Source organism: Lygodium microphyllum, chromosome 1 (assembly GCF_053477565.2).
Source record: "Lygodium microphyllum isolate KBCC chromosome 1, Lygodium_microphyllum_v1.1.10, whole genome shotgun sequence".
Lineage (NCBI taxonomy): Eukaryota > Viridiplantae > Streptophyta > Polypodiopsida > Schizaeales > Lygodiaceae > Lygodium > Lygodium microphyllum.
Window position 1 is genome coordinate 14,274,381 of NC_141135.1, and position 128,151 is coordinate 14,402,531.

Below are 128,151 nucleotides of genomic sequence, written 5' to 3' on the forward strand. Positions count from 1 at the left end.
AAGTCCTCCAAATACGTCCTATGGCCGCCACTCCCAAGATGATGGACCACTCCGGCCTCGAGTCATGCCCTCGCTGCCTCGCGCTGCTGACTCCAACGTCCTGGAGAATCTGTAGCCTCCTCCCTCAGTCGACGCCAGTCGTCTGTATCTAACCACTCGAGCTTTGTAGCCCCACTCTTGATTGCCTTGCGTGTGTCGGATCGTCTATGTGACATGTATGCACGCATGCAATCCATCATCCAGCCCGTAGAGAATCTATCTACTATGGCTGGCACCGGAAACTCCTCGTGAAAGGATGCTACTATGTAGTCCTTGCTTCCCTCCAGTATGTTCTTCCAATGATCCAAGACGTTGTGCCGAAAAACTTGTTGGCACAACTCTCTCATGCGAGCCATCACCCTCCTCCCCTCATCATTCATGATTATGGCTCCTGACCTACTATCGACTAGATATCCATAACCCCCTGGAGTCTGTCTAAGATGGGTCCTCTCCCATCTGCGTCCATGCTCCTAGGCATATCCAGGAGACCCCTATGTATCCGGTGTACCAATGGGGGTAATATCTCTTGGAGTGGCACCCACAGGGATGCCACGTGCTGACGGCTACGCAAAAGCTGAAGTAACTGGACTAGATGTCCCCACAGCTGTGACAAATCCTGGAGATGATACAGCTCCAGTTGAACGACGAGACGGAGACACCGCGTCTGTGTCTTCACAGCATCCACCTGAGCCACGAGAGCGAGGAGTCGCACATGTATCCCGTATCGACCGTGGGTTCACTGCCTCTGTATCTCTGCAGCATCCCCCTGATCCCGATGCACTCCCTCCCTCTAGCCCAAGTCGTGAGCATCAAGCTCGTCTGCTCGAAGCTGAAGCATCCGATCGCACTGAAGCAGATCTAGCAGAGCACCCTCACGAAGACCAAGACAGCTCTTGGTCTGCCATCTCTCTGAATCTGGCGATCTGGTCTGGAGACATGCATGCAAAAATGTCCTGTAACTCCTCATTGCTCATCCCTCGACTCATTCTAAAAATGTCACCTGCACAGACAAAAAATGATGTTAGAATAATCAATTTAAATCATACAAAGCATAGTAATATAAATCATTTAAAAAAATCTCACTTAAAATACATATCTTATGTATCTTTATAAGTGATTCGTCAACGAATTGAGTAAGTGGATGCTCCAAGTATGAAGTATCCTATGGTCCCATGTTAATCTCCTGGCACAACTCTACATACACTGGAAGGTCTATAGACATGTCACCACAAAAGAATGAGTCTGCCTCATTCTCAAAGAATTCTTGGACTCCTGTATTTCCATCATTGTTAGCCGATGCTAGCTCCAAGCTTTCGAGGGCCTCCACTCCTTGCAATATCGACCCCTCTATTTGCATATTATCTTCATCTATGCTCAGAACATCGCTTTGATCATATACTCTCGCACTTCGGGGAGTTGAAGGTATAACATACCACCATTGAGGTTGTCGGAGGTTTGGATAGAAGATTACCTATTCACAAACACATACAAGAGAGTTCAAACCATTGTGACATAAACCATGTCGTAATACAATTAGCAAGCAAATGAGTCCATGCACCTGTTCACAATGGGCTGGCAACACAAAGGTGTTGCGCAAATCCGTCCATTTTTTTTCGGAATCTATTTTGAGAAATCCAGAATGGACCTCATCGAACTGTTGCTCCAGCTCCTCCAAGTACCACTTTGAACCATTGCACATCGAATAGTATCATGGAGAAGCTACGGTAATCCACTATAACAATACTTTGCAAGTTCCCAAAATACTCCATCTCATCCACAACCGTGTTTGGATCCATTGCTCGTCGCCAGCTCTCTTGCTCGAAGCTTGCCATGATACCACAGTCCATTGTGGAGCGCATATTGACACGCGAAAATGCCGTCCGCGCGACCATGCTGCACTATATATTTTGTACTGTACATTGAAACACTCAAATTATATGTCGCATTTAAAATTTAGATACGATAGATTCTAAACCCCTCATCACCTCTGGACTACATCCCCTCAAGAATTCCCACTCCTCCATTAAGACCTCTATCCCTTTGCAAGACGCTGCGGTCAAAGCTCCATGCAACCATCGTGTTGACATAAACCACAGCATCTCCTCCATGCCTTCGGGATATCGAATCAGTCGATAACACGTACTACGTCGAAATTTAGCTCGCGCTTCCTCTCGATCTTGCCTAGCGATCTGGTACTTGGTGAGCCACGTCTCCATAGAGGCATGGTGCAACATACAAAAGCGATTCACCTTCTCTTCCATTGAAGCATCCATTCTTTTTTCTACCCCATTTCCAACCACCACATCTCCAGTCAGTCTATCATCATCCTTCAGCGACAACCATAGCATTTCATTTTCTGGTTCCACCGTTGGTAGCCATTGTGAAATATGCACTAGCGCCTCAGACACCAACCAACCTTCGGCCATGCTACATTCTGGCCAAGCTCATTGTTGCACAAAGCCTTTCAGGGTTTTCATGAAGCGCTCCAAGAAGAACATCCATCGCGTATAGACAGGTCCAACAATCTCCACTTCATCCACAAGATGCACAAAAAGGTGGATTTGTATCGTGAGTATCCTAGTGGGCAGGTATTTCTCAAAGAGACAAACTGTCTCCATTGCTCCCCGCCTCGCGGATCAATAGAGGACGTCTTAATCTCCTTCTGTGAGATCCATTGTACCAAAGTCGACAACTTGTAAATGGCCTCATGTATTTCTGGAGTAAGACATCCTGCGATCGTGATCTGTAGTACAAACTGCCACAAATGAGAAAGCATTATGAATAATGGCTACACTTCAAATAGCAAAATGTGCATGCCAATTACAATCCATTCGTAGTACAAACCTGACATATCTTATACCAGTCATGGGATTTTAGCCCTGATAAATTGGTCGTCTTTAGAAAATGTAGACTTGAGAGAATGCATCATACCCGTTAGAGTGCGGATAGACTTGACTACTTGCTTCACAATGCGCTCTTCTTTAGTGGACAAAACCCAAAGAGTGCGAGGAAACTGCACGCGACCATCAGCACTTGACTACGGCCAAACCGCCTCTATCTTACCTACCTCCTTCAAATCCATTCGTGCCCCTATAGTGTCTCTCTTTCCTGTGATGTGGTCCCATAATAAGCTCCCCACATTCTTGAAAATATGCATGGGATCTAACAAGTGGCTGACCTATAAGTGGGTCCAATATGGCAACTCGTAGAAAACTGAGAACCGTCGCATTCCATTTGGATGTGATTCCGCGTGGACCATTTTCAGCTTGTACCAGCTTGCGGCGTTCATACATGTTGGAGATCGTTCAAGGAAACCTTCTCTGAGTTCATGATCCTCTGGCAAGAAAGTAGCGTGTCCGTGATACACCATCTTCTTCATGGTTCGTGACCTTGAGGAGTCTAACTGTGGCCTACACAATGGACATGCATGATAACATGAGGTAACCAGACCTGTTCCAACACCACGACCTAGTGAATACTTGATTGAATGAGATAAAATATAGATATTGTTGAGATATCGAGCTCCACTCGTGATATGCCAGGGTGACCATTGTGCATTTATGTCACCAACTTGTCAGTTGCAGATGCGGTTGGTACACCGCCCATGAATAATAGCTACATGATAGCTATCCTTATCTACTCTAGTTCGTGGCTCAGTTAGTATGGCACCTTAGTTAGTTGAGTTTGGTTTGAGACCCATATATAGGGTTCTTCTATTTCCTTGTACGAAAGTTCTTTTGGCTTACACAACTAAGAAGAGGGAACCTATTTTCAGCCTCCACCTCTGTGTGTATTCCCCCATTGTGCAAGCAAGAAAGCTACAAGTGAGACTCCTTCCTTCTCTCCCACAATCTTGACATGGTATCAGAGCCTTGTTCGTGGTAAGGAGCTCAAGAAAGCAAGCCAAGCTCGCGGTGTTCTGGTAAGAGGAGCAGTGTTGCTTTCATTTTCTGTTTTGGGAGCAGATCTCTGCAGGTAGCACAGCCGGAAATTGCAAGAGTGCATTGTCTCAGGTTGAGACGCCCTTCACGGTAAAGCAAGAGGACACTATACGCTGCGAAAGGGGGCTTTAGCCCTTGGCGACCCTGGTTTTTTTATTTGAGGCCATTTCGAGGCCTATTTTGGAGGCGGAAGTTTTCTGCACGCACTCAGGAAAAGACCCAATTTTATGCTGTGTGACCACTGTTCTACAGTTTTGCGGATTTGCCCTTGTGAGGCTGAAACTGTGTTCTATGCAGTGGCAGAATTTTTTGCAGTATTCTGTAATGGCGTCTGATTCTCTTTCACAGATTGTAATTGAAAAGCTTGGCTGTCTATCAGTATTTCAGACTCTATGGTTGTGCATATTTAGGATGCAAGTATGCCAAAGGAGGCATGGGATACTTTGTCAAAAATGTATAGCACAAATACGCAAGCCAGAAAAATGCAGCTCAAGCAAGAGTTGCATAATGTGCAAAGAGAAAATATGAGCATCAATGACTACCACATGAAGGTGAAGAAGATTGCAGATGCACTTGCTTCCATTGGGTCACCAGTGGAAGATGATGATTTAGTTTCTGTGACCTTGAATGATCTAGGAAAGGATTATGCACAGTTCCGAACATCCATTTCCGTCCGTGAAAGATTTCCTAATTTTGAGGAGTTGATTGCTCTTCTAATTTCTGAGGAGCAGAGAAATGGTGGTGCATCTTCTTCAGGAGGAACTTCAAAAGAAGCTGTCTTCTACTCAAATGCTGGTAGAAATCAGAATATGCAGCAAACTCAAGAAAACCAGTCCTATGGAGGAGGATGTGGTAACTCTAGAGGCAGGGGGAGCCAAAGAGGTCGTGGTGGATGGCAAAGAGGCCAAAATGCAAACAGCAATATTGAATGCTACTACTGTGGTAAAATGGGTCATATGGCTAAAGACTGCTATAAAAAGTAGAATGACATCATGAATGGAAATTTGCAACAAGGGAATTATGCATCTTCTAGTAGACAGGGTGATGACAGAAATGAGCATTTGTTTATGGTGCAGCACATGACCAATTTTGTGACAAGTGCAGAAGAAAGTAACGATGTGTGGTATGTTGACTCAGGTGCATCAAACCACATGGCAGGTCATGTAGAATGGATGCAGGATGCAAGGAAAATGGAAAAACCAGGATTTGTGGAGACTGGTGATGATACTGCACATCCTATTGTGCAGATTGGAAATATTCCTTTGTCTATGCAGGATGGGAAAAAGAAATACCTGTCCGATGTATTTCATGTCCCAAATATCACCAAGAATCTGGTTTCAGTTAGTCAAATGGTTGAGCAGGGCTTGCAGGTCAGATTTAATTCCCATGGATGCTTTGTTGAGGATATGAAAAATAAAGGTTCGCTTGATAGCAAAAGGAAAGAAGAAGGGCTGAATGTTTACATTGGATGCAGACATGCCTGAATTGAGTGCAGCAATGTTTGCACATGGGACCAATGTAGTTGCAGATATTGATATATGGCATAAACGCATTGGTCATGTTAATGTACAGTGACTTAAATCAATGCAAGCCCAAAATATTGTTGCAGGATTGCCAAAATTCAAGGTTGTAGAAATGCATAAGGTATTTGAAGCCTGTCAGTTTGGAAAATAGGCAAGGAAACCATTTCCTAGACATGTTCAAGAGAGTAAAAAGCCATTGGAATTAATCCACTCTAATGTGTGGACTACTAAAGCTGCATCTCTTGGAGGCTGTCATTATTTTGTCACTTTTATTGATGACTATAGCAAAAAAGTTTGGGTGTATTTTATGAAAAAGAAAAGTAAAGTTTTTGGGCATTTCAAAACTCTTAAAGCTGTGGTTGAAAAAGAAACATGCCTGCAAATAAAATGCCTAAGGTTAGATGGAGGGGGAGAGTACCTCTCAAATGAGTTTGCAAGGTTCTTGCAGGAGCATGGCATAAAGCAACAATATTCATGCAGTCATACCCCACAACAAAATGGAATTGCAGAAAGGAAAAATAGGCATATTGGAGAGGTATCTCGTGCCATGCTCAATGAAAAAGACCTGCCAGATTTTTATTGGGCTGAAGCAGTTGCTACAGTAGTCTACATAATGAACAGGACTCCCACTGCAGCAATACATGGAATGACTCTAGAGGAGAGGTATACTGGTAGGAAACCAGATATTTCTCATTTGAAAATTTTTGGTTGCATTGCCTATGTTCATGTGCCAGATGAGTTGAGATCCAAGTTGGATCCAAAAGCTGAGAAGTGCATCTTTATTGGTTACTCTCTGCAACAAAAAGGGTATAGATGCTATAACCCTTCTACTCATAAGTTTACAGTGAGCAGAGATGTTGTTTTTGATGAGATGAGTAGCTGGTATAAACCAGTAAATGTGATTGATAATGTAGATGCGCAAAATGGTAATGCTGCACAGAATTCACAGCAGCAATCACAAGATATTAGTGGACCTGGAGCATCCTCTAGCAGTGGTTCACATTCTTCGCCATGGACAGGCAGATTGAAATCAGGAGAATCTTCTCAAAGCAATGCAGATAGTGGTATTCAGGTATCACGAAAAGGAAAAGAGAAGGTAGATCTCAGCCCATGTTTGATGTGAATGCAGGTCACTCTTATGTGGATGGTGAATCCAGTGGCTCAGAACAGAGCATTGATGATGAGTTGGGTATTCCTTCTATTATTATACCTGGAGTAAGGAAGATCAGGGATGTTTTGAGAGCACCTGGGAGTGAACCTACTTTGCGCAGGTCTACCAGAGCTAGGTATCATGTGGATAGGTTGAAATATGATGGATTTACAGCCATTCACTATGCATATATGGTCAAAGTGATACAGGAACCAGAACCCACTTCTTTTGAGCAAGCCATGGGAAAAGAAAAATGGGAGAAAGCCATGGATGAAGAAATGGATGCCTTGGAAGCAAATGCTACATGGGAATTTGTACCTTTGCCTAAAGGTAATAATGCAATTGGCTATAAGTGGGTTTATAAGGTGAAGCACAATGCAGATGGTTCTGTGAACAGATACAAGGCAAGATTAGTAGTCAAGGGGTATGCACAAACATATGGCATTGACTATGAAGAAACATTTAGTCCGGTTGCAAGGATGGCAATCATTGCTATGGCTGCATCAAAGGGATGGTCTTTACATCAGATGGATGTAAAGAATGCCTTCTTGCATGGTGATTTGCAAGAAGAGGTCTATGTGGAGCAGCCACCAGGTTATGTGCATGTTGTTCATCCTGAGTTTGTTTGTAGGTTGAAGAAAGCCTTGTATGGCTTGAAGCAAGCACCTAGAGAATGGTCTAACAAGATAGGACAGTATCTTGTCACTATTGGCTTTCAGATTTCCAAGGCAGATTTCTCACTTTATGTGAGAAAAACAGAGAAAGGTATTATGCTACTTGTCATTTATGTTGATGATTCTATTATGACAGGTGATAGTGATGAAGATATCCTTCATGTGAAAATGCTATTGAAGCAAAAGTTTGAGATGAAGGATTTGGGAGAGCTGCGTTATTTCTTGGGCATTGAGGTGATTAGATCACCAAGTGGGATACAGCTCTTGTAGAGGTAGTATGGATTGGAGATGCTGTCCAAATATGGGATGACAGGCTATAAGCCTATTTCAGTTCCTTTGGAGCAGAATGTGAAGCTGAGCGCAGATGCAGGTGAGCTTCTGGAAGACCATACTATGTACAGACGCATAGTAAGAAGCTTGATTTATATGACTATTACCAGGCCAGATTTGAGCTATGCTGTTGGATTGGTAAGTCAGTTTATGCAGGCTCCAAGGAAACCGCATTTGGATGCGGCTAGACACATACTCAGGTATGTGAAGTCTGCATTGCAGTATGGACTATTTTATGAGACTGGGGTTCAGATACAGTTGCATGGATACACTGATGCTGATTGGGCTGGTAGCATTTCTGTTAGATGATCTACCAGTGGATATGTGTTCTCTTTTGGGAGTGCTGCAGTCACTTGGAGCAGCAAGAAACAGCCTACAGTTGCCTTGTCCAGCACAGAGGTTGAGTACAGGGGTGCAGCAATGGCTGCATGTGAGGTAGCTTGATCTGACCCTCTCTTTTTCTCTTTCTCTATTATTTTTAATAATTTTTTTCTCTTTTTCTCTCTCCTCTCCCTCTCTCTTTTTTCTCTCTTCCTCTCCCTCTCTCATTTCCTCTCCCTCCCTCGCCCTCACCCTCACCCATACCCTCTCTTGCTCTATTTGCCTATTATGTTTAACATCTTATCTCTTTTTCTCTCTCCTCTCATTCTCTCCTTTTTTCTCTCTCCTCTCCCTCTCTCATTTCCTTTGGCTCTCTTCCTCTCCTTCGCTCATTTCTTCTCCCTCCCTCTCCCTCTCTCATTTCCCTATTATGTTTTTGTCTCTCCCCCCTCTCCCTCTCCCTCTCTCATTTTCTCTCTTCCTCCCCCTCCCTCTCTCATTTCCTCTCCCCCTCCCTCTCCCTCTCTTTAATTTCCCTCTCTTTTTCCCTCTCCATCTCCCTCATTTCTCCTCCCTCTCTCATTATATACAAATTATACAAAAAATAAATAAAAAAGAGGGAGAATACGCTCTCCCTCTCTCATTCCCTCTCTCTCTTTCTCTCTTTCTCTCTCATTTCCTCCCCCTCCCTCTCCCTCTCTTTAATTTCACTCTATTTCTCCCTCTCCCTCTCCATCATTTCTTCTCCCTCTCACAATATATACAAATTATACAAAAATTAAATAAATAAGAGAGAGAATACACTCTCCCTCTCTCTCGTTCTCTCATTTCATCCCCCTCCCTCTTCCATTTCCTCCCTCTCACTCTCCCTTCCTCCCCCTCTCCCTCCCTCCCCCATTTCCTCCCTCTCCCTCTCTTTCTCTCTCATTTCCTCTCCCTCTCTCAATATATAAACACAAATTATAAAAGAAAAAGGGAGAGGGAGAGAGAGAATGCACTCTCCCTCCCTCTCCCTCTCTCATTTCCTCCCCATCCCTCTCCCTCTCCCTCTCCCTCTCCCTCTCTTTCTCTTTCTCTTTCTCTCCCTCTCTCGTTTCCTCCCCCCTCCCTCTCCCTCTCTTTCTCTTTCTCTTTCTTTCTCTCTCTCTCCCTCTCTCTCGTTCTCTCATTTCATCCCTCTCCCTCTTCCATTTCCTCCCTCCCTCTCCCTCTCCCTCCCCCTCCCTCCCCCTCCCTCTCCCTCTCCCTCTCTTTCTCTCTCATTTCCTCTCCCTCTGTCAATATATATACACAAATTATAAAAGCAAAAGGGAGAAGGAGAGAGAGAATGCACTCTCCCTCCCTCTCCCTCTCCCTCTCCCTCTCCCTCTCCCTCTCTCATTTCCTCCCCCTCCCCCTCCCCCTCCCTCTCCCTCTCTTTCTCTTTCTCTTTCTCTTTTTCTCCCTCCCTCTCCCTCTCTTTCTCTCTCATTTCCTCTCCTAAACAAGCAAAAGAGAGAGAATTAAACCCTAAACAAGCAAAAGAAGAAGAGAATGAACTCACTGATGAGATATGGCGAGGGTTTGGCGGCTCCTCTTCGCGACGAAGGCTCCTCCTCTCCTTCGCAAACGACGACGGCGGTGGCAAGCCTCCTTCCTCTCCCTCTCTCACGACGGTCGCTCTCCCTCTCGCTCTCCCTCTCAAAACGATCGACGAAAATGCGCGAAATGAACCCGCGCTCTGTTTTGGCTTGTTTTTTTTCCCTATGGGGCATCGCTATTTGCGTCGCAAATAGTGACACTGCTACCTGCGTCGCTACCTGCCGTCGCTATAGGTTTAAATCCTTGTAGTGGATATTGGTACAATTGGGGTAACAACTGTCGTGAGTGCCTGACACAGAGTGTAACCCAGAAAGAGAAAGTTGTTAAGATCATGCTTTGGGCCATGCGATGTGGGCACTCGCACAGGTGATCTTTGCTTTCGGCATCGTGGCTTTGTCGTGGCTCTTTGTGGGGTCAATAGACTTGCGGTGACTTGGACATTGAACACTTTCGCACAAAGACATGTGTCATCCTACATCCACTTGTCACTTCATGAGAGTACATGCACGGCATATGCCACAACTAGCATAAACCAGTGCAATGCAAGGAGACATCACTTATCTGAATTCCATGGTGTTGGCTTAGATACTTATCACCTGCGCTTGATTAGCTTTTTCTTTTGCTAAAGACATGAAATATATTAAACGCAAATATGAAAAGTTTGTACAATTGGATTAGCACTTAACCATTTAAAGACAAAAAGTCATGGCTAGATAGCATTTGATAAGCCTTTTATACAACATGGGGCTACTCTATTTGTACGAGGCAGGGCGAGTCTGGGTGGTTGGGTGACTGAGGTTGTGCTGGTAAGGGGCTCCTGTGAGGCTGGGCAAGGAAAATGTCGGCAGGGACCTGAATGGTGTAGTCCCTGGCCACAACTGTTTCTAGAATGCTTTTGAACAATGCATCAAATTCCTGCTTGTCTCAAGCTACCCTCTCCTCTTTTGAGCACCTGGTGCCCGATCTTCTGGCTTGCACAACCAGTGTTGCCATGCCCCATGTGCTCCCTTGAGCTTCTATTACCCTGGCCTGGAGATTTTTTGGCCTACATCCGGGGCGGTGTTGCTTGGGGCCTTGTTTCTTTGTATACCTTTTAAGGGTAGGTACGTAGCGTTCCGGCGGAGGAGCTTATGCTACATGCTCCCTTCGACAGCAAATAGCATCCTTGCAAGCCAGTTGCACTCGGTGCCCCATGTCGGCTACCATAGGGGGACCAATAAAATGGGAACCAAGGATTAGGCCTTGAGGCAAGATAAAACTATTCACATGGAAGGGATTATACTGTGGGTTATCAAGCGCACATGCCGAGAAAGGGAGAGGTGAGGCATGCAGTGTTTGTTGTAGAGGGATGGCCCCCATGATGATGTTCATTTGGCCTCCAGCCATTAGCAGATCTTGGATCATGCTACATTGCATGGACTGGTTGTCATGGAGTGGGGCAGGGCTCATCCTCGGAAGGATAGACCGGAAAGGGGGAAAGGTATATAGAAAGGGACGGTTCCCTGTCTACACCATCAGAGATGTTGGTCAGGGCTTCCTATGGTGGTAATGAGGGTTGCATGCCCTCCACCTGGAGGCGGGAATGGTCACACAACTTCTAAATGTGTGGTGAGAGGAGGACCTGAGGAGCTTAGCCTATTGAACCCAACTCTTCTCCTTGCACCAGACTATCATTGCTTGTGTGTGTTGATATTGTCTATACAGGGTCACAAAATTCATTGTTTATTTATGTACATATTTACGAATCCATGTCACTTCACGGGGATAAAAGTCAATTGTAGAACTCCGGATTGTAATGGAGTGCGGCACACGTATCTAGTACTCGTGGCAGCTTACTCAATACCGATAGATATTTTGCAACATCGAGTAGCATGGAACCTTGTCCCAGTCTACTGGCAGCATGTAACTCCTCCTCAGTGAGAACCTTATCAGACAGAGAGTTCTCTTGGCTAGTTTCAGCTAAGTCCGTACCCCGAATGGCAGTCAACACTCGAAAGGAAGTTGGTGCCACATAGGTTGGATCTCTTTGAGACTGCCATTTGGCCAATCGTTCCTCTGAGACTGTCATGATCTGGGCTCCTAGTTTGGCCATTGCAACGCGGTTTTCAAACCAACATTGTTCAAATTGACTTCGACCCTCTGATTTTCGCTTTAGTTGCTCTATCTCTAAGAGATTTGGTTGTTGACAGAGCACATCATTGAATGTTACAGTTAAGCATAGTTTGTCTACTTCCTCGTCAGAGATGAGTCGCATGTGTTCATGCAGGAGCGTGTTATAGTGCTCGTCAAGATCTTCTTGCTCTTCCCAGGATAAGGGAAATGGCAAGTATTCTTCAAGCTGCTCTTTAGGGAATGCACCCACTTTGAGCTTAGCATCCAACTCGATTAAGCATTCTATGACACTTCTATGTTCAACGAGGGCTTGCTCTGTTGCTATCTCATGCAAGGTTCTAGGAGTTTGCCTAGGCTTTAGCATAGCTAGGGACTCAGGCCTAGACGAGCAAGATTGGTCAATGCTAGGATTTCTTATGCTCTTGGGGTTTCCATGTTTCTCCTGAGGCTTTGTTATTGCGTCATGGTTCTCCTTGGATGTGAGTGGTATAAATTTGTCATCTTGTTGTGACAGCGTTGTATCCACTCTTGATTGGTCAATGCCAGTTCGTGGATTGAGTGTTGCAAGCAACTGTTGATGGTAACATCTGCTTTGATTTTTCAGAGCACACGGATGTGTCTGAGGTTTCACCGCTATTAGGAGAGGCATCGATGGGGTCATTGGTGAATGGGCTCGATGCTTTATTCCTCAGCTCTCCAGCGCTCTTGGTGTCAATGTTCTTGGGGTCCACAACCACCTGTAACTGCTGTTGTTCTCGTTGTTTTCTCCTTTTGTCTTGGTCAATGAAGGTGCATCTCTCAACGACTCGGGACCCTGGACTAGGTCATCCGTTGATGTGCTTGGTTGGGCCTTAGCATTCTCTTTCTCTAGTGTGTCCTTATGGGACATAGCCGTGGCCTACTGAATAGCCTCGCTAGGTTGTGAGGGTACAACTGCCTCCCTTTTTGGAGAATCTAGCTCTTTCCTTCTGTTTAACTCCTCCAGCCTAGACTTTAGGCGCTTGGGAAGTGTTGGAGTTGTCAATGAAGTTGGTTGCGACACCTCCTCCACATGTAAACACTAAGGACACGTTCCGCAAGGGGCATTGTCACGGCCAAGGGCCGTGACTGCTGTGATCCTTAATTGGAAGTAGTAGCAGCTAGTTCAGTGGACTTGCTACTATTGGTGGATTGCAGTGTCAAGTCCTTAGGTCGATTGGAAGTGGTCGTGTCTTTTGTTGCCCTTAGAGCATTCATTTGTGAAGATTGAGTATCAATTGAGCTAGCCACGGTGGATTGCACAGGTATATCCTTGGGTTGAGAGCTAAGGATGGTGTCGTGTCCTGCCTCTTGGACATTTGGAAGCTCTGATATAGGTAGAGATTGGGATTGAGTAGCAGCACTTCACGATTGTTGTGCTTCATGTGTCTGCTTAGGGGAAGAAGGTGTAGGAGACTCGGGACTCCTAAGTGGCTTTGACACTAGGTGGGAGATTTGCTCGTGGCTGTTAGATGATTTTGCTATTTGCTTTGTTGAGCCTTTAACCTTGCCATGAGCAATGTTGTGCCTATGATGCCTGCTATCCTCTTGGGGAATCAAAGGCTCCTGGGCCACTAGTGGCTTTTGTGTATCCTCAATGATTACATTTGATATCTACTTGTCAAGCACGCTAGGTTGAGGATCTACCCTCCGATTGGTTCCGTTTGGTTTCTTGATTTCGACCATGAGGGGCTCGGTCACTCCACTATTGTTGACTCGAGACTTGGTTTTTCGTTTAGATCTCCTCCTACGCTTCTTTGCTCTTGATACGATCTGGCCTTCAGTCGATAAGGGAGGTTTTGCAAGGGGTTTTGACACCCAAATCCATCAGTTACCTGCGTAATACCCTTGAGCACGTAGCAATGCTTTGGATATCCATTGTGGCGTTGTGCTGACCCTCTATCGATGCCTTCGTCTATAAGGCTTGGGCTTCTTTTGGGGTCTTCACGATATTTGTAAGTCCAAAGGCTGTCCTTGGCATTGTCTCTTGACCTTCTTGTTTCAGGCATGGCCTCCTTCGAGGTTTGATGAGGTCACCCTTGCTAAAGGTTTTGACTATCCTCACACCCGATAGTGTCAGGTGTATCCTCTGTGCTACATAGTCGACCTCACACTTGGTTGCCCTTTTGAAGGGTCTTCCTAGGAGGGTTTCCTTTCCGTAATTAGCACTATTTGGAGGAACATGAAATAGGATAGGCAAGCTTTAAGTTTCAATTGTCGCAAGGATTTTGCACTTCCCTATGAGTGCTTGTGGATGTCCCCCGTAAGGGCTAAGAGTTGTATTAGTCGATGTGAGCTCTGTTTGGCCTAGTAGGGTCCATGATTCATAGGTCAAGATATTAAAATCTGCTCCTTCATCAATTAGAGCATCGATACTATGCTCTCTTTTCACGGTGATTTTGACCCTAAGATAAGCATGTGGTATTATGTCTTCGTCTTCCGGGTCTTGGCTTGTAAATTTAAGCCTTCTAACAAATCTCCTTGAGTTTCCAACTGCATGACCAGATGTGGATTCTCCACTGATGTCTTGGATCATCAGTGCAGTGTTATTCAAGGAGCATCTATCGTCAGGACTGTCATATCTAGTCATTTTCGTTGTTGTAGCTCGATGTTGTTGCTTTCCGCTTTGACTAGTTGCAGTCCAAATGCAACACGTATGTGTTTTTGCACTGTGGCCTTTTTGCCCTTGTTGGCTAAATTGGCCCATTGATGTTCTAGGGTCTCTGTTTCTCTCTGTTCGAGTATGGGCTTTTGGTTGCTCTTTTGCAAGTGAGAGTCCATGCTCATATAGAGCCATTACTACACTAGGGTTCAATTTGCAGGATCTATCATGACCCGTGTTTTCTCTCCAACCTACTTGGGGGAGGTGTGGAGGGGGTAGGGCCCCCTCTGTGGGGGTCCAGGGGGGGCAGTCCCCCCCCGGCTTGTAGGGCCATTGCGGTAAACACCATGTGCAATTCAGAGGACCGTTTATAGCCAAATTTTGAACTACTTGCTCTAAGTTTTAGCCCACTGATCGATCTATGATATGATTTCAGTTCTATATGGTCTCTCGGTCAGTTTCAGGTCTACGGGTTAAAATTTGAAAAAAAATCCAAATTCGTCCCAAAAAGTCCGAGTTGTAGGGGCCTAATCCCCGATTCGGCCCATCTGAGGGTCGAGTAGAAAGGGCCGAATGTAACTGGTCCGAATGTTAGTGATAATGGGCTGAGGGCCGATTCTCAAACTCGACCAGGGTGGTCCGATTCTGGGAATCATACGGGCTGGTTCGATTGTGAGACTTCATCCTGTGCCTTCCAAATAGATGCAAAGCAATACGAGGAACTGTGAGGCATACCTGGAAACAATGTGGTGCTCAAATCGATCGGCACTTCAACGATCTCCCCGCAGCTCTCTCTCTCTCGCTCTCTCCCTGGCTCTCAAGCTCACTCTCTTCTTAGAAGGCAGGATGTCAAATGTGGTCTTTCCTGGTTCACTAGGCCTCTTGTTGCCCCATCCCAGCCTGCTATAACCTCAGAAATTAATCCCTCATACTCTTCCAGCCGAAAATCTAAATCTGTGCCCCTATTTCTAGGAGCAGGAGAACCCTTCTGTTTTCCTTCTTTTGCCTATCCTAATCTTAACCTAATGCAACCAAAATCAAAACCAGAGATGGAGATGGATAGTCCTACTCTAATATTCAACAACCAATCAAAATATTTACTTGCTCCAAGGATCAAAACCTCCTAAATCTCCTAACTATCTCAAGCACCGGTTCAAGCTACAAACCCTACTTCTATGCTCGATTCGATGCGTGCGCGGCGCTCAAGGCTCGATTCCCTCAGTCCCGGCAACATAACCAAAATGGAGGGGAGCTCTACGGAGCTCTACCCCGAGACCTACGGACCGCTTATTGGTCAAGCGTTTCAAGCCGAGCGGCCATGGCTACCTCTCACATAGCCAACGCGCAATGCCTACCTTACGGGTGTAGTGAGCTTACCTTGATGATGATTGAGTTCCCTCCTCTCCCTTGCACTTCGGTAATTCCACAATCCTTGTGGCAAGCTCAAGCAAGCTCAAGCCCTCTCCATCAAGCTCCATCCTCCATAGCCACGCAAGAGAAGAGAAGAGAAGAGAAAAAGGGAAGATGAAGAGAGAAGATGGGGAGCTTCTTCTCCACGATCCCTCACTCTCACACACTCACTCCCTCACTCCCTCACACTCCCTCAATCCCTCACTTAAGCACAAGCAAGAAGGCAAGAAACAAGAGAAGAAGAAGAAGAAGCTTTGGCCACACACAAGAATGAGCTTCTCATTCACTTTTCAACTTTATATACAAAACCCTAAATCCCTTTTGGGCGGTCATCCCCTTATCCCCTTTTTTACATGGCCGGCCGTGGCCTAGACCCTTTTTCCCATTGTCCTCCTATCTTCCTAGCTTCCTTCCTACTGCCCATCTACCTTTACAAATTGCACGGTTGAGAGCTCGGCGCTCCTTAAATTAAATCACGATGTGCTTGCGCTCTTTTACAAAAGTATTGACTTTCACTTTTCCTTGTGCGTCTTTCTCCGTTATTTGAGACTTTTCTACGCTTCTTGTGTTTCTAGATTTTCCTTGTTCTCCTTTGTCTCCTGTTTCACTTTTCCTTGGTCTTTTTCTTCTGATTTAGCTTTTCCAGATTTTTTACCTTGTTCGTCTGACGGTTAACAATCACAACCGCTCGGGCATCATCCAACCAATGGTAATGAGTGTAGACATCAAAGATAAGTGCTACCCTATTTTATGACAGTCTGTGGATTGTTATAATAGTCCAAATTTGAGGCTCGGTACTCAAATTGAATGGCAAGAGTGGAAGGATCAATGCCAAGCATCAAAACCAAGTGTATAAGTGCTTGTAGAACTTCCTAATGAAGAAGATATGCTGTAGGAGATGAAAAACATGAGCTATTGCTAAAAAGGGGGACTATTTCACACAACGTGATGTTGCACCAGCAAGGTGAGGGCTATGGGGGATTGCTCCAACTTTCTGGAGAAGGCTCAAAGAGTACCCAAGAAGAATGCAACCGTAGGAAGCTCAAACGGAGTGGCTATGACTACCAACAAAGAGATGATTGTTGTAGGTATTTGAATGAAAGCTGAGAGTGTGTCACGAGCTCATGAAGAAGATGGATCTGATACTAGTTGAAGGGAGATGAGGCTTGAAGTGGAAGCACAAGTGAGAGCAAGAGCTATGGTGGAAGGAGCAAGAGCAAGAGAGAGACACACACACAATTTGGGAACTCCAATAGTCATAAGGTGTGATCGGCCTTCCCTTTATTCAAATGTCACTAAAATAATAAAGAATGAAGTGATAGTGATGGGCACTCACTCCCTGTAGTGTGTAGGCACAGGTACTATCAATGTAGTAATACACGAGTGGCTAGGTAGAGATGCCTTTACCCCCAACAGGGAGAGGAGGGTCCTATTCAAATCAAGTTGATAATAGGTGGCATTAGATTTGTTGAAGAAGAGGAGGATTTTTTCTAAAGTCAAAGCCAGAGTCTTTTAAAAAATTATTGAAGAGATAGGAGATTTGTGTTTTTTTTAAGAATTTCTTCATTGAACTCAAGACCTTAGTTTTTTTTTTTTTTGGAAGAACACGTTTTTGTGTTTAGTAGTGTAAGGGGGCATAAATGTTATCACTTTTCTTGTGTTTGAAAATTTTATTTAGTTAAATTCCACACTTTAACATAGTCAATCACTTTACTACCACTCCTTGTCATCTTGTTATTGGGTTGTGTGAGAGAATTGTCTTCAAACACTGCTCGTGAAACAATGGTATGATGCACGTGACACTCATAGCACATCATGGGGAAGGTGGTTGATGTGGCGAGTAGGCATTGGTGCAAAATTTTCACGCTTTGATAATTGGCACGATGACATAGAAATCCAGATTTCTTTCAAACTTGGGCTTATTTGCTACTTGTTGCATTTTTCTCACCCTCTCTCATTGCCTTCTTGCTTTCTTTATCACCTATTTCTTCTCTACAACCATGGTAGATAACTAGATTGCATTCATGATAAGGTTTGCTTATTCTCCCAAAGCATTGGAGGTAGTCCCCATCCTTGGATGCGGTCTCTACTTCTTGAGACCTTCATCTCTTTGCCATGGAGTATCACACCTTTTGCGCGAGGTGGAATGCATTGCAACACAATCATATTAGGGCACAATGGTGCAATTTGGGCAAGTGCGCTATCAGCTTACAACAGCTTACAACACAACACATCTAGGAGCACTTGTTGTTGCCCTTGGATGGCAATAGAATGCCCCCTAGTGTTCTTTCTATTCCTTATATAGGCTTTTTGTGGACCCAAAGTTTTGGATGACTATAGGTTTAGTGACATGGCAGAGGCACAAAAAGTAAAGCATGATGTTCTCAACCAAAATCTTCAATGTCTCTAAGAAGGTGGCCTCTATATTCATTCTCGAAGACCATCTGTGCATCAATTGGATTTAGGTATTGCACGAGTGCATGCATGTGATGACTCAAGCAACCAATATGAAACTGATATGTGGCTAGCATTTTATCTTTCTGTTTCCACCTCTTGGTACTAAAGAGCCCCAACATGGGTTGGAGTCCATCCTATTGGAGGCTCCAACTTCATCTAGGATTTCTGGAGGCATAAGTCCAGGTTAGGTGGCAAAGCAACAATCTCAGGCCCACCCTTAGAAACTATTGAGAATCCTATGTTCATTAATATGGTGGATATATAGTAGGTCCATGTTGTAGGTGGTCCTAGCCTGTAAAATATTACACAGCGCAGCGAACAGAATCTGAGAAAGAGATAGAGAGTACACAACAGATAAGAGGAGAATCAGTAAATTCTTTAACTCCAAACAACTGATACAAAGATGGCTATGTCCACCCGTGCGCTTCCACTGTGTGAAGCTTAGATGGCAATCTAGACAGAAGATAGGTGAAGAGCTTAAGGCTAGCTGGAACAACAACTCTGACTGGGTGAAAGATGAGTGAGAGATGGCTGCGAAGGGGTTTAGCTTTTATAGCCCGAGAAGGTCGTTAGGCTGACCGACCTACCATATGAGCCTCCACTAGTCGATCGGGGAATATTCCAGGGAATATTCCCTTTACCATCGGGCCGGGGGCGCTGCCCCCGGACCCCTGCCAGGAGGGCCGCTAGCCCCCCTGGGACCCCTCAGCCAGGGGCCGCTTCCGCGACCCCCGAACCCCACAATAGGGGCCCCTTTTAACTCCCTTACACCGCAACTCGATGCAATGCACCTCGAGTTGCTACCAACTTAACCACTCCATCTAACCCAAAGATTAGACCCACAACGGTCACCTTTTTGCCATCCGGTCACATAGACCTCATCTGATATACAAGTCAGGACTTAACCAATGTCTGGGCTCACATTTGGCTTCTCCTCATAATGGGGGCCTTACAACTTTGAGCACCATGGATCATTGGTAGCACCTAATGAGGGTGGGGCATTGATCATATCTAACATAGCCAATATGCCACAGTCTAGCTTAGGTGGCAAAGCAACAATCTCAGGTCCACCCTTAGGGAACTACTAAGAATCCTATGTTCATTGATAATGTGGATACACATTATCAATGAATCCTATGTTCATTGATAATGCGGATACATAGTAGGTCCATGTTGTAGGTGGTCCTGGCCAATATGCCACATGCAACAATAGTAGAGTAGCAAGGCACTGAGTAGCAGGCACACTGAACAACAAGTTGCAAAATAGCATGTAGCTAAAATATAGATGGATCAACCTCAACCTGCTAGTGCTCTTCTTGGGTCAAGCTGTACTACTAGTAAGTTTGATTTTAAAACTCTCCTAGCAATGTTGAAGAGCTCGGTGTGAGGCATGAAGTAGACTCAAGAGGAGTCAACTTCCCAGATTGTTGATACTACGTATGGATCCGCCACCATCGCTATCCATATATTTATTAAGGAGACTTGGTCCTCTGCCCAGTTCTGATTCTTTTGACACTTTTCTAAAGGAATCTGATCTTGAGTATACTCAACACTACTTGGCATACTTAGCCCTACTGAGGTTGGACACCTAGTTACTATCAAGGTAGGAGTTGGGGTGTGCTATAGAGCAAAAGTGGCAATAGTGCATTAGGAGAACACATCCCTTTGGGAGCAGGTTGATTGTCAACAAAATGTTGAGAGTATAGGCATATAAACTCTCCTTATGTAGGAGTGGTTAAGGGTAGGCACAAGTGAATGGTCCTGAAGGAAAGGGGAAACCCTAACCCTAGCCAGTTGGGGCTATATAAACAGCCCATGGGCCTACATCAACTGATGAGTGAGAGTGATCCAAGTTTTACTTTCATGAGCAACTCAATAAGCAGGACTTGTTCTTGTACTTTTGAGCTCTTGTCTCCCTCTTGTGCACACTTCAATGTTGGCTCGAACTCTAATTTTCCACATGATATTAGAGCCATCTTTGATCCTTAGCTTCCGTCAGCCTTATTACTCCATTAAGTGCACATGAGCTTTCATCTTCTTCATCATACTCTCCACTTCCATAGTTGCCTGCCATACCCACCTCTGTTGGAGAACCTAGGGATAGCAAAAGAGAGCATTTCAGCTCAAGATCCCTTCTGAAGATCTCTTCCCTAGCTCAAGGCATAGTAGTGTGGCATGTAAATCCTTGACATTGTGGGTGCAGGAGCATGGCATTGCACATACAATTTTGGGGCAGTTTTTTGGCAGCGACCTAATTTGAGCTGAACCACGAGCAGCATAGGGTGCAATGGAGGCAGCTATTATGGGGCTTTCATAGCCCCCGAAGAGGGCCATCTACACCTAAGAGGGTTCAGAGAAATTCCCTCCCTATTGCCCATAATCAACAAAGCCCTAATTGTGGGTTTCCTGGCAGCCATAGCCACGAAGCTTCAAGCTTTCTTATTCTCATTTTTTTTCAATCTGGGCATTATCAACAGTGATTCTAATCACTAAAAAACCCTTGTCAAGATCTGTTACTACCCTGCGGAGCTCAAATGTAGAGTTTCTTCTCATCCCATGAATTTTGGTAGGTGCTATACATGAGAATTGATGAATAAGTTAGCGAAAAATAAAAATAATAAGCAACTTATCTGGGTCAATTTTGTTAGAGAATTAAATTTGTTAAATAATTTAGTTAATTAATTAATTAATTAAACATGATAAAATGAATTGATTAGGAGTAGTCATTCAAGGTAAAGGATGGATTTTTATGTAGAATTGGTATTGTAAATATCGTAAAAATAAAAGCAATTGTTTTGTAAAAAAATTATTTGCTTGCGTTTTTATATGTGTATTTGAAAATGGACCCATTGCTAATGGATAATTAATAAAGCTACTTGTATGTGTCAAATAACATAGTGTTCTATGCTTAGAAAATTAAAGAACATTGCATATACAATTGGAACTAGGTGACTAAATCTTCTTGATAAAAATGCTTGATAACTGGGTAAACTTGATTGGCAAGGTGCTTTTCAATTGATGAAAATTAGGACCAAGGTTGAATGATGATTTCCTAGGTTGAGGTCTTAGATCTCAAGTAAACACCTTTTTAGGGGGGTTGAAGCTAGGATTACACGACGATTTCGTAGGTTGAGATCTTAGATCCCAACTAAACATCATTTTAAGGCGCACCTAGGATTACACGATGATTAGTTTGCTCTTAGCCTTGACTAATTACACTGTGATCTTGATGGTTGGGTGCTAGAATGTTGTTAGAGAGTGTTAGGTCAGTAACTTCCTTCAACTCGATCCTTGTGAGTCAAGGTCAAATGCTTTGTTACAAGATAGAGTGGATTTCAAAGGGCGATGATTGGGAGTGGACCTTGAGTGACTACTAAATGTAACCCTAGGATATGATGCAGTAGGTAAGTTACGCATGGTATTGGAGTGAGTAAATAAATTTATTTCAAATAATAAAATGCTCATAAATTGTTAAGAAAAATAAAGAGAATCCTAATCAACAAAGTGGAAGCCAAGGGAAAAATCTTGAAATTACCAAGATGATTATATCTTTGTCTATAAAAGCATTTTAGACAAATATGAATGCCTAGAACTTGGTAGGTTCCCTTGAAGAAATGCTAGACAAAAAGTCTTAAGTGCAAAGCTGTGATAAAGTGATGGCCTTGTGGCAAATGAGATCTGAGGGAAATTATTATGAGATAAAGAAATAGAATTCCCAATAGAATGAATGAAATGGAAGACATAGACAAGGTGAGAAGATTGTTTAGACTAAGGAATCATGACAAAATAAGAGAAGAGTAAAATAAATGCTAGCTAATGTTATTGGAAAAATAAATTATCTAAGCTTAAAGAATAATAATGTCTTAAAGAAGAAATCAAACTTTTCAATCTTCTTGGTCGTTTGCAAGATGAGCTGCAATAGTTTTGTTGAGTTGTTTCTTGTAGTCTACCATGCAAGATCTTAGTGCAGCTTTGCCCTAAGAGAGGAGAAAATTCATATGATGGAGATAAATTTTACTTCTCTGACTTTCCAATTTGTTCAACTTTACTATTGAGGATGGGGTTTGATGCCTACTTACTACTCCATCCATGCCAACTTGATGAGTGGCATAGAGTATGACCTATGGAGGCTAAGTTGACTGGAAATCCTTTGCTTGGTGTGACACTTTATATTTCAGAGAAGTGAGAGAAACCCTATGGTGTAGAGAGGTGGAGAGATAATGATCTTGAACTAATGGATTTATCACCATGTCACAAAACTCATTCAACCAAACTGCATATTCATAGAGCTGACTACTGGCATACAAATAACTATGAAATTGAGGATCTTCCCAACCTACCTATAATGATTACTTAGGATTGGATACTGAGCAAACCTCTTACTTACTTTACTATTGCAATATGCCTATTCCATGGTTGATATCATTTAATTAGCTAGAAATCTCCCTCTATCATGGATGCTATGTAAACCTTTTTAAGTCCCATATGAAAATCACATATAAACTTTTTATACAACCTATAGTGCAAATGGAAATATAAAGATATAGCTCTCTCTTTTGGTATAAATCTTGCCAAATTGATTATGTAAAAATCTTTTGATCTATATTAAATCCAAGATATAGATTTTATATTTCAAATAGATCAATGAATGTTCATATAACAGTCTCAAGCAAATAATCTATCACCAATTAGGTTAAATTTAGAGAAAAGTGAGAGCAATCTGGATATACAACCTTGCTAACTTAACAGTTAATGTGACTATTCCAGTGGAGCTTTCAAAAATAAAAAATGCTACAATTCAGTCAAGCCTCCTAAATGGGTCACAGAGTATAAATAATCAAACTTGCAATGATTACTCGTGCCTACTCATAGGATTTTAAAAATCTTCCAAGTATCCCCACTTACAACCAACTAATAGCCTAACAGAAGCGCATGAGAGAAAGTCTCATTCTCAAACAAATTAAACCTCTTGAATTCGATAGAGAAGAGATAAAGGTGAAAGTTAATGCCAAAAATTGGATTGAACAAATGGAGGACTACTTTTTTACCACAAGGAAAAGTATAGTTACTCAGTCAATGAGAGTGCACAGTTCAAGCTTATAGGAGAAGCACATTTATGGTGGAAACAATGGTGTTGTGATAAGGTAGTTGCCAAGGCTACTCTAATTGGGGACAAATCAAAGCCCAATCCAAGGCCGATACTTATTGATCACCTATCAAACATTGAAGTTTTTTAATTTGAAGCGGTAAGGAATGACCCTAGATTTTTATTACTCCCATTTTGTGATGCTATAGAAATATGCTCCCCACATGTCCATGAGCCAACATGTGTCACATTTTAGCTAAGGACTAAATCTGCCTTCTCAATGGTTAACTTGAGTTGATGAGGCATATTGATTTAGTGGATGCTTTAACAAGAGCACAACCATTGATAGCAACTTTTTCCAAGTAGAATAATAGTTTCAATAGAAATAATAATAAGTTTCCTTATCCTAAGATAGCTCACGTGAATTACCATAAAAGAAACATCAACTAGGGTTTCAATAATCTCGCCAATAGTCCCCAAAACTAAAACAACAACAACAATAATGTGAATAGACAAAATGAGCCATGATGCTATAAATGTGATCAACATAGCCATTTTTTAGCTCACTATCCTAACTGAGGAGTGAATGCCATTACCAATGCTTTTCATAACTCTCAAAGGGGGGGAAACTTTAACAATTGAGGGTGCAGGCATGAAGTAGGACATGGAGCTAGAGCTTGTGGATGTGTCATTGTGGGTGATGAGATATATTCTCCTCTTGAGGATGAAGTTGAAAGGCATTCCATCCATGCTGCTATAAATAACCAAGGCAATTGGTAGCAGTTCTCTATCATCCAAATCTAGTAAAGTAAGTCGAATCCTGAAGGAAATAAATAAAATACTTATTGCTTAATCAAACTCAATAAAGTGAATTCACAATAAATTGAATTGAAGGAGCGATTGAAACAACTATTGATGGACCTCGGATTTATATGCCCTAAAAACTCACCCTAGGGTGCTTCTACATTTTCCAAAAGAAAAAGGATGGAATCTCCAAGCTTTGCATTGATTACAGGGGACTAAATCTAGTGACTATCGAGAATACGTACCCCATCCCTCAAATTAACGAGTTGTTGGATAGGTTGCAAGGTGTTGTGATATTTTCAAATATCGATTTAGCATTAGGGTATTATGAAGTTTGGATCAAAGAGGAGGACATCCCAAAAATAGACTTCAAGACAAGATATAGCCATTATAAATGCAGGATAATGTCCATTAGGCTAAACACCTATATTTCTACTATCTTCAATAGGTGGGTCCATTATATTTTCAAGTTGTATCTTGATGAATATGTTCTCACTTTGAAGATATCTTTAGATTGTCTTAGACTCTTCGTGCAAACAAGCTCTTTGACAAGAAGACCAAATGTGTATTCTTCAAAAGGATGATCGAGCATCTAGACTTTATCATATCAAGGGAAGGCATATCAATTGGTTTTGTGAAGGTCAAAGATGTCCAAGATTGGCTGCCACCCCCAAGCGCCGAGCAAATCTAAGGATTTTTAGGCTTCACTGGGTGGTACTAGGTCTCCATCAAGGATTATTCCTCGATAGCTACACCCCTACCCAAATTACTCAAGAAACAAGCAAAGATTATATGGGCAATGCAAGAGTAGGAAAGGTTAGACAACTTGAAGGAAGGCCTTCATACTATCCCCAAAACTTTTGGACTTCTCAAAATATTTTGAGGTCGTCATTGATGCCATCATTATGGCACTTGAGAAGTTTTCCCAATAGCACATTCCTCTCATAAGCTCAAATCTTATGAAAAGAATCGCACCACACATGATCTGAATCTTTTAGCATTCATCCATGCACTAAAGATCTAGTGTCACTATTTGCCAGATTTTCTTCCAAGTAAATAGTGACCCTACCTTGAGAGTCGAACCTTCCAAGAGAATGCTAGAAGATATGGAGGAGCAGACCAAGGCAATCTACCAAGTTATTAACATAGCCTAGGTTAGGTAGAAGGCCTATGCATATACCAAGAGGACTTCGTGGATTTTCAAAGAGGGAGACGTGGTTTTCCTTAGAATTCATCTAAAGAAAAGCTCACTATCCCTTGGGAAATTTAAGAAACTCAGTCCTAAATACTGTGAACCTTACAAAATTATCAAATGTCTTGGTAGATATGCTTATAGAGTAGAGCTTCCATCTCACCTCAAAGTCCACAATGTATTTCATGTAAGCCTCTTAAAGTCATGTATCCCTTACCTTGAACATTTTCTTGATAATAAACAAATTAGAATGCCAACTCAAGGAGTCCTTAAGGTACAACCTAAGATGATATTAGGAGTTAGGGAGAAGCCCCTTAGAAATTGTACTCTATGTGAATACCTTATACAATATAGATATTTTTGAGAGACTAATTTCACAATTTGATTTCAAATAATAATGAAAAAGAAAGGTTATTGAATAGAAATCCAAAATTCTTTAGTGCAAAGTCTCAATTAATTTAGAATTAAAGTATTTATTTTTACTTCAAAAAAACTAATTAATTGATAAAAATATGATTTAAGTAGAAATAAATTAAATTAAATTATGGCTATAAGATTTTTTAATATGATGTTCAAAATTAACTAGATAATAGATTATATCACAAATTATTATAAGCAATCTAAGATGCTTATAATGTCCTTGTGAGGTCTAATATTTCAACATGGTAACCCACCACAAGGGACATTTTAGCCACAACTAGATTCCATTATACGTCCTTACTTCTCCATGGTGTTACGACTTTGGCATGATTGTTGGTTGATGCCATGACTGCTATGGGTTCCAACATGCATGTTGCATATCCTCTAGGTTGATGGATGGTTGCACATAGTGGATCTTGAATAGATATGGCACTAAGTCAACGAACCTCGGCCTATGCCATCATACTAGAGGACGGACTGACAACTATGCGCTTACTATCCATATTACATAAATCATATCTCATTTAGAGGATTCAATCTCTATGTAATTGATTAGGTCTATTAGGAGATTTTGAATAGGGCAAGCCAAGTGTTGAAAACCCTGGACAAACCCCATTTTACAAATACTTTAGTGCACCCCTAATGGGCCAAGTTATAAAATTTAAGTCCCTTTTTGACCAAGGTTTGAGAACCGCCACTTATTAGCGGCTCCTGGTAAACACACCACCTATCGAGACCTAAAACAAGCTTGACATTGGCTTTAAGGCACTACTTGGGCCTCTAACACCCACCTCAAACATTGGCTCTAAACTAGTTGGGCCAGGAGCATCTAAGGGATATACTCCTCTAACCTCTAATACAAAAGTTTTGCATTTGTATGATTTGTAATCCAATGGATATCCTCCCTACACTCCTCAAAGGGAGTCTTTAAATATATAGGTGTTATACACCATGTAAGCACACACGAAGGGAGCACCCCTCAGCTGATTACCACAGCTCCACTACAACTCTCCTCCACCTCGGGGATTGTCCCCAAGATGCACCATGAACACATAAAACACATTAAAACAAGCTCCACTATTTTTATGGACCAATCCACGAGATAATAGATAGTCCTCACACTGAATGTCCCCCCCAAGGAATTGAACCTCTAACCCTACAACTTAGGGTACCTCACACTCTCAACATAAGTCATGATTGCTCATACATACAATTGTTATGCATCTAGGATGATACCATATGGTGTTGTGTGCAATGCAATTGTGTATAACTACTATGCTCAAGCAAGTTTATTCATTAATAATCAACATTATGAAAGTGTGAAAAGAGTTTTTTTCATGCTTTTCTTCCAATTCGCGATTGTTACATTGCTTAGGGCTAGTAACGAATCTCCTCATGCTACTAGACCCTTTTAATTTTAGTTAATAGCATACCCTAGATACCATGTATCATAAAACGTCAGAATTCAACATATTTTAAACACTCAACAACCCCCTCCCCCTATCATTTAGAGTTATGCATTTGTTGGTAGGTTTAAGGTGTATTTTTCATGTATTTTCCTTTTACGAAAACAATAAAAACCCACTCTAACATAGATATAGGGTTGAATAAGGCTAAATCTCATACTTCAACTCTAACATACATTCACAAACATCAATCTAATTTTTTTTATTTTTTAGATGCGATTTTTTTTTAAATTATTTACCCATAGGAACAGCATATGCATGACAAAACCCCAAAAAACACAGAATTTTCCTTAGACCACAACATTGCAGGTTTTGTTATTTAGCATAAAATTATTATTCGATTGATTTTTCTTAATTACTTCAACATGGATGATAAATCAGAGCATTGGCAACCAAGCACAATAATTTCCAACCAAGATTTATCACAAAACGATGAAATCTATGATTTATTGCATGAAATCACACCTTATGACGTACATATTTTGAAATTGGAGGCATGCTGACGCTCTCCAACATCTCTGACAATTCTTCCAACATCAATTTACGCTTGTTTGCGCTCCTACATTATCGCATGATCAAAATCTTTCATTGAACCCACCCCTTTCTCTCATACATTAACCTATAGAAACATACAACAAGAGGAGAGATGAGAGAGAAAGACTAAAATCAGATCTTTTGATTTAGTGCATCATTTTACGATCAATTTGTCATGATGGAGGGTGAAGAAATCGAGGATCTGATTGTTTGGAGCTTTTCTCTTAGTTCTACCGATTAGAAAGTTACATTTTTTAATCATTTTGGGAACAACGAAAAACATGGTGCCCCCCCCCCCTCCCCCCACATTTCATAAATTGTGGCTTTTCATTCTTCCCAAGCTAACAAGCTTGTTAAGATTAAAACTAAAACAAACTAGTTCATGCTCTTGTGTTCACACTTGGCAAAGTGTTTTTTTTGTTGCCCAAACGAACTCTGAGTCAAGATTCGACTAGACGGCCACCTTCGTGGTGTTGAAATCTATAAATGTGGCCACTACCATGCACTTTCTGGCTCCTAGATTACATAGCTATTTTATAATTCCAAACCTTGCAGGGATTAAATAGAGAGTCAAGCAGACTCCAATCGATGAACTAATACTTGCTTTGGGTTCTTAGCATCGAACTCCATCTAGGAAAACTCCAGCTCGTCAATCCACAACCATTTCATTTTGCATGAAATTTTGATCTCTTACACCTCAGAAGCTCTTTTCCACTTCAAAATGGGCTCTAAAATCCACTCTCATGCATCAAGCCATAGCTAACAACAATTTACATCTCCTAACCAAAGTGTTTTGACAACCACATAGTCTTAACAACATTGCTCCTGTCATCTCTCTTTTGCTCCAAGGGTGAGAGTATTAAAAAGTTCATAAGTTCTATTTCGCAAAGCCAACTAGCGATAGTACTTATAAGATATTTTCTTACCTCCACATGCTCCTGATAATCCATTTTTTAATTTATGAAAGATGTGCCTCGAGGGTTCCACAATGATCTATACTTGTTTGATCCACCATGAAAGTGTTTAGTGGTAGATAATTTGGTTTCAACTTCCAAAAGTACAATAATCTCTTGTTAAATTTTGACTTTTTGCCTAGGTCTTTGAAGAGTGCTCTTTCTGTACAACTATCATGTGCAAACAATCCATTGATATGTTGAACCTATGATGAAGAAACTCTCTAAATAAATTACTAGATTTTTTTTATTTTGATAGCAAGTCCATACAAATAACTATGAGAAGCACCCATCCAAGAACATGCATCTTTTGCACCTACTGCAGTTAATGATCGTGGCTAGAAACAATTATGTCTTCCATATGTTGATTATTGAGGAAAACTTAGATGGAGCCAACTACCCACCATAGGCTTATATGGTGCATCATGTACTTGTTGCAATAGGGCTTTGGAATATTATGCAAGAAATTGAATTATGTCCTGTTGTGGGTCTAGAAGTTGTATGTGTAATAGAAACATGTGTTGTTGAGGATGTTACATGTTGTAGTTTTACTTCATCAATATTAGAGAACCACCACCTACTATTAAGGAAATTCAAGGGGGTAGTAGAGATGCAGAGACTCATTCCTTGATTGCACTATTTGGTAAATGTACCATGATGCCACAGATTTGGTCATGTAAGAGAGCTAAAGAGGCTTAGGATACACATATTTTTAATATCAAGGAAGAAATGAGGCTCATGTTAATTACCTACATACTCAATTAGAGAGTGAACACATGGATGTAGAGACTCTATGGACAAATTTTTAACAAAGATCAAAGATATTAAGAGTTTGATTTCTATAGATAAGATTTTGCTAAGAAGTTCACTTGTGCAAATTGTTCTAGATGGTCTTTGTGATTTTTATTAGAGTCTTGTTTCCACTCTTCACTTGATTTATGAAGGCCAATCCTAATTCTTTGTTCTTTTATATCATTACCCTGAGATTTGCATTACTTTTTAAAGATCTAATTGGGTTGGTTACTTTATGACACCTTTTTTTTCACAAGTGGCTTTTGCTTCATGCTTGGCAAACTCATGGATATTGTGGTTGAGGAAGAACCACCCCATTAGGGCTACTTTTAGTGATGAAGTTGAGTATAGGGATTTTATAGTTATACTCAAATATGCTTGGCTTAGATTTCTATTAATTATTTTGGACATTGGATAGTCATCTACCACTACATCTTCACCAATAGTTAGAGCCCATTAGCAATTATACGCAACCTAGTGTTCCATGCTCATAATCGGTGCATTGAGTTGTATTATCATTATACTAGGGAGAGACTCTCTACAAGAGAGATCAACTGACCTATGTGCCAACACAAGATAACCTTGCATATCTTTTCACAAAGGCTTTGCCTCATAAGAAGTCTAAAGCTTTTTGCAAAGCATTGGGGTCGCTCCCCTTCATAGATTGATCATAATCTATCAAGCTTGGCACTTTCCTATACATGAGTGCTAACTCATGTTTATCATATCATTTTTTGGGGTGATTTGTTACAATATTTTGACATTGATGTTTGTGAATACATTTAGAACTTTCAAGGCATTTTTTTGACTCACTAGAAGACTTTTTTTCCTTAGCCAGGTACTTACGTTGTCACACATTTTTTGCAAAAGCTCGACTTACCCTAAATAAGTTGGAAACGCTCCCTAACCAATGAGATGATACCTATGTGGTGACATAATAGCAAGTTTTGGATGGTCAATTTGCATTGTCATAGTTCTTGAGTGTTAATGATATTGGATTCAGCTTCAGAAAGTAGTAAGTGAAGCAGAGAGAGTATGGAAAGGGGTTTTGCATCAAAATTCTCAAGGGATGGTCATGAAAATAGTGTGCTCTGGTATCACGATAATTATTGGGCATGAGAGCATACCCAAGGCTTTTGGTTTTTGTTTTTTAAAAAAAGAAAAAAACTATCTTAATTAAAAATTGTTTATGATATTAAAAAGAAAAACGCTAAAGAACAGCATGAGGGAATAAAAAAGTGTGGAAAAGCATAGCTTTTAAAAAGCTAAGACTATGAAAAGAGGATCGACAAAGAATTGATGGGAGGCATGTAATGAAGGGGTGATGCCAATTGGAGGTAGAGCTCATTGCATGATTAAGGGGGACTTGTGTTTTTACTCCTGTATTGTCAATTGCATAATGGCCATCTCCTACTATTGGATAATGATGGCTATAATACTGAGATTATGGAGGGTTTTGTCAATGATTGCTTATCACATGCACTATTGTTGCAACAATATTGAAGGCGCTTCTCTGCGTGTTTCGAAAAACTTGTGAATTATCGGGAGGACATTGAATGTGTAACCCTCATGAAGTTTACATTATTGATGCTGTGCGTGCTTTGGGAGACTTGTGAACTATCGAGAGGACATTTGATGTGTAACCCTCGTCAAGTTTACATTGATGATGTGCTAGCATGTTTGTGATGGTTGGGCTCCCGTGTTCTCTTGGAAATCGTCTAATGTGGTGACTTTTTTCTCATGAAACATCATTTTTTATTGTGTGTTTAGTTGCTAGATTATGGTGGGAGTGACATGTATACAGGTGGTGTCTATAGTATCTAAGTTAATTATAGAGATGACAAGCAGCATTCATGTTGGCTAGGAGCATTATTGTATTTGAGCCGGCTGAGGGCTTGTCTACCAGAGGTAGAAGCCGAGGTGTATCTAGCACATTGGTTTTTATTTTTGCAAGGTCGAATAGTTGAAGGCATTATTGAAGGTGGCCACTAGTGTTGGAGAAGAGTGACTATTAGATAGCCCGATGCTGGGCAAGACACTTGTATAAAAAGCTGCATTCGTAAAATAAGATTTCAATATTCATTTCCTGCATATAATCTTTTAAAGGAATTCTTAACCGCAAATTCCAAGGGGTAACTTGGGTTTGTACAAGATGTACCAAGGAGAGTACAAGAAAGGTATTGTGTCCCTAAAAGACTTATTATTTTTTATTTGTACGAAACCTCTAATGGATAATCAGATGGAAATCCTTAAGACTGCTAAGATTTATCTCTTCTATGAGGGCAAGGTAAACTCAAATATGAGGATGACAAGTCAAATTAAACCGGCAAATCTATGACGAGATTACAAAGGTTATATCAGCTAATTGAGTCATGGTTGTAGGACACTCCAATTGCGATAACTACAAGAAAGATGGATTACCTTATCTTCCCCTATAATATAGACTTCTAGATATCCATTCCCAAAATCCTAATTAGTATGTGATGGATGTATCGCAATGCCATGCCTAGCTCGTGGTAGAAAAACCTTTTCCAAGAATAGTATGAGCTCCCGAACTACTCGAATAGTGTATTTCCTTCCTATTGACGTAAAGAATTATTTTTGTCCACATGTTTGTCTCCTTGATAATCAGGAATAGTATGAAGATATTATCCGTTTGATGATTTTTTTCTGATTAAAATTAAAACTCTCTTTTGAAGTGCAAACCCTGATCATTATCAAAAGGCCAAGTAATACATAATTTTCTTTCTAAATTAATGAGGTAGATTAAGCAAGTAAACATCTTGTTTTTAAATATGGTTGGAGAGAATTTTGATCATAAAAATTCCATAATTCCCCATGACGTCATCCCAAATCTCATATTACAGTAGCTCAAGAGAATAAATTTCTTCTCAAGCAGTACAAGCCACCGGAGTTTGATGGTAAAGGGAGGGACATTCCAACTGAAGCAAAAACATGGATAGAATCTATGGAAGACTATTTCACTAATGTAGGGACTGTACCGTCAAATCAAGCTATGATCACCAAACTAAAACTCACAGGAGATGCCCATTTTTTGTGGAAATAGTAGTGCAAGGACCAAAGAGCATTTGAAAGCGCTATCACTTGGGACAAGATTAAGGACATTGTGCGTGGGAGATATCTTCCATTCACATATCAAAGCCTAGAAGATAAATGAGTTCTTCAACCTAAAGCAGCTAAGCCTAAGCCTAGAAGCTTACTAATCCAAATTCATAATACTTCTAAAATATGCATTTATGATGGATGTTTCACATCAAGTATCCAAATTTTGTAATGGTCTAAATCCACCCATGAATATGTACCTTGAATCAATGAAACCATCGGATTTATAGGATATGCACTAATTCAGGCAATTCCAATAGTTTAGGAGATCGAACAAAGGCCAAGAAAAGAAAAAATTTGCAACATGAACAGTCAAGATAAGGGCAACTTCCAAGGTTATTGAAAAAGAGCCCAAGGGTAGTACCAACCAAACAGAATAAAGAAGTCCAAATCAAATGCAGTGGAACCTTTATACCCACATGATAGAGCAATGAGGCTCCAAGGTGCTTCTATTGCAACTCAAGGAACCATGACATTTCAAGAGTCAATGCCCAAAGCTTGGCCAAGGTCAGTTTCGCGAGCAAAGCCAAGATGCTAGGGGGAAGGTTACTGGAATAAACCTAAAGAAGCTCAGTAATGATAAAGATCCTACAATGGAATCCAATATGGAAAGAGCCAGAGTACACGCCACTCTCAATAAGAAGGGTCCAAATTGGCAATTCTCAGTAATTCAAACACCAGAAAATTATCAAGGTAAACCCTTTCGAATTTTAATTGACTATGGAAGTACCCACTCTTTCGTATCACCAAAATGTGCGAAAAGGCTAGGCATAAACACTACTCTTGCACCTAGCTTGCTTGTGGACTTAGCAAATGACAAAGAAGTTCTATTAACACAACAAACTAGCAAGGTAGAATTTAGCTTGGGTGGCAATTCTTCCAAAATGAGCTTTTGAAATTTGAACATTGGAGCTTATGAATGTTTGCTAGGAATGGATTGGTTAATTCCAAGTAATGCCCATATCCATTGTAGAAAGGACCAAATCACGTTTCAAACCTCAAAGGGAGAACAAGTAACCACTAAGGGAGAAGCAAGAAACCCTAAGATTCAGCTAACTAAGGCTTCTCGAATAGTAAAAAGACTAAAGAAAGGATTACCCATCTACCTAATTATACTCAACAAGGCCGAGTAGGATAGTGAAGCCAAGGATCACCATCTTGGCTAAAAGAATATGCGGATGTTTTTCCAGAAGACATGACAAAGCTTCCACCAACAAGGGAACTAGATCACGAAATTCAACTCATTCCAAGCGTTGCCCTCGTCGCCAAACGGCCCTACCGAATGTCAACCTTGAAGCCATTGAGCTAAAATAACAATTCAAGTAGCTATTAGACCAGGGATACATCTGCCGGCCAAGTATTTCACCATGGGATCCCCGGAACTATTTCAAAAAAAGAAAGATAGATTACTCCACCTTTGTATCAATTACGGTGGATTAAACTAGGTGACATTGAAAAACAAATATCCAATCCTCAAGATACATGAGTTACTTGACCGACTCTAGGGAGTAAAGGTCTTTTCAAAGATCGATCTCAGATCATCGATCTCAGATCAAGCTATTATCAAATACAAATTTGGGAGGAAGATATCATTTGTGATGTCATTTGGATTAACAAATGCTCCTGCCACATCTTTAAGAGGCTGATGCAAGACATTTTTCGACCCTACCTTGACGACTTCGTCCTCGTCTTCTTTGATGATATCTTAATATATTCCAAGAATGAAGAAGACCATGGACCATAGCTACAAATAGTTCTTGAAACAATGAGAGCCCACAAACTATATGCTAAAAAGAAGAAATGTGTCTTCTTCAAGAAGCAGATTGAATATTTAAGATTCATAGTATCGATAGATGGCATTTCAATGGATCCTGCTAAGGTCCAAGATGTACAAGATTGGCCACTCCCAACAACGTCAAGGAAGTGCGAAGCTTTCTAGGGCTAACACATTGGTATAGAGTCTTCATTAAAGACTATGCCTCAATCATCATGCCTCTCACCGACCTTCTCAAAAAGCGGGTCTGCATTATACGGACGTCTGCCGAACAATCTAGCTTTGAGAAGCTTAAGCAGAGTTTGGTAATTGCCCCTATCTTAAGGCTATCTTAAAGCAAAGAATTCGAAGTCATAACTAACACAAGATCTCTAGCTTTGGGTTGCGTGCTTATGCAAGAAGGATATCCAATAGCCTATGCTTCAAGAAAATTAAAGATCCATGAAAGAAACTATGCCACACATGATCTAGAATTACTTGCTATAATCTATGCCTTTAAATTATGGAGGCATTACCTACTTGGTAATAGGTTTTCTCTAGTCATCACTGATCATAAAAGCCTAAAGTGGATTTTTGCTCAATTAGATCTCAATATGAGATAACGCTAATGGATTGAGACCTTGCTAGAATTTGACTTTGAAATCACATATAGACTGGGCAAGGAGAATGTGATTGCAGATGCCCTAAGTCGTAAATCATTTCTTAATGCTCTAATTCTAGAGGAACCCTCAAGGGCTGGAACTCTTGCTACAATGATTTCAATGCCTAGTAACCCTCTTATAGAAATGGCTAAATAAAAGGTAGTAAAGGATCCAAGCCATCACATATTGTTAAGAGAAAATTCTGTCAAGGATTCAAATCCAAAACTCAAGATTAAGTATCAAGATTTTTCCATAAACGAGGAGCTTGCCTATTTCAGGACAAGACTATGTATTCCTGCAAGTCAGGAACTCAAAAAGAAAATACTCTAAGAAGCTCACAATTCTCCATTTTCGGGTCATCCTCATTATGCTAAGACTCTTAATACAATCAGAAGAAGCTTCTATTGGGAAAGACTCAAGGGTGTTGTACTCGAGTATATCGCTGAATGCCTAAACTGCCAATGAATTAAGGCGAACATATCAAGTTATCAGGAAATCTCTAGCCACTCAATATCCCTCAAATGAAATGGGAGAATATCAGCATGGATTTCATAGCTAGATTACCCCCAATACAAAAAGGATATAACTCCAGAATGGTAGACATTGATATATAACAAAAGTTACACACCTTATTCATGTAAAAACCAATTATAAGGCTTCCAATATTGCCAAGCTTTTCATCAAGGAAATTTTTAGGTTACATGCTAGAGAATCATCAACGATTGTGATTCTCTCTTCACATCAAACTTTTGGAAGAGTTTGTTCGAAGCTCTAGGAACCCAGCTCTGCTTTAGAACTCCTTACCATCCCCAAATCGATGGTCAAACAGAGTGGGTCAACCAAGTTATTGAAGACATACTAAGAGCATTGCAATAGGAAGCCCAAATGGCGGATCTAATACCTACCCTTAGTTGAATTCGCCTACAATGTATCATACCATCAAAGTATTCAAATGACTCCTTTTCATGCACTATATATGGGCAAGATTATCTTACACCATTAATTTTTTTCCATCCTACCCTACGGGTACAAGCATCTAGGCAAATGCTGGAAGAGATGGATCAGCAACAAGTGAAGACTATAAGGCAAGATATTCAAGCCGCCAAGGATCAACAAAAGGCATATGCCAATCAATGAAGGCAAGAACATATTTTCAAAGAAGGTGACATGGTTTTCATACAAGTTTGTCCAAAGAAAAGTTCCTTATCTTTGGGGGAATTCAAGAAGCTAAGTCCTAGGTATTGTGGGCCATATAAGATGCTAAAATATCCATGACCAAATGCCTACAAACTGCAACTCCCTAATAACTTGAAAGTACATAATTTATTTTATGTCAATCTATTGAAAGCTTATGTTCCTAACCCAAACCATGTACTTAATGACCAACAAATTGTGATGCCAAGTCAAGGAGTCCTCAAACTTCAATCAGAAAAAATACTTGACATGCAAGGGAAGACTCTAAGAAGCAAAGCCCTTAGAGAGTATCTCATCCAATGGAAAGACTACCCTAAAGAGGATACCACTTGGGTTGACAAAAAATCACTATGTAATCAATATCCCCAGTTTCATTCGAGATGAGGACATCTCAAATTCCTCTAAGGGGAAGAGGACATGATATTCTGACTTTATTTTCAATCTTCCCGATTTCTCGCAAATTAGATTTGAAGAATTCTAGACAATTAAATAGAGGAAGTCTCAAGCAAAATAGTTTGAAGTTCGTAACCCGTTTCCCAAGTTGATAGGGACTGTAGCCATCCTTCACGGAAGTCACCACACGAACACAAGTCATAAGCCATAAGTCATAATTGACCAAACCCATTTAAAACTTAGCAAAGCAAGATAATTCTAAAAGCTTTAAGCTTTAAATCTTTAAAGCTTTATGAAGAAAAAGAAGAAGAGGAAGATGATGATGAACATACTCCCCACTTTTTATAAAAAAACAATGCACCAATTCTCCTAAAAATGAATATCCTAATTGCACGAGAAAAAACATGAATTCTCTTGTGATACGTCCTCTTGTATCACAGCAAATAACTCCAGCAATCTGCCCCTCTTTTTAATTCAACAAGAAGCTTAAATTAAAACAAGATCATCCGAGAGCCAAGTGAATTAGTCATGGCATCTTTGGCAGCGCGTCTGGACCTCAAAGATCAGATCACCAGCATCAGATTGAATCTTGAAAGCTTCTAGATTGTTGATTTGCCAAGATACCCTCCATAAAAAGCTCCTCTTCTTGGCTAGAACCCTTTTTCTTCAATTTAGCTATAAATACGAGACATGAGGAGCCGTTGGAGGGCAGCCTGAGAACAAGAGAGGAGAGACTCTTCTCAAAAGTATAGAGTGAGAGGAAGTGGGACAAGAGAAGCACAAGGACGAGAATTCTCGTCATCATGAAGACAAGGAGGATATCCCATGGGCTCTTGGAATCGAATCCTCCATCCCTTTCGCCCCATTTCCTCATGGAATCAAGACTCTTCTCAATTTTTCTAAATTCCTAGTGATCGTTATCCCCTATCAATCCAATTGTTGTGACGACCCCAAGCTCTCTTGCCAAAAATCCCCTATGCAATCTTGCGATTAAAGACCATGGCCCCAAAGAAGAAAGTTATGAAGGTCACGGAGGCAAGAGTTGCTAATAACACTGTGGACGCAATCACTACAAAGAGAATGATGAGTACTAGGATTACAAACAAAGCTACAAATACAATCAACCAAGCACTTGTTATGGATCCCTAGGTACTATATTTTTTATGATAAAGGTAGCTAGAAGGCCATCTTCCCATGAATTGGCAACAAAAAGCTGCATTCACAAAATAAGATTTTATTCATTTCTTGCATATAATCTTTTAAAGGAATTCCTAACCGCAAATTCCAAGGGGTAACTTGGATTTGTACAAGATGTACCAAGGAGAGTACAAGGAAGGTATTGTGTCCCTAAAAGACTTAATATTTTTTATTTGTATGAAACCTTTGATGGATAATCACAGACGCTAATTCTCAATATATAAAAGTCATTGAGATGGAATTATCGAAATAATATTTTTTGTAATAAAACTAATCAAGTTTTTTTTAACGCGAGCAAGGACCCACGAAACTCCAAGGGAGTTATTTTCAAGAATAGAATTCTTGTTTAGATTCAGTCCAAACTAGATCTCGAGAAAAGGGAAATTCGAGAAGACTATTGGAAGATATTGCCACACTGATGCTACGTTTTGCCTTGATTCTATTATTTTTGGAAAGAAAATATTTATCTTGAAAATAAATTTGTTAAAATATTATGTTTAATGTATTAAAATTAAGATGTTCATGATTGCAAGTTAGGTACAAATCTTTCCTAAAATCATCACGCTAAAAAATGGATGACTAAGTACAGAACGTCGAGTGAGGCAGTATTCCGATGAGCACAGAATGCCGATTGAGGCAATGTCCTTGATGGCGATAGACCTCCCCAAGGCTAGCGTGAATAAAACCTACTCCAAGGGGTTTTCTTTTTTGTTTCATATTGGTAAGTATAAACCAATCATGATGCGAAGGGTCTTGTCGTATGAAACTCTAGTCGGCAGGAGGAGGTGAGGATACCATGGGGCTCTAAGTCATAAACTCCTTAGGCTCTTATGAACTGCCAACTACCCTTCAAATTCTAGACAATAACATGGAAGTTCCAATACTAGTTGAGGAACTAAATTTGGAAAGAATCATACCTTTGGATTTACATCATTCTAGTTAGAACAGAAAACATTGTAAAAAGTTATTTTTCTTAAAAGAACTATTGAGAAGGGATTAATGTATATGTGGAGGGTGTATGAACGATACACATATATACTTTTTTTTTCTTTTTTTCTTTATTCTATGCTTTATGTATTTTACATGTGCATGCATGCATGTATGTGTATGTATTTTTTTTAAATACATGTGTGTCTATTTGTGTAGTCTTGTAAATGCATGTTTTCTCTCTCCCTCTCATCATATATGTGTATGATATGTTTGTGTACATTGCATGCATATGTATATGTATATATTTGTGTGTGGATGTGTGTGTCTACATATGTGCATGTGTGCATATTTCTAAGCGAGTGTTTTACATATGTGCATGTGTGTATATTTCTAAGTGGATGTTTTATAAAAAATGTGTATCCATTCTCTCTCCTTTGTTCTCTCTCTTTCTCTGTTTTTTCTCTCACTCATATATATTTATGTATATAAGAGCATGACTACATATATGCATACATGTGTATATATGTTTGCACATATGTATGCATGCATATAAATCTATGTGTGCATATATTATTCATGTATTTTTAGTCTATATACATTTGTGTATGGTTTTAGAGTATGTATACATTGAATCAACATGTTCAACCATTAAAATTATTATCCCATCCCATAAATGTTTAATTTAAAAATAAATTCAACTCTTTTTTTATAGTATATGTACATTTATGGATGTTTTTAGGGTATGTACATAGTATATGTAGATGTTCAACCATTAAAATATAATATAATATCATATGTCCAATTAAAAAAGAAATTCATGAGAGAGAGAGAGAGAGAGAGCCACATACAATTTTCAAGACTCACCTTTTCCCTTTCCATGATCATGTCTTGTATTTAATTTTGTGTGTGTGTGTGTGTGTGTGTGTGTGTGTGTGTGTGTGTGTGTGTGTGTGTGTGTGTGTGTGTGTGTGTGTGTGTGTGTGTGTGTGTGTGTGTGTGTGTGTGTGTAAGTGTATTCAATTGGGTAGGGGAGATGATAGAAAACAAATATAACCCCCACTCACCCTTCAAGAAAAAGCCATCTTTATTTCTTGAATACCAAACTCCTTCTCCTCATACCACATAGGCTTGGGAGCCTTTTGCTTGGGAGCCTTTTGGTTGGCAAAGCTTTCAATAATATATAGAATAGAGGAATAGAGGAATAGATTCTTGAACAACAATAACCAAAGCAAAGATAATTATTTCATGTCTTTTGAAAGCAAAGTTTCATTACTCTTTGCTATTTAAGAAAAGAACAATCCTTTCTTAATACAAATTTTAGTTATGCTTAAGAAAATCTTTTATTTTGCTTAATTTGTTGTTTAAATTTTGTTACTTTTTTGAATATAAATCGAATATAACAAATAACTTGAAGTAATTGGCTAGATTTGGAGTCATTAATGAAGGTGTTAATTTTTGGTCCATTAACAAGTTCATCCTCCATTGGTCCTTTCAAAGGTTATGATTTTTATTGGGGCCATTGTAATGTTGTCCATGGAAGGAAAATATTTCATATGCTTGAGATTGGTCAACTATATGGATTTGAATCTCTTATGAGAACATCACTTGTTGATGCACTAACTTTGCCAATCAACTTGTGGTGTATAACCAACTGAGATGAGTTAAGATTGTAAAAGAGTGGTCACTTGGGTTTTTGGATGGGGGTGCAGTGATAAATTTCTAAAGATAAGGTATTTAAAATAAAAATGGACCAAAATTGAGTTCTTAGATAATGGGGGAGAGCAGAGCTTGAGATTAATATATCAAAGAAAAATATTCTTTTGGGGGGAGGGGGTATGGATTAGACTAAGATGGGAAGAAAGGACTAACACTTGAGGGAAGAGGGATAGGTCAATGGGGGGAGTACTTTTAGGGAGAGGAGATGGATTATAGTTTCTTTTTTTTAGGGGGGGAGGGGGGGTATTTGAGTGTGAACATGGGCTATGGGGGGGTTCAAAAAGAGGGCTTCTATATGTAAAAATAGGCTAATGTAAGGAAGCTATATGTGTGTATTTCTCTCTCTCTCTCTCTCTCTCTCTCTCTCTCTCTCTCTCTCTCTCTCTCTCTCTCTCTCTCTCTCCCCTTGAAATTTGAGTAGGGTGCTAGCTTAATGAAATAAGGCACTAGAAAAGGGAGAGGTGGATGTCCCTCCAAATGAGGGGGGAAGGAGGGATTTATATTGGAGGGGAGGAAGCTTTTCATCCTCCTCTTTCTCCTTACTATCCTCCTTTTAATTCTCCTACTCCTACTCATCTTTCTCCATTACATTCTCCTCTTCTTTTTCTCTCCACAAAGCATGATAGATATCGTGAGTGGTGCACAGATCAGATGTTGTATGCACGCATAGCAAGCGCCGAAAGGTCCCCAAGAACAAAAGAACTCTACTTTTGCATTAAAAATAAGAGAGAAGACTTGCACGACATGAAGCAAAAGACTAATTGGTTATAATCTTCCCCCATGCCTTGTGTGAGTACTCCACAAAGTATGGATTTGATATATTATTCATCTCCAAGCTCAAAAAATAGCCCAATTTACAATTAGCACGCTTTAGCTTTTGTGTTTGCTTTTGTCCCACTAAAGAATTAAAGCTATTGGGCGCCCAAAGAGTCGGGCTGTGCCCAAATACAATGTCCAATAACAAATATTTAAATTGTGCGTCCATGCACATACAAAATAATAAATAAATATCAGGCGCTTTAATAAATAAGCGCGTCAAAATAAATATTGGTGCCACGCCTAAGATGCACGTCCATAAAAAATGATAATTTCTTCTAAATAACTTGAATACACGCTAACACTTAGTGCTTTCCAATGCCACCACTGCCTGCTCTACACATCAATTGAAGCATTCCCAATTGTTAGAAAATAATAAAATTAAATAGACAAAAGTGAATATTTGGCAGTCTTCAACTACAAAATAAATAAATTGGTTAGAACTCAATCCTAACCTTAATTTATTATGAGTGCGCACTCTAAACTCATAAACGTCCATTAATTTAAATATGTATTTTGTAGAATCACCCGCTATGGAATCACCCACTTGCACATTAAATTAACAAGGCGCCCGAAAAGGACATGCGTCCCCATCAACTTTTCGCACAATGAATCCACCTTGTGTATGAGCCCTGGCAACAAATATAATTTTACAGAATCCATTGTGGAATATGCCTCTTGGTATCATACCCCTGGACTGGGATAGCAATTGTCCTCAATTGCTATTAGCTCAATGTGGAGCCAATAGTGAGGGGTAAGCACTTAGGTCTTGAGGGTGCATCCATTGGGCCTCTTGAACAGGATGATTTTTAAACTTAACCAAATATCTGGAATATCTACGACCAGTTCTACTGGTCATAAAGTCAGTATCTAGAATAGTTCCAGGTTCAAGGATTTCAATTTCTTTTTCTAGCAAATGAGGGTTTATCATAGACAGGGTGTACAGGTAATTGGCCTCTAAAAGGTCATAACAAACTAATATGAAAAGTGTTGTGGATTTTCCAGTGTTGTGGTAATTCTAGTTTAAATGGATTGTCATTGATTTTGTGAATGATCTTGAAAGGTCCATAAAATCTAGGAGCTAACTTTACAACATGATGTTTGTCAACGCTTTGTAATCTTCGCTTTTCAATACATAACCAAATATAATCATCAACTTTGAAATTCATAGCTTTTCTTTTCTTGTTGGCTTGTTTTGTATATGATTGCTGGGCTTTCGCAATCATATCTTTAACTTCATAAAAAATAATAGCATGGATATTAGCAATATCATCAGTAGCTTGAACTTTGTTTGACAATGATGTAACAGGTGTAGATAATCTATATCCATAAATAATTTCAAATGGTGCTTTCTGTGTAGCTATATGTGGTGTGTTATTGTATGCAAACTGAAGTAAATGTAAATGTGTATCCCATGCTTGTGGTTTTGAAATTGTGTATGCACACAAAAGATCTATAATGGTATTGTTAGTAGCTTCTATTTGCCCATTTGTTTCAGGATGAAATGTAGATGAAAAATCAATCTTTGTTCCTAAATGAGCAATCAAAGTAATCCAAAAATTATTGCAGAATCTAGAATCACGGTAAAAAATAATAACTTTTGGCAAACCATGATTAGTGAAAACAATTTTCAAGAACAATTGAGCAGCTTGAGATGCAGTTAACGTTTTCTTGCATGGAATGAAATATGCTTGTTTGCTAAACCTATCGACAATAGTCCAAGTCATGCCATGATTAGCTTTAGTGTTAGGCAAACCAATGATAAAATCCATTGAGATCTATTCCCATGGTCATTCTAGAATTGGTAAAGGCATTAATAAACCATATTGTTTACCATGGTGTCATTTAACTCTTTGGCAAATTAAGCATTCAAATACAAAGTTAGATACATCAGATTCTATGTGTGGCCAATAAAAATCTTCAATCGGTGTATGCAAAGTAGAAATAATCCCTCTATGGCCTTGGTATGGGGGACAATGAATTTCGTGCAAAACAAATGATCGAAATGGAACAGTTACACATAATCTTTTTTCATAGAACATAAATCCATCAGTATAAGACAATGAATCAATGGGAATCTAGTTATTTGCCACTAATTTATTCCAATTAGCTTGAAAACTAGGGTCTTGGTCATAGGTATCTTTCATAGGGAGAAAAGAGTCAAAATATATCACAGAGATATTATGAATAGTCGGTCTTCTACTTAAAGCATCGGCAATAACATTCTCTTTTCCGGGTTGATATTGTATGAGTGGATGAAAACTTTGAATAAAAGCTCAATAAAAGCAGCCCATTTAATGTGTCGGTCAGATATTTGTGGTTGACTAAGGAGATGTTTAATGCTTTGTTGGTCAGTTTTGATCATGAATTCATATCCCATTAAATAGTGTTTCCATTGACGTAAAGCTTGTACCACAACTAGCAATTCCTTATCATAAGTAGAATACTTAAGTTTAGAGAGTTTAAGTTTGTAGCTACAGTAGGCTATGGGATGGGAATCTTACATAAGGACTGCTCCTATTCCAAATCCACTAGCATCAGTAACTACAAGGAAAAATGGTCTATTGAAGTCAAGTAATTGCAATAGAAGAGTATGAGATAAAGCATGTTTTAATAAATCAAAGGACTTTTATTGATTGTCAGACCAATGATACACAATGCCTTTCTTTAATAATTTTGTCAAAGGTAATGTAAGCAATGAAAAATTTCTCACAAATTTTTTGTAAAAGCTAGCAAGACCTAAAAAAGAACGTAATTCGTGCACATTTTTAGGTATTGGCCACTTCAAAATTGCTTCTATCTTTTTAGGGTCAACTTTAATACCTTCAGATGAAACAATATGTCCTAAGTATTCAATTTGTGTTTGGAAAAATTTACGCTTTTTAGGATTAGGATATAATTGATTCTCTTTCAATAATTTGAAAACCAAGGATAAATGTTCATAATGCTCATTCTCATTCTTACGGAAAACCAATATGTCATCAAAGAAAACAATGACACAATGCTGATGCATCAAAAATATGTGATTCATCATACGATTCAAAGTGGCTGGTGCATTAGTTAAACTAAAAGGCATAACAAGAAATTCATAGTGTCCAAATTGTGTTCTAAATGCAATTTTGAAAATATCAGATGTGTCAAATCATACTTAATGGTATCCAGATTTAAGATCTATCTAGCTAAATATTGCAAATCCTTGTAGTTTGTCCATAAGATCGTCTACCCTAGGAATCAGATATCTATTCTTAACAGTGATATTATTTAGGGCACAATAATCAATGAACATCCTATAGGTATTGTTTTTCTTCTTCACTAATAGGACATGTGCACCAAATGGAGAACTACTAGGTCTAATGAGTCCTCGGGTTAACAATTCTTCAACTTGGGCTTGAATTTCTTTCTGTTCAATTTGGTTATGTATATATGGTGCTTTGCATGGTGGTTGTGATCCAGGAATTAGGTCTATTTTGTGATCTTTGGGACGTATAGGTGGTAAGCCAGGTGGTAAGTTAGCAGCAAAACAATCTTGAAATTGTGAAAGAAATTGTGCGTGCCTAGGATGCATTTGATTTTCTTTAGCTTCAATTTCATTCACCCATTAAGTAGGATTTGCTACCTTTTCGTAATGCACGTTTAGCCTGTGTATGACTAAGCAATGGAAAATTATCGAAAGTGTGCATACCATGCAATGTGATTTGTTTCCCATTAGAATGAATCTTCATTGAATGGGTGGAATAATCTATATCTGGATTGTACTGATGACGCCAAGGCATTCCTAAGATAATGTCACTAGATTGCAAAGGCACAACTAAGAATTTTCTATGTTTAACATAATCACCAATTTCAATTTCTAAGTCATGCACTTCTTGTGTTCCATTGTATCTAGTGCCTAAGAATGCAGCCTTGATACGATAGTGAGTAGAAACAATATGTAAATTCAATTCTTTTACCAATTTTGTAGAAATAAAGTCATGTGTGCTCCCATCATCATGTAAAACAGTCTTTTCTTTACCATGCACAAGACATTTATCGTTAATAAAGAATGGGGATTTGGCATACCTGGTAAAGTATCTGAAGTAGTACCGATATCGTCATCATCTTTCGTGAAATCTGGCATTTCTTCATGTTCTTCATCTTCTGTCGCTCCCAAATAATTGATATGAACAGTTGGTTTTTTGGTTTGACAATTCGCCGCTAGATATCTAGGTTGATGACATTTATAACAGACTATGGGTTTGGCTTTAGACACATTATTGGTAATAGCGGGAAGTTTAGAAATGTTGGGATTTGGCTGGAGAGATGGCTTAGGGTTTGGATTTGTGTTTGATGGTAAAGCAGGGGGTTGTGTCCAAGATTTACGGAATGAAGATGGAAGGAAACGATTTTGATTGAATCTTCGAAAATTTGAATTAAATTGTTTTGAACCAAAGTTACCATTAGTTTGAAATTGTTGTGGTCGCTTCTCTCGTCCTCGAATTTTGTCTTCAGTGACATGGGCCAAGGAAATTGAATCTTCGAGAGTCGTTGGCTTGAACATGTTCACCTCCGCATAAAAGTGTCCAAGTAAGCCAGACATAAACTTGCGTTTATGGGTTGCCTCAGGTACATCTTCGAGCATTCGAAGTTGCAATAAAGCATTCCAAAAACGCTTGGTATATTGTGAAATAGGCTCACGATCCCTCTGTTGTTTGCAGAAGATCCCATTGTTTGATTGCTTTTTCGTGGAATTGGGGTGAAAGGAAATTTTGCAAAAATTTCTTTTGGAAAGTCTCCCAAGTAGTAGAACAATCAATGCTCTTGCGGACAATAGTCCACCATAGGGATGCTCTGTCCACTAGATGATTAGTGACACACTTAATTTTGTCTTTCTCAGCATACTGTTCTTCATAGAAATAATCATCAAATTGACTGATAAAAGCAAGTACAATCTTTCCATCACATGACCCATTGAAAGTATGAAATTTGAAATTTCTTTTACTTATCTTTGTTTCTTTCCGAATAGATTGCGCTTCAAGTATTCCATTGATTGTACGTCGCATAAGCTCTTCAGATTGCGATCCATCTTGGTCGGCGGTAGATCGTTGCAGATTGGCCAATTTAGCTTGCAAAGTTTGACGTGCTCTTCGTTCCTCTTGAAGCTGCATCATAATTAAATCCAATTTTTGCTCCATCGTTGGTTTGGGTAAATCACCTTCAGTCATAAAATCTTCCATGGTTTGATCAGACATCTTGCAAAATTCCAAAATACCTCACATACTCGAAATCTTGTTAGAGGGATGAGAGTAGCTCAAAGTCGGGTTTACAATGCTTTTTTTCCTTTTTAAATGGCTTTTTGTAGTATTTCTTCCTTGTGGATGTGGAATTTGATATCACGGTTGTCTTCTAGGAAGATAATTCGTATGTGCAGACTGCGGGTAGCAATCTGTTTGCTAAAATTGAATTCTGTCAGTTCACATGTGTAAACAGGGGCTTGCTAGAAGGTTGAAGACGAATTCGTGCTTGATCCTGTGGGAACTGCTGCTATGGGAGATTTGAAATTGAAATTTGAAACTTTGTAAGGTTGCAGCTTTAAGCTTTAGGTAGTTAAAGCTTTAACTAATCGTTTTTTAAAAATCAGGATGGCGGCAGCTTCTAAACAGACATCCATGGGCAGGCAGTACGTCCTGCCTCCGTGGACGTCTGAATTTGTGGAATTTAAGCTTTTTAGAAAGCTTATTAAGCTTTCTAATGAAACTTGATAAAAGTGACTTATCTGCTTCTCTCTGAGAAAAAACATTTTGCAAAGGAACTTCCCGAGTGGTCCTCCGCCTGTAGAGGCCGGTCCTTCGTGAACAACAGTGTAGCAGGGGGTTCTTCACTGGTAGGAACACGATGGTATTGACGGATTTCCGCGAGACTGACTGTAGAGCTTTATCATTCTAGGAGCTTCGCCTTCATGCGAGATGGTAAGCAATTGGAAGCTCTCGATCTCAGTTTCGCTCTGATACCACTGGTGCAGAGATCGGATGTTGTATGCGCACGTAGCGAGCGCCGGAAGGTCCCCAAGAACAAAAGAACTCTACTTTTGCACAAAAAACAAGAGAGAAGAAGACTTGCATGACATGAAGCAAAAGACTAATTGGATACAATCTCCCCCCATGCCTTGTGTGAGTGCTCCACAAAGCATGTATTTGATATATTATTCATCTCCAAGCTCAAAAAATAGCCTAATTTATAATTAGCACGCTTTGGCTTTTGTGTTTGCTTTTGTCCCACTAAAGAATTAAACCTATTGGGTGCCCACAGAGTCGAGATGTGCCCAAATACAATGTCCGATAACAAATATTTAAATCATACGTCCATGCACATACAAAATAATAAATAAATGTCAGGCGCTTTAATAAATAAGCGCGTCAAAATAAATATTGGTACCATGCCTAAGATGCGTGCCCATAAAAAATGATAATTTCTTCTAAATAACTTGAATACATGCTATCGCTCAGTGCTTCCCAACGCCACCACTGCCTGCTCTACACATCAATTGAAGCATTCACAATTGTTAGAAAATAATAAAATTAAATCGACAAAAGTGAATACCTAGCAATCTTAAGCTACAAAATAAATAAATTGGTTAGAACTCAATCCTAACCTTAATTTATTACGAGTGCGCACTCTAAACTCATAAACGTCCATTAATTCAAATATGTATTTTGCGGAATCACCCGCTATGGAATCACCCACTTGCACATTAAATTAACAAGACACCCGAAAAGGACAAGCATCCCCATCGACTTTTCGCACAAGGAATCCACCTTGTGTATGAGCCCCAGTGACAAATATAATTTTATGGAATCCACCGTGGAATATGCCTCTTGGCATGAGTGAGGGAGAAAGAGAAGACATTTTGTTTTCTTTCGATAACATCAATGGATTTTTATTTGTAGAGAAAGGGGATATATACATTTGGATAGATTACACCTAAAACTAGGGTACTCATGTAGAGTGTGCTATTAATTATGAGATTGAGTCAAATTTGATGGTATGGGGCACTTAACTACACCACATTTCTGACATGATTAGCTTTGATTGGTTACTTACAATGTGAGATGGAGCTAAGTGATAAAATTGTGTTGATGGAGGTGCTTTCATAACTCAGTATCGCTCTAGCCTTCTAATTGATTGGCCGTGGTGAAAGAGTAACATATCTATAATTACATGGTGTGTAGCAAGCCATCATCATGATTTTCATTATGTTTTAAAGAACAAAAGCTTCTTTCAAAGGGGATATAAATTCATGTACTTTTGGAACATATTGTATACAATTGACACATGGTTGAGATATAAAGGTGACTAATGGTGTACAAGATGGCCAATTTGCTAGAATGCTTAGTAAACATATGAGGATGGGTTATCTAGGCCATGCTTGGGTTGTATTTTGGGAATATAAATGATCAAAATCTTAATGCCACGGATAAGTGAGTTAAGACATCTCTTAAAATAGAGTGAGGTCCAATAAAGCAAGATTGAGTTTACATGAGACTATGGCTAGGCAGCAAATGGATTTGAGCTTACATACTTTTCTTTTGACAAGTAGGAATGATGGATTCCCATTACATACTTTCCATACATTATGTACTTTTTGTGATAATGCTCGAGACAATCCCTTTCTCTAGCCATGGCATTAGCATGAGAGATGTGATTTCAATGATATTGGAATCTAAAATATGCCTATTCAAGAACCAATGTGTCCTTCTTAGAGGCCTCTCTAACCTTAAGTACCTATTTATGCCTATGATATACGTTGAATCCATGGGTCTATTCTCAAATACTTTTTTGGGCCATGAGAGAGAGAGAGAGAGAGAGAGAGAGAGAGAGAGAGAGAGAGAGAGAGAGAGAGAAGCTAAAGATTACTACCATTCATCTATGTTGCTCCATGGCTTGAAGAGTTGATGTTGACTTGCTAAAGGCTTCTCCTAATGAGTGAGTGTTAAGACATAGACTTGATCAACATGTTGCTCTAGAATGTGAAACCACTCGTACTTTAGTAGGAGGACAAATCAGATATTAGAGAGACGCACTACTAAGTGAAAGGTTTTGATGATGTTTATATAGAATTGAAGAGAGTAGTGAGTATATCTTATGATTTTGAAACACTTGTTTCTATTAGAAAGAGACACACAAACAACTTGTCAAAAGCAAACATGGTCCTTGCTATGGTTGCAATTATTCAAGTGTTCTCGATCACATTAGGAGCAACTTTCCCCTAATAGATGTGTGCTTCTTTTCATGAAAGTGGGGAAGAACTATGCAAAACAACAAGCTCTTGAGCTTAGTACATAGCTTTAAAATTATGGTGCAGCTTTGAAGCTCATAAATTGATGACAAACATTGTGTATACATGTTTTGCAACATGAATGAGAAACTCAATGTGCTCCCTCACATGATGCAAGGTAAGCATCAATAGCAACATTGCAAGTGTGCTCTCTCCTTCATGGTCCAAGCTTCAGAGGTCTTTGAGACATCCCAAACTTATCAAGTTAGTTTAGAAGAAAGAATCAAAGAGATGAAAAGTCCTTGCGGTCAACAACATGAAGAATCCAATTTCAACACGATCACTTGTAAAGATAAACAAATCACCAGCGGAAGTGCATATTGGTAATGAAACTTTAGGAGGCAAAGGAGTTAAGAATTGCAAGATAACATTAACAGATGGAAAAACATTAGGAGGCAAAGGAGTTAAGAATGAGGAGGCATAGCTCATGTTAACACAAATGGAAAAACTTTGGAAGCGATAAAACTAGGTAGAGCTCATTTTTGAAAGTAGGGGAGCATGCCAAAAAAGAAAAATAATATATTGGCCCGGAAAAAAACATGCTTTCTCACATTTAAAGAATTTGGAAGCAACACGATTTATTCAAAAAAAGAGCGAGAAAACAAACATATTGGCAAAATTACAAGAATGTAATGAAACTCTGACATTCTGGTCCATGTGACATGAAGATGGGCGCGATGGCTTTTTCGATCTTCTGAGCTTTTAACTGTCGGAGTGTGTCGTGGGCGCAGGACAGGGGAACCGGCAACAAAGCTTCTACGCGTCTGCGCCCCTGCGATCCCTGTGACAAGACGATCCCATTGGAACCCAAAAACAGAGCAATGGGGGACTTGGGCTGTTCTCGGCCTCGTCAATTCTCCGTCAAGTATAAGGCCTACTGTGATTCCAACCATCCCGGGGATACGTTCCTCGTCAAGGTATCAAGATTGTACCCTCGCTTTCGAGCTTCCTTTTGCTTCTACCGAGATTTCCTGCCATCAATTCTTCATTGTTTAATGGTTACTGGATTAGCTCATCATGACCCGACAGCAAGAGTCCCAGCACGTGCCTCATTCTGGTGTGTGTGTAGAGCTGCCTGTGTTTGCGAAGAATCAGAATCTCATCATTGGTCTGCTAGAATCTTGCTCTTTGGCCCTTTTCTTGAGGGGGAGTGGGGGACCGTGGGCGTGGGTGTTTCTGTTCAGGGTTCTCTCTTGGACTTCTGCTGACAGGACATGCAGCGAGCACTCACACAGCTGGACGCACATGCTGGAAGAAGATTGAATAATAATGAAAATACTATGGGACTGTGATACAACCCTTGCCAATTTACCACATTGTACATCTCATACCTCCAAAGATGCAAAGCAAGGTGAGGCTCCGACTGTATGCACACGTCTAAGTTACCCCTCGGTGCAGAGGGGATAGCACACAACCTGGAAACAAAGGATGATGATGGCTGGATTGGTGTAAGTATACACAACAATGCTGGAATCTGTAAAATGTAGTTTGAAAATGAAAACCGTCCCAAGCATTTACTACCACTCGATATCAAGATAAAGCACTATATGGCCCCTCAAATAAGGCTCAATGACTTCATCCCTAGCTCAAATGTTTACATCTTATGGTTGGCCTAAAACCATAGTGAGTGACAAGGGTCCTTAGAGTACTTATATGTTTTGGAGGGCTGCTGTTTTGAATATGGGAGCTGCATTAGGTTTCTCCTCTTTCTATCAGCCTTTTTCCTTTTCCAAAAAGGAGTTTTTTGAACTACTCCTTAGGTATGAATAAAGAAACCATGTCATGTGATGATGCGACCGAAGGCTTGTGTATTTGGTTCGAATTTAAAGAAATTTGGCGAGGGTTTTAAGTGTTGCTGGTAGACTCAAAATGAGAACACAACTTGTGCTGTTGAGACAAAGGTGGAGTTACATTAAAAGTTTCATCCAATAAGTAGCTCACTTAGGGCACTTTGAGTTATAAAGTAGGCCTAACGCTTACGTTTGATTAAGTGAGAAGCTCAATTATGATTAGTGACTATTTCATTAACTACCCTTGATAAAAAAAAGTAATTAACCAATCCTTGATAAAAAACGACATCCAATTAAGGAGTAGTTGGTTACTCATTTGGAAAGCTTATCTTGGCTATGTTGGGGTTCTTCTCTCTTATTTGGAGCAACCCAAGTTTAGAGAGAGTCATTCTTCTTTTCTTTGCTTCAGAAATTGCAGGTTTCAATCATGGAATATGAGTTGATAGCATGGATGGAGAGCTAGTCAATCTTCTTGTCTTGGCATGGGAAACCCATTGGGCAACTTTGAAACTCTGTCTATAGCAAATGCTTTTGTTTTCGAACTAGATATATGAAAAATATGTTATTATAGCACTACAGATTGTATCCTTTCTTCTCCTTAGAGATCTCAAGTCTAATATACTTTCTAGGTAATTATGTCACAAACAAAGTGACGTTCGTATAATCATAAAATATCCCTTTGTTTATGAGAAGAACAGTGTAGGATTGCATGAGAAATATGTAGGATAGTTGTCTAGGTAAATGTTCCGTGCAATTGGGTTCAAATGTTGGCTATAACTTCTAGGATTTGGCAGACTGAAGTTTTCATTCGTATTTTTAAACACTTTGTAGTTGGTTGGAGGCTAGCATTAAAGGTGACAAGATCATTATGCACTATGGATTAGTTGTGTCACGAGGAATTGTTGAAATATAGCCATTTGTAACCAATTTCGAGCAAGGCGCGCTTAGCTTTGGAACCAATAGGTGTCATGTGTGGTGCAAGAGCACTCTGGCTCTAATTTTGTGTGGATTTTTTTTCTTGAATGTACTGTTGTGTTAGATTAGGTGTTCGCTAAAATGTGCCAAATTCAATCTTCATGATTTTGAATATTTTTAACACATTGTGACAAGACTCGGTACTTAGAAGGAGACACTAGGCTTATAGAAGGAGGCCATTGTAGAGACTTTAGTGGGTTGGTAAGTGGATATAGAGAGACCTATTTGTAGAGACATCATAGAATGCGCCCTTCTTTGTGTAAACCACTAGGTTGGGGAGGAGGATGCAAATGAGTAGGATTAGACTGGTGCTAGCTGCGCCTAAGCATTCAGTAGCCTAGGGTATATTTAACAGTCTGCTCTAACTAACCATGCATCCTTTTCTCTAATCCAAGAAAGTGAGAATACAACTAGCTTCAAGATGGACTAGATGTGGGGAGCATGATGAGACACATATGCAATGTATATGGGATTGCCCAAGGGCTCAAAAGATTTGGAGAGTACTTGAGATGATGTTCCATGGCACTGCGAACTCTATAATTGCTACGAGGGGGCAGACGCTTGGGTCACAGACAATGGCCTTACTCGTGGATTCTCACAAACACTGTAGACTTAGGGACATTGTTATAGGTGGGAGCTCATAGCTAGCATAGTATCTTGGTATATATAGACATCTAGATGTAGCCAGCCATTGACTTTTTGGATATATCTGTTGAGAAACCCTTCATCCTTCACCTGTAGTTTGCATTTTTGCGTTTTTGCGTTTTGCGTTTAGGATTTGCAGCTCCAAAAAGGGGTGCCATCCTAGACTGATTGTGCCTATTTATAGGCCACACTTTCATTCATTTCTTATGGTTGATTTATTCAGTCCATTATCTCTTCTCTCCAGCCTCTCCACTACCCTGACACCCCTTTAGGAGGACATTGCGGTTCGTGGTTGTCTTCATCATCTTCCTTGTGCTACGGCACCCTTGTTCCCTTGTATCACATTCACTCCATGATTTAGAACTTCATCATTCCATTCATCAGAGTTTTTTTCTCTCTTCTTTTCTCTTCTCCATTTTTGCCGAGTTCACTCCTTGTTTCTCCTTGCAAATCCTACTGTCTCATTGGTACGTCATCTTTTGACATGGTATTAGAGCTGGATTAGCTCACCTAGCAGTGAAGATCCTCCATTCCAGTAAAGACAAAGATCGGTGGCGGGTTCGGCATCCACTTCTCTTTTTCTTCCGCTGTATCAAAATCTCGTTTTTGCAGATTTCAGGTGTTTGAGCTTGCTCCCTACACCTTGTTCGCGGAGGATATCTTAGCTGAAGCTGTCCATTGCTGTCTCCATCAGTTGGCGTCTGATTTCTAGCCCTCTTCACGCAGTTTGGAGCTGATTTCAGTTAGGCGACTGCTGTTCCTGTGTGCAGATCTGCTGTCATACAGCCTGCCACGTCATCACATTCCTGCTGCCTGCGTTTTTAGCCTCTCTCTCCTGTTGCCTGCGTTTTTAGTCTTTCTCTTCCCTGCAGACTGTCCTGTGCGTTTTTAGTGTTTCTCTCTTGTTGCCTGCGTTTTTAGTCTTTCTCTCTCCTGTAAGCTGTGCTGCCTACGTTTTTAGTATTTCTCTCTCTTGACCTGCGTTTTTCTACTTGTTCCAATCTCTTACTGTTGGTCGCATCTTCCTCCCACAGGCAGCTCACTTCCAGCCCTTCCACTGCCCTTCCACCCTTTGAGACAGACATTGCGGTTCGTGCTTCACACTGCCCTCACACCCCTTGAGACGGACATTGCAGTTCGTGGTTCATGGTGGCTGACCACTTTCTTCTTCAGCAAGGCACACTGGTATCCATGGCTTCTTTACCAACAGATGACTAGACTACTAGGTGCTCCTATTGTGCCATCATCGGATACACCACCGATGCTTGCCAACTTCGACCTTTGCTCCCCATCTCCTTGGAGTATATGCGTCTTCCACTAGGCACTCCTTGTGCCACCTCTTCTTTCTAGGCCATAAAGATCATTCTGCATCGGCTATCAGTGTACTATGCTCAAGGCAATAAGAGACATCCGATGTGCACTGAGTCCTTTCGAGCACATGGAGGATCGATTGCGCTACGACCTCCTGGCGTCGCAATGCCAATGGTAGTCTTCTTCCACTTATTTTCAGGTACAGTGGCTTCCACGGCCTATGGATTTGCAGTACACTCTATCTAGAGTCAGTGATTGTTTAATACCGTCTCCTCGTCAGTCTGCTCCTTTAAGAGACAGTGGTTACTTGACTCCTTCCTCTTCTTCGGCTTCCCAGTTTGCTCCACTGAGAGACGACGACTGTTGCCCACCTCTTGCTCATTCTGAGTTCCACCCTTCCCCACCCTTGGCTCATCTCGAGCCTCCTTTCCTACCCTCTTCCACTAAGGTTCGAGAGGCCACTTCTGGGTGCTTTCTGGCTCCTCTTCGGCACCCTAGATACCTTCTTCAACATGACCGGCGGCACTTTCTTCGTCATCAGACATTTCAGAGTCCGTGATTCATGAGTTTTTGGATTCCCTATCTACTTCAGAGGGGGATGCTATTTCTTTGCCCTTAGAGGGGGCATCTACTTCTTCTTTGACTTTAGCGGAGGCTCCTTTACCTCCCACCTCAGAGGGGGAACCTACTCCACATGAAACTCTTCACCCATCCTCTACTTTCTTGGGGTGGCTGTTTTCGACCAATCATCTCTTCTACTGATACCCAGGATCTTCAAGTACCACCTAGATCGGGACCTCGGAAGTTCAGCCGCGATTTGGTGACGAGACCTTCGTTTTCTTTCCAGCATGGATGCATGGAGCTAGTGGCTTCTCTCTTGAGGTTGAGTTTCGGGTTCTCCAGTTCACTCTGTCTATTGTTCTTTACTACTGGCTCCCTTTCAGGTGGAAATCTTGGATCTTAGGGATCCTCTACCTCCTATGTATTGCATGATTTCATAATCTTTGTACTAGGGCGCTTGGGCAAGTGAAAAATATTCCCATGAGGGATACTGTCCAAGTGACACCTGCTGCATGAGCATTCTTCAGCATGTAGCATTGCATCTTTACCTCACTCTTCTCTTGTTCCCCTTTTTGGGCCTGAGAGGGGGTGTTGAGAAACCCTTCACCCTTTACCCGCAGTTTGCATTTTTGCGTTTTTGCGTTTTGTGTTTAGGGTGCCTATTTATAGGTCACTCTCTCATTCATTGCTTACGGCTGATTCATTCAGTCCGTCACCTCTTCTCTCCAGCCTCTCCACTACCCTCACACCCCTTCAAGAGGACATTGCGGTTCGTGGTTCGTGGGGCTGTCTTCATCATCTTTCTTATGCTACGGCACCCTTGTTCCCTTGTATCACATTCACTCCATGATTCAGAACTTCATCATTTCATTCATTAGAGTTTTTCCTCTCTTTTCTTCTCTTCTCCATGTTTGCCGAGTTCACTCCGTGTTCCTCCCCGCAAACCCTACTGTCTCGCTGGTATGTCAACTTTTGATAATATCTACATAGAGACTCTCTCTAGGATTTGGAGAGAAATTGTGCATACTCTTCATGGGAGATGGGAGAGAATACAAGGCAGTTTTGAGACTATGAGAAGGAAGAGAGATGCTTTTCTTAGGACATGGGATTCTCGCACTTTCTTCCTTTTTTAGATACACATGGTGTGCGGCATTGTAGACATCTTGACTGGTTATACATTTAGGCTTTGTAATAGACTTCCTTTTGTTACATATTTTTTGATATGGAAGTCCCTTGTAGGGGTGCTTTGTATTTTGCATTTTGCCTTGGGATATTGTTTCGAGGAGTCTTATTAATAGAATTTCTTCTCTGCTCTGAATTTTGTTTTTGCTGCTGTTCAACTGGGTTAAAAGCCATTGCAAAAGGATGGAGCAACTGGTAATGAACCTTTGACAGTCAAAAGGAGGGGAGGGGGGACCGGGCGCCCGGCGAGGTGGTGTGGAGTCAGCTGCCGACAGGAGAGAGAGGTTGGAAGGGAGTCGGTGTTAGGAGGGGGGTGGGAAAAGCTTCTGTGAGCAGGCCTATCTGTGAACACGCGGGCATAGTGGCCAATAGAGGTTCAACAGGGTAGAGGTGGTGATGAGTAGAGGGAGTGGGTGCATGATACAAGCCTTGGGGGGTTCGGGGGGAATGGCTGGAAGTAGAGTTGGGGTGGTTGGGTATAATTGTTAGCAATCGTGTGTCTTGTGTGGTCATCTCGTGCTTGTGAGCCTCAATCTGAGTTAGACGAGGACATTAGGTGCTTTGACATTGTATTTGTTTGTTATTTTATGTGTTTCAGATACTTTAGATGGAGGGCACATTAGTGCTTCTTTTTGGGCACTTTTGGCCTTTTTAGGGTTTTGACCCTATTCAGGGTTTTGCCACTTTCTGCCTATATATAGGTGGCCTGCCCTCCCACTTTCATTATCCATCATTGATCCTTCGTGATCTTGGTTACTGTAATTACATACATGATATATCTGAATTAGAAGACATACATGATATACCTACGAACAATTATTGTATTCATGACATAAGTAAAACTTCAAAGTCCTGGAGCTTCATCAGTATTTTCTTGAGTTGGCTTGATTAACAAAACACAGCACAGTTTGTAAAGGCATTAGTGCTTTGTCAAAGGTTGTATTTTTTTCTAATAGATTTAGCTAATCATTTACGAGGAAAACTCTATATGAACAGTAAGTAAGCAGCTTTCTTATCACTTTTCAAGCAACTTGATGTCTTGTTTGTGGTAAGTTTCACTAGGGGTTGTAGGAAAGTGAAGAATGTACAAACAGTAAGCTGATTCAGCCACTTTTTTCTGGTTATCAATGCTTGAGACTTCATGCAGAAACGGCCTAGTGAACTTGTGAAAGACCTTTTAGATCCGCCACTTGTACACAGAGATGGAGCAGTACGACCAAAGCCTTGTATCATTGAACAACATAACTTTGCTGACCAACCTTATCAGGTGTGGCAAACTATAGTTTTTCTTTAATTGCCTTGTAGTAGGTGTGCAAAGTCAACTCTATGATTTGTGCAGGTTTTAAGAATCATGCCATGTTGCTTTAGTTTTCCTTATCAGATCTGATGGCTCTCTAGTTTCAAAAAGGCTATATTCCAACTTTGATCTCATGTGTAACACATTTAAAATGAAAAGGCTTTCTTATACCACTGGGTGACTTCAATAATGAACTTACACGATCTGTAGGTGACACACTTGAACGAAAATGTTTTCCTCCATTGTTTTAGCATTCAATAAAAGGGTTGGGGGGGGGGGGGGGTGTCCTTTCATGTTCTGCAGCATGTGTCATCAGTTCCAGAAGATGAACCCTTGTTCCAGCCCTTTCCACCAGAGATCAACTTTTCTCATTATGAACCTTTCAAGAAGTATACGGCAATGCTTCAACTACGAAACAATGATAAGGTGTGTTGTGCTTCATGTTTTTAAGTCAAGTACTTAATCGAGTGCAACCTGTGTTTGTGCACAGATTTTTAGTTCATGTAAGCAAGATTTTGGTTTTGTTGTTAAACAGACAGACAGTTTTTAAATTTGCAGGTGATGAGAAGGGTTCAAGTTTTTACGGTGGATCCTGAAGTTCTTACTGTTCAATTACCATATGATCAAGGCAATGAAGTGTATTCTGACCTTGGTACAAACAAGGTTGCTTGTGGAATGGAGGTGATGAAGTTTTATATTCTATGCTATGTACTTGCAATGTGGTCTGTAGGACAATGTCTTGCACTTTGTTTATGTATTGGGGAGCATGGCAGTTTTCCGTATGTTTCTATATGGCAAACACTATATGCCTTAAGTATAGCAATTGCTAGGTCTTCTTCCATTGCCTCTTCTTCTTCTACCTTGGTGGTTGCATCTTCCCCTCTTAAATTGTTGATGTGGTTGATGGTTTTGAGCTTAATTTGATGAACTGATAATCCTAGAGTTGATGTGATGGTGGTTGCCTCTTCCATTTCTTCCACCCCTTGAAATAAATCTTACTTTTGTATGTATGGTAGGGCTAAGTATTTGATTGCTTGAGCTTGAGTAGTCTTCAACAAATCTCTTTTCTTCTTGAATTATAAGTGATGTAAGATCTTGTAATGAGGGAAACTTCTCTCCTTACTACTACAAGAGCAATGGAAAAGTGCTTATACTCCTTGATCCCTTTGAGAATATCTTGAATCATATTCTCATTCTTGACTTCTCCCATTGCTACAAGTTTATCTTGTATGTTTCTAAGTTTACGCAAGTACACATGGATACGTTTACATGAGCTTTTAGGAGTGTCATTCACATTATACTTCAATTTCATGATATTAATGTTTCTTTTATCTTCAAAGCTCTTTTGTTCAATCCCGGGGTGCCTCTTACACGCTCGTCCTTTTTTGTTTGTTGAATCCATTGTAACTGGTTCACATATGATGACCTAGAGTCACCTTGAACTTTGTAATCCTGTTATCTTGTAACTTTTTTCGTAATTAATATAAACAACCCATTACGTGGAGAGAGAGAGAGAGAGAGAGAGAGAGAGAGAGAGAGAGAGAGAGAGAGAGAGAGAGAGAGAGAGAGAGAGAAAGCGTCATGTTGTGAAACTTAAGGGTCTTCTCCAGCGGCAACTTGACCTTCTACAGCATACTGATATCTTGGTTAGAGATGATTTGGTCCCTTGGTATATGGCAATCTCCTTTGTTCCTTTGCCATGACTTTGCACCTTTATGCATGATGGACTAGAGCCATCCTACATCATGTAATCTTGCGATCTTGCACTTGTATTTTTTCATAATTAAAACAGTTACCTATTACGAAAAATAAGAGAGAAAGAAGGAAGGAAGAAAGAAGGTTATATTAATGTCTACAAAAGGCCAATTTGGTATATGAGATCAAAGTGTTACGTTAGAAAATTTAGGAAATTTCCCATGTCCCAAAATAGTTAACATCTAATGCTAAAACTATCTAAATGGAAAATAAACAGTGAACAATACATGGCTGATGAGTAAAAATGGTGTCTAAGCTTGATACAGTGTGGAACTGCTTAGGAAGCACTCTTATCTTAGGATATCTCTCATGGGTCTGTCTAGCATAGAGAGGCCGAAGTGGCGAGGTAGGTCCCCTTGTGATGGTGTAGTATCCTCTGTATTTGTAAATGATGCCTTCTATGAGCGCGTGGACTAGTTCAATGTGGGTGGTAGGCTCTATATCTATAAATGATGTCTATTACGGGGGCGTGGATCAGCTCGATGTGGGTTGCAAGCTCTGCATGTCTTCATGGATGTGTCTAAGGTGGTCCCTTGTTGTGGGGCCATCGATCGAACCAGGGAGGGTTCCGTGGTGGAGGGTGTAAAGAAATACTTTGACACAGAAACACAAATAACAAAAGTACGACAAAGCACAGACTGATAAAAGAACACAGTTAGGGTTAGGGTAACTTAGAGACAAAGAACACAGAAAATAACTGAAGTGATATAATTGCTGAATATAAAATGCTCATGCAACAAACACACTATACAGTGAATGAATATTGAATCTCGAACTCTTGTATCTCAAGGATCAGGGCAAGGGCAATGAGCTGGAGTGTGTCGTACTTCGAACAGATCCCAAATTGTAGCAAGGCAGCCTCCGGATGTCGAACACCAGCAAACACAGTTGTGAGAAGCTAGATCTGATGCAGACAACAGTGAGGAGAGAGAATATGCAGTAAACGCAGGCTGATGAGAGAGAAAATAGCCAAACGCAGGCTGCAGATGTTGGGCGACAACAGAGAAGAGAGAAAATTGTCAGTCGACATGCAGGATAGTTGGGCGACAGCCTACAGGAAGCAAACACAGGGCTATGATGATGTGGCAGGCTGTATGGCAGCAGATCTGTGCAGGAATAGCAGTGGCTTGACTGGGATCAGCTCCATACTGCGAGAAGAGGGCTGGAAATGAGGCGCCAATTGAAGTAGACAACAATGGACTTCTTCGGCTGAGATGTCCTCCACAAACAGGGTATGGGTAGCAAGCTGAAATACCTAAAATATGCAAAAACGAGGTTGAGGGTTGAATGGAGGGCAAACATACGTATTTATAGAAAGTTTGGGGCCTCCCAAGTGGGTTTGTGCTTATGGGACACAGAAACTGTCTAGGATTGCATTTCTTTTAAATAAACAAGGTTTCTTCATTAATTAAGCAAGTTTTGGGGTGGTTTAAGTAAAGCTAATGCATTTTTAGCTCAACATCCCCTCTTAGACCCAACAACGGTGCCACGAGAAAGATCTTTTACCCCAAGGTGTCCCACCCCAAAGCAGCTAGAGCATTGGACAAAGGGTGCGTGTCGGTTGCCCAGTGGCCTACTAAGACTACAGAGGCGATGGGAATCTTACCAAGGGAGCCCAAGTGAGTACCCTAGAGAGGAGAGGGCATCGGACAAAGGGTGCACGTTGGTTGCCTAGTGGCCTACCAAGCCCTACAAAGGCGGATGGAATCAGCTATTGATTGCTCTTTTTGTTTTGTTTTGTTTTTTTTTTTGAATGTGATAGATTTAGCATTTAGTGGGGGTTCAAATTAATTTTTGTCATATTGAGTATCCGTGCCCCAAACGAGAGAATGATAAAGGATGGTTAGACCCAAGACCTTCACAAAACAAGCATACTATCCCATGGGTGTCGGTGAAGAAGAATAAGGCTAAGGTGTGGATATAGCAAAACCTGTGATGCAAACAAGACCAGCAAAGCAAGCAAGCAAAGGAAAAACTGCCTTGGAGACTGCCATAGGTAATGCCACGAATATGGTGGATCTAGGGTCGACCACTCCAAAAGACCGAAAAGGGATAAATGCACATAGATGCATGTTTACATGAACTGTTGGGAATAAAGGCCTCGTGCCTTTTAAATGTGCTCGGGTGTGAACACACCCTTAGTACCTGTACTTACACATATATATCTATCTAAAAAACCTAAAGGTACTGACTCGTCATTGTACCTACGAACGTGCTTACTCTCTACTTTGCTCTATCTCACTCTCTCTGTCTCTCATTGCGCGTAACGATTGTCTGTCTCGATCTCCGTGCCTAACCCGTCACTACAAACTAGTATTAGAACTGTGGTTAAGGAGTTCGTACTTCTTGGAGTTCGAGGAGGAGCTGACAATCAGGCGTGCAGGTTGTGAGGTTGTTTTCTGACCTTGCAAGCAGGCGGGAGGCAGTCGATTGCAGTAGCTGACGAACGACAAGCGGCCCTAGAACAGCAGGACCAGACGACTGGTCCAGCGCGGACCAGCGGGCAACAGTGTGCTGCAGCAGACGTGACGGGCAGGAGTCGCGACCAGGCGCCAGAAGGCGCATGCGACTAGGGCGACACGGCTTCATGGCTGTGCTGATGACCAGCGGGGGCGAGACTAGCAGGCGCTGATGAGCGTGACCAGCATGGACAGAACTGGGAGCGGGGCTCACGGCGCTCGACTGACGGGTCAATGGACTTGTCATCTATTTCTTTTTCAATTTTTTTTTTGAAAAGTCCTCTGCCTTCTAACCAAGGTTCGTGCGTGCAAGCACAAAATCTCAGATCTGTGCAAAATTGAGCTAGAAATTTGGGGCTTTTCCTGAATTCGGGGATCTCAACACAGATTGGACAATCTGATTTAGAAATTGCAAAGTCGGTGCACATTTGCCCGGGAATTTTGGGACTTTTCACATTTTAGTGAAATTCTCTCAATTTTACTAAAATTAGTGCACGCAGGACTTGGAAAATTTGGGGATTTGTCTAGATTTGGTGTGAGTAAGATGCAATAGTGATATCTATCTCACAAATTGCAGGAATTTGTGACATTTTGTCCTTGACATTTGAGGCTTTTCATGTACATGCAAAATTGGGCTGAAATTTACCCAATTTCTAGACATTGATGCACATTGGACCCCGTGCAATTTGGGGCTTTTGCAGTTTGGGCAAAATCTATGCAGCATTTGGTCATTTTATGTACATGCAGGTTGAATTCCATGCAATTTGGACATCAACACTTGGTAAAATTTGGGGGTTTTGCTGAAATTGCTCTATTTTGGCAAAATTGGCTTGTCCTATGCATGATAGAGAAAATGCAGATGTGTGTTTGATGCTTTGAGCACAAAATTTTGGGGCTTTTGGCCATTCGTGTCAAATTTTATGCCCGTGGGTACATGTACAACAGAAATTGCAGCTAGAATCTGGGATTTCTCATGTAATGTGATGCATATGCCCTTGGAACAGCTGTAATCAATTGTGGAATGTTGTAGCACATGGTTTGGTGCTTCTGAATATTTAATTACAGATTTGAAATCTGTGCTTTTACGTGGTCATTTATTGCTGATTGGTACTTGTTTGTACCTTAGTCACTTGGGTGACAGTTTTGGGCCTGCATTTGCTGTTTTTTGGTCACATTTGGGCTGAAAATCATGGCTGGCAGCAATGATAGCAGTAATTTGATGCACATAAAGAAGCTTGAAGGCGCACATAACTTTGCAGTTTGGCAAAAGCAGTGCTACAATATCGTGTTGCAAAAGAAGCAGGCAAAGCCGATCAAAACCAAAGAGGCAAAGCCCGCGGACATGGAACAGGACGGTTGGGATGAGTTAAATGAGCTTGCATGCTCAACCATAGAGCTATCGATTTTTTATGCCTTGCTGTTCAACATTGAAGGTTTGGATTCTGCATATGCTGTATGGACTAGACTGGAAGAACTGTATGCACAGAAGAGTGCTGCAAGCAAAGTGTATTGGCTGAAAAAGCTTATGGATTTGCGTATGAAAGAGGGTACAGCAATGTCTACTCACTTGAGTGAGTTTAACTCCATTTTCAGCCAGCTGGTTGCCTTGAAGTTCATGATTGATGAGGAATTTAAGGCTACTTTCTTGCTTTGCAATCTACAAGAGAGTTGGGATACATTCAGGACTGCTATGAGCAATTCTAATGTGATCCTTTTGTATGCTGTTGTAGAGAGTGCTTTACTTATGGAAGAGATGAATCAATAGAACATTGCATCCAGTAAGTCTTCTAGTGCTTTGCATACTAGGGGTAGATCACAGCAAAAGGGCAAATATGATAGCAAGGAACACAGTAAATCACGTGGCAAAGATATTGAATGTTATCATTGTGGCAAGAAGGGTCACTTTAAACGTGATTGCTACAAATGGAAGAAAGAGAAAGGAAAAGGCAAGAAGACAGATGATAGCAAGGAAGAGAAGAAGGACAGTCAGCCTAAGAAGAGCAGTGTAAAAATTGAAGAGGTGAATGTAGTCACTCATGAGAGTGATAGTGGGAGTGACGTACTCTTTGTCTCTTCACACTTTGGTGCACATGCTTTACTTGCAGGTACAGATGATGACATGCATACCTGGATTCTCGATTGAGGTACTTCCTTTCATGTTACCTCTCATCGTAAGTGGTTCTCCACCTATACAGGGGGTGGACATGGTGTTGTCCATCTTGGGGACAACTATGCATGTGAGATTGCAGGTATTGGCAGTGTGCAGTTACAGTTTCAGCATGGCTCTGTCTTTACGCTTCAGCATGTATGGCATGTACCTCAGCTCAAGAAGAGCTTGATTAGCATAGGGCAGCTAGATGATGATGGTTTTCATATCATCTTTGGTGACGGAAAATGGAAGATTAGTAAGGGATCAAGAGTGATTGCCAGAGGTTGCAAGAGTGATACTCTGTATCCACTTCATGTATCTAGTGTGCGTGACCATGTTGTTGCCGTGACCGAGCAGCCAAGTGTTTCTTTGTGGCATGGCCGGTTGGGACACATGAGTCAAACAAAAATGAAAGTGCTTTCTCGTTTGGGTTACTTGCCTTGTCTTCGTTATGCTGATTTTGAGCACTGTGATCATTGTATTTGTGGCAAACATGCACAAATGTCTCATAAAAAATCTATTTCTTTAAAATCTTCTCCTCTAGAGTTAGTACATTCGGATGTATGTCAAGTGCCAGGATTATCTTTAGGGGGAAAGAAATATTTTGTCACCTTTGTCGATGATGCTCCACGGAAGGTATGGGTTTATCCTATTCGTAACAAGGATGAAGTGCTTGACAAGTTTAAAAAATTATTGGCATTGGCTGAGATTCAGACAGATAAGACACTTAAGTGTCTTCGCTCTGATAATGGTGGAGAATATGTGTCCAAGGCCTTTTAGGCATTTTGTGATAGCAAAGGAATAAAGAGGGAGCTCACTGCCCCTCATAATCCGCCCCAAAATGGAGTTGTAGAGCGTATGAATTGGATCATACAGGATAAGGTCCGTACGATGTTGTCTCATGCTGCATTACCCCATGGTTTTTGGGCAGAGGCTGTTATGATAGCCGTTCACTTAATTAATCGGTTGCCAAACAAGTCTTTGGGGGGGGGGGGGGGGGGGAGGGGGGGAGTTCCCCAAGAAGCGTGGTCTGGCAAGCCACCTTCATATGCTCGTTTGAAAGTGTTTGGCTATGAGGCTTTTGTGCACATTCATAAAGAAAAATGCAGCAAACTTGAGCCAAAGTCCTGTAAATGTATTTTCCTAGGATATGGTGACGAGGGTGAAATGGGGTATAGATTGTGGGATCCCGAGAAAAGGAAACTAGTACGTAACAATGACGTTATCTTCCGGGAAGATCGCATGCACAAACAGCCCGAAAAGACTGAGGAGGTCTGTAGGGTTGTATTCTGGGAAGAAATACCTTTTGGACAGCAATATGTGCCCTCTGTACAGCTGCAAATACCTGCCGTAAATGAACGTGTAAATGCAGGAAATTATCAGCCAGCTATTGCCCATGATAATGAGTCACTACATGTGCAGGAACAGCCAGGACAACAAGCTATTAATGCTGATTTTCAGGCTGAAATGCTAGGACAGTATGCTGAAAATGGAAAATTGCAAGAACAGCCAGCAAACAATGACCATTGGGTTAGGAGATCGTCTAGGGCTGCTAAACAACCTGACAGATTTGTTCCTGGTGCAAATAATGTGGCTGAATATGCCATGTTGGTAGATTGTGGTGAACCGTCTTGCTTCAAGGAAGCAATGGACAGACATGACAGCAAGAAATGATATAAAGCCATGTTGTGAGAGATGGAATCTCTTGAGAAAAATGGCACTTGGGACTTGGTGCAGTTGCCTAAAGGGTAGAAAACACTTCCATGCAAATGGGTTTACAAGATGGTCGCTTCTCGTTCCTCACCAAAGTACAAAGCAAGATTAGTTGCAAAGGGGTACAAGCAGACGAATGGAATTTACTTTGATGAGATTTTCTCTCCTGTAGTCAAGATGACTACATTGAGAACCATTTTGGACTTGGTTGCAGTTGAGGATATGGAGCTTATACAGATGGATATAAAGACTGGATTTTTACATGGTGATCTTCATGAGGACATATATACGCAGCAGCCTGAAGGGTTTGTTGAACAAGGGAAAGAAAATATGGTATGTAAACTCAAAAGGAGTTTGTATGGACTTAAACAAGCACTAAGAGAATGATATCATAAGTTTGATACATTCATGCAGTCCCAAGGCTTTCATAGAAGTCAAATGGATCACTGCTTATATACCAAAAAGGCAGCAGATGGCAGCGTAATTATCTCGCTTTTGTATGCTGATGACATGCTGATTGCTGGCAGGGACAGTCATGTGTTGGACTCACTGAAGCAAAGTCTTCATGGTAGCTTTGACATGAAGGATCTTGGTGATGCAAATCACATTCTTGGCATGTGAATACTTAGAGATAGATCGAAAGGCTTACTCTGTCTATCTCAGCAGGAATATATCTCCAAGGTTTTGCAGCGTTTCAATATGGAAGGCTGAAACGGCCAAGATACCATATGCTTCAGCTATTGGCAGTTTGATGTATGCTATGGTTGCTACACGTCCTGACATTGCCTTTGCAGTGGGAGTGGTTAGCAGATACATGGCAACCCCTTGCAAGAAGCATTGGGATGCAATGAAAGGTATTATGAGATACCTCAAAGGCACAAAGAAGTTGTGCATCTACTTTGGAAAGTAGAAGGCATCTGTTGTTGGCTTTACGGATGCAGACTATGCTGGTCATGCGGACTGCAGGAAGTCCAATTCTGGGTATGTGTTTACTTTCACAGGAGGAGCAATCTCTTGGATCTCCAGGCTACAAAAGTGTGTTGCATTGTCTGCTACAAAGGCAGAGTATGCGGTTGCCACTGAGACATGCAAGAAGGCTTTATGGCTTTCACGTCTAGTGGGAGAGCTTGGCATCATAGAGTTACCTGTTCTCCATTGTGATAGTCAGAGTGCTATCATGCTAGCACGGAATCCTCTCTTTTATGCAAAGACAAAGCACATATAGGTGAAGTACCACTTCATTAGAGATGTACTTGACAACAAGAGCATTGAGCTTGTCAAAGTGTATACAGATGATAACCCTACAGACCTTCTCACGAAGGGTCTTCTAGCAGAGAGGTTTGCTCATTGCCGGCAGATGATGGGAGTTGGATAGATATATGTATTTTAGCTTTGTATATACCTAGACTTAGTTGATTCTTTTCTCCTCTTAAGGCACATTGCCTTTAGGTGGGAGATTGCTGGGAATAAAGGCCGTGTGCCTTTTAAATGTGCTCGGTTGGAAACACACCTTTAGCACCTGTACTTACACATATATATCTATCTAAAAAACCTAAGGGTACTGACTCGTCATTGTACCTACAAATGTGCTCACTCTCTACTCTGCTTTATCTCACTCTCTTTGTCTCTCACTACGCGTAACGATTGTCTTTCTCGATCTTTGTATCTAACCTATCACTACATGAACAAAATGCCAATGCATGGAGTAATGCAAAGGGTGATGCAAGATGTCTTGCCCACGCAAGATACAATGCAATGGTGCCACTTGGACAGTGCCCTTGTAGGAGAATTGTTTACTTGCCCAAGCGCCCTTTTACAGTCATATCATCTTGATAGTGCGGATGAAGTTACAAATGTTCGTAATACAATACAGAAGAATAAATGAATGAATGTCTAAAAAACTGTAAGCATCATCACTGTTGCTGGCAAGAGTAGAAGCTGCCCTCTCTCAAACTAGAAGGGAAAGCAAGAGGGAAGCACCCTCTCCTGTCAAGCTGAAGAAGTAGGGGAGGGTGTATCGTAACCGATCTTGGATAATAGGTACTGAAGAATTGACCGATCAACTGCTTTGATTAAAATATTTGCAAAATTGTCGGATGTAGGCATAAACACTAGGCGGATAGTGCGTAGCTCAACTTGCTCTTTGGAAAAATGGAAGTGGACTCCCACATGCTGCGTCCGTGGTGTAATGATCGGATTGCCCGCAAGGACAATGGCACTCTGGTTGTCGCAATAGACAACGGTGGGAGAGTCGCATGGGAAATGAAGTGCCGCCAATAAACTCCTCAGGTAGATGGCCTTGGTGGTGCCATTAAAGAGAGCTTGGTACTCAGCCTTGACTGTGGAAGCCGCCACCGTCTCCTGCTTACGGCTAAACAAGAAATGGGAGCTGTGCCCAAGGTAAAGAGATAGCCACCATAGGAACGACGGGTGTCGGGATCTCTTACCCAATTAGAATCAGTGTACCCCTGTAAACATAAACTAGAATCATATGTTAGGCCATAAGAATAAATACACTGTAAATAACGCAACACACGAAGACATGCAATCCAATGTGACATCCTAGGTGCTGTGAAATACTGATTGAGTATGCTAACTAAGTAAGCTAAATTTGGTCTAATGTGAATTAACCAAAGAAGTTTTTCTACAATAGAGTGATAGGTATGTGCATTGAAGGGCTGTCCTAGGGTATCCTTTGATAAGTGGATAGTAGGATTAGGAGGTGTGGCCACTGGCCGTGTCTGATCCGAAGTGTGTTGTTCCACTAACTGAAGTGCATACTTCTGTTGTGACACAAAAATGCATACCCCAGAATGAACTACCTCCATCCCCAAAAAATAAGACAACGAACCAAGGTTTGTCATCTCAAAAGTAGCACTAAGCTTTGCCTTGATGTTTGCTATGGCAGTAGAATCTGAGCCTATGATGAGTAAGTCATCAACATATAGCAGGATATAGCTGGCCCCTCTGCAGTAGATCGAACATATAAGTTCGGGTCATAAGGGGTAGAATGGTATCCATGAGTCCGTAAGAACTCATCCATTATATGGAACTAAGATCGCGGTGCTTGCTTCAATCCATAAAGAGCTTTTTGCAAGCGGAATACCTTATCCCTCGGGTTCCGTGAAGGAAAGCCCAATGGCTGCTCCACATAGAATTCCTCCTCAGGATCTCGCACAGTAGTGCTTTATATGTGTGAGGTCGCTTCCCAAAATCATAGCGTGGTAATTTTGGTATGTGTGGCTGTGCTTCGTATATATGCCCATATTGCATTGTGAAAGCTAGAATAGCATGGTCTGCTGCTAATCCAATTGGTCTGTTTGAGATTTCAAAAACTTTTATGTCAGGTAGCAAGTTGGGTGATCCAATCAAATAGTCCACTATGCTTGACCCTTTCTTGTTATTCCAACATGTGAAACCATTAGATCTTGGCCACTGTGACAGCCCGTTAAGGATGGCCAAACCATGTGCACTTCCCAATGCGAGTAGGTGTGTTCCATATTCTGTTATCTCTCTATCTTGGGCTGATCTAACTAATCCCACTTCATCTAATGCAATATCTCTGAACATCTCATCACTAGTGTCAAAGAAAGCAGATTGGTTGCTTCCTGTGCGTGCATTAAAGTCTCCTGCTAGTAGAACATCCCCAATTCTCATAAATCTCATTATGTCCTCATATAGTGGTGTATACGGGGATGCCTCTTTAGGCGCAAACTGAGAGAGAGAGAGAGAGAGAGAGAGAGAGAGAGAGAGAGAGAGAGAGAGAGAGAGAGAGAGAGAGAGAGAGAGAGAGAGAGAGAGAGAGAGAGTCAACACTTAAAAGATACAGAGAGATTGCTGACCTGATGGTTTGATGTAAATATTTACTACTTAATTCAATTATCTTCACGAAAAAAACAAGAAGAATCAACACTTAAGTCTTCGGATCTAGAGAGATATATCATATCAATCATAATTCGTAAAATTAGAGACATAATTTGTGAAATTAGAGGCACCAGGTAGGCGGGAGAGGCGGAAGTCGGGAGGCGGGCTTGGCAGTCGGGCTAGGTAGCTGAGAGAGGCGGGAGGCGGGTTAGGTAGGCAAGAGAGGCGGGAGTTGCGGGCCAATTGGTGCGAGGCGGGACAAGACAAGATTGAGGTTTTAGAAAAAAAAAGCCCCGTTGCTGGAACGATCGTTTCAAACAGGGAATAGCTAGGGAACGGCCCAGAACGGGGCATGGAGTGGGTTGGAACGTTCCGTCAGCATTTCCGAGGCGCGGACCTCCCAGAACGCGTTAATCCGTTCCTAAGTGCTGGAATAGGCGTTCCCTGTTTCTATGAGGTGTACAGATTCTGTGCTCATGTATGTTAGACATATCTGCATCACCATAGATGTTTGGAGGAGATTGGCATCTCTCTTGCGGGTCTAGACATTTGGGTATTGATTATCTCGTGTTGAAGCTACAACAACTTTCTGTCGTAGATTCCCCTATGATGCGGGATCACATCCACAAGATGGAGGAGATTCAGGATGAACTTGTAGAGCCTTCTTCGTTTGTTTTGTCTTCCGAGCAGTCTTAGCTCATTGATAGTGGTGTATCGAGTCCTATGACTCTCCAAGGTGATTTGTTATAGGATCTTCGTTCATTAGAGGTTATCGTCATTGCTGGTGACATTTCTTCGATGCTTGTTAGTGGTGTTTGCACCTTGCCTCTATTGTTTGATTGTTCATCGAGCTTTGCTTCTGAGGTCCTACATGTTTCGGTGGGCGGACTTGGGCTTCCCTCTCCACTCAGTTTCTAGCCTTTCTCAACTCGGACCTGCGTTGTCTTTACCGCGCCATCCGTCTTTGTTGAGGACTCTTCTATAGGAGCCACTTTTATGACAGGTTGGTGGGAGAGGGGGCTATCTATGCTCCCTTTCCCTTCCATTGTGTAGGGCTCTTTGAGGTAACTTTCTATTGTAGCACCCATTTCTGATCGTGCACCATTTATCGCACAGGTTCCATTCCATCCCCCATCATCTCTTGTGTTTCCTTGTACCTCCCATTCCTTTTAGAGGGGCACAATGGTGGTGATGTGGTTGTGGATTTCTTGGTTCTTTGTGTTTCAGAGGGGGCTTTCCAAGATCAGGAGGAGTTACTTCAGGGCTTTTAGTCTACTTCGGGCCTTTCCTTTATGTGGCTATCTCTTTTCTTCGTCATCGAGCCACCATCCCTTTGCTGCTTGGCCCTTGGTCCATGTTGTTTCTATGTAGCTTATGGTGCCTTCGATAGTTCCTCACTACCATCTTATAGTTGGGTTTGCGGTTTGACTCATCCATTCTTGACTGAAGTTTTTAGGAGTAATCTATTTGAGGCTCCTTGATTACCCTTGCCTTTTGGTGGCCTTCCATTTGATTGGATTTTTCCATGGAGAGGGGGGTCTTGCTCCTTGGTTGGCATTCTTCATTGATAGACTTCATCGGCATTGGCACTCTTTGTTGCGGAGCTTAGCTGAGAGTGACAGAAGTTCGAGGAGAGTGAGCATGAGAGTGTGACGGTTGGAGAGAGTGAGAGAAAAGTGAAAGTACAATGCGATATGAGTGTATCAACAATGTGTTGGTACATAAATAATAAAATGTATTTATAGTTAGGGCATGTAAGGGTTCATTCACATGTATATCTAAATAATGTGCGTGTACTATATACGGAGGTTAAACTGGGCCTTTATCCCAACAACCTCCCACTTAAAGGTCGGAAGTGAACCTTTAACCAACTCCCACTAGTCGGATGCAATGCTCATGCTGAGCTTTGCTTTTACTTTTAGTGAGAACATCTATAGTGTTGTCTTGTGTTTTGATCTTGGTCAATGTGATTTGACCATCTTCCAGAATCTGTCTGATGAAGTGATATCACACATCTATATGCTTTGTGCGTGAGTGATACATGGCATTCTTAGCTAGATACATAGCACTCTGGCTATCACATCTCAAAACTGCAGTACCCATAGACATGCCAAGATTCTCTGCAAGTCTGCTCAACCATATAGCTTCCTTAGAAGCTTCAAAAGCTGATTTGTATTCGGCTTCAGTGGTACTTAGTGCAACAATATTCTGCAACTTGGAACACCAAGAAACAGCCCCACCAGTAACTGTAAAGACATATCCGCTGGTGGACCCACGAGTATCCAAGTCACCTACCATGTTTGCATCACAATAACCCTGCAAACTAAGTGCACCCTACCCATAGCAAATACACTTTCTTTGTGTCCCACTTGACAGCCTCTCAATGTGTTTTGCCAAGATTTGACATAAACTTGCTAACAACTCCTACTGCATGAGCAATGTCTGGACGAGTAGCAACCATAGCATACATAAGAGAGCCACAAGCTGATGCATAAGGGACTCCCTTCATAGCATTTGCTTCCATGTCATCTTTTGGGCTGTTGGCTTTGCTAAGCTTAAGGTGAGGAGGTAAGGGTATCCCAAAAGGCTTAGCTTCAGCCATGTTAAATCTGTCCAGTACCTTTCCAATGTATTTTTCTTGAGATAAAAACAACAATTTTTGCATTCTATCTCTATGAATCCTCATGCCCAAAATATGCTTTGCTTTCTCTAAATCTTTCATGGAGAAGGTTGATTTCAGCTGATTTTTAAGAGCATCCAAGCTAGTCTTTCTTTTCCTAGCGAGAACATATCATCTACATATAAAACAAGTATGATGGGGCTTGTTGTGCTAAGAAAAGCACTTAGCCACTTAAACAGCCCCAAAACATGCTTATTTTAGGCTTATTTTAGCCAAAACCCTAAAACGGGGAGTGGATCGAGAAAGTTAAGTGGGAGATGATCTAGAACCCTAATTTTCTATAAATTGGCAACCAGCCCTCCATTCTTTTACAATCTCGTTTTTGTAGGTTTCAGGCATTACTAGCTTGCTGCCCACATCCCAGTCATAGAGAACATCTCAGCCCTTGCTGTCCATCACTGTTTCCTACAGTCTGGCGCCTGTTTTCAGCCCTCCACATGCTGATTGCTGCATTTTCAGTCTTTCTCTCTCCTGCAGGCTCCGTTTTTAGTCTTTCTCTCTCCTGCAAGCTGTCCTGCCTGCGTTTTCAGTCTTTCTCTCTCACTGCAGGCTCCGGTTTTAGTCTTTCTCTCTCTTGCAGGCTGTCCTACCTACGTTTTTAATCTTTCTCTCTCCTCACTGCTGTATGTATCAAATCTAGCTTCTCACTGCTGCGTTTGTTGGTGTTCAACATTTGGAGGTTACCTTGCTGCGATTCGGGATCCGTTCGGAGTACGACACACTCTCTAGCTCATTACCCTTGCCCTGATCCTAGAGATACAGAAGTTCGAGGTTCAGTATTCATTCACTGCATAGTGTGTTTGCTGCATGAGCATCGTATTATTAGTAGTCATATCATTTCATTTATTCACTGTGTTCATTGTCTCTGAGTTACTCTAATCCTAACCCTAACTGTGTTTTTTTTATTAGTCTATGCTTTGTCGTACGGTTTCCGTTTATGTTTCTGTGTTAGGGTATTTTTCTTTACATTGTATCAGAGCCTGGTACTCTCTGAGAAACCTAGGCCTTTGATCTGAAAGCTCTTCGCAAGAAGTAAGAACAACAGTAGGCTCAAATAACTTCGAACACATCAACACCGATTGAGTCTCCAGATCAGCCTATGACGAGGACCAAGCGAGAGTGGGCTGATCAGCTTGCTCCACAAAGTTCCGACATGGTGGGAGAAACATCTGAGTACATGGAAGAAAAGATAGGTAAGCTGACCTCTGAGGAATATAAACTGATCATAGCCTATTGACAAAAGAAGATTGAGAAGCTCGACCGAAGGATTGCCCTTCAAGAAAAGTTTCTAAATGAAGGTATGCATGGATTTCACTCTTCAGATGTTGCGCGTAAGTCTGATGATGTTGCAGGGCCATCGAGACCTCCATCAGGGATGGGCCCCCCTCTTGGAGAGCAAGATTTGGAGTATGTTCCATTTTTTTAGACTCTTCTGTCCTCTCCGGTGCAAGGTACTTTTGATTCGTCTTTTGTGTCTTCTTCTTTTACCTCTTATGTTTTGCTATATACTGGTAGAGATCATGTGGAAGAAAGAGTCCAGTTTGTTAACTACGGAAAAGGTCCTCTAGAGGATTAATTCTTGTATGTTAACACACGTCGCGGGGATTATAAGAAAAAGCCAGGTAACTCTTCTTTTGTTCTTCCTTCTTTTCCGTCTACTTCACATAATCAGAATGAATTTGGTGTTCCTTTTACTTCATTACATGGTGTATCATTATCTTCACAGTTTCATTTTCAGTGTTTAAATGATAAAAATGAACAAAAAGAATCTGCATCTCATACACCTCACTTTCAAAACCCACCCATCCCACCACATTCTTCCGCTGCTTTACCACTTCCATTTACACCATTTACATTTCCATTTCAGACGCCTCATGTCACACCCCACATCACACCGGGGGGCTATGGAAACATAGGCACATCCTTTAGGACCTCATCCTTCCCTCAGCCGGGTGGTGTTCCACCTATCTTATACACACTTTCGGGATCATTGTAGCCTGGGTATCCCACTTAGTCTCTCCCGAGAACGGATGAGTTGCCTCCACAGTTTGCCTCCAAGGCATTGCCTAGTGGATCTTCTGGTCATAATGCTGTGTCCCAACCTTACTTTGGACAAGGCTACTGTGTCCCAGTGTCTCCATCTATATCGGCACCGTATGGAAACATTCATGTTCCAGTGTCTCCGCATCAATCGGCACTCATTGGACACTCACAGCCTACTTCTGCCTATCCACCTCTTCCCCCTCCTTCTTACTCTTATGAGACACTCTCACCTCCATCATCTTTTCCACCATCATCTTACTCCACCTACTCGACACCTCATGGTTCTAGCTCATCTTGTGCCAAGAATGTATTTAATGACAAGACTTGTTTTAACGGGTCAAACTTTACTACTTGGTCGAATTTGATGAGACATGTTTGATTCACAGAACCTATGGGATCTCGTGCAGGGATTGGAACCCCAACCCGATCCCGCATTTGTTCCATACGAGGTCGTCCGCTCATGGAAGGCTAGGAATGCCTCCGCTATTGTCGAGTTGATGCAGGGCTTATTGCCAGAGTTTCATTCTCAGCTTCAACATTTTGACTTAGCGTCAGAGCGATGGGCACACTTGACTGACCACTATGCGGCTTGAGATAGGACCCGTCATATTAATCTTGACCGTGAGCTTCAGCTTTTCAAAATCACTGACCGGGATGACTTGAAAGTCAAGTTGGTTGAGTATCGGCGTCTCCTCGTTGAATTCTCCACTATGGGGACTCCCAAGTCCTCTGACAATCAGGTCACATTGTTCCTAAATAAACTCCCCAAGAAATACTTCAATTTTGTGAAAGGAATAGTTTCAAAGTCTACCATGCCTACATTCTATGAATTTGAGTGTCAACTGTTGCGTTACGTACGGTTGTTCGATCAGTTTTATATGAATTCCTCTTCAGAGGGAGCTCTTCTTACTCATTATCAAAAAGGGCAACAAGGAAGGGCAAACCAAACCAAACCAAACCTCCACTCAAAATCAAAATCAAACTCAAAAGCTAAATCAATCTGGGGATTCTTAAGGAAACTCCCAGTCACAACTCAAACCTGGGTAGTAGAATGTACCTAAAAAGAATAGGTATTGTCAACATTGTCAAAAGGCTGGCCATTTTGATGACGAGTGTCGATCAAAGGCACGAGGCACAACACTAAAATCTAAGTCTCAGACCCCCGCCCCTCAGTCGGGCAACCCCCAGCAGGGGAGACAGGGTGATGGCAAGAGGCAGTGTTAGATTAGACTCACACTGCCACCGCACAGTCATCTCAGTCGACAACGTTCTCAACTCCAGAGGGCTTGTCTGACTGGTCTGTAGAGGCCTATATCGTCTCCATAGAGACATTAGATGCGAGTCTCATTCACATTTGTGAGTTGCCTCCCGACGAGGTTACTGCAGAAGCCCACTCGTCACAGCCGAGCACTTCAACTCCAGTTTGGATTGTGGATAGTGGAGCTACACATCACATGACTCCTATAGAGGACATTTTCCGTACTCGAGTCCCTGCAGTCGGGCGGGTTTGTATAGGAAATAACTCCTCGATCAAGATTTAGGCTCAAGGTTACGTCAGTTTTGCCGCTGACAAGGGTCCGGATCTGGCTTTGCAAGAAATTATGTCCCTCAACTTGGGGTGAACTTGTTATCTGTTTAGTAGCTTTGCCGGTTGGGGCGAGTAGTTTTCTTTACAGTGACCACAATCAAGGTTCTTGACTCTTTGACTGGTTTAGTGATTGCTCGCGGTGAGGCACAAGCTAATGGCCTATACCACATGATACACTTTCTGACCGAGCCGACTACCGAAGGCTCCATGTTCTATAGCTTCTAGGCCTTAGCCACATCTCGGGAGCCTACGCACAATGAGCGTCTTTGGCATTTTCGCTTAGGGCATCTTGGTTACGACTCACTTTATGAGTTGTCACGCCGTGAGCTGGTTGAGGGCCTTCCACGCCTAAAGCTAGCTCGAGATGTCTGTAAAGCGTGTCAGCTCGGGAAGCAGCACGGTACCCCATTTCCTCAGTAGTCTACATATAGAGCTGAGGAGCCTCTTAGATTGATCCACGTTGATCTTTGTGGGCCGACATCCACTGCTGCTTTGAGCGGTGTGCTGTATTTCTTTTTGATAGTGGATGATCATTCTCGATACATGTGGGTGTACTTTCTCAAGCATAAGTCAGATGCTTTCACATATTTTTCTGCTTGGGTGCTGCTGGTTCATAACCAGACTAGTTGTCGTGTTGGGTGCATGAGGAGTGATAACGGTGGTGAGTTTATCTCCCAGGAGTTTTCCGAGTTTCTACAGAAGCATGGCATTTATCGCCAGCTCACCTCTACCAACTCCCCCTCTTAGAATGGAGTCGTAGAGTGTAGGAACCGCACAGTCACGGAAATGACACGCTCTATGCTGTTCGCAACAGAGCTTCCTGAGCGCCTTTGGATCGAGGCTGTTAACACTTCGGTGTATATCCTCAACCGGTGCTCGATTGCGACTCTTCCTCAAAAGACCCCGTACGAGGCATTTTTTGGCTCTCGACCTGTTATTTCCCATTTCAAAGTCTTCGGGTGTCGTGCATACATACACACGCCTGATGACAAGATAGGTAAGCTTACTCCCCGAGCTGATCTCCTTATTTTTGTGGGATATTCCTCTGAAGCGAAAGCCTATTGTTTGTTCGATCTTTGGACAAACAAGGTGATTGTTAGGCGGGATGTTGTTTTTGACGAGAGGGATACCCTAGGACAGCCCTTCGATGCACACACCTATCGTTCTGTTGTAGGAAAACTTCTTTGGTTAATTCACACTAGGCCAAATTTAGCTTACTCAGTTAGCATACTCAGTCAGTATTTCACCCAAAATAGCTAGTATGATGATGAGTGTAGAGTCACCCGAGCTCGCTTACAGAGGGAAGTGGAGCTAGGCACTCAAACACATCACCAAGCGAAGGCTTCCCTCAAACGCCTTGTGCGGAAGAAGAAACGAGACTACCTAACGAAAGCAGAAGCAGAGATCTATAAGTATTTTTGGGGCAGGACAACAAGAGCGCATGGAAGATGTTTCATGAAAGACATCCCCCCATACAGATTACATCACCAGATGCTTGGCTTGACTATGGGAGACAGTTGTATGACCTACCAGGACAGCCACCTATGCAGCCCCCACAAGCTTGAAGGCCAACACAGTGGTCTTTCTTCACATGGAAAATGGTTAGGGATGCAATCTATAGATTACAAAATGGGAGGGCATAGGATAAGGATGGACTAGTAGTAGAACATTTCTCACATGCTGGTGACATATTAGCACCCATATTAGCACATATGTTCAATAGAGCAGTATATGAAGGTTTCCCCATGAGTTGGTCAGACAATACTATAATTCCGCTATTTAAAAGTGGTGATCCCCTGATTCCTAGCAACTACAGGACTATCATGATCGGTCATTCTTTGGCCAAGATATATGGATCTATATTGGAGCATGAACTCGGTGAGTGGGCTGAAATGCAAGGCAAGAGAGCACAAGGACAGGCAGGTTTCAGACGAGGATATACCAGGCTGGACCATATTCTCACACTTAGAGCCATTATTGAGGAGGGTTGAGCCCGACACAAGAGGATCTATTGTTGCTTTGTAGACTTTCGCAAAGCTTTTGATACAGTGCCTCGTACATGCATCATGCAGAGATTGCAGGATATTGGAGTACCAGAGGGTATACGATAGGGTGTCTATGCATTATATGAGGTAGTGACACGTCATGTACGAGCATCTGGGGGGCTATTAGAGAGGATTGACAGTACTATAGGAGTGAAACAAGGATGTCCACTTTCACCCATATTGTTTGGTCTATAGATAGATGAAGTGTTTGATTACATAGACCGAGGAGGAGGAGCTGGAGCCAAGGTGGCAAGGGTGCTGATACCGATATTACTGTATGCAATGATATTATTCTCATTTCAGATTCACCGGAGGTTTTGCAGTGCCATCTAGATCCTTTGCACATCTTTTGTAGAGATAAAGACCTCACAGTGAACCTTGGGAAGACCAAAACCATGGTTTTCAATATTTCAGCAGCATGGGTGACTAGATCTATGTACCAATTCACATTTGGGGGGGACATATTGGAGCATGTGAGAGAATATGTCTATTTGGGAGTCACTTTCTTTGGCCCACGTTTTTCGTTGAGAGGGGCGTCAGGGGCACGTCTGGCATGTGGATACGCAGCACTAGGGGCACTTGAGAGTCAATGTGCTCACATACAGTTCCAGGAGCCCCTCTCCAAACTTTGGTTGTTTGACACCCTAGTCACACCTACATTACTATATGGAGCAGAGGTATGGGGTTGTAGTTTATACCATAGGCGCCTTAGCCCACTCATGATCAGATTGGAGTAGAGATGGATTATTATGATGGCTGGGATAGCATGGAAAGGCCATTGATCATGATGATAGCACGCATGATTAGAAGTAAGCCCTCCACCCCACAGCCCATTGTCAGAGCAGAGCTAGGGGCAACATCCATAGTCATGGAGACACTCTTCAGGGCAGTGACCTTTTGGCGCACAGACTATGGGAACTTCCGCGCCATAGATACTCTAGATTGACACTAACCTCATCTAAACAACTAGCAACAGGAGGCGAGAAAAACTGTTGGTTTTCACAGATGGCTATTTGGATTAGCCTACATGGTTTGGATATTGACCAGGTCTTCCACCTTTGGATTATAGCCTTGACTGCCCTACACTTTTTGTTAGCCGATTAGAGTTGAACCAGGTGATCAGAGCTGATATCTTGAGGATTGAGATGGCAAGGACATGGATCCACCCACCACTCCCTCTAGGATCGAGTATGGAGTTCTACAGGAGTCATTTCTTGTGCCTCTCTGATAATGGTTTCACTAATCGGCCAACATATATGGACACCCATCTCTTCCATAGCGTATGGGTTGCTATCGGACAGATTTGCACCTCCTCACATAGGCTCTAGATGGAGATAGGCAGATGGACAAATACCCTAGCAGAGGATAGGACTTGCCTGCTTTGTGGTCGAGAGCCTGAGACGGAGGAGCACTACATATGCAGATGCACAGTATACTATGATATACAAGGACGGCACCACTGCCTCTTCCGGGATGGATTTGGACCCCTTCATCGCGTCATGGAGTACGAGGACCAGAGATGTCTATGAATCTTCCTCGTGGAGCTTGAGAGGCGCCGAATTGCACTAGTGCGAAACAGGAGGCCAGCTCACCCAGAGGGACACAGAGAGAGAGCAGTGACAAACTTCTTCTACAGAGCCGACCCTACTGACACTACCAGCCTAGCAGAGATAGAGCCACCCCGCCAGACATCTTATAGGCTACACCGTGGAGTCACATTGGATAGACCCATTCCTCTTCGTCGAGCACGACGACCCCGTCTACCAGGACCACGTCCGAGGAGGCCACACCACAATTGGATTAGAGCCATTATCATGAGACATCGCAAACTCACCACCAGGCATATTAGTGAAGCAGCTAGGGACCGCATCATAGCTGAGATAATGTGCAGATCTTGAGACCAGCTACAACCCATAGTCTCCACCACACTTTTGTACATGGCTAAATCAGATCTGGTTCTCCTTTTCTTTCCTTTTCTTTTCTATCGATGGAACAACACTACACATGGTTCACCCTAGTATAGCCCCATCGTATAGTTATTTTCAGTATTGTTTCATAGACCACCCACTTACTTGTAATGTTATCTTTACCTTATTGATGAGATGACATTAGATATGGATGTACTCTGGATTTTGTCTTATAGGCCACATTGGCCTGATATATATATATATATATATATATATATATATATATATATATATATATATATATATATATATATATATATATATATATATATATATCCTTCTACCTCCCTCTTGCAGCCTCTCGGGGTTTCCTTGTGCCTCTCTAATCTGCTCTCCATGTCTCTTATTTATAGCTTAATTAGAGAAGAAAGGGTTGTGGCTGAGAAGAAGAGCTCTTTATGGAGGGGATCTTGGCAAAATCAGTAATCTAAAACTTCTAAGATGCAATGTGATGCTCAAATCACAAATCTGATGGTTTCGTTGGCTTCGAAAAGGAGGTAAAACCTCAAGACACTTGTTCAAAAATCTTCCAGATCACTGCTTATTTTTCTCCCTGTTTGGAGTGCTGTTTGCTGGCTGTAAACTGCGATTGCGACGCTCGCGATTTCGCCAATCCTTCTTTTTTTGCATTAAATCTTCAAAATTAGGTGAAAAATCCACTTGCTTTTTTTATGTGACACCTTGTTCTAGAAGTTTCCACAACTTTTTAGGATATCTACAATAAATAATATCAAAATATAAAAAATATGCTAGTTTTGTCCAAAAATCTAGTATTTTTGGACCATCCATACTATACACACTGACACTAATGACTGATAAGGCTCATATCTCGTTCACGTGGTACCTTCCGTGATGGACGGCTACAGTCCTTGTCAATTCGGAAAAAATGTTGGATTACGATCCTCGGTTTTTTAAAATTTAAATTGTTAGTCAATTTTTACTTTAGTTAGTCTTTAGTAGGTAACCTTACTAACTTACTAATTGACTAACTAACTTTCAAACTAACCAACTAACTTTTTATTGCGTGGAAGTATTACATCCCTAGCTTGCCAAGGTGGCATTGAACTAATTGCTGAAACTACCTAGACATTGGCGCTTGTTGAAAAAGATGCCCACATAACTGACAGGAAATGCGTAAGTCCCTTCGAGAGAATCGACTACACCAACTGTATCCTGAGAATGCTAGTCTAGGGGATGACTAGTCTCTAAGAATCATATGAGAGAGTGCTCAACAACATCTAGGGAAATCAATGAGCTTTTAAGTTAGTCTTTATCTATAATTGTGCCCTTAAAGCATGATTGATTCTAGCCTTTTGTTTCTGGGCAGATCAAAGGGCATGTTTCCTTGGTGTTTAATGAAGTTATTGATTGCTTGTCTCTTTCTTATTTATGTGTGTGTAAGTTGCCCAAGCTCAATGGCTTATTGCTTTTAATTAGTCTCAATTGATTAGGTATCTTATTCAAGTTTTGATTAAACGTACATTGATATAGCTATTGTTGTATTACTTTACACATGTATAGGTGACGTACATTGTAACTTTCATTCCGGAAGGCAATGAAGACTTTAGTTCCGAGCTTGTAGTAGTGACAGATCGGGAGAAGTTTATTGTCCCAATTAGGTGCTTTGGTAAGAAAGGTGAGCCATGTTCTTCTTATTCTTGTTTCCTTTATGCATAAAGTCATTTTTAACAAGATAATTGACCCTTATTTTCCGTCTTGCAAAAGTGTACATGTTGCAAAATCACTACATAAAGTCTTCACAATCATCTATGACTGGTCAAGCTGATTCATAACATTTGTTAGTCACACATGTATTATTTACTCAAGCACTTGTGGTTGTAATGTTTTGCTTTTGCAACATACTTCCTTAATAATTCAACATCAAAATATAATACTAGCAGTGAACACCATTATGTGCTCCTCATAATTTGCCATGTGCTGAGAAACACGGATCCTTGAGCAAGGTCTAGCTATGGAGGACAAAAGTCAATGACAAGAAGCATGATGACCGAGACTAGACATTGACTGTTACTCAAGTGAATTAGGTTTCAAGATAGATTAGCTTGGACTCATAAACACAATCTTGAGTAGAGAGACAAGATTGAAAGTACAAATTACAATAGCATTCATAATTTAACTCAATGTCAAGTACACGCTTTTATAGTTGTAGGATGGTTCCCCTTTTTTCATTTTGCCTATGGGATTCAGGCAGCTTCTCCTAGGCTGTCACATGTTCCTTGTTCTAGTGCTCCATATAAAGAGGCTATCTTAGGAGTGTGATTGCATAAATCTCAACACCCCTTCTTAATCACAACCATAAAAAGAGGCTATTATGAGTAGAACCTTGCTAAGTGTAGACATGGAAAAACCAACCATATAAAGCTAGGCTGTCTACAAGGTCTCACTAAGTGTGTAGAGGCTGTCGTACGCAGGTTACATGAGGATTACAAAGCTTTTGATTGGAGTAGCAAGTACATTCAAGGCTTAAAAAAGTTGGTTTGAATAGTGGGAATAGAAGGATTGATGGGTTCTTGAGTGACTTTTTTTTCTTTGGTAGTTGCTAGGTAGGCCTTTTGTGATCTTTTCCTGGCATAACAAAAATTTTCAATGTGTCCTGTTCTTTTGCAAAAGTCACAGACGATGTTTTTTTCCCCTTTGTACTTGTTATTGACATAGAGAATCTATTTTTCCTTTAAAGTGCTTTCTTCTTCTTTTCCTTTGAGCTTTTTCTCTTCTTCTAAGAGTGATGCTTTAATGTCTACTAGCTTTGGATTTGGCATATTAATTAGTGTGGTGGAGATATTACCAAATTCTGGAGGAAGACTCTTCAACAGAACTCCAATGCATACATCTTCATTCATATTTAAATTAATCAATGTAATTTGAGTTAGCAGACTTTCCATATAATTAAGATGGCTTACAAGGGATGTATTAGCCTTTATATCCAACCTGAAATATTCAATCAACAATCCATATTTTGAAGATTTAGATTGGGCACCAAAGAGTGTGTCCAATTGTTCCCCAAGTGGCATGAGTTGTATCACATGTGTCTACATGGTGGATATAAGTGTCATCAAGCTCAAGCTTGAAAGATAACCATCGCATCTATAGTCTTGGTAGGCCACTAGGCAGCCACCGTACACCCTTTGTCCGATGCCCTAGCTACTTTGGGATGGGATGCCTTGGCAACATGAGTTTGCCTTCTTTTCTCACCCTATTTTGGGCCTGAGAGGGGATGTTTAGCTAAGAAATGCATTCTGTGCTGCTTAGCCACTTAAACAATCCCAAAACAAGCTTAATTTAATGAAAACTCTAAAATGAGGAGCGGTTTAAGAGAGTTAAGTGTGAAACCCTTATTTGGGAGGGTCCATCCTCATCTATAAATAGATAGGCTGCCCCCATTTAGTCTTATCTCTTCCGGCAAGATTGACCAAAGGCTTTTCTTCATAACGATCAAATTGATCCTCGTCTGTTAAGTGTGCAAGCCTGTTCCTTTGAAGTGGCATTATGGTAAATCGTTTCCTATACTGGATGGCAAGAGCAACAACAAATCTGGATAGAGACAAAGAAGGATTGTAATGCCGAGTAGAAGAGATCACAATGTCTAGGTTTTTTGTGACAGGAAGTTGCACCCTGAGTCAAGGTGAAACCAGCCTTCCTCCTCGGATAGGGTGGTAAATCCCTGATTACAACTTAATTACAACAGCAAACAATAAATGCAAATCTGAAAATACAAATTTACCTACTGATCTTGGATAATGCACACTGGATTGGCCCCAAAATTGGCGCCCCTTTCGGTATTTCTTTAGCTTTATTGAAGAAAAAGTTGATTTACAATGGGATTCTCCCAATCCCTTTTGGTATTTCAACTCCCCTTGCTTTCCAAAGTGACCAGTAAGTCTTCAATCTATTTTGCCCCTTGATTCGGGCATTCAATTGGTCTTCACCCACTTCATAGACGATGAAAATGCCCCAAATTCAATGGTTGGCTAGTCCTCCACCTAAATTCAACTAAAATTCACCTTCAGCCTTGTTGAATCCAAGTTTTGGAGCTTCCAATTTTTGGCACGCTTCCCAAGGCTGTTGCTAAACCCTGATTTCTGCTGTAAATTACGGTTTACAGTAGAGAAATTTGCAATTTCTCAGTCTCCAAGGGTCCAAATGGTGAGATCTTCGAAGCAAGGCTGTGAATGGCTGGGAGATGAGAGGGAAAGCTGTAGAGAGAGAAAATTCAGAGTTTTGTCGTGAAGAATGATTGAAAATCAGTCAAGTGCAACTACTGCCCTGCCACAACAGCATGTAGATGCAAAGAACTGAAGAAAATCAGTCATTTATTGTTGTTGCCCTGCCTCAACAGCCTGTAGATGTTGTCTCCTGCTGTTGATTGGTCTTCTTTTGCCCTCGGTTGCCTCAGAAGGTCCTCCAATGGCTACAAATCAGACCAGCAACCTCCCCTCCCTCTCTCTTGCAGGCTGAATTTATAAAAATGTCTCTCTCCAGCCTCTAAAGACGTTTTTCAGTCTTGCATGGGCATTTTTAACAAGTGGCAGCCTTCCCAAATGGTTTTTTCAGCTTTTTTCATAATTAAATATTAATTTTCAGCCTTTAAATATTGAAAATAATCTAATAATTATTTTGGTGCCCTGAAAAATAATATGACTGGCCAATAATTTAGTTGGCCTAGGCAACTTCCATTCCCGAGTGTCTCTGTGCCATCTTTGACTATTAGATTGGCATTAGGTACCATTAAACGCCACTTTTCTAGTGTCACCAATTGACACTTATGGCCAAATGGATGACTTAGACTAACAACTGGCACCAGATACCACCAAGTATCTGTGTGGCATAACTTATAGCAACTTTTGCCTTTGACATCCTGTGATTTCTTCGGGTCTCGGGCTCATAAATTTACTTTAACCCCAGCTGCACCTCACATGTGCATCATTTACTTAATCATGTGATTAAAAATTAATTGACATGTTAAGTGAGGTTTTAAAAATATATGTCCTCATGACACAAGGAATGATTCCCCAGAGGAAAGCTAGTTAAGATCTTGCTTGGATGGAGAGATCTAGGAGCTCCAAGGTAGGTAGGTATTGCTAGCTATGGCTGCCAAGAAGGCTAGATTGAAAATTGAGTGAGAGATGAAGTCATCTGATGAAGTTGAGTTGACTAGAGGTTATAGGGAGCTAGAAGAACACTAAGTTGAGCTAAACTATGCTTACCATGACTCTGATACCATATTGAGAAACACGGATCCTTGATCAAGGTCTAGCTATGGAGGATGGAAGTCAATGCCAAGAAGCATGATGATTGAGACTAGGCACTAACTGTTACTCAAGTGAATTAGGTTCCAAGATAGATTAGCTTGGACTCATAAACACAATCTTGAGTAGAGAGACAAGATTGAAAGTACAAAGTACAATAGCATTCATTATTTAACTCAATGTCAAGTATATGCTTTTATAGTTGTAGGATGGTTCCCCTTTTCTCATTGTGTCTATGGGATTCAGACAGCTTCTCCTAGGCTATTGCATTTCCCTTGCCTACTGCTCCATACAAAGAGGTTGTCTTTGGAGTGTGATTGCATGTTGGGTGTAAAGGCCCTTTACGCTCTTCCGTGTATATATTACTTCACACATGTGAACTCACCCTCGCGGGTGTAAGTGTACCGTACCTTAAGTATAAATACATTCTTTTATTCTTTGTGTGTACCACATTGGTACACACCTATCTATTGACTCGCTCTCACTCTCTCTCACTGTTCAGTACTATTGAGCACCTCGATTAATGTGCTTGTCCTCTCTCTGCTTCCGCTTCTACTTGACAAACTCGTATCAAAGCATTGGTTCACAAACAGTCACATTCGGTGCACATGCACTAGTTGTGATCAGAAACAATTATTAGGCCAGGCTGCAAAAGGCGACAATATTGTTGAAGGTGTGTATTGATAGATTGACGGGGGCTAGGTTGCAGAGGCGACAATACTGGAGGCATAGCAACCAGCGCAGGCTGCGGGGAGTAGGTCAGATTGACAGCCTGTGTGGCGACAAGGCTAGGCATTAGACGTGCATGTGTGACGAGTGGATAGGGGTCAGCGGCGACAATTGGGTGTGATAGGCTGACAGGGGTCAGACGGACGGGATGCAAGTGAAATTTTTGCTTGTTTGAGTTAGTTTCTTGGAAATTCTGCACTCTTGGATCCCGAAATTTGGGGCTTTTGCAAAGTTCATGAAATTTCTGCAATATTCACCCGTACTTGATGCTTGAGAAGATGTATTGATGCAATTGGAGCAGATTCATTGCAAAAATTTTGGGGCTTTTCACATTGGTGATATATTTTGAGTCAATTTGAGACTGGGCAGTGAAATTTGCAGCATATTCACTGCTGAGTGGGAGTCTTTTGAGTTTTGGATGCTTCAAATGTTGAAAAAAGGCAGCTTCTCTTGGTACATGTATTGCTCAATATGCACTATGCAGTGAAACAATGGTAAATACAACATTTGGGTCATTGCATTTGAGAATTTTGGTGATATATTACTGAAGTGGGAGATGTCTTCAATGCAAATTTATCAGATTCGATTCATGTATATGTTGTAATCAGTACTCGAGACTAAATTACAGCTAAACATCTGCTTCTTGGACATCTTGGAAGTACAATAATGTATACTTGCTGTTACAATTCGGCAACTTTGCTATTGGCTGAAAGCATTCAGCCCTTCATTGTAGTTGTGTATTGCTGAAGATGGTGGGCAGTGCATCTACATATGACACAAAGAATCTCTTTGAGATTCGTAAATTCGATGGCAATGGTTTTCATCTTTGGAAAGATCGTATGCAAGGTATACTCTTTGTAAAGGATTGTGATGATGCTTTAGCAGAACATAAGCCTGTTGCTTTGTCAGATGAGGATCGGGCTAAAATGAATAAAAAGGCCATTACTTACATTAAAATGGCCGTCACAGATGATAACTTGGTTAATATAAAGCGGCTTGATACTGCCTATGTAGTTTGGGAGAAACTCAAGGCCACTTATGAGAATACAACTCCTATCAATTAGGTACATTTCATGTGGAAGTTGGTCAACTTGAAGCTTGATGAGTCTAAGGCTGCCTCAGAGCATTTGAATGCTTTCACTGGTATTTTGAGTCAGTTACAGGATGCAGGTTTGCTAGCTTTTGATTCTAAATTGAGGGCTATCTTCTTGTTCATGACCTTGCCCGATTCATAGGAAGCATTGGTTGTGTCATTGAGCAATAATCCCAACTTGACATTTGATGGTGTGCGTGGTTCTATTCTCAATGAAGAGATTAGATACAAGGCAAGTGGGGAAAACAGTGGATCAAGCCTACAATGTAAGAGGAAGAACTGGAAAAATATGTAATGCTGCAAATAAAACAAAAAATGCAGCAAAATTAAGGAAAAAAAGCAAGATGTAACTTGTTATCAATGTGGTCGCAAAGGGCATAAAAAGCCCAATTGCAGGTACTTTGAAAGGGAACAAGAATGCAAGAAGCATGCTAATGCAAAAGGCAAAAAGAATGACAAGGATGGCAGCTCTACCCCTAAAGAGATAGAAAAAGCAAATGTGGTATCTAGTGTTCTTATTGAGGAAATAGAAGAGGATAAAGATGCTGATTTGCTGGTTGCATTTTCAGATTCGCTTGCTATGACAGTGGAGGACATGTATATCACTAAAACGGATGTGATAGATGCTTTGTTGTCAGCTCATGATGGTTTGTCACAATTGTGGATTGTTGACAGTGGTGCTTCATTTCATGTAACTCCATCTTTGGAGTGTTTTTCTTCTTATGCAGAAGGTAATCTTGGAAAAGTCTACCTTGGCAACAATTGTGCATGTGATATTGAAGGAATGGGCACCATACACCTGGCTCTAGAAAATGGTCAAGAATTGATTTTTCATGATGCTAGGTATGTATTTCGCATCAAGAAGAGCTTGCTTTTTGTTGGGCAGCTAGACAACAAAGGTTACTTTATTACTTTTGGTGGTGGAATGTGGAAAATACAAAAAGGGTCTATGCTAGTCACTAGAGGTGGTAAAAAGGGGACTATATTATCTCTACTGCAAGGCACTTCTTAGAAAGTTTATTGCAGTTGCTGAAGTACAGTCACACATGGAGTTATGGCACAAGCGTCTTGGACACATGAGCCAAAAGGGTTTGCAAGCACTTTCTTCACTTGGAAGAGTTGATGTGAAAAACTCAAAGCTTGACTTTTGTGATGATTGTGTTCTTGGTAAACATGTAAAGAGTCCGTACTCTCATGGAGCCTCTAGGAAGGCATGTATCTTAGATTTAGTCTATTCTAATGTATGCACCATGCCAATAAAAACTCATAGTGGTTTCTGTTATTTTGTGTCTTTTATTGATGACCATTCTAGGAAGCTATGGGTTTACTTGCTTAAGCAGAAAAGTGAGGCATTGGATGCTCTAGGAAGGCATGTATCTTAGATTTAGTCTATTCTAATGTATGCACCATGCCAATAAAAACTCATAGTGGTTTCTGTTATTTTGTGTCTTTTATTGATGACCATTCTAGGAAGCTATGGGTTTACTTGCTTAAGCAGAAAAGTGAGGCATTGGATGCTTTTAAAAAGTTTTATGCATTGGTTAGTACTCAAAAGGGCTCAAAGTTATAATGTATAAGAACAGATAACGGGGGAGAGTATGTATCTAAAGAATTCAATAAGTTTTGTGATGTCAATGGGATTGAATGAGAGTTTACAACTCCTTATAATCCATCATTCAATGGTGTGTTTGAGTGAATGAATCACATGTTATGTGAGAAGATTCGGTGCATGCTGTCGAGAGCTAATATCTCGCAATCAGTTTGGGAAGAGGCACTTAAAACCGCGGTGCAGATTTGCAATTGATCTCCACATCGTGCACTTGAAAGTGGTATCCCTGAAGAGGTTTGGTTTGGCAAACCTGCTTCATATGACCACTTAAGAGCCTTTGGCTGTGCGAATGCTATGTATATGTACCTGTTGATAGCAGAACCAAACTTGACATGAAATCTCATAGAGGCATCTTCATGGGTTATGGAGATGAAGGTGAAATGGGCTATAGAGTTTGGGTTCCAAGCATGAAAAAGGTGCTACGTAGCTGGGATGTGGTATTTAATGAGTCAAACCTATTGAAAAATGTCACATCTAATGACTCAGACAAAAAGAAAGTTAAATTTCAGCATGATCAGTTACTTGAGCAGCCATCAGCCACTGAAAATTCAGTTCCTTTTGATGCTGATTATGACAATTAGCGTATCATTATTGAGCAAGATGAAAATGGGCAGCAAGGGGATGCTGAACATCAACTTGAGCACCAAAATCAGCATGCTGAAAATGAATTACAGCAGCCTGAAATTGTATTATAGGCACCTGAACATGCAGTTCAGTAGCCAAACAATGAGGTCATTGACATTCCCTTGGATGTGGATCCATTACGTGATAACACAGATCATTAGGTAAGAAGGTCTACACGTGTCAGAAGACCTATACAAAGATTTGAACCTTCTTTGGACTGCATTTTGCTCATAGATGAAGGTGAGCCTCTTATGTATAAAGAGGCCTTATCATGAGAATTAAAGAAGAAGTGGGAGCTAGCTATGCAAGAAGAAATGAAGTCATTGTCTTAGAATGATACTTGGGATTTGGTTACATTGCCCAAGGATAGGAAAGCCATTTCTAACAAATGGGTCTATAAAATCAAATGTGTGGATAGCAAACCCAAATACAAAGCCAAACTTGTGGCTAAGGGCTATACACAAAAGAAGGGCATTGATTTTCAGGAAGTATTTTCTCCTATTGTCAAAATGACCACTTTTCGAGTGTTATTTGCTATTGTAGCATCTATGGATCTTGAACTTGATCAGATGGATGTTAGAACTGCATTTTTGCATGGTGATCTGGAAGAAGAGTTGTACATGAAACAGCCTGAAGGCTTTGTTATACGAGGAAAGGAGCATTTGGTATGTAAGCTTAAGAGAAGCTTGTATGGTTTGAAACAAGCTCCTAGACAATGGTATAAAAAGTTTGATGCCTTCATGCTCTCACATGGTTTTAAAAGGAGTAGTGCAGATTAGTGCTTATATATTATGAAGGCTGATGATGGAAGCCTTATTATACTTGTACTTTATGTGGATGATATGCTTATTGCTGGTAAGTATAAAAGCCAGATTAATGCATTGAAAAACAACTGAATTCAGCCTTTTTCATGAAGGATTTGGGTGCAGCTGAATATATTTTGGGCATGCGTGTGACACGAGATAGAGAGCAACAACTCTTATTTCTCTCACAAGAAAAGTACATCAGCAAAGTACTTAATCATTTTTCTATGGCTGATGCTAAGCCTCTTGGTCTACCTTTTCCACCTTATCTTAAGCTTAGCAAGGCAGATTGCCCAAAAGATAATAAGGCAGCAAGCTCAATGAAGGGTGTTCCTTATGCTTCAACTTGTGGGTCACTCATGTATACTATGGTTGCCACTAGACCTGACATTGCTTATGCAGTGGGAGTTGTAAGCAGGTTTATGTCAAATCCTAGCAAAGCACATTGGGAAGCAGTGAAATGTATCTTACGGCACCTTGAGGGCATACAAAGAAAATGCATTTGCTATGTCAAGGGTACGTTAGATTTGCAAGGGTATTGTGATGCAAACATGGCAGGTGACTTGGATACTTGCAAGTCTACTAGTGGATACATCTTTAACAAGAAATTATGGGTGTTCACTGTTGATGATTCTTGTTCCATAAAGGATCATATCAACAAGTTGGAGGACATGAGGGATGAGCTTGCATCCCTTGGCAGGATGATCTCTTTAGAGGATATGGCCATGATTCTTTTGATTCAACTGCCATCTCCCCGGTTTGATGTCTTCTACACCAGCCTTCTTACATCGAGGACCTGTGAAAAGCTTCTATGGGAGGAGCTTGCCCCGCTTGTTTTGAAGCATAACGAGCGCACCAAAGAGGTAGCTCTGTCAGTTTTTGGGGATTTTGGCTATTTATAGCCATGTCCCACTTGGCAGTTAGTCAGATCATCATCTTCCCTCCTTCCTTGGCAGGTGCACACTTCGACTCCATCATCTTTCTCCGTCTTTAGTGCTGTTGTCATCATCAGCCTGATTAGATGCCCTCACTGATGTTGTGGGCTGCGTGCAAGGACTAATTAGTCCCCCTTTTGTATTCAACATTTGTTCCTTGTTTAGTATAGGTTTCTTTTCTTCTTCTCTTGCAGATTGTCTCTCTCTTCCTCTGTGTTCGAGCTCCTTCATCCATTGTGCACTCTCACAGAAATACCCTAATGCAGAACGATAAATGAAAGCGTATGACAAAAGCATAAATTCAATAGAACACACTTAGGGTTAGGGTAACTCAAAGACAATGAACATAGTGAAAATTTGAATGAATGACTGAATACTGAATTGACAATGCTCATGTAGAAAACAAACCAGGCAGGAATTAAAAGTGTACCCCAAACTCTCGTGTCTCGTGAATTGAGGCAAAGGTGCTGAGCAGGAGTGTGTTGTACTCTTGACGGATCTTGAAATGGTGCAAGGCAGCCTCTAGATGTTGGACAGCAGCAAATGCAGCAGTGTGTTGCCGGATCAGTGTGAGACAAGCAGAGGAAAGAGAAAACAGCAAATGCAGGGTTGCTGATGATGTGGACTGTCAGGTGGCAGCAGAAACTGGTCAAAGACAGCAGCAATGATGATGTGGACTGTAGGGCAGTAGCTGGACTGGTCAAATGTAGCCTGCTTGGGAGTGTAGACAACAAACACAGCTTGGTTGCCTGGGTGGCTGCAGCTTGTCTGGAGAAGGGCTGACAGCTGGCTGCAGCAAATAGGGCTGAAAACCTGTGTGGGAGGTTGGAAACAAGCACTTGATGGATATGGACAGCAATGGGCAGCTTTGACTGAGATGTCCGCAAATGGGGTGTGGGAAGTGAAGCTAGAGGGCTTGAAAACTTGCGAAAATGAGGTTAGGTTGAATGGAGGGCAGCATGTCTATTTATAGAAAGTTTCGGGACCTCATACCACGCACAATTTAAAACTCTCTCAAGCCGCGCACCATTTTAGGGTTTTCATTAATTAAGCATTTTTGGGGTTGTCTAAGTGGCTAATTAAGGAGGTAATGCTTATAGTAGCTCAACACTCCCCCTTAGGCCCAAAAACTGAGCATGGTGTTTGTATTGAAGAAGTTTCAGCACTACTTGTTGTTAACCCACTTTAGTTCTATGTGGATCACGAGCCCTCTGTCCTTCCTGATGAATAAAACTAATTTGAAAGGAAAAATGATGTGATGATTACCTCTATTCTAGGATTTTGATTTTGAAGTGGTCACAAAGCTTGGTCACCATGGATTCCTCAGAGTAAAGAAGAGGAGTAGGGCCGACCCAAAGCTTTGGGTGTTTTTGTTTATATGTGTTTTAACCATAGCTACTTGGAACCGGGATCAAGAGTGCGGACGGGACCCCTTGGAACGTGGGGAATGTCCAAGTTCAGGGAATGGGAACGGGGGGAACCGCACATATCTTAAGTGCCCATGCTATGCATGACCCAAATTGCCCCAATAACCCCCTGATGCTACAAATCGCCCAAATTGCCTTAAATGCCTCAGAATTGCCCAAAATTGCTCTCAATGCCCCAAAAATGTCACAAATTTCCCAATGCCCCAAATGTGCCTCTAATTGCTCCAATATCCCTCAATGCTCCAAATGGACACAAATGTCCCAAAATTGACTCGATTATGCCCATGGCCCCAAATTGCCCTAAATTGCCCCAAATGCCCCAGGTACCCCAATTTCCCTTGAAATTAGACAATATAAATGGGTGATTACATTGGATTTGAGGATAGGGCTGAAATTTGATTGTGATTTGTAGAAGTTAATGATGCATCAAATTCGATTACGCCCATGGCCCCAAATTGCCCTAAATTGCCCCAAATGCCCCAGGTACCCCAATTTCCCTTGAAATCAGACAATATAAATGGGTGATTACATTGGATTTGAGGATAGGGCTGAAATTTGATTGTGATTTGTAGAAGTTAATGATGCATCAAATTCGAACTTTGCATAGACTCATGATTGGCTTGGGGCTTGTCTTGACACTTTGAATTTTTAACCAGAGAGATAAGATAAGATCTATTAATGTCTCTAAAAGGCCAGAATGGCCTATGAGTCCATAACCAATACAATTGGTATCATCATCTCTCATCAGAGAAGAAGAGATAGAGATAAAATTGTGTAGGTCTACATGGTAGATTGGGATGAGAAGTATGGAAAATTGAAAAAGCTGAAAAAAAGCGAAAAAACCAGGTTTAAAAAGATTAAAAGAGTGTAGAGTATCTCTCCCTAAGTCTATGGAATCCACCAAGACTCTGCAAGCTACCTTTGACTGAGTTAGCACGCCAATTTGCATTTGTAACGAGCAATTGTGATGCAAATGTGATGCATATGGGCATGCCTATGTCACCGAGTAGGTACTTTAGGGCATCGTGCTCTGCGTAATGCTGAAGCTCTGCCAACTGTGATGCCGCCTGATGATGTCCCTCGATGACGCCTATCAGTAGGAGATGTAGTGTTTGGGGTGGCAGCAGCTAGGGGTTCAGCTTACACTGAAAAATTCTATAATTGCTCTTTGGAGGGGTGGATGAGGCTAGGGTCGCCTCCTATCCCGTAACAATACTGCTCTGTGCCGTTGGAGCTCCAATAAGAAAAGACCCAAACATCTTTGGTCCTCATAGTCCATCACCAGTCTTAGTGGTCCAAAGCCCTTCTTAAAGAGGCAATGATAGCAACCTTGAATATCGTAGTATACAATACATTTACAAATGTAGTGCTCCTCCCTTTCTGGCTCCCATCCACAAAGTTGGCACATTCTCTCATTGTTGCAATATGGCTCCATCGACCTGTCTGAATCAACAATTGATGCGATGAGGTGCAAATTTAACCAATAGCAACTCGGAGTCCATGAGAAAGTTGAGTATTCATGTATCTCAGCCTCACTATCAAACCATCATGAGAGAGCTGCAAGAAGTGGCATTGGTACTGTGCCATTTTCGTGCCTAATGGGAAAGGGGGCTTGGATCAAGTCCTTCCTGTTTCCACTTTAGTGATGTCTGCTCTGATCACACTATTCAGCTCTGCACGAGAGAGACTCAAAGCAGGGCAGTCAAGGTTGTAATGGCACGGTGGTAGTCTATTTGTACTCATGCCATGTAAGTTCAGCCACGTCCTAATATGTGCATACCAACACTGTCTATCTCCCTTAGCTGCAAGTTGTCTTGAAGACTCGAGGGCTAGTCTAGGGTATCAGTCTTTAGGGAGTTGCTATATCCTTTGGAGGAAAGTGATTGCTTGGAATAATGCCTCAACTACCATGGGTGTAGTGCCGAATTCTGCTCGGATGATCTCTTGTGGTACCGAGGCTTTTGCCCTTATCATACGTACTATCATCATGACCAGTGGTCTTTCCATATGTTCGCAGCCATTATAATGTTGTGCTTTCGGTCCATCACAGTCCATAAGTGGCATCCGTCTAGTATGATAAAGGCTTGGGCCCCAAATGGCTGCCCCATAGAGTAGTGTGGGTATAACTAAAGTGTCAAAAAGCCACAATTTGGTACGAGGCTCTTGAAACTGTATGTGTGCACATTGTTGCTCTAGGGTACCCAAAGTTGCATATACCCGTGCAAGCCTAGCCTTTGAAGTTTCCTTCCATTAAAACTGTGGCCCTTTGAAAGTGACCCCAAGGTATACATATTGTCTAACCATTTCCATAGGCTGACTGTCATATATAAAGTGATGCTTTGAGCGTGTCACCCAAGTTGCCGAGGTGTTAAAGACCATAATTTTAACCTTTCCAAGATTAACCTTGAGACCTTTATCTTCGTAGAACACATGTAATGCATTGAGATGTGGTTGTAGTTCCTCAGGTGAATTTGAGATAAGCACTGTATCATCTGTATATAACAAAATTGACATCAGTATCCCAGCCAAGCTAGCTCCCATACCACCCCATCTTTGTATGTAGAAAGAAAGAAAGAAAGAAAGTTATATTAACGTCTTCTAAAGACCAAAGTTGGCCTATGAGACAAACTGTGATACAACTGATGAGGTCCAGCTATCCAAAATAAAAGTGCTGAATGAAAAGCTAAAAACTGGAAACTGAAAATACGGTGCTGTGAGTGTGATAAGTGTCGTGTATGTGTATGTGCGTATGTAGCTCTGGTACTCCAGATAATGGCTACAAAAGGGGAACAAATGTCGGCTGTGATAGGGGAACAACTGTCGGCTGTGATAAAGTGGTGCGATGTGTATATGTAACAGATGTAGGGAGATATACTATCCTGGGATGTAGTAGCAGTCGTCGAAGTCGCTAATAGCAGGTGATCCCTCCTGGATGCAGGATGTGGTACATCGGCGGTGGAGAAAGAGCAAACTGGAGATCTGAGATCCAATGTGTCGAGTGTCGTCGGATCTCAGTCTATTGTTGATGTCGATCCAATGTGTCGAGAGAGAGAGAGAGAGAGAGATTAGTGCATGCACATTAGTCAATTGAGATGGGTGAACATGTGGTAGAAGGTGTTGAGAAACGCTTTACCCTTCACTCGCAGTTTGCGTTTCTACATTTTGTGTTCATGGTTTGCGTTTAGGTTTTCCAACCCCAAAAAGGGGTACCATTCTAGACTGACTGTGTCTATTTATAGACCACTCTCTCATTCATTCCTCATGGCTAATTCATTCAGTCCGTCACCTCTTCTCTCTAGCCTCTCCACTATCCTCATACCCCTTCAGGAGGACATTGCGGTTTGTGGTTCGTGGCTGTCTTCATCATCTTCCTTGTGCTATGGCACCCTTGTTTCCTTGTATCACATTCACTTCATGATTCAGAACTTCATCATTCCATTCATCAAGGTTATTCTCTCTTCTCTTCTCTTCTCCATGTTTGCCGAGCTCACTTCGTGTTCCTCCCCGCAAACCCTATTGTCTCGCTAGTACGTCATCTTTTGACATGGTATCAGAGTTAGATCTACTCAAATAGTGGCAAAGATCCTCCACTCCAGTAAAGGCAAAGACCGGTGGCGAGTTTGGCATCCATTTCTCTTCTTCTTCCGCTGCATCAACATCCTAATTGGCGGCTGCTCCCTCTTGAGTTTGTTGTTTTCCAGCCTACGTTTTTAGTATTTCTCTCTCCTCACCCGCGTTTTTAGTCTCTCTCTCCTCACTTGCGTTTTTAGTCTTTCTCTCTCTTGCACTGTCATCTGCATCAAATCCAGCCTTCCTTGGCTTCGTTTGCCACAAAGATTCTCCTCATGAGAGAAGACAAAGACCAGTGGCGGGTTCAACATCAACATTTGATTTCTCTATCATTTCCGCTGCGCATTGGGAGATATCATTTTTCTCCCTTTCACCCTCCCTTCTCAGATGCCCTTCTACTGGGTACTACTATTGCGGTACGAACGATCATCCCACTGAAGACTGTCGACATCTCCTCCACAGTCCACTCTCTCGAGAGTCCATGACTGTTCCCCACCCTTGGCTCATCTTCAGCCTCCTTCTTCCCCACCCTCTTCCACTTAGGTTCGAGAGGCTACTTTTGGGTGCTTTGCGGTTGCTTCTTTTGAGCCCCAGATAGCTTCTTCGGCACGATCGGTAGCACTTCCTTTGTCATCAGATGCTTTGCAGTCCATGAGCCATGAATGGTTGGATTTCCTTTCTCTCTCAGATTGGGATTTAGAGGGGGATTTTCTTCCTTTGTCTTAGAGGGGGCTTCCAGTTCTTCTTCGGCTTCAGAGGGGGCTCCTACTTCTACTCCTTCCGATTCAGAGAGGGACTCTATGTGTGCCATGAAGTTCTTCACATACCACCACCTTTCACTTTCGAGGAGTGGCTCTCCTTTGAGCAGTCATTTCCTCTACTCATACCCACGATCTAGAGGATCTACCTAGATTGGGGCTCTTGGTTCGTCAGTAGCGACTTGGTGGCTAAGTCTTCATATTTCTTCCAGCATGGAGTCACGGAGCTAGTGGCTTCTCTCCTGAGGTTGAGTTTCAGGTTCTATAGCTCTTCCAATCTCCTTATTATCTTCAAAGGTCTCCTTTCAGGTGGTATTCTTCGATTATAGGGTGGATCTTCTTCTTCATACCTTGGTCAGTATGGAGCCATCTCCCGGGATCGAGTATAGGCATATCCTTATGGTTCTCGGCACCACACAAAGTCCAAGATTGCTCCTATGCATTGCATGTTTTCATAATCTTTGTAGTAAGGTGCTTGGGCAAGTGAACAATTTTCCCACGAGGGACATTGTCCAAGTGGCATTTACTGCATGAGCATTCTTCAGCATGTAGCATTGCATCTCCACCTCACTCTTTTATTATTCTACTTTTTGGGCCTGAGAGGGGATGTTGAGAAACCCTTCACTCTTCACTCGTAGTTTGCGTATTTTCATTTCTGCATTTTGCATTTAGGGTTTGTAGCCCCAAAAAGGGGGGCTATCCTAGACTGACTGTGCCTATTTATAGGCTACTCTCTCATTCATTCCTCACGGCTAATTCATTCAGTCTGTCACCTGTTCTCTCTAGTCTCTCTACTACCCTCACACCCTTCAAGAGGACATTGTGGTTCGTGGTTCGTTGCTGTCTTCATTATCTTCCTTGTGTTGCGTTACCCTTGTTCCCTTATATCACATTCACTCCATGATTCAAAACTTCATCATTCCATTCATAAGAGTTTCTCCTCTCTTCTCTTCTTTTCTCTTCTCCATGTTTACCGAGTTCACTCCGTGTTCCTCCCCGTAAACCCTACTGCCTCACTAGTGCACCATCTTTTGACAAAAGGGAGTGTGACACAAGCAAGAAGAAAAAAAATAGAAAAAAAGTCAATTTTTGGTTAGTAGGCCTAGAATGTCCGTTCCAAACAAGGAACGTTCCTTGGCTATTTCACCTCCTTGGAGAGTTTGGAATGTGTTAGGCCATTCCTACAGGCTGAAATGATTGTTCCTTGTTTTTATGGGTTTAACCCCGATGCATTCCACCCCAAAGCAATGAGGGCATCGGACAAAAGGTGCATGGTGGCTGCCTATAGTGGCCTACCATGTCTACAGAGGCAATGGTTATCTTGCCAAGGGAGTCCAAGTGGTCACCCCAGAGAGGCTAGGGCATTGGACAAAGGGTGCACTTTGTCTGCCTAGTGGCTTACCAAGTCCTACAAAGGCGCATGGAACCACAGTGAACTGTCTTTTTATTTTTGGTTGGTTTGATAATGATTATTTCAAAAAGTAGAGGTGGCAGTCGATTAAGAATGGACGGGAGACTAGTAGTTAGACCGAAAGGCTTTCACAAAATAAGTAAGCTATCCCTACCACTACTAGATATCGATGACAAAGGAAGAGGCTAAGGGTGTGAAGCAAATATGGTATGTGGAGAGGCAAAAAAGATGTGCGGAAAGAAAGCTCAGGAAGCCAAGTAAGAAAGGGAGATTGCCATGTGCAATGCCGCGAATATGGCGAATTTAGAGTTGACTACTTAGAAAGACTAAAAAGAGATAAATGTGCACAGATACGTGTTGTACATAACATAATGCCAATGCATTGGAGGCATACAAGAGGCAATGTCACTTGGACAGTGCCCTCGTTGGAAAAGTGTCACTTGCCCAAGAATCCTTTTACAATCCTATCATCCTAATAATGTCGATGAAGACACAAAATACAATATACAAAAAAATATGTGAAAAGAAACTGAAAACATCATTCCGTTACTACCAAGAGAAGAAAGCCGCCCCCTCTCAAGCTCGAAGGGAAATCTAGAGGGAATCACCCTCCCCCGTCAATCTGAAGTAGGGGAGGGTGTACCCAAGCCGATGCTGGGTAGAATATATTGCAACACCAGTCGATTGACTGCCTTGGTCAATATGCCCGCAAAGTTGTTGGGTGAAGGGACAAACTCTAGGCATATGATGTTGAGCTAAAATTACATTAGCTTGACTTAAACAGCCCCAAAACACTTTTAATTGATGAAAAAACCTTATAATTTTAGCATCCTATAAAGCAGCTCCTTCCAACCGTTTTGAAGTAGTAATATGCTGCCAAGATATCCATACTTGACCCAAATGATTGCCTCTTTTCCCCATAATATAAAACGGATAGGTTGCACCAAGAGAGACTTTTTGTCCAAGGAAGCAGGCGTAGGAAATAAGAGACTATACTAATCATGATAGATTGTACCACTTTGAGCCACACATGAAGAGGCCAGCCTTGAGATTTCCAATACATAAACCTATCATGAATTTTGGAGGACATTCAATCAACCAGTACTCGGGGAGGACTTCCACACCAATGGGATATCCCAAGTGCCGCGTAATATCTCCTTTGGAAACAATAGCAGGGAGCCCAACTCTTGCAAGTTTGTCTTTGTAAAAGAGATCAATGTGGATTGCTGAGCATTAATATGAAGGCTTGAGGCCAAACCAAGCAGACTCCAAACTGCCATTGCTGATTGCCACACACACACACACCCCCCCCCCCCCCCCCCCCCCCCCCACACACACACTCTCTCTCTCTCTTTTTTTTCGTAAAAGGTAATTGTATTAATTACGAAAAAAATACAAGATTACTGGATTACAAGATACATGATGACACAAAGCCATCATGTGAAGAGGTTTTCTCTTTCTCTCTCTCTCTCTTTTTTTTTATTACAAGATACACGAGGGCCGTGTGGGGAAGCCCCGTAGTAATGCACTGAAAAGGTTACACCAATCATGGCAACGACCCAGAGGCAATCGCCATATGCCACGGATGCAAACCCTCCCGAGGGAGCAAGTCGGAGTGTCAGATGATATCTAGCTGCCAATGCAAGAGCCCTTTAAGCCTGGCAATATGTCGGGGTACATTAGAGGCCGAATCAAAGAGAAAAGCATTGCGCGTGGTCCAAATGTGCCAGCATCCCCAATATCTGAAAAAGTGAAATAAGAGCTTCTCATGCAACTGTGGCGGTGCGGAATACTTCGGGCGCACAAAAACCCAGTCGAAAGGAGTTAGCGAGGACCCCACCACCGCGCGCCAAATGTGCGACAAGAGTGACCAGATATTCTTGGCGAGCGGGCAAGAGAGAAAACGATGTCGGGCCGATTCCGCCGGTGTGGTACAGAAGAAACAATTGCCATTCGAGATGCGACGCTTGGCAAGGGCCGAGGCTAGAGGAAGACCACCAATCATCACCCGCCAAAGAAAAACCTTGCATTTGAAAGGTGTCTTATTTAGCCAGCCCTCCATCAGCGTTTTCTGCCACCATGACAGCGATTTCCGCAGTCCCCAAACAGTATTAGCTTTCTCTCCCAGCCATTGGTGATCTTGAACAAGAAGATGATACACCTGATTAGTAGAGGCCTTTTCCAGACTCAGGCGGCCTGCAAGGTCCCAGTCCTACCAAGGGCGATCCACAGTCAAGGCAGGAAAGGGTTGCCGACCCTGAAGCTCCGACGAAAGCTGCTCCCATAAATCACGGTATCCACGCGGGATCTTGAAGAGTCGCCGAGCAGTCCGAAACGATACGAGGACATTGCGAGTAGCAAGGGTAGCATCCGCAACCGACGTCACACCTAAATGGGCCATGCGATTAAATCTTGGTCTGAGTTGATGTTTATCTTCCCATGAAAGGAGTCTGGATACTGCCAACAATTCCAGCTGAAAGGAGTTAGTCTGCAAGCGGTCCCCTACTGGGTGCCAACGGGCCTTTTGGAGCACCACTTTCCAAGAGCCGACCAAGTGCAGTAACAAAGAGGAAGAGGGACTGGAAACACGAGAGTCAGCATTAAGGACATGCCACCAGGAGGCCCGAAGCCGTGTGTTGCCATGGCGGAGCCCGCTGTCCTCAAGAAAATAACGGGCTATGATGGTCTATGGGTGATGATCCACACACATGGCACGAAAAAGGGACCAACGGAGAGCTAACATATGAGTGTGTGCATCCAAAATCTCTCCTCCACCCATGCGCTTAGGGGTACATGCGTGTGACCATGAAATCCAGGAAATGCCGGCCTGCAGTGAATCCTTCTTCCACAGCATGAAACGGATGGGATGAGTGAGGGCCTTCAAAGTAGTAGGCGTTCATGGCAACAAAGGCAGGCAATACGTTAGCATTGGAAGCATGATTGTCTGGGCCACTTTGAGGCGGACATGGAATGGCCACGCTTGCGACTTCCAATACATAAACTTTGCCGCCAGTTTTTGTGAAATCCACTCCAGCAGGTCTTTTGGCTGTACATCCACCCCCAATGGGTATCCAAGATGCCTGACAATGGAGCCACGGGAAACCACCTGGCCTTGCCAGCCTAAGGACTGTAAATCAGGCTCCGTACAACTGAGAATGGCTGACTTAAGGGCATTGATGCGAAGCCCAGAGGCCTGACCAAAGAGTGTCCAAACATCTAATGCCCTTCGAATGTTGTCCCTGTCCGCCTGCAAAATCATAAAGGTGTCATCAGCCAAGGATTGGCTAACGAAGTGCTGACCCAACGGAAGAGACAGCCCGGCCAGCTGAGCAGAGGCTGCCATGGAGGATAACATTGAAAGGACCGGGTGAGTCGCCAGGGCAAAGAAGAGAGGGCTCAAAGGACAACCCTGTCTGACCGAGCGTGCAAGGACAAATGGCTCTGTAACTCCACCATTAAGCATAACTCTGGAGGAAGCCTCAGCACTAATGGTGTAGATCAATCGGGACATTCGGGTACCAAAGCCCATAGCCGACATGAGGTCTGCAATGAAAGACCAGTCCACATAATCAAACGCCTTTTCCAAGTCCAATTGGATCAATACCACTTCCTGACCGGAGTGCCGCGCATAGTCAATAGCCATTTGCACATTTAAGATATTATGCAGAATGTTGCGGCCCTTAATGAATCCATATTGGAGAGGATGCACAATAGCTGGAAGGTGCTTGTGAAGCCGATTCGCCAGCACTTTGGAGTAGATTTTATACATGGAGCCCATCAAAGAGATTGGTCTCCAGTGTTGCAACTTTGACGGCGAAGGGACCTTTGGAATTAGTTTGATAAGGCCTTCTTTCCATGAGGAGGGCATGACCCCCGTTTCCCACACCTGCTGAAACATGGCCACCAATGGCTTCACCAACTGCGTGGCCGAGGTCTGAAAGAATTCATTAGTGAGACCATCCCAGCCAGGACTTTTATCATTCGGCAGGTGCAACAAAACGTCCATAACCTCTTCCTCGCAGATATCCGTCTCCAAAGCGGCTTGCATATCAACTGGAACCTGCTGGCAGACCAGATGATAGAAGACCGAGCGGGCATGCGTAACCTGGCTAGAAGGCGAGGAAGAGGAACCAAGAAGTTCCATAAAATAGTTTCTGCACATAGTAACAATGGTCTGCGGATCCGTGACCATGCGACCTTCCGAATCCTGGAGTCTGGTCATATTTTCGCGAGCCGGAGACGCATGCAAGGCGCGAAAGAACTTATGAGACTGGCAGGCGCTATCTTGCAATTTGTCCGTCAAGTTGTGCAGCTTGGCCTGTTGATAAGATTTCAACTGAAACACTTGAATAAGATGGGCCAATCGCCTCTCCAGAGACAGCAGAAAATCATCATCAGGGGAATCCAGGAGCAAGGAACGGACCAAAGCCAGTAAGTCTTCTGCTGCATGTCGACGTCGGCGGCAAAGCGAGGCATGATGGATCCCATACTGGCGAGCAACCCGCTGCACATTAGAGAGCAGCCGTGCAAATGAAGGCAAGCCCTCAGAGGCGAAGTCCAATAAGAACCTCTCAATTAGCTGCTGCATATAGCCTTGGAAAATTGAATGCTTCAAATAAGAGGAGTTGAAACGTAAAGGGAGCCTATCCAGGAATTGCACAAAAGGTGTAATAGAGTGTGCCCGCATCTCAAGCTGGAGGGGGAAATGGTCTGACAACGCATATTGCCGCAAGACCTTCATTTCCAGCATCTCGGGAAGAAAATCATCCCCCTGCATGATATACATTCTGTCCAGTCGCAACCAGGTAGTTGCATATTGTGCGGAATGAAAAGTAAATCCTGAAAAAGAAGGGTGAAGCCACGACCAAAGATCTTGCTTGAGTACGTGCAGAGCAAAGGAACTCCACACCCAGCTTTCCGGCGTATCCATTACTGAATGCCCTGTAGTGGACTGAGAAGAGTCAACACACATATTGAAATCTCCCATCAAAAACCCCCTTCGGCCGAGTGACATGGAGCCCTGCAAAGTGGACCAAAGATCCCGGCGGGATGCGGGATCATTCGGAGCATAGAGGCCCAACAACCATAAAATCTCTCCTTCAAATAAGACTTCGATCACCAGAAAGCGGCCCTGCACATCATTTTTAACAAGGACAGGCTGATATTTCTCATGGACAATCATCAGCACGCCCGAATAGTGCGTAGCATGGGTCCTTGCATAAAACAGACGGAATCCATGACAATCCATCACTTTTCCTGCTTCACCGTGACTTTTGTGCTCAACTGCACACAGTACATCCCACTGGTTCTCATGCAAGACGGTCCACATGGCATGTTGCTTATGGCGAGAGCAAATGCCTCGCACATTCCACGTGGCTATCTTCATGTATCCTCAAAGAAGGAAGTCAGGAACGAGGTGCCTGTTGCCTCGATTTTACCTTTTCCGCGAGAGCATCCAGGACACCCTCATCCAGAAAATCAGCCAATACTGCAAAAGAATTCTGGCGACCTGCTTTGGAGGTAGAAGGGAAATCCACTGCCTTGGGAGAGGGGCGGGGATAACGCCGATCCCAGGGTGTAATAACATTTTTTTTGGCATCGAATGCCAGCTTGGCAGGTGGGCCTTTGGGGCCATCGGTATAGGCTCTCCTTGGAGACTGATTACGGGGGGCAGACCGGACCGTAGGGCGCGCAGCCAGCTGTGAAGTGGCCATTTCTTTCCGGCGCGTATACGTGCGCACGGAATCCTGGGGCGCGGTAGGCCCAGGATCCGCTAGGCCTGCATCCAACTTTTTTCCTTTTTTGGGACGTGCCTCAATCCAGTCAGTGCGACGGGAATCCACACTCAGGACCTGTTGTTTGCCTTTATCCATGACATGAGGAGACGGAAGGGCTTCCTGGGGCGTGGCATCAAGCACCATGTCGTCCTTGGGCAGCACAACCTGCGCATCCTCCGAAGACGATTGCTTTTCAGGGCATTCGGCCATGAAATGCCCCAATTTACCACATGAAAAGCAGTGGCCCGCAAAGTTGCCCCATTTTAAGCGAAAATACAAAGGATGCATGCCCGAACAATTGAGGCGAAGCCACGCGGGCCTTTTCCTGGCCGTGTCCCATAGCATGCATAAACGGTTGCAGTTCATCGCCTTGAGGCTTGGGGGAACCAACACTGTTTCCACAACTGCCATCGCATCCTTCAACATGGGCCAATAGACCGCCGGATAATTTTCCACCTCCATCCACACCGGGCATTCGCGTTGAAGCAGACGCTGGAAGTCGGCCATGGGGCGCCATGGCACAACATGGACCAGGCGGCGATCAAAGAATAGCGGCAACTTGGACAGGAGCTCAGCGTGATGCGTTTCCGATTTCAGCAGGACCTCATAAAAGCCACGAGGTCCAAGGAAGATCTCCTCAACAGACTCCCCTTGCAATAGATGGTGCAACCACTGGCGAATATGCGAAAGCACTGGGATCCTACCAGTGAAGAAAAGTATGACTGCACGATCATAAAACACCGAGAAGGATCGCAAGACTGATTTGGGGTCCACCGTGGCGTCCAGCACATCATCCGTTCCCGCAACAGAAAAAGATTCGGTACTATGCTGGACATAATCGCCGAGCAGAGTATTGGCGAAGTCCAGCAAATGCTCCGAGTCAATTTTCTGCGAATCCACAGGATCAGAGGCCACTTGTGCATAGGAGCGTTCCAGAGGACTCATTGGCTCATCAGGCGTATGCTTGGAGCGTTTGCCGGCAGGCGGCAGTTCAGAACTCGGCGGCAACTCCTCCGTGCATGGCACCATATCTTCCGGCTCCTCTGCATCGGAATCAGGGCCAAGGGCTGCCACCGTCCGGTCAAGAAAATCCATATCCAGGCCAGCCATACTGCTGTCTTCACACTCGTCCTGGCAGAGGGCGAGCTAGGTTAGGTGAGGTCGATCCTGCGCAGGGACGGATTGCTGGTCCCCAGCTTCATGCAGGATCCAGTCAAGCCCGCGTTGCCCTGGGGGAAGGGGGCCAGGCGGCGCGCAGGTTAGGGCGGCGAAGAAAACACAGGGCAGGGCGGCGCAGCACGTAGGCGGGTCAAAGACGAAAGGCGACGAAGGGGGCGCAGGGGGGTAGCGACAGGCGAGGGGTCAGGGCGGCGCGCAGGGCGGCGCCAAGTCCGCAGGTCAGAGGGGCGGCGATGGGGCGGGGCACGCAGGGCCAAACGGGCGCAGGAGGGCCCGACGGACGCAGGGGCAGACGGGCACGCAGGGCCCCGACGGGCGCAGGGACTCGCAGGGTCAGGCGGGCGCAGGCGGAATCGGAGGGCGGACAGGTCAGACGACCTTCTGTGGCGAGCTGACAGGCGGTTGATAGACGGCTGACACGTGACGGCACCCAGGTCGGAAGGCGACGGCGAAGACCCCCACACGCAGGGCGGACGGGCGACGACGGCGACCAAGACCCGCAAGTCAGACGGCCGACGGAAGGTCGAGGGGCTCAGGCGATGACATCTTCCCGCTGGCGGCGCTCTCTCTCTCTCTCTCTCTCTCTCCTCTCTCTCTCTCTCTCTCTCCTCTCTCTCTCTCTCTCTCTCTCTCTCTCTCTTTCTCTCTCTCTCTCTCTGTGTCTGACGGGTCGCTGATGGGTATGCTCTGATGGGTCTCTCTGACGCCTGCCGGGTCTCTCTGACGGGTCGGACGGGTATGCTCTGACAGGTATGCGTTGACGGGGAGCTGGCGCCTGGAGTGACGGGGAGCTGACGCGACTGGGAACTGGCGTGACTGGGGCGTGACCTGGTGGGCGTGACGCTGGCGTGTGTGACGGGCGTGACGGGACCGTGAGCTGCGTGATGCTGGTGTGACGGGTACGACGGATGGATGCTGACACAACAGGTGTGACGAGCCGAATGCAGGCAAGATAGACGTGACACCAGCACACGTATCTGGCAGAGCAGTGTACTCTGACAAATGAAGTCTGACGAATGTAGTTTGACGAATGCACTGTGACGAACGGACTGTGGCAGCAGCGACGAATGAATGCTGTGGCAGTAGTGACGGATGTACTGTGGCAGCAGTGACGAATGCAGACACTCTCTCAGATTGTACTTACTCTCAGACTGACATAAATGCAAGCACTGTGAATGTACTGTGGCAGCAGTGACGAATGCAGACACTCTCTCAGATTGCAGACACTCTCTCAGACTGACATGAATGCAAACTGACATGAATGTAGACACAGTGAATGTACTATGGCAGCAGTGACGTATGCATACACTCTCTCAGATTGCAGACACTCTCTCAGACTGACATGAATGCAGACACTGTGAATGCACCGAGATTGCAGATGTACTCAGACTGATGCGATGTTGACCATACTCCGTGCTGAAATACGTACCATGAGGAAGGAAATGGAAAAGGATATACAAGAGCGGGTTCGAGCTGAAATGATGGAAGAACTAAAAAAGGAGATGCAACAAACATTGGATGCACGCATGGCAGAGAAAGACTCATTGATCTCTAATCTACAAGAACTAGAGGAACGCAAAAAGAAATTGGATGCACAAAAGGAACCACAAACCACACCGGAACTACAAAAAGAAATGGATGTTTTAAAAAAGGACATGCACACCTATGCAAGTGTGGTGGAAGGCACCCAAAAGAAAATGGAGAATGTTGAGAATACCGTCAAAGAAAATGCAGAATGGATAGATGTGGCAAAAAAGAACAAAGGAATGTATGGCAACAAAGTGGAAGTCATGAATGCCACCTTGGAAGAAGAGGCAAAAAGACGGGCATGCGTACTCCACGTAAGAGTGGTTGGACTAGATGAGAAAAGCTCCCCAATTGAAGATGCTACAGCTCTTGCCACCAAAATTGGAGCTACAAATGTACCCATCATTTGGGCTTGGCGAGTTGGGAAGGCTGACACAAAAACAAAAGTCCTCATCTTGAAGTTTGGAGACCTGGAAAAGAAGAGAGCCTTCCTCTCCAAGAGGATTGCTCTCAAAGGAGAAAAGATCTACCTAGATGAAGACCTCACCCCAGCCCAGTTAGCCCACAGGAGGGAAAATATGCCACGTGTTCTAGAGGCATGGAAAGCAGGTAAATGGGTTGTATACAGAGATGGAAGAGTCATCATCACAGAGAAAAGGACGGCATGACGGCGCGTGGCCTATGAGACCCTGAAGTTCACACTGTGGAATTGCAATGGCTCCCTTAAGATAGATGTAGGTTATTTTGAGGATACTTTCAAAGGTATAGACATTGCTATGTATACTGAGACACATCAATGTAAAGACAGCTGTTTACCTGATGTATATGGATATAGATGGGAAAGTGTATATCGCCCTCAGCCTAGATGGCGTGGAGGGACGAGGGGATTAGGAGGTGTTGCAATTCTATTTAGAGAAGAGCTCCGAGATACAGTCCAAGTGGTACATAGAGATGTAGAGGCAAGATACATGTGGATCAGGTTACGTACAAGCAGAACTCGAGACATGTATATTGCCATATGCTATTTTCCCCCTGCACACTCTAAGTTTGCCCCTAAAGAGGCATCCCCGTATACACCACTATATGAGGACATAATGGGATACATGAGAATTGGGGATGTTCTACTAGCAGGAGACTTTAATGCACGCACAGGAAACAACCAATCTGCTTTCTTTGATGCTAGTGATGAGATATTTAGAGATATTGCATTAGATGAAGTGGGATTAGTTAGATCAGCCCAAGATAGAGAGATAATAGAATATGGAACACACCTACTGGCACTGGGAAGTGCACATAGTTTGGCCATCCTTAACGGGCTACCACAGTGGCCAAGATCTAATGGCTTCACATGTTGGAATAACAAGAAAGGGTCAAGCACAGTGGACTATTTGATTGGATCACCCAACTTGCTATCTGGCATAAAAAGTTTTGAAATCTCAGACAGACCAATTGGATTAGTAGCAGACCATGCTATTCTAGCTTTCACAATGCAATATGGGCATATACACGAAGCACAGTCACACATACCAAAATTACCACGCTATGATTTCTTGGAAGCGACCTCACACATATACAGCATTACTGTGCGAGATGCATTGAGGGAGCTAGACACATAGGCCTCTCTGGATGAGTTTACAGGACAGTTGGCCGAGATAATACACACTTCAGTAGCATACGCTTTCCCACACACTACACCGTCAGATAAACCTCCACGAGGTAATGCTCCACAGAATGGCTGGTATGATGATGAGTGCAGAGAGACACGAGCACGTTTTCAGCAAGAGATGTCACTTGGCATATGTACACATAAGCATGCTCGAATACTCTTCAGACGGTTGGTACGCAAAAAGAAGCGGGAATACCTGAGCAGACTAGAAACAGAAATGTATTCCATGTTCTTGGGGCAGGACAGCAAGAGAGCATGGAAAAAGATGCACGAGAACCAGCCACCCCTACAAATTACTAGACCGGATGATTGGCATGGATATGCTTGCACACTCTATGATATTCCTGGCCAAGAGCCTATGCCACTTCCCTCAACCTCAAGACCAGCAAATTGCAGATTTTTCACAGAAAAAAAAGTGAGGAATGCCATATGGAAACTGAAAAATGGAAGAGCCCAAGACCATGAGGGTTTAGTGGCTGAACACTTCACGCATGCCTGTGATATTCTGGCACCAACGCTGGCTCACATCTTTAATAGGGCAGTTTGTGAGGGATTTCCAACCTGTTGGTCAGACCATATTATTGTGCCACTCTTTAAGAGTGGAGACCCTGCGCTACCTAGTAACTACCGAACTATCATGATTGGACACATGCTGGCCAAGATATATGGCTCTATCGTGGAACAAGCATTGAGTGAATGGGCTGAGATGCATGGCCTGAGGTCAAAAGGCAAGGCTGGCTTGAGGAGGGGATATACAACTCTAGACCATATCTTTACGTTTAGGGCAATCATTGAAGAAGGCAAGGCATTCAAGAAAAAAATCTGTTGTTGTTTTGTGGACTTTCGCAAGGCCTTTGACAGAGTGCCACGTGCTAGACTCATGAAAAGAATGCAAAACATTGATGTGCCCGTAGAGATATAGTGGAGTATCTATGCCCTGTATGAGACAGTGATAGGCAGAATACGAACACCTGAGGGCATCTCAGATACAGTCAATAGCACCATTGGGGTGAAACAAGGCTGTCCACTTTCATCGACACTTTTTGGGCTGTATATAGATGAAATTTCAGAATATGTGGAAAGGACTGGTAGGGCCGGAGCCAGCCTAGCTGGAGTGTTGATACCATTACTGCTTTATGTCGATGATATTGTACTTATATCTGACTCACCTGAGGGACTAAATAGACACTTGGATGCATTATCAACTTTTTGCAGAGATAGAGATCTTAAGGTGAACCTTGGGAAAACTAAAGTTATGGTATTTAACACTTCAGCTGCTTGGGTGACAAGAGCTGAGCACTAGTTTACTTTTGACGGAGAGCCAGTGGAGATTGTTAGGCGGTATGTTTATTTGGGGGTCACATTGAAGGGACCACAGTTCTCTTGGAGAGAGACATCAGAGGCTCGTTTGGCAAAAGCATATGCAGCCTTAGGTGCATTGGAGAGGCAATGTGCTCACATATAATTTCATGAGCCGTGCACCAAACTGTGGCTTTTTGACACCCTGGTTACACCCATACTCCTATATGGGGCAGCTATATGGGGTCCGAGTCTCTTTCACACGAGACAGCCTTTGGGAGACCAGGATGGACCAGAGAAGGAATACTATGACGGATGGGAGCATATGGAAAGACCATTGGTCATGATGATCTCACGCATGATACAAGCGAAGAGCTCGACCCCACATGAGATTATCAGAGCTGAGTTGGGAGCATCACCCATGGTGGTTGAGGCCTTGGTCCAGGCAGTGACTTTCATACATAGACTATGGGAGCTCCCCGAAGATAGATACCCACGGCTAGCCCTGGCCTCTTGTAGACAACTAGCAGCAGACGGTGACAGACACTGTTGGTATGCTCAGATGAGTACATGGATGAGTCTACATGGGCTACAGATTGACAGACTACCCCCCTTTGACTATAGTCTGGATTGCCCTACACTTGACCTAAGCCGATCAGAGCTAAACCACGTGATCAGAGCAGACATACTGAAGTTAGATACGGAGAGGACCTGGATCGGATCCCCCTCCCCCCATGGCACGAGGATGGCACACTACCAGACCCACTTCCTTCAGGTATCTGAGGATGGTTTCATCACCCGACCCAATTACATGGACACACAGCTGCCTCATGAACTACGCACAGTTATTGGTTAGATCCGCACCTCATCCCACTACCTGAGGATTGAGACAGGCAGATGGGAGGTTATATAGATAGAAGAACGCATATGCCCACTATGCGACAGAGAGCCAGAGACGGAGGAACACTACATCTGCCGATGCACTGTATATTATGACATACGAGGTAGATACCATTGTCTGTTTCGAGAGGGTTTTGGACCCCTGAGATGGATCATGCAGTTTGAGGATCAAAGATGCTTGGGATTTTTCCTCTTGGAGCTCCAGAGGCGCAGAACAACAATTCTACGGAGTAGGAGGCCCCCACAGCTCGGCTCACATAGACAGAGAGCAGTCACTGACTTTTCACTGATACACGATAGAGTATGGCAGATACCACTACTACTGCCACACAACCTACAGGAGTACATCATCATTGGACCTCATCTTCTGTAGGTGTCCCTTTGGATAGAGCAGTCACACTTAGCCGGTCTAGGCGCCCACGTCCACCCGGACGAAGGCCTAGACATCCACACCACAGACAAATTAAAGCCATCATTGAGTGCCATAAGAGACAGATGCCGAGATGCCTCAGCCATGCAGAGATACACCTCCCTAGAGAACAGACATATCATTGATGGAGAGTTTTCCTTTCTCTACTCTCACTTTCAGATCACTGACATGTTTCCCTTTTATAGGACAGTATTTCATTTCTTTTTCAGTCTTATAGGCATGTTTTTCATCTTTTTGTCGTTCCAGATGAGAAACACACCATCATTGTATGCACTGCTTTGGTCTCATAGGCCACATTGGCCTTTTAGAGACGTTAATATACTCTCTCTCTCTCTCTTTTCGTAATGGATGTTATATTTATAAAGTACTAAACGACAAAAGAGTTACAAAAGTCATGGCAAAGACGCAGATGAAATTGCCATATGCCAGGGAAGTAAGTCCTCCCGAGGGAGTAAGTCAGAGTGCTGAATGAGATCTATTTGCCAATGTAAGAGACCTTTAAGCCTAGCAATATGTCCCTGAACATTAGAGGCTGAATAAAAAAGAAAAGCATTTCGAATGGTCCAATTGTGCCAACAGCCCCAGTATCTAAGAAAGTGAAACAAGATCTTCATATGTGATTGTGCCGGTGTGAAGTATTTGGGCCGCACAAAGACCCAATCAAAAGGGCTTAGCGAGAAACCAACCACTGCTTGCCAAACCGCTGACAAGAGTGACCAGATTTTCTTAGCGAGAAGGGAAGAAATAAATCGATGACGGGCCGATTCCGCACTAGTGGTGCAAAAGAAACAATTGCTGTTGGAGATTCGACGCTTGGAAAGGGCTGAAGCAAGAGGAAGACCACCAATCATGACCCTCCAAAGAAAGACCTTGCATTTGAAAGGTGTCTTGTTCAACCAGCCCTCCATCACAGTTACCTTCCACCATGACTGAGATTTATGCAATCCCCATACAATATTAGCTTTAGTAACCAGCCATTGATGATCTTTAATCAGAGGATGATACACCTGGTTAGCTGAGGCCTTTTCCAAATTCAGCCAGCCTGCAAGGTCCCAGTCCTGGCAGGGAGGATCCGAAGTAAGGGCAGGAAAGGGTTGTTTGCTCTGGAGCACCATCAAAAGCTGTCCTTATAAATCACGGTATCTACGAGGGATCCTGAAAAGCCTCTTGGCTGTACAAAACGATATCAACACATTGCGACTGGCAAGGGTGGCATCTGCAACTGAAGGCAAGCCCAAACGTGCCATGCGGTTAAATTTTGGTATGAGCTCATGTTTGCCTTCCCAAGAAAGTAATCGCGAGGCTACCAACAATTCCAGTTGAAAAGAGTTAGTAGCTAAGTGGTCCTCTGCTGGATGCCACTGAGCCTTCTGGAGAACCAATTTCTATGAACATACCAAATGAGCAAGCAGGGATGATGAAGGACTAGAAAACCGAGAGTCTGCATTAAGAACATGCCACCAGGAGCTCCGAATTTGAGTATTACCATGCACAAGCTCGTGATCCTCCGAATTTGGGTATTACACACATACTCTCTCTCTCTCTCTCCCCTTTTGTGAAATAATTTATCTTGTTCTTTTTTGTGAAGGTTAAATTAGATGAAAGTATTTACATAACTAAGAAAATCCTAGCAATCACAAGTGAAGCAAAAAGGCCACCCAAACACATTAGAAATGAAGCCAAAAGGTTAGCCAAAAGAATTAATCTCTCTCTCTCTCTCTCTCTTTTTTTTTTTCGTAAAAGGTAATTGTATTAATTACGAAAAAAAGTACAAGATATCTTGATTACAAGATACATGACGCCAATCCAGGCCATCATGTGAAGAGGGGCTAAGTGCTACAAGTTACAAAGTTATGGCAAGGGGGCAGATGAAATTGCCATAAGCCAGGGACGGAAGTCCTCCCTAGAGAGCAAATCAGAATGCCGGAGAAGATCCAACTGCCAATACAAAAGGCCCTTAAGCCTCGCAATATGTCGCTGAACATTATAGGCGGAGTCAAAAAGAAAAGCATTCCTAATGGTCCAGTTATGCCAACAGTCCCAATATCGAAGAAAATGATACATGAGTTTCATATGTGGCTGTGCAGGAGTGGGGTATTTGGGCTGCCCGAAAACCCAATCAAATGGGCGTAGGGTGAATCCAACCGCTCCTTGCCAAATAGCCGACAAAAAGAACCAGATTTTTGTTGCGACAGGGCAAGAAATAAATCTGTGGCGGGCTGATTCCACCGCAGTGGTACAAAAGAAACAGTTGCCATTGGAGATTCGTCGCTTGGAAAGAGCCGACGCAAGCGGGAGACCACCAATCATCACTCTCCAAAGAAATACTTTACATTTGAAGGGGGTCTTGTTCAACCAGCCCTCCATCACAGTTGCCCTCCACCAGGACCGGGATTTTCGTAAGCCCCATAAAGCATTGGCTTCGGTAACTAACCATTGTTGATCTTTGATCAGAATATGATAAACTGGATTAGCAGAAGCTTTGCTTAAAGGCAGCCGGCCTTGTAGGTCCCAATCCTGCCAGGGGTGATCTGAAGCAAGGCCAGGAAAGGGTTGTCTGCTCTGGAGCATCCGCAAAAGCTGTTCCCATAAAGGCCTATATCCCCGCGGAATCCTGTAAAGCCTCCTGGCTGTACGAAAAGATATAAGCACATTGCGACTAGCAAGGGTGGCATCCGCGACCGAAGACAAGCCCAAACGAGCCATCCGGTTGAATTGTGATCTAAGCTCATTTTTGCCTTCCCATGCAAGTAAACGCGAGACTGCCAATAATTCCAATTGAAAAGAATTCGTAGTTAAGCGATCCTCCGCCGGATGCCACTGAGCCTTTAGAAGGACCCGTTTCCAGGAACATACCAAATGATTGAGCAGCGACGAAGAAGAACTGGAGAATCTTGAATCAGCATTAAGAACATGCCACCAAGAAGTCCGGATTTGGGTATTGCCATGTAGAAGCCCATGGCTCTCAAGGAAATAATGGGCTATATCGACCCATGGATGATGATCCGAGCACATGGCGCGAAAGAGAGACCAACGGAGTGCCTGCATGTGAGTTTGGGCATCTAAAATAGCTCCGCCGCCCATGCGTTTAGGGGTGCAGGCATGCGACCAAGAAATCCAGGAAATACCTGCATGCAATGAGTCCTTCTTCCATAGCATGAAGCGAATAGATTGAGTAAGAACATTGAGAGTCGTAGTAGTCCAGGGCAACAATGGCAAAAAATATGTCAGCATTGGCAACATAATTGTCTGTGCCACTTTGAGACGAATATGGAAGGGCCAGGCTTGAGATTTCCAATACATAAACTTGGCCACCATTTTCTGAGAAATCCACTGCAGAAGCTGCTTTGGTGGAACGTCGACACCCAAAGGGTACCCAAGGTGCCTGACAATGGAGCCACGAGGAACAACCAGACCCTGCCAGTCCAAGGACTGCAAATCCGACTCCGTGCAGCTGAGAATGGCTGATTTGAGCGCATTGATGCGAAGGCCGGAGGCTTGGCCAAAGATGCCCCAAACATCCAATGCGCGCTTGAGGTTGTCCTTGTCCGCCCGCAAAATCATAAAAGTATCATCCGCCAGGGATTGGCTAATGAAGTGCTGTCCTGAAGGAAGCGACAGACCGGCCAACTGAGAAGAGGCTACCATATGGGATAACATGGAAAGAACTGGATGTGTCGCGAGGGCAAAGAATAGCGGGCTCAAAGGGCATCCTTGTCTGACTGAGCGGGCAAGTACAAATGGCTCAGTAACACCACCGTTCAGCATGACTCGCGAAGACGCCGCAGCGCTAATGGTGTAGATTAGACGAGACATCCGGGGACCAAAGCCCATAGCCGACATAAGTTCAGCAACGAAAGACCAATCCAGATAGTCAAAAGCCTTTTCCAGGTCCAATTGAATCAGTACTACCTCCTGGTTAGAATGCCTTGCATAATCAATAGCTAGTTGAGCATTCAATACATTGTGCAGAATATTTCGGCCCTTAATGAAACCATACTGTAGAGGATGCACAATGGCCGGGAGATGCTTATGAAGCCGATTCGCCATTATTTTGGAAAAGATTTTGTACATTGAACCCATCAAGGAAATGGGGCGCCACTGTGTCAATGTAGATGGCGAAGGAACTTTTGGAAGCAGTTTAATAAGGCCTTCTTTCCATGAGGAAGGCATGATCCCGGTTTGCCATACCTGCTGAAACAAGGCCTGCAATGGTTTCGCCAGTTGGGTAGCAAAAGCTTCAAAGAACTCATTGGTGAGACCATCCCAACCCGGGCTTTTATCCTTGGGCAAATGTAACAAGACGTCCATAACCTCTGCCTCACAAATATCGGACTCCATAATAGCTTGCATGTCCTGCGGTAGCTGATTGCGGACCAGGTCATAAAAATCCGAACGGGCCTGAGTGATTTGATCTGAAGGTGGAGAAGTGGTGCCGAGAAGGTCACGGAAATAATTCCTGCACATCTGCACAATAGTCTGCGGATCCATGATAAGGTGGCCTTTTGCATCCTCGAGTCTGGTCATATTCTCCCTGGCAGGAGAGGCGTGAAGAGCTCGAAAGAATTTATGGGTTTGACATGCATTATCTTGCAACGTCTCTGTCAGATGTTGCAGTTTGGCCTGCTGATATGATTTCAATTGGAATTCTTTAATAAGATCCGCCACTCGCATGTCCAGTGCGAGCAGAAATGCATCATCCGGAGTGTCCAGCAGCAGAGAACGAACCAAAGCCAGCATGTCCTCGGCTGCCTTGCGACGCTGCCGACAAAGAGAGGCATGGTGGATCCCATACTGCCGAGCAACCCGCTGCACATTAGAGAGCAATCGTTCGAATGACGCAGTGCCCTGAGAAGAGAAGTCGAAGAGAAATCTGTCAATCAATTGCTGCATATAGCCCTGAAAGATGGCATGCTTCTGGTAAGACGAATTGAAACGCAAAGGGAGTCTCTCCAGAAATTGCTTGAACGGGGCAATGGGTTGTGCAAGCAGCTCAAGCTGCAGAGGGAAATGGTCCGACAGGGCATATTGCTGCAATACTTTTATTTCGAGCAGCTCAGGAAGAAAATCATCATTCTGCATGATATATATACGATCCAATCTCGACCATGTTGTTGCATACTGGGCAGAATGGAAAGTAAACCCTGTAGCGGACGGGTGTAGCCAGGACCAGAGATCTTGCTTGAGGACGTCAAGAGCCAACGCCTGCCACATACGACTTTCCGGCGTATCCATCACCGAATGCTCTGATGTGGACTGGGAGGAATCCACACACATATTGAAATCCCCCATGAAGAAGCCCCGTCTGCCAAGTGACAAGGAGGCCTGCAAAGTTTGCCAAAGCGCCCGACGAGATAAGGAATCATTCGGAGCATAGAGGCCAAGTAGCCATAAGATTTCCCCTTCGAATATAATTTCAATCACCAAAAAACGGCCATGAACATCATTTTTAATCAGAACAGGCTGATATTTGTCATGGACAATCATGAGCACACCCGAATAATGCATGGCCTGCGACCCAGCATAAAACAATCTAAAGCCATGGCAATCTACCACTTTTCCGGCTTCACCGTGACTCTTGTGCTCAACAGCGCACAGGACATCCCACTGATTTTCATGCAACACAGTCCACATAGCATGTTGCTTGTGTCGAGAACAAATTCCACGCACATTCCACGTGGCGATTTTCATGTATACTCAAAACAAAATCAGGTACGAGGCACTGCTTGCCTCGATTTGACTTTGTCAGCGAGAATGTCCAGGACTCCCTCGTCCAAGAAATCTGCCAACACTGCAAAAGAGTTCTGCGGACCAGATTTGGAAGTAGACGGCATATCTGCTGGCTTTTGGATGGAACGGGGATAACGACGGTCCCACGGGGTAATGACATTACCTCTGGTATCAAATGCCAGCTTAGCAGAAGGACCCTTTGACCGATCCGAGGACATTTTCCTAGCGGGCTGATGACGGGGGGCAGAGGAAACCATAGCAGGAGCCGAGCGCTCAGAAGACTGCATTTCCTTCCTTCGCATGTATGTACGCATGGAATCTTGTGATGTAATAGGCACATTGTTCTCCATGGCCGCAACAACCCTGTTGCCTTTTTTTGCACGGACTTCCACCCAATTAGTGGCGCTAGAATCCAGACCCGCAACCTGTTGTTTACCTTTGGCCAAAGCTTGGGGCTGATGGGTAGCATCCAGCGATGGGGCATCACACACCATCTCTTCCATGGGCGGCACAACATGGCCATCATGGGAAGTGTGTTGCTGTTCCGGGCACTCGGCCATAAAGTGCCCCAACTGTCCACAGGAGAAGCAATGCCCTGCAAAATTGCCCCATTTCAAACGAAAGTGTAATGGGTGCATGCCAGGGCAATTGAGGCGTAACCAGGCAGGCCTTTTTCTTGCAGTGTCCCATAGCATACACAAGCGGTTGCGATTCACGGCCCGGGGACTGGGAGGGACCAGAACAGTGCCCACAACGGCCATGGCATCTTTCAATAGCGGCCAATAAACAACCGGACAGTTTTCCACCTCGACCCAGACCGGGCATTCACGTTGCAGCAGACGCTGAAAATCTGCCATTGGACGCCATGGAACCACATGAACCAACCGGCGGTCAAAAAACAAAGGCAGTTTAGACAGGAGAGCAGCACGGTGCGTCTCTGATTTCAACAGGACCTCAAAAAAACCCCGGGAGCCAACAAAAATCTCTTCAACACAGTCCCCTTGTAGCAGATGTTGCAACCACTGGCGAATACGGGAAAGCAACGGGATTCGACCAGTGAAGAAAAGTATCACAGCGTGATCATAAAATACCGAAAAAGAGCGTAGGACAGTTTTTGGATCCACGGTGGCGTCCAGCACATCGTCAGGTGCAGAGTCAGAAAAGGCTTCCTGATTATGTTGAACATAATCGCCAAGCAAAGTGTTTGCAAATTCCAGCAAGTGTTCCCAGTCCACTTCCTGAGAGTCCACCGAATCCGAGGCAACCTGGGCATAGGACCGATCCTGAGAAACGCCTATCTCTTCCGAAGCATGCTTGGTACGTTTACCCGCAGGCTGGATGTCGGGACCAGGGGGCATCTCTTCGTTGCACGGAACCATATCCTCAGGTTCCTCCGCATCGGAATCCGGGCCCAGTGCTGCCACTGTTTGATCTATGAAGTCCAGATCCAAACCAGCCATCGTATATGATGATTTGATCTCGAAGGAGGACTGACCCTCTGTTTTGCCGGCTCTCTCGCTTTCTCTTTTTTCTGTCTCCGTGCAGGGGCAGACAGGCGAAGCACAGGCCGGGCGGTCTCCACAGCAGGACGGGACAGGCTGGGATGCCAGGCAGGGGTCCGTCAGCAGTGTCCGGGAACAGGGCGTCAGGAGGATGCTATCATGAATAGGGCATCAGTGACAGGGCATCTGGGCGTGGACAGGGCGGCCGGAACAGAAGACGCTGGCGGCTCTAGGAGCAGGGCGACTGTTGAACTTAGGGTTTCTGGTGGAATAGACAAGGGCATGAAACCTGATGCAGAGCCTACCAGAGCGACGACCACTGCTGCAGCAGAGAGAAAGCGGCGGACGGATGCCAGCGGCCGATTCCAGCCGCAGACTGAAGAAGGTCTGATCTTCCTCGCGCTCTCTCTCTCTCTCTCTCTCTCTCTCTCAGAGCAGGACGCCGCAGGATGGTAGGAGGCACACCTGTTCGCAGGACGGTTCCAGCGGCTGTTCACAGGTGGGCGAGGGCAGGGCTCGAGCAGGGCAAAACCGACCCTGTGCTGGTGATGGAAGGTGTTAGGCAGCGCACGAGGCAGGTACACAGAACCGCTGGTCAGGGGGAGAACGTCCGCCGACAGGAACGCACGTCCACAGGTCCACCATCGCACGCCACTTCTCTCTTCTCTCTCTCTCTCTCATATCTATTTCTCTCTCTCTCTCTCTCTCTCTCTCTCTCTCCTCTCTCTCTCTCTTTGTGTCTCTCTATATGTATGTATGTATGTATGTATGTATGGGATCTGCACAAGTTAGGGGACATATAGATATAGGGACAACGAGACTGAGAGGGTTGTTCTTGTAGAGAGCATAGGAGATTAGGGCTGGATGATGACCAATTGTATTTAGCAGGATAAGGCCATACTTCCACTAGTGAGAGTTCATCTAGATTTGACAGTGGCATGAGACATGCTTGGCCCATTGAGCCAGTGCTGACCCCTAAGAGCTTGTTCTTGGAGCCCCCACCTAGTTATTTCATTTTTTTTTTCGTAAACAAGAGTATATTAATGTATGGATATATTTGCATCAGGCCTTCAGGCCAACCAAACAGGACGGAAACAACTATAATGAAGCCAGTAGGCTATAAGAACAACCTACTACATGAGTAACACTAATTAATCACACAGAAGGATAGCTAGAGTAGAGAGAACAATAACCAACCAGGAGCAGCAATATCACGAAGAACCAGGTCGGCTGACATCATAGAAGAGATTTGCCATAGCACTAAACCACAAATACGTGCCACATGCCCATGGATGCCTGATATTGAATAAAAAATAAAGGCATTCTAAGTATGCCAAATATGCCATAGGGTTGTCCATCTAAGGAAATGGAAAAGGCAAGAATAATTTGAATGCAAAGAAGACATAGAGGACATATTTCCCATAATCCACGAATGAGCTAGTATGCGGTGTTGAGTCGCCAAGGATTATACTCGGGAAATAAAACTCTAGATCTGTTGAGCAATAGGGCAAGAGACAAAGAGGTGAAGCAATGTCTCATCACATGTAGTGCAGAATACACAACGACCAGTAGAGATCTTTTGAGCGTGGAGCAGATCTCTTATTGGAAGACCTCTAGTTAGCAGCCTCCACATGAACACTTTACTGTGATACGGAACCTTGGACTTCCAAAGCTGGATGAATCTTTCTCGCCACTTCTTTTTGCTATCCCGAAGATGCCATAATCTATTAACTTTCCCAGTGACCCATGTCTTGGCTTCCACCGTTTGATGATATATGTGATTAGTTGACCTTTTCTGAAAATCATCAGGAAGTAGAAACATCCAGTCACGCCATGGATACAATGGCTGTAACGCAAGCAAAGGAGAGAACCTTTGAAGACATTCTTGTATGGACGACCAAATGTCATTATATCTGCGAGGCACCCTAAAGTGCTGACAAATATGCTTGAAAGAATAAAGATGGGGCTGCCTAGGAATGACACCATAAAGGACTGTTTGCAACCCCAACTGAGCCATCTAATTAAACTTTTCTCGGTGCAAATCTTTATGCAGCCAATCCAAAAACCTTGAGGAAGCCAATACTTCTCCTTGCAGCGAGTTCTCCTCCTTACGAATATTAGGAGGGCATGAAATTGCAAAGCATAGCAACTCCTACCAGGATGCAATCAAATGAGAAAGGAGAAAGGACTGGGAGACCTTAATAGGCCTCGTGGAATTAAACACATGCCACCAAGAAGCACGAATAACTGTGCTACCATGAGAGATGCTTGTCTTTTCTATGAAAACTTTAGCAATATCTAACCAAGGATGACTCTATATACATAGAGCGTGCAAAAGGGATAGCCTCAAAGTGGCCATACGCAAATTAACATCCAACAAAGCGGCACCCCCTATCCTTTTAGGAGTAGTCACATGCTACCACGAAATCCATAGCTGACCCAAACGATTGCCTTTCTTTTTCCACAACATGAATCTGATAGGCTGAACCAATTCCAAAAGGGACTTCTTAATCCAAGGAAGCAATGGAAGAAAAAATGAAATCATATTGATCATAATGCATTGAGCAACTTTTAGTTTGACATGTACAGGCCAGCTCTAAGATTTCTAGTACACGAACCTGTCATGAATTCGGGAGGCCATCCAATCCAGCAAGGCACGGGGAGCTATGCATTTTACATCCCCCTATACTCATTGGATAGTGCTATTGTATCTCATATGCATATAGCTTCACATCTCTAGATGGACATACTTGTATACATTGAGGGCTTTCCTAGATGATGATGCCTACACTTATTGTACATTTAGGTAGGATTTTTCCTTTTCATTTTTTATTTTTACCTTAATGATATCATGAGGATATTCCTCTTTACATGGATATGTCTCATAGGCAGATCTGGTCTTTAGTAGATGTTAATATGTTCTCTTTTTCTTCTTTTCCTTCTCTTGCTCCTCCTTCTTCTTGGTCTTCTTATTCTCTTCTATGTATCAAGGTTCTTCAATAAGAAAATAATTTGGCGTTTGGCTAGTATGCATGTGGAACTTTTGCATTTTGGGAATGGTGGTAGTTTTACATTGGTAGATGGCCTAAGCATGCAACATTGTAGAATATGCATATTTTTGACATTTTAAATGTGATCTCAAGGGTTTTTGTGTATAGATCATCTTATTTCTTGATTACTCAAAAAGTATTGATCGATGTAAAACTATTACTAAGAACTGTGATCTTCATATGTGACATAATGTGACATGTATTTTGGTATTTTTTCTAGCTATTTTCAGCCTTCCGGATGAGATTGTCTTTCCACCAACACCAATCAAGTGCTGCACTAAAAAGGTGCGAATGGATTTAAAGGATTTATTTTGTACTCTAGGTTTCATGTCCTAAAATGTCTTGCATGGAATGTCTTTGAAAGAAACCTTGGTCTTGGCTTCTTATTTTGGTCTATCATTTTAAGTTTATTTGCACCTTGCCATTTCTGCACTCACAAATTTGGGAAGTTCTTATGAAAGCATATCCTAGATAACCAGTAATGCTTTGATGGTTTCTTAAATATCTGTTTGTGAATGTGTATTGTGGTGAGCCTATGATATATTTGAAGTAATTCTTTCACTACTAGGGTTCTTGCACAGAATCCAACTTTTATATGATGTGGGCTTTAGATGCTTTACCTTGGACATTGTTAATGCTGTGATTCTAATAGTAACAAGGTTTGCGGTACTTCTGTGGATTAGAGGATATAAAATGTCTAGTTGTACTTGTTCGAAAGCATAGATTACTTATGAGTTCTTTTAAGGTAGTGTAAAGGAGCTAACTCCCACATCAAACAATTAAACTGGAAATACAGGGAAATAGACTAAATTGCTAAGAAACCATAGCCAAGGTGGCTAGGCTGAAATCATATTACTATTAATGGTTGAGAATGAGCTCATGAGAGGCTGTAGTATGGTATGCACCCTAATGCTATGGTGGCCAAGAGTATGCACCCTCTTAGATGGTGGGAGGTTGAGACCTCAAATATGAAATGCTAGAAACATGACAAAAAGATCCTTGGCAAGTTACAACTTAGCCTTTGATACTTAACCTTAGTAGGCTAAATATTGGCTAAGGCATTAAGGCATTTTTACTCTATTACAAGCCATCCCGGCCTAGAAGAGCTTTGTTCTCAAAGCTGAATTTGGGACAAGATACAAGGATGAATACAAGAATAGCTTGAAATAGATAAAATCATACTAAAATAAAACTCTATGCTGAAGAAGACCAAATAAGTCGATGAAGAATGACCATGCAAGTGGAACAAATTGTTGTAGGCTGTCCAAAACAGGCTGTAGTACAAAATTGGCCATATCTTGAAGTAGATGTGTCCAATTTCCATGTGTGAGCTATAGAAATGTAGAAAACAATATAGAGTATCCAATCATGCCATTCAAATCAAAATTTAATGAAGATAAAGCAATTGATTTTAGTACAGAAATATATTATTGCTCAGTGAGTGAATTATCCTCTTGAAGAAGCCATGAAAATTATTCCAAATACGAAGCATGTTGCCAAGAAGACACTTTCATAGGCAAACCCTTCCACTTTATAAGATACTTCACAATAACTCGGTTCCTTAGAACCTTCTTCCGCTTACTAACAATCTTTTTAGGTTCATAACTGATCAAACCGTCTTCATCAAGGGGAGGTAGTTCTTCAAGAACTTGAATTTCAGGGACAACATACCTTTTTAGCTGAGATACATGAAAAACATTGTGGATACGTGCAGTTGAAGGTAAATCAAGTTGATAGGCAAGATCCCCAACTCACATAATTATTTGGTATGGACCATAATGATAATACCTATGAGCAAGTTTATTATGTTCTCCCTTAAGAGAAGCATAACGGGATTTTGGAACCTTCAAGAAAATCCATTCACCTTTGTCAAACTCCACATGTCTTTTTTTCTCATCCACATAGGTTTTCATTGTCTCTTGAGCTTTTCTAATGTTATCCTTGCATTGCTTCATAAGAGCCTCCATCTTCTTCAACTCTTCACGAGCATTAGGATTCACATAATCATAAAACAATGCAGAAGGCACTTGAACCTTATTTATTATAACAAGACTTTGCAAGATGAAGCCAATGGTCCCATGTGTTTTGTGTATCATGGGAAAAATGATGCAAGTAAACCTCTAGCCATTTATTGATTCATTCGGTTTGCCCATCCGTTTGTGGATGATAAGCCGTACTAGGAGTCAAAATAGTCCCCATAGAAGAGAACAAACTCCTCCAAAAGCTGTCCATAAATTTAGTGTCATGATCGGACACAATCTTCATTGGCATTCCATGAAGCTTAAATCCACATTCCATAAACTAATCAACCACTTGCTTTGCTGTAAATTGAGTCTTAGTTGGGATGAAATGGACCGATTTAGTCAACCGGTTTACCACTACATAAATGCTATTCCACTATGTTTTGTTGCAGGCAATGTTGTTATGAAATCTATGATAATATCAGTTCACTTTCCATGAGGAATAGGCAGTGGCTGAAGCAAACCATAAGGTAGAAGCGTGGAATCCTTATTTTGTTGACACGGAAGACAACTTATGACATAGTCTTTAACAAATACTCTTCCAATAAAAGCTTTTATGAATATTATCAAATGTTTTGAACAAACCATGATGTCCCCCTAAAGGTGAAGAGTGCATCTCTCACAAAATTTGGTCTTTGAAAGATGATTGAGGAGTCAAGAAGACCCGTCTTTAATACTATAAAAGACTATTGTGCCACTTATAATTTGGATACTTTTCTCCTTTACCTTGTTGCAATTTCTTCATCATTTTGGATGCTTGTTCATCAAGCAAATACTCTTCTTGAATGTTAGTCATATCCTTGAAGAGTAGCTAACCATCTTTGTTGCTTAGGAGGCAAATTTGGTTGTGAAAGAAAGTATTTTAGCACACCATGATCGATGTTTTAATAGCGTACAATATTGCCAACATCTCTTGCTCATAAACATGTAATTGACGCTTCTTGTCATCAAGCTTTCGGCTTTCATAAGCTATGACTCCATGATCTTGGCATAAAATAGTCCCAAGTTCTCTTTCATTAGCATCCACACATATGATAAACTTAGAGAAATCCGGGCATACAGGGATAGGTGCTGAAATTAAAAGAGATTTCAACTCATTGAAACTTTTATCGGCTATGGAGTCCCAAAAGAAAGTCTATTTTTTAAGCCTATCCGCCAATGGAGCTGCCACATGAGCATAATTCTTGATGAACCTCCTATAGAATGATGATAATCCAATGAATCCTCTCAAAGAGGTCGCATTTGTAGGAGTAGGCAAATTTTTAATATATTTCACCTTATTGGGATCCGCTCTAATGCCTTGTTCTCCCACACTATGACCTAAGTATTTCACTTCATCTTACATGAATGAACACTTTGTCACCTTGGCAAAGAGTGTGTGTCTTCGTAATGTGTCAAAGATCTCTCATACAGGCTTCAAATTCTCATCCTTGGATTTGCTATATATAAGGATATCATCAAAGAAATCAAGGACTGTTTTGAACGAGAAAGGCTATAATATTTTATTCATGAGGGCTTGAAAAGTAGCGGGCGCATTGGAAAGACCAAATGACATAACCAAGAAGTGGTATAATCCCTTTTCAATCCTAAAAGCTGTTTTGAACTCATCTCCTTCATTTGAATTTGATGATAACCCAAACGAATATCTATTTTGATAAAGACCTTTGCATCTTTAAGTTTATCCAAAAGATCATCAATTTAGGGAATAGGATATCTATTCTTGACTGTTGACTTGTTCAAATCCCTATAATCAATGCACATACGAAATGATACATCTTTCTTTTTAACTAAGAGTACGGGAGAGGCAAACGATGATTGACTTGGCTGAATTAAACCCATTTATAGTAATTCTTTGACTTGTTGCTCCACCTTTTTCCTCTTAAACTTGGACGAGCGATAGGGAGGTTTATTGATGGGCTTTGTGTTTCGCAACAAGTCAATAGGATGGTTAACCTCTCACTTTGGAGGCAAAGATGATAGTGGATGAAATAAATCCTTGTATTCTTTTAGTAGCTCTTCCAATCTTAGATCCCTTTTCTTTGGAGAAGAAGATGGTTGATTTGGTAGCTGCCCTTCATCTAATTTTGCAAGCAAAAGAGTGAAGATGCATGACTTAACATTGATCTCCATGATAACCGAACGAAGATCTATTTTGATAAAGACCTTTGCATCCTTAAGTTTATCCAAAAGATCATCAATTCGGAAAATATGATATCTATTCTTGACGGTTGACTTGTTCAAATCCCTATAATCAATGCACATACGAATTGATCCATTCTTCTTCTTAACTAAGAGAACAGGAGAGGCAAACGACAATTGACTTGACTGAATTAAACCCATTTGTAGTAATTCTTTGACTTGTCGCTCCATCTCTTCCCTTGCAAACTTGGACAAGCGATAGGGAGATTTATCGATGGGCTTTGTGTTTGGCAACAAGTAAATAGGATGGTCAACCTCTCGCTTTGGAGGCAAAGATCGGGAGAGGCAAACGGTGATTGACTTGGTTGAATTAAACCCATTTGTAGCAATTCTTTGACTTGTTGCTCCACTTCTTTCCTCTCAAACTTGGATAAGCGATAGGGAGGTTTGTTGATGGGCTTTGTGTTTGGCATTAAGTTAATAGGGTGGTCAACCTCTTGCTTTGGAGGCAAAGATGATGGTGGTAAAATAAATCCTTGTATTCGTCTAGTAGCTCTTCCAATCTTGGATCCCTTTTCTTTGGAGAAGAAGATGGCTGATTCGCTAGCTGCTCTTCATCTACTTTCACAAGCAAAAGAGTGAGTATATATGACTTAACGTTGATTTCCTTCCGCAATTTCTTTATGGAGATGAGTTCTATATGTTTGTTGTCTATGTCTTTCAATTCTATGTGTTGCTCTTGCCAATTAAATTCCGTTTATATTTGTTCCAAGTCTAAAGTAAATTTGCCAAGGGTTTTCAGCCAATTACAACCGATAACAATGTCAATAGGCCCCATATCTAAAGTGATTAACTCCACTTGTATTGTGTAAGAGGGCGATAGTTCAGTTGAAGTAAATGGACACACTTCTTTACTAGACTGATATGTACCATTGGCAACTTGTATCTGCAAGGATGATTCTATGTCAATGGGTAGCAACTTTAGTCCACTCAAAGATTTGGTGTTGACGAAGCTATGAGTGCTGACTGTATCTACTAAAATATGTACAACCTTGCCATTAATGATACCTTCGAGTCTAAGAGTACTTTTTCCCTTGCATCTCGTCCATGCATCATGTGAAATAGCACACAAGGAAGAATAAGAATCATTGGTGCCACTCGGACCAAATGGAAATCTGTCCATAGGATCATAGAATTCTTTATTAGTAGCATCTTCTTCATGAATTTCTTGGACTTTTGGATAAGCAACAACATGTAATAAATTGCCCTCTTATTCCTCTTTTTCCTCAACTTACACATCTTGAGTAATTACCATATCGATTTTAGAATTCTTGGCTTTGCACTTCCGCTTATGGTCTTGGGACTACTTCTCCCCACATTTGAAAACATAATCCTTTGGCATGCATGCATTTCTCTAAGCTTATTGTGAGGAAGTTATTGTTGGATTTGTTTTTGGGTAGTTTAGAAACACTTTAATCCCTTGAAAAATTGCCTTTTGCCTCAGTCACATTTCTGAAAATTTACCCTTGTTTTTGTGCATAATTTCCACCCTATTTAGAGACATAAACAATAGGGAAAGTTGACACTTTTCTGTTATAACAGTTATGAATATTATAATCCTTGTTTTCTTACTTAAAAGTGTCTCTTGATTGAGTGAGAACTTGCCCCTATTTTGTAGGTGAATTGGAAAAGTTATTGCCCAAACTCCTTTGCTAGAAATTTCTTGCATCTCTCTTGTACTTCAAAGAATATCTTTCAGCCAATTGTATGGCCTCATGCAAGGTTTTTGGTTGTTGAGCTCTCACCTTCGATGATAGGACAAGGTTAAGACAAAAAATTGAGCTCTCATCTCCGATGATAGGGCAAGTTCAAGACCAAAAATATATTTATTTAGCTTAGCAAAATCTGAAATGCCCTCAACGTACATGGAGAGTTTCAAGTAGGTGTTGGAGTAGTCTCTAACGGACATTTCTCTTTGAGCACATGCATATCATCTTCTTTGAAGCCTTTCTTTTTCCAAAGGGAAATGACAACATCAATCATTGCTTGCTTGAACTCCTCCCAAGTGAGAAAGTCTTGCTCAATTTTATGCATGTATCGCCACCAAGTATGGACGTAACCCTCAAAATGAAGAGCCGCAAAATAAATCTAGGCTTTTTTACTTCGAGGATAAAGGGTGAAATACAATTCAAGCTTGTTAATCTATTCCTTCCATTCTGAAGGTGAAGCATTATTCCATTGGCAATTTGTATCCGCAAGGATGACTCCATGTCAATGGGTAGTAACTTCAGTCCACTCAAAGATTTGGTGTTGACAAAGCTATAAGTGCTGACCGTACCTACTAGAAGATGTGCAACCTTGCCATTAATGATACCTTTGTGTCTAAGAGTACTTTTCCCTTTGCATCCCATCCATGCATCATGTGAAATAGCACACAAGGAAGAATAAGAATCATTGGTGCCACTCGGATCAAATGGAAATCAGTCCATAGGATCATAGAATTCTTCATTAGTGACATCCTCTTCTTCATGAATTTCTTCAACCATTGGATAAGCATCAACATGCAATAAATTGCCCTCCTATTCCTCTTCTTCCTTAACTTCCACATCTTGATTAATTGCCATATTGATTTTAGAATTCTTGCTTTGCACTTCCGCTTATGGTCTTGGGACTACTTCTACCCACATTTGAGAACATAATCCTTTGGCATGCATTTCTCTAAGCTTATCGTGAGGAAGGAAGAAGTTATTGGATTTGTTTTGGGGTAGTTTAGAAACACTTTCATCCCTTGAAAAACTGCCTCTTGTCTCAGCCACATTTCTGAAAATTTACCCTTGTTTCTGTGCATAATTTTCACCTTGTTTAGATGCATAAACAATAGAAAAAGTTGGCACTTTTCTGTTATAATAGTTATGACTGTTATAACCCTTGTTTTCTTGCTTAAAAGTGTCTCTTGATTGGCTGAGAACTTGCCTATATTTTGTAGGTGGATTGGAAAAGTTATTGCCCAAACTCCTTTGCTGGAAATTTCTTGCATCTCTCGTGTACTTCAAAGAATATATTTTAGCCAATTGTATGGCCTCATGCAACGTTTTTGGTTGTTGAGCTCTCACCTTCGATGATAGGGCAAGGTTAAGACTAAAAATATATTTATTCAGCTTAGCAAAATCTGAAATGTCTT

The 128,151-nt window shown here is 42.3% G+C and overlaps 1 protein-coding gene across 1 annotated transcript; it reads left to right on the forward strand.

The window, feature by feature from the left end:
• The first annotated feature begins 50,138 nt into the window (after nucleotides 1-50,138).
• LOC148040859 (uncharacterized) lies at nucleotides 50,139-121,146 on the forward strand. Its single transcript, XM_087686630.1, has 6 exons — nucleotides 50,139-50,417; nucleotides 57,112-57,231; nucleotides 57,565-57,687; nucleotides 57,820-57,942; nucleotides 81,046-81,160; nucleotides 121,031-121,146. The coding sequence occupies exons 1-6, from the start codon at nucleotides 50,322-50,324 to the stop codon at nucleotides 121,144-121,146; spliced, it is 693 nt and encodes a 230-aa protein (XP_087542756.1). The 5' UTR covers nucleotides 50,139-50,321.
• Nucleotides 121,147-128,151: the final 7,005 nt, after the last annotated feature.

Excerpts from the sequence above, each read along its gene's own strand:
- LOC148040859 (XM_087686630.1), top strand. The coding sequence starts at position 50,322 with ATGGGGGACTTGGGCTGTTCTCGGCCTCGTCAATTCTCCGTCAAGTAT. Across the intron at positions 50,418-57,111 it reads GGGATACGTTCCTCGTCAAG|AAACGGCCTAGTGAACTTGT; the intron begins GTATCAAGATTG and ends GACTTCATGCAG. Across the intron at positions 57,688-57,819 it reads AACTACGAAACAATGATAAG|GTGATGAGAAGGGTTCAAGT; the intron begins GTGTGTTGTGCT and ends TTAAATTTGCAG.